The sequence below is a fragment of the Ziziphus jujuba genome, chromosome 5 (genome assembly GCF_031755915.1).
Source record: "Ziziphus jujuba cultivar Dongzao chromosome 5, ASM3175591v1".
Classification (NCBI taxonomy): domain Eukaryota; kingdom Viridiplantae; phylum Streptophyta; class Magnoliopsida; order Rosales; family Rhamnaceae; genus Ziziphus; species Ziziphus jujuba.
In genome coordinates this window covers 9,561,483-9,700,606 of record NC_083383.1, presented here as the reverse complement: position 1 = coordinate 9,700,606, position 139,124 = coordinate 9,561,483, and the positions used below count along the sequence as shown (strand labels likewise).

The window sequence follows — 139,124 nt, the reverse complement described above, 5'->3', positions numbered from 1 at the left end:
AATTGTTCCTACACCTACAGAACACTTCGATGAATTTGTACAAACAAGAAAGCCTTAACTTTCTCTCTCAATCCTTGAAAACCAACTCAACCTTTGCTCTGCAACTCTACAAATTCAAGAAGTGAATGAGGAAGAAGACGATGACCGTTATATATATATACATCGTTGCTGTTGCTGATGTGGCATTTTAAATGATGTGGACCAATGGCAATTAATCCTTCACATAACCACCCTAACCAACTCACATGGCTTGTACGTGATTCAGTTAAACCTGATAAACTCACCGTCATGCCAATACGACACCGTCCCACTTAAACCATTAAAACCAAGTTAAAATGCTATCATTTTTCTCAATGCTGTGTAAACATATTACATCAAAACGGTGCCGTTTCTTACTTCCTTTATTCACAAGCCTGAGTATTCGATGCACATCAGTTCTTAACTCCTAAGCTTTTGAGGATTACTTCTTTACATTTCTCCACCTAATCCTCAAGAGTGCATTTATAGCAGAAACTCTGTGAACCCTCCTTGCAATCTTCCTTTAAATCAACATTAGCCTACCCCAATACTGAGCAAGGTTTTACATGAATTAAACTTGATTAAGGGTAAAACTTTAGTACCCATATCAATAGGATTAAGCTCAATAGGTATCTTTTCCAACATGACTTCTTTCCTTTCCACCATATCACGTATGAAATGATATTTAATCTGAATGTGCTTTGACCTCTCATGAAACATAGGATTTTTAGAAAGGTGTATTGCACTTTGACTATCTGAATAGAGTATGATAGCCTTATGTAACATATTAAGCTCTGACAGCAAACTTTAATCCAAATTGCTTCCTTAGTAGCATCTGTTATTGCCATATACTGAGCTTCTGTAGTAGACAAAGCTACTACAGCTTGCAAGTGTGACTTCCAACTTACACAATTCCCACAAACAGTAAATGCATATGCTGAAATTGACTTCCTCTTATCTCGATCCCCGGCATAATCTGCATCTGTGTAACCAAGCAATTCAATTCCATCTTTGCTGCCTTTAAACACCAATCCTTCATTCGCAGTGAATTTTAAGTACCTTAAGAGCCACTTTACTGCATCTCAATGACTTCTTCCAGGATTTGACATAAATCTGCTGCGCACACTTACTGCATAAGCCAAATCTGGCCTTGTACTGATCATAAGATACATAATTGAACCTATAACACTCGAATATGGTACAGTAATCATATCTTCTCTTTCTTGTTCATTACTTAGACATTGTTCTATTGAAAACTTGTAATATCCACCCAAGGGCACAGAAACAGGCTTAGCTTCACTCATGTTGAACTTGGAGAGTATCTTTTGAACATATGAAGTCTGTTGAAGTTTCATCTTCCTATTTCTTCTATCCCTCACAATTGTCATGCCCAAAATCCTTTTTGCCTGACCAAGCTCCTTCATATCAAACTCTGAGCTTAGTAACTTCTTAACTGAATCAATAACTTTTGCATTTGGTCCTGATAACAGCATATCATCTACATACAAAAGCAGAAATACAGCATTTGAGCTTGCTGCCTCCTTGAAGTACAAGCAACTGTCAAAGTTGCTTCTCACAAAACCAGCTTTCACCACAAAGGTATCAAACCTCCTCTACCACTACCTTGGTGACTGTTTTAGACCATAGAGAGACTTCTTTAGCAGATATACTAACTCTCCACCCTGTCTAGTCACTTCATATCCCTCTGGTTTTTTCATGTAAATAGTTTCTTCCAAATCCCCATGAAGAAAAGCAGTCTTTACATCCAATTGTTCTAATTCTCAATCAAAATGTGTAACCAAAGAGAGAATGATTCGAATGGTAGCATACTTGACCACTGGTGAGAAGATTTCATTGTAATCCATACCTTCAACCTAGGTAAACCCCTTTGCTACCAACCTTGCCCTGAATCTCACTGGATCTGACTTGGTCAACCCCTCCTTGACTTTATAAATCCATTTACAATCAACAACTCTTTGTTTTGAAGGAGCCAACACCAGATCCCATGTATGATTGTCATGAAGTGACTGCATTTCCTCATCCATTGCCTGCTTCCACTTTGCTGATTCTGAGGACTTCATAGCTTCTTTATAATTCTGAGATTCATTATCAGAGAACTCTTGAAATCCAACTAAAGCATATGCAATAAAATCTGCATAGCTGTATTTCTTATTTGGAATAATCCTCCTTCTGGCTCTATCTCGAGTCAACAGGTATCCTGGTGATGCAATGGTTCTTGAAGGTGAAGAAAGCTGTTGTCTTTGCCTTTCTTCATCTGAATCTGATTCTGAATGCTCAAAAGTTCCATGAACTTCAGCTTCTAGTATTGGTTCTTTTGATGCACTTTCCTCATTGTCTTGAAAATCAATCTCAGGCATTACTAAGTCCATTTGCCTTGACATTTGTTGTTGTTGTTCACTCTCAGTACCTGCATTGTTAGTATTTTTGCAAGGCATAATATTCTCATTAAAAATGACATTTCTACTAACAATGACCTTAAAACCACTTCTATCCTTAATCCAGAGCCTATAGCCCTTGACACCTTGAGGATATCCTAGAAAAACATATTTGATGCCTCTAGGTTCAAGCTTACCTTCTGACTAATGTGCATATGCTGCACATCCAAACATTCTCAAATTATCATAATTTGGCAACTTTCCAGACTAGACATACTCAAGTGTCTCAAAATTCAAAGCAGTTGAGGGTGACAAATTAACAAGATACATAGCAGTCATAACTGCTTCACCCCAAAACAACTTTGGCAAGCCAGATGACACTAGCATACACCTTACCTTATCAAGCAAGGTTCTATTCATCCTCTCAGCAACACCATTTTGCTGAGGAGTATGCTTGACAGTTCTGTGTCTCACAATTCCTTGAGTCTTAGAGAAATTATCAAACTCCCTATTACAGAACTCAAGGCCATTGTCTGTACTTAAAGCCTTTACTGTCCTGTTTGCTTGTTTTTCAACAAGCAGTTTCCACTCCTTAAACTTATTGAAGGCCTCATCTTTGGACTTCAATAAAATGACCCACATTTTTCTAGAATGGTCATCTATAATAGACATGAAGTATTTGTTTTCCACTTTGAGTAGAAACTCTAGCGGGACCCTAAAGATCAGCATGAACATAATCAAGCACAACTTTGGCTCTATTTGAACTCAAGTTAAAACTGAGTCTATGTTGCTTACCTAAAATGCAATTTTCACAAAAGTCTAATTTGCTTATCTGATCCTTACCAAAAACGTGTTGCTTATTCAGATAATACATGCCCTTTTCACTTATATGGCCTAATCTATTATGCCATAGCAGAGTGTTATCCACAGAAGTGTGAATTGAAGCATTACAAGAATCACAAACAGCCTCACCAAGCAAAACATACAGACCATTTTTCTTAATGCCTTTAAAAGCAACAAAAGAGCCTTTTGAAATCCTCATTTTTCCATTTTCAGTTTTAGTGGTATAACCAACATCATCAAGCATCCCAAGGGAAACTAAATTGCTCCTTAAACCAAGCACATATCTAACTGAATTTAGAATCTTAACAGTACCATCATCAAGTTTAAATTGAACATTATCTATACCAACAACTTTACAGGAATGATCATCACCAATGATAACTTGTCCTCCTTCATATTCCTTATAAGACTGAAAAACATCAAGTATAGGACTCATATGAAATGAGCATCCTGAGTCTAAAACCCATTCAGTCTTGTTTTGTTCAGTATCAGCCACAAGAACCTCACCAGAATCTTCACTCGAGGTGACAGCACCAAGATCACCACTCTCCTGACTCTTACTTTTGTCATCTCTCTTCTTGTAGTAGAATTTCATTATATAACCTTCCCTCTTACAGTAATAATACTTTCGACCTCTATTTCTAGACTTGGATCTAGAATAGTCTGTACTTTTGGCTCTAAATTCAGAAGTACCAAAGTTTCTTGTTTGGCTTCTTCCTCGAGCATTAAGCCCTTCACGCTTAGACTCAGATTTCATTTCTATGTCCCTAGATTTTAATGAACTTATCACTATATCTAAGGACAAGAAATAACGGCCATACTTTATGGCATTCTTGACTTCTCTATAAGATTCAAGTAAAGAATTTAACAAAATTATATCATTGTGTTCATCACTAAAAGTGACTTTACAATTTGCAAGATCAAGTATTATTCGATTAAACATATCAAGATTAGAGTCTAAATCTTTATTGGTGTCCATCTTAAAGCCAAAGAACTGCTCAAGCAAAAGAATACGATCAGGTAAAGACCTTACCAGATTCAGTAGTTCTAGTTTATGCCACATTTCAGAAGTGGTGGTTACCTCATCTACCTTTCTTAGCACACTATCTGACAAGTGAAGAATGATCGTACTTAGAGCAATCTCATCCATCTCCAATTTCTTATCTTCTGAAAGATCTGCAGAGAAGGTTCCATTTATGGCTCTTGCTACCTTCATCTGGACAAGGACAGCCTTCATTTTCTTCCTCCAAAGCAAGAAATCCCCTTTGCCATTGAAGATCTCCACCTCAATCTTCGAGGCCATTTTTGATCAGATGAAGTTGCACAATTCTTGATAAAGAATCTTTACCAACTTTCCCAGAAAGACTAAGAGCCAAGCTCTGATACCACTTGTTGTGGAAATCAGAAAGAACAAGGAATATAAAAACAGTAAAATGCAAACACGATTTAACGAGGTTCAACCAAAGAATTGCCTACGTCCTCGTGCTCAGGTTCTGAGCTTTTGCTATTATTGATAAATGAGAAAAAACAAGAGCTTAACAGGTTCTATAATGGTGAATCACTCAGAAAACACCCAACCCAATCCGTAAGCCCATATACACCCTCACTCAACTCAACTCTGAACAATTTCACAAAGAAATTGTTCCTACACCTACAGAACACTTCGATGAATTTGTACAAACAAGAAAGCCTTAACTTTCTCTCTCAATCCCTGAAAACCAACTCAACCTTTACTCTGCAACTCTGCAAATTCAAGAAGTGAATGAGGAAGAAGACGATGACCGTTATATATATACATCATTGCTGTTGCTGATGTGGCATTTTAAATGATGTGGACCAATGGCAATTAGTCCTTCACATAACCACCCTAACCAACTCACATGGCTTGTACGTGATTCAGTTAAACCTGATAAACTCACCGTCATGCCAATACGACACCGTCCCACTTAAACCATTAAAACCAAGTTGAAACGCTGTCGTTCTTCTCAATGCTGTGTAAACATATTACATCAAAACGGTGTCGTTTCTTACTTCCTTTATTCACAAGCTTGAGTATTCGATGCACATCAGTTCTTAACTCCTCAGTTTTTGAGGATTACTTCTTTACAGGAAAAAAAAAATTGATGCCTTCCTAATTTCTAAATTTCAATCGAAGGCTAATGTCTCAGAAACATCAACACAGACTAAAGTCTACAACAAAACACAACCAACACCATAAATCAAACAACATCAACTGAAATACACACACAAAACTAAAATAAAATAAATAAAAACAAAAAGCAAAAAGCAAAAAATAAATAAATAAATAAAAAAACTGAGAATGCTACAAAGACAAGAATTGTGATTGCTCGCACTAAAATTCATATATTGGGCGGTTCTTTTTGCAAATATTAAGGTTGCAAGAGACTAACTTTGCAGCCTTATTTTAGAATCCCATGCTGAAAAGGTTTACTCAAAACTAAGAGCAGTGACTGCTAGATTGGCAGAAAACTTTTAATTCTTTTAAATTTGTGGTATTATGGAAGTTTATCACCAAACCAGTAATGAAATTTTATTGGCAGTCAAATTATGAGTTTAGTTGTTATTGATAGTGAGTTTAGCTCTGTATTAGAATCTTTGAAGAGAGGGCCTTAATGTCAACCACATGGGATTTCATGTATACTTCACATCTTCAATTATGAATTTGATTAACCTAGTGAAAAATTGTGTGTGTGTTTTTGGTAAATTTTAGATAACTATTATATTGTTTAACTATTGTTCATGTTGGTGTTTTTCATTCTGGTGATCCGAAATCCCAAAGTTATAAAGATCATATTGTAATAAACATCAAAGCTATTTTATTTGGAGGAATATCCATGTTTATAATATTTATTTTAAAGAGGCATTGTTCTTACTTTCTTATCAGTATCACTGACCCCTTCCTCAAGCACGGAAGGAGATCCATAATAAAAAGCCATGCCTTCTCAAGCCACTCTTGTATTTTATATACATAAATAGCAGGTAAAATAAATTAAAAAAACAATGAATTATTATTATTATTATTATTATTATGTTTGACTTCTAACGACATTATTAGCTCATGATGTTTTATATATATATTTTTCTTTTTTAAAGAAATATAAAATAATATATGTGTATATTGAAAAGGAAAAAGGCAAAAAATGTGACTGGTCAAACTGACTGGACCACCAATCCAATGGACCATAATACAAAACCAGTCAGCAGCCCACAGTTTTAGCAGTGGCTGTGAGCCAATCAAATCACAGGAAAAATAAAATACGATTAAGATTTTGTTGAAAGTAAATGGAGATTTCAAAACACTGCGTTTCGTCCACGCGACCTCCACCACGAGTCCCTCCCTCACTATAAATTGATGGTTGCCACTCTCCGTAAGGTCACTGGAGAACAAACTGACAAACAAGGCAATGCAGAGTCTGCAATCGAAGGCCTCCGAGTGGAGCGGAGTTGACTTGGCCGACGCGTTCGCCATTGACAACACCAATCTCTTCCAGAAATTGGGCCTCCAGACCTTCATAAACCTCTCCACCAATTTCTATAACAGGTCTTCTTTTTTTTTTTTTTTTTTTTACATCTCGTTTGGTTACCGAGAAAAAAACAGAGGACTTTATATTGCTTAAAAATGCAATATTTTTGTTTCCCCTTTTGTGTTTTGTGTACTAGCTAAGCTCATAGTCATTGAGAATCAGGAAATTGTGAATCGGATTTTTCATGTAGTTTGTTTAATTTCTTGTTTTAGTTTCCTGATTTTTGAGTTGGATTTTATATTTTTATTTTTTTTGGGTTAATTTGAAGTTTGAGCTATATGAAATGAAAATTTGGTTTTGATTTGACGTGGGAAGCAGGGTATACGATGACGAGGAAGAATGGTTTCGTTCTATTTTTGCAAACTCCAAAAAAGAAGACGCCATTCAAAATCAGTACGAGTTCTTTGCTCAGAGAATGGGAGGGCCGTCTCTCTACTCTCAGAGAAGAGGTGGGCAATCTTTGTCTATTACCCTAATTTCTGGTTTTCAGTGGAATCTTGCTATTGATGATGCTTTATGAAATTGATGTGTCTTTCTTTAAAGCTGCTATTTTGTTAGTATCTAGTCTAGTTGGAGTTCTTTTCCTTATCATTATCTTATTCTCTAACTATTGTTGCTTTCTTTAGTGGCTTCAAAATTAGTCAGCTAGAGTACAAAGTTTCACCAGTAAGGTTGCCCTTGATAACAACTTCACAATATTTATGGACCATGAGATGCTCATTTCTTATTTTTCTTGGTGAATGGAAAAGTCAAATATCTTATATCATTGATATCACTTAGGATTGCTAGATAACTGGGAAAAAATTGAATCTTATTGATAGTAGATTTCCCAAGGATAATTGCTCATAGTGATCATTTTTCTTAACAAGGGACAGCTGTATTGAATTCCTTTTCATTACCAATCATCTGTACTTGAAGTCATTTACCAGAAATGCCTCCTGTTATACATATCAATCTGCTATATTGAATATGTTTAAAGTTATAATTTCATTCCTTGAATTGGCTGGCGATTTTTTTTTTTTTTTGGGGTACATGGCTGGCAATTAGTTATAAAGAAGAAAATTTCATATATTTTTATCTTCATCTGAGAAACATTCCTTTTTCTAGTTGAAGACTTAACAGCGCATGGCTATTTGACAGCCCTGGAAAAAGGAAACTTAACGCTTTGAGTCTGTTTAGTTGTGAACGATATGAATCCACTTAGTGCTCCTGTAGTGTAAGAAATTGAATCTGGACCATATTTAAATTAAAATGCCGTCAAAATTTTTCTTCAATTCAATAGTTGAAAGGAAAATATTCCTAATTTGTAAAATTTAAAAAAGAAGGGACAGAAAGTTAATATATATATATATATAGTTTACAAATTACTTGTCTAATCCTAGTGAGCTCATACATTAAAGTTGAGAAAGAAACCAGCATCCCATCCTCTTTCCTTTTATTTTCAATGTTGAAGTGGAAAGTGGTTAGTAAGTTCTCATTTTCATTTTACGTTTAGGAGTATATATGCGTGTATCTTACCTGGCCCTGAGTGCGTAACTTAACTTCCATGAAATTAGACTACCGAGTTAGTGACAGTTGAAGCCTTGATAAAAGCTTTGTATTTAGTTGCGATCTAGCTTTTAAGCATGTGTTTGATAGTTTGAGTGAGTACCATAAGCTTCATGCTTTATCTTAAGTTTTGGCCTATCAAAAATAAATATTCATTAAAATTATACGTTTTTAGGATTTGAATAGCTTCTGGACCCCTTGTCAAGTGTGAGACATTATTCTGTTTTGGTGTCTGGCAGGCCATCCTGCTCTAATTGCACGTCACCGTCCATTTCCCGTTACACATCAAGCTGCAGAGAGGTGGTTACATCACATGCAACAAGCATTGGACGGCACCCCAGAGATTGATGCAGACTCAAAAGTCAAAATGACGAATTTTTTCAGGTACAAGTTTCCCTCCTAAAAGATAACTTCTTTCCATGATGTACACATATTGACCTGTGATAATATTCATCAATCAGTTCTCTATTATTGTTCAATTATCACCATACACTGGGCTAAATATTTTGGTATTTTTCAGGCACACAGCATTCTTTCTTGTGGCTGGAGATGAATTGAAGAAAAATCAAAACCAACAAGTTCCATGCAAGCATGCAGCCAGCAGCAGCCACCAAACCTGTAAAAACCAATAAGAAAATTATCTTCTTGTTGTGACTTGTGAGAAACAAAATTGATATCATTATTTGCCAACCCATCTTAATTAATCTCGTTAATCTTACAATGATGTAAACGGATACTGTCTTACAGGCCTTGATCGATAATAGATTTTGCAAAATTTTTAATTGCATAACTCAAACCTGCTTGTCAGAGTTTCAGCAACTTAAGTAGTTTAGACATGAAATAAAGATGCAATTTCGTAGGTGGTGTGATAAAACATGATATTTCTATGCTATAAAAACAGGTTTCTATATATCAAAGTTACTTTTGTTTTTGAAGTAATTTATTGGCTTAGCAGAGACCTTTTGGACTTAATGGGGTGAAAAAAGTGAAAATACCAACATAGTTGATTTAAGAGTTGGGCAATGGGAATTGCTTGATGGGTTGCAGAATTATTTGTTAATTTCAACTGCATATAAGCCTCCAAGCCAGCCATAAAGAACAAAACCCTGGGCAAGCTCAAGGTGAGAAACATCACGTGCAATGCACATGAGAAAGGAAAATATCTACATTCCTTTTGGTATGTTCAAATCACATCAAACAGTAATTTTTTTTTTCAATTCCACCATTTCTAACAAATATATATATATATATATATATTTCTTTTTATCTATTTTTATATTATTTTTTTCTGCTTTCCAGCTTTTTCATTTTGATTTTACTCCATATAAAATCAAAAATATTAATTAAAAATATGGGATAAATATAAAAATTTTATTTTTTCTATTAAAAAGCAATTGATTTTGCTGAAAATATGCATCTGTGATAAAAATTATAATGTTATAATATTAAAGGATTTTTGTAAATTTTAAGAATTAAAAAAAAAAAAGAAGATATGAACAGTAAATTGGTGAATAAACAGTAATGCATCAAATTTGATGCAAAACTATTCATTCACACCAAAATGGTGCAATTTTTTATTCATAGTTGAAGCATATGTTGCATGAATTTTGTGTTTTTGCACTGTATTGACGCGCGTTTGAGATGCTCAAATGCTTATAAAATGTGGAAGCATAGAATAGTGTAGTAACATCTGTCCCGAGAGATTGCGATTTCTCGATTTATTATATATTTTGGAATTAAATTGATATATAAGTTGTCACTGACCCAGCAAAGTCTCCTCAGAAATTAGTATATACATAAAAATCAAATAACATGAATATAAGAAACTAAGCGGAAAGCTAAAGAGCTGGATGTCCCAATTTCATGCATTAAAATGGACAACAAAGAGATATATATGATTAAGCCCAGTTGCAAGGTTTAAGTACATCCTAATATAATGCAAAAAGCCAAAGGAATCTCACACAAGTAATATAAACGATCCACTATTACCCAAAAAAAAAAAAAAAAAGAAAACAATCCACTATTATAATAATTAAGCCCTTATAAGAATTTTTTATTCGAAACATTTGCTGCAATCATGAAAGCAAGCACCACCTCTCTAGTAGAACCTCAAAAGAATTCAAATTTACAATTTCAACCAGAATGACAATCAGAAAAATCTTGATGTTACACAGACTCTTTGTGCATGCATGTGTTGTCGTATATATATATGTGGAGAGGAACAGACATGATTTGGCTATGGATATGTAAGATCTAACTCAAACCCAGATCTAATCTGACATTTAGAATTAATTGATCTTTTTTCCATCGATCGGATCGTTCTCTCGAGATCTTCAATTGGACCCACCAATGGCATATGATGGATTTATATAGCTCGGACATTCTGCTTCAAATTGCTAATTCTATTTGCACTAAAAAACTGACTAATTTGAAGAGGGAAAATACTAACTGAAAAAAAAAAAAAAAAAAAAAGTAGGCTGTTATTTATTTGCTGTCTGTTTTGTTTGTAGTCAATATTTGTGGATTGGTCTAGTCTTGCTGATTTAAAGATAGCTTCATTTTAGTGCAAACCTTTTAAATATAAGATTAATGAGCGAAAAGGGTACATTATACTACATCCAGATTAACAGTCCTGCCTAATTATATAATATATATGAGGAAACATCTACATATTCTGCAAGATTCTCTTCTCTTTGAACCATGTTGTCCACCACTTTTGAAATGTGAACTACAAGAAAAAGAACGTAGGAGATGAGGGAGGCCATATTCTCTCTAAAGCATCTTTATCTGCTTCCTTGTAACTCAAAGTAAGGTAAAAAGGTTGAAACATATAATATTATTCAAAGGCTTTAAGTTTTGTCTTGTACATTTTTTTGCAATTGCATTGAGATTTGAGATTATCATAATCTAAAGTCAAAATCAAAAGAGAGTTAAAACCAAGTTCAACAAAAAATTGATATCAACTTAAATATTGAAAATTTAAAATATGATAATTTTTATGAATATATCAAAAAATATCGGATATTAATAAAAAATTATAAAAAATATTAAAAATTTGTTTTATTTTGGATTTTTCAAAAATTAAAAATATCAAAAAAAATTTAGATATTTTAAACTATGGTTAAAACTATAAAATTGAAAAAAAACATAATTTTTTTTTTTTCATTATTCGTCCTTTTGGAAACAATTGCAATGGATAAGTCGTTTGTTTCCGAACAGAAAATCTGAATTTGAATTCACATCCCGATCCCAAGATAAAGATAAAAAAAATTAAAAATTAAAAAAAAAAAAGCCCCCAAAAAAAAAAAAAGAAAGATAAAGAATATGCTTGGGTTTCATTGGTCCATCTATTTTTGTATTGTATATACGTAATTTGTAATGAAGTCGATGACTTTAACATGGAAAGTTAAACAAATTATTTAGGTTTCCTGTATAAGCTTAATTATAATAAGATTCGATGTCAAATTCCTGCAAGCTTTCCGAGCATTCATCCAATTGTTGTTAAACACCAAAAATTTATCAAGAAACTATTATAGTGGAATTTGAATCCTAAAGAATCAAGAGGTGGAGAAAAAAATAGAGATAAGAAAACACAAATAGTCAAATGGGTTTTCCATACCATGATCAAAATGATATACACAAATAACAAGTTTCCCCATTTCTTAACATTATTAATCCAATAATGAAATACTTTTTTGGAAAATGCTGTTTGGATCAGCAAACCGAGCTGAGAAAGACCGAGAAAGGTTATCTGGTTCCGTACACCCCATTCCTTGATCAAAATTCATGGAATAATCATTATGATCATATGTAGCCTGAAAAGCAACAGGAGAGCTGCTAACAATTTTTCTCTTCTGGTCCGGCCTCATGATTTTCCTCCAAATCTTTAGCCAACCTTGCTGTGCTTTATCGTTGTTGCTTTGCATGTAGAATCTCTGCCCCAGTTTGATGCTTTGGCTTCTTGAATTGCACCATATTTTGATACCCATTATTGAATTGCGTTTACACCGAGTTTTTTTCAACTTTGCAACGCTATCTACTGCACACCAAGACTTGTTTATATAATACATCCATTTTCATGATTTCTTCGGGTAAATTCCATAATATTCTATTGAAGCAACAACCGGGAAAGCAAGAAAGGTCCATTTGTCTTTTTTCTATTAGAGGGCTCAAGTTTCTTTGACTTGGCTCAAACCGGCTTACATTTCGAAATTGAGCGTAAATGGACATAGCCACACATATATATATATACATATATATATATATATATAAATAAAAATGAACTTTTTAAACAACTTAAATAGTTAATTTTACACGTAGTTATCAATCGTGGTAACAATAATATCTGTTTTATAGATTAGATTTTTAAAATTTTGTTCAGGTAATTATTCGAATTTAATTTTGAGAACAAAAAATATTCAATTTGAAGTCTACTAAGTTTTTGAAATTTTTAGTCGGCAATTTGTGAAATTGACAAAAACAAAAATAAATGTGAATTTATTTAGAAAAATTTTATTTATATTTTTTCAATTTTTTTTAATCACGGTTTATTTAAAATTCATCTGTCAATTTTTATCTGTTAAACTTTCACAGTTACAAATTATAAATATAATTATAATAAAATAAAATAAAAGCTTAAATGAAATTTAGCTCGAATTTGTTTTCTTGAACGATTTTGAAAGTTGAACTTGAATCTCAATTAGCTAAGGCTCAAGGCTCAAGCCGCTAAAGCCACTGCCGTCAGGGGGATATCTAGAAAGAGAGCCCACGCCCGCAAACGTGTTTGACCGCCGAAAGAGTCATCCTTTGAATGTCACGGTTAAAGCATTTCATGTGAGCATTCTCTCCATTATGGGCCTTATAATCCACTTTGGGCCTATTTTGGGCCTTACAATGGGCCAAGCCATGTACATATCTATTCTAGATGTTTCTTTAGATATTTTATGTAAAGTAGGTGGGAGTAGGTGGGAACCATTCTCCACCGTAGGATTAAAGCAATTATAGCCGTAGGATTAAGCTTTGTATGCCTATAAATAGGTAGAGGCCTCATTTGGCCAAACCATCCAAGAAATCTCATCTATACTTGTAAAGCTCTCTTTCAAGTAATATGCTTTCATTCTCCCAAACTCTCTTTGTGCTCTAGCTTTCTTTGCTTAGCTTTCTCTTTTAGTGGGCAAAAGGCTTACTTAGTTGCAACAAAGGGTCGGAATAGCAACTAAGGCCGCACGGCTTGAAGGGTAAACAAACAAGTCCGTGACAAGTGGTATCAGAGACAAGGTTAAAGCTAGCATCTAGAGCAACATGTCTTCCTCAGAGGTTGTGATTGAAGAAGCAAGGGGAAGGGAGGTCATCCCCGAAGCTGCAAGGAAGGGACGTGGGCGTTCAAAGTCGAAGGACGTTCTCACCGCCATGGAGACCAAGGTGGTCAAGATGGAGTTGGCCGTTGCCGACATGTTGGAGCGGCTTGATTGTGTGGAGCAAGGCATGGGGGAGCTCGATGGCCGAGTGGAAGGCCAAGTGGGGGAGCTTAGAGGTACCATGCAAGACACCAACGAGGCCAACACCGAGGCATGGCGTCATGAAAGCCAAGCTTTCCAAACAAAGGTAAATGAAACCTTGTCCCTTATGCAAGCTCAATTAGATGAGTTTAAGAAGAGTTTAGAGGAAACTCGTGAGGATTGGGCATTATGCAAGAGAGCTGCAACTAGTGGCACGGCCACCACCCAACAAATAGTCTCTACTCCAAGGGTAGATGTTCCCAAGCCCAAGGAGTTTAGTGGGAGAAGGGATGCAAAGGAGTTGGACAACTACATGTGGCACATGGAGCGATACTTCGAGGCCTTGGATTTCCAAGACGAAAAGCAAAAGGTAAACACCGCTACCCTATATCTTACTAATCTTGCTGCGGTGTGGTGGCGTAGAAAGCATGAAGAAATGAAGAGAGGCATATGCGCTATCAATTCTTGGGAAGATTTAAAGAGTGAATTGAAGAAACAATTCTATCCCGAGAATGTGGCGAATGAAGCTAGGAAACGCATGAAGGAGTTGAAGCACCAACGTTCCATCCGTGAATATGTGGAGCAATTCTCCGGGTTAATGCTCCAAATTCCCAACATGAATGAGGAGGATCTCCTTTTCAACTTCATGGATGGGTTGCAACCGTGGGCATGCCAAGAGCTTCAACGAAGGGGAGTACAAGATATTTCCACTGCCCTCACTACGGCTGAAACGCTTGTCGAATTTAGGCAAGGTGAGTCTTCCAACTCTAAGCCTAAGATTAATTATATTAAAGGTGGGGGAGCCAAATTCCATAAAACTCCCCAAAGTAACGAGTTTCCAAGAAGGCCACCACTACCAACCAAAGATTGGAAGAAAGGAGGTAAGCCCGAATTCAAGCCGAAAGAAAATTGCTTCTTATGTGATGGTCCCCATTGGGCTAGAGATTGTCCGAAGAGGAAGTCCTTAAATGCCATGCTCGAAGAGAGGGAAACTCACGAGCACACGCAAATGGGTTGTATACAACTCCTTAACTCACTGAAGGCTAGTCCAATCCCAACCAACAATACGAAGAACTCCCTAATGTACGTGGCGGCACGTATCAACGGGAAAGATGCCCAAGTCATGGTAGACACCGGCGCATCTCACAACTTCGTAAGGAAGGAGGAGGCCATGAGGCTTGGCCTCAAACTCGACAAAGGTCAAGGGTGGTTGAAAACGGTGAACGCGGAGGCTAAACCGCTAGATGGCATGGCCCGTAACGTGGAGTTGCACCTTGGCACTTGGCAAGGTAACGTAAACTTCTCCATTGCTCCTATGGATGACTTTGATATTGTACTTGGCATGGAATTTCTTAGGCAATTCAATGTGGTACCACTCCCTCGCTACAACACGGTGTGTATAATGGAGGGAGGCCCTTGCATGATTCCAACCATGCACAAGCCAAGTACTTCCAACCGCCTCTCCGCCATGCAATTCAAGAGAGGAGTAAAGAAAGGGGAGCCTACATTCCTTGCTACTCTACGCGAGGAAGAAGAAGTTACTTCCAAGGAGCCACCGAAGGAGGTTAGCCAAGTCCTTGAAGAGTTCAAGGATGTCATGCCACCACAACTACCCAAGAAACTTCCACCAAGGAGGGAGGTGGATCATTGCATCGAGTTGGAGCCCGGTGCAAAACCACCCGCAAAAGCACCATATCGCATGTCTCCACCGGAGCTAGAGGAGCTAAGGAGACAACTTAAGGAGCTTTTGGATGCCGGTTACATTCAACCGTCGAAAGCACCTTATGGAGCACCCGTCTTGTTCCAAAAGAAGCACGATGGTTCGTTAAGGCTATGCATCGACTATAGGGCACTTAACAAGGTTACCATCAAGAACAAGTACCCTATACCGTTGATAGCCGATTTGTTTGATCAACTTGGAGGAGCAAGGTACTTTACCAAACTTGACTTGAGGTCGGGGTACTACCAAGTGAGAATTACGGAGGGTGATGAGCCAAAGACTACGTGTGTTACTCGATATGGAGCATACGAATTCCTCGTCATGCCTTTTGGTCTCACCAACGCACCCGCCACTTTCTGCACTCTCATGAACAAGATCTTCCATCCTTACTTGGACAAATTCGTGGTGGTCTATTTGGATGACATTGTCATCTATAGCAAGACGCTAGAGGAGCACATCCACCACCTACGAATTGTGTTCAAGGTTCTAAAGGATAATGAGCTTTACGTGAAGAGAGAGAAGTGCTCGTTTGCAACCAATGAGGTGTATTTCCTCGGCCACAAGATCAAGGATGGCAAGCTGCACATGGATGAAGCCAAAGTGAAAGCCATCCAAGAGTGGGATCCTCCAACCAAGGTGAGTGAGCTGCGATCTTTTCTTGGTCTCGTTAACTATTACAGGAGGTTTATCAAAGGGTATTCTGCCCTGGCCGCACCACTCACCGATCTGCTAAAGAAGAACAAGACATGGAGTTGGTCCACCCAATGCCAACAAGCCTTTGAGGACTTGAAGGAGGCTATTATGAAGGAACCCGTGTTGGCATTGCCCGATTGCTCCAAACCATTCGAGGTGCACACTGATGCTTCCGACTTTGCCATAGGGGGCGTGTTGATGCAAGAAAGGCATCCAATCGCATTTGAAAGCCGCAAGCTCAACGACACGGAGAGGAGGTATACGGTCCAAGAGAAGGAGATGACCGCCATCATCCACTGCTTGCGCACTTGGAGACATTACTTGCTGGGGTCCAAATTCGTGGTAAAGACTGACAACGTGGCCACAAGCTATTTCCAAACTCAAAAGAAGTTAAGCCCCAAGCAAGCTCGTTGGCAAGACTTTCTTGCCGAGTTCGACTACAAGCTCGAATACAAGCCCGGTACAGCCAATGTAGTTGCCGATGCATTAAGTAGGAAAGCCGAACTAGCTTCGATAACCAAGTTCCAAGGGGAACTACCCAACCTACTAAAGGAGGGCATGGACCATGATGTTGTGGCCAAGCAACTCCTACAACTTGCCATGGAGGGCAAGACTAAGAGGTTTTGGGTTGAGGACGGCCTTCTCTACACTAAGGGGCATCGCATCTACGTACCAAGGTGGGGCAACCTAAGGAAGAATTTGATCAAGGAATGCCATGACACCAAATGGGCCGGCCACCCAGGGCAAAAGCGTACGAGAGCTTTGTTGGAGACCAACTATTATTGGCCACAAATGCGGGACGATGTCGAAATGTATGTAAAGACCTGCCTTGTTTGTCAACAAGACAAGGTGGAACAGCGACAACCCGCAGGTTTATTGGAGCCACTACCAACTCCGGAGAGACCATGGGAGAGCATCTCCATGGACTTCATCATTAGCTTACCCAAGTCCGAGGGATGTAGCACGATAATCGTCGTAGTTGATCGATTCTCCAAGTATGCTACATTCATTGCCGCGACAAAGGAGTGTTCAGCTGAGGAGACGGCACGGCTATTCTTCAAGCACGTGGTGAAGTATTGGGGACTCCCAAGATCAATTATAAGTGATCGAGACTCAAGGTTCACCGGAAGGTTTTGGACGGAGTTATTCAAGCTCATGGGCTCGGAGTTGCATTTCTCTACAAGCTTTCATCCACAAACCGATGGGCAAACCGAGCGAGCTAATGCATTATTGGAGCTTTATCTACGGCACTTTGTGAGTGCCAATCAACATGATTGGGCAAAGCTGCTAGATGTTGCCCAATTCTCCTACAACTTGCAAAGGAGCGAGTCCACCAATCGAAGTCCATTCGAGTTAGCCACGGGGCAACAACCACTCACTCCACAAGCACTTGTTACCAAGTATGGAGGAAGGAGTCCTGCCGCATTCAAGATTGCCAAAGGTTGGCATGAACAAGTGGACTTAGCAAGGTCGTACCTTCATAAGGCCACCAAGAAGATGAAGAAGTGGGCGGATGCCAAAAGAAGGCACGTGGAGTATCAAGTGGGAGACTTGGTGTTCATCAAAATCCTTTCATCCCAACACAAGTCTACCCGAGGACTACACAAAGGCCTTGTTCGTCGATACGAGGGACCATTTCCAATCATCAAGAAGGTGGGCAAGGTATCTTATAAGGTGGAGTTACCTCCTACACTCAAACTTCACCCGGTCTTCCATGTGAGTTGTCTAAAACCATACTACAAGGATGAGGAAGACCAAACAAGAGGGGAGTCCAAGCGAGCACCAATAGGGGTCTACAACACTTATGACAAGGATGTGGAGAGCATCTTAGCTGATCGAGTAGTTCGTGGAAGGGACAACCACCCGAGTCATGAGTACTTGGTGAAATGGAAGGGACTTCCCGATAGCGAAGCAAGTTGGGAACCTGCTATCGCACTTTGGCAATTTGAAGATCATATCAAGAGGTTCCATGAAGCAAGCTCGACGAGGACGTCGACGGCATAGGTGGGGGAGAATGTCACGGTTAAAGCATTTCATCAAACACTTGGTGAGCATTCTCTCCATTATGGGCCTTATAATCCACTTTGGGCCTATTTTGGGCCTTACAATGGGCCAAGCCATGTACATATCTATTCTAGATGTTTCTTTAGATATTTTATGTAAAGTAGGTGGGAGTAGGTGGGAACCATTCTCCACCGTAGGATTAAAGCAATTATAGCCGTAGGATTAAGCTTTGTATGCCTATAAATAGGTAGAGGCCTCATTTGGCCAAACCATCCAAGAAATCTCATCTATACTTGTAAAGCTCTCTTTCAAGTAATATGCTTTCATTCTCCCAAACTCTCTTTGTGCTCTAGCTTTCTTTGCTTAGCTTTCTCTTTTAGTGGGCAAAAGGCTTACTTAGTTGCAACAAAGGGTCGGAATAGCAACTAAGGCCGCACGGCTTGAAGGGTAAACAAACAAGTCCGTGACACTTTGCTAGCCGCGGGCTATATAATCCTGCCAATCTATTTCATTTGAGAATACGGCTTAGAATATTAGTACAATAATATTATTTCAGATTAATATTAATCGTGTTGAATATTTCCAACTTTTAAGAATTGTAAGCACCGTCTCTTTTAAAATTAGAGTAAAAATGTAAGCGCCACAGAAAATTTAGACATGATTCCAGGATTTTGGAGTTTTTCAAATATATGTTGTCTATTTCTTTTTATTTTTTATAAACAAATATTAGGCTAAATGTCCATAAATAAATACATTTCAGTGAGATTCTACCTAACAAGCTGGATTTTTTTTTGTTCTTTTCTTTTGAGTTCACTAATAAACAGGATTGAAAACAACGCAAATAAATAATATCATGGACTATATATATATATATATATATATATTTTTTTTTTTTTTTTCCTGTGAAATATTGTTGAAAATTCATGCTTGATCACTAGGGTCACTGCTTTTCTAAACTATTAATTAATATCATGGTTTAATTTTCCATTTGTAGGACCAACAATAAATGTCAGAAATGTCAACTTTGAAATCCTAAATATATTTTTTTCTTCCCTTTATACCCTTCAAGTTCACAATATCAAAGGAATGTACAATTCACACTAATAAGAAAACGACTTTAGAGGGTGTGAAAATAATGCATGCAGTAAAGAAAACTGCACTCCTATATAGGTACGGAAACAAGTTGGGTTTGAAAATTTTCAAAGAATGATGTGAAGGGTGGTATTAAAGTTACCACACCATGTGATAAAATAATTGGCATGAAAGAGGAAGTTTTTCTTTTCTCTTTCTATGCATGCAAATGGGCAACAGAGCCTGGCTGGGACAATTAATCTTACTATTCATTGCAAACGGACATATATATTGGTAATCGAGCCGCTTGAGGACCCACAATAGAGGATAAATTCTCTGCATTTTATAAATATGTGCCGCAAGATAATATTTCAATATCACATAATTAAGCTAGAATTAAATACTAGTCACCAAAAAACAAAATAAAATAAAAGAATAAATACAAGTTACATGAGAATCAGGGACTTTGCCTGTTTTTTGAGCAGGGTTGTGTGGAAGGGTACAGACCCATATAACAGCAAAATTTTCCACACAAGAAAACAAAGAAAGCCAACATTACATTTTTTGATAAATAAGTCAACATTACATTTCTATAGAGAGAAAAACATGCTTGCCTCATCCAAAAACTATGTCTAAGTTTAATAAAACTAGAGCTAGATAAGGAGTTTAAACACGAGGACCATTACCATTTGAGTTTTGTGACTCTGTGATGGACCTCAATCTTTCATAGGCATCATAACAGGCATGCGCATAATCTGACATAGCTCGGAAAAGCTCTGGCAATCTAGTTTTAAGACTCCCAAGTGACTTCTCTCTCACCTGGACACAGTGCTTTTGGTGATCTTCAATTTCCTCTTCTAACCTCTTTTTCAAGCTCTCCACGGCAAATTGCTTCTCTGCAATAGGATCCTTGATATTTGTATCTTCACCTCTCCCTTGATCCGTTTCATCATGTGCCCTCCGATTCATGTACTTCTGGTACCATTCTTCAAATGCCTGATTTTTGCGAATATATTCCTTTCTGGTTTCCTCGCACTTCTCCTTTAGCTTCATTTCTTCCTCCTGATGAAGCATAATGGTCTTGATCACCGCAGCAAAGGATGTAATCGCAGACTTAGCAAGTTCATCTGGAAGCTTTTCGAGAAAGTCATGCCATGAATAGAGAAGGGATTGAATTGGGGGATTCTGAGCTCTTGGTGGAGAGGATATTTTCTCCTTTAAGCTGCTTTCAATGGGAATCAGATTTAGCTTCAACCAACTGTTTAGAGCTTGGATGTATTGTTTCTGATGAGTGACAAGCTTTTCAAACTGTGAATTCCATTCTTCAACTACATTCAATAGTTGGATGGTGCGCTCATGGTGGTGCTTTGTTGTTTCCTTTGGAGCCTGGGAAATGTCGAGGGACTTTATGTCTATAACTATTTTAAGCTGACTGTCATGATGTATGCACATGCTTCCCCACATTTTGGCCATCCTGTGGTGCAGATATAAAAATGTTATGGCCATAATCAAATTCAAAGCATGTTTCTTGTTCTCACATGCACATGCAAACAAACATCCAAAGTCCGTAGCCATGAGGGTTTTCTGGAAACGAGAAATAGATTATATGCAGAATGCAACAAGCATCAGGGTACACACAGAAATGTTTGCAGTCAGTCATCTTTTCTGGATAATTTGATAGTTCAAGCAATGAATCAAGCGGTTCACTTCAGAAATATTCTATTAAAGTAGCAAGAAATTTCAACAGACATAGATACTTAATTTGATATTTTAAACAGGCTAGATACCAAGATGATTAAAATTGACCTGTTCTATCAAAATGACACATTTATCCTTGCATATGAAAAAACCAATACACTAATTGAAAGCTCAGTGTAAAATCTTACCCATCAACCAGATTAACAAGTTTTGGGTACAGCTGCTCATCACGTAATCGGTTTACTTCTGAAACTGTAGAATCCATAGACTGCATGTCAACTATATATCTGGTATGTAAATGACTTACAGCTGCCTTCGTTTTTTCCAAGGTCTCAGCACTAGCACCACGCTTCTTCTGCTTATTCAGTAGAGTCACCTTTCTCTGATACTCGAGCTTCATAAGCTCACCTTGCTATTAAAAAGAAGTATGATTCATTATACGAGAATAACATCACAACACAGGACAGGAAATAAACACCAACGAACCTACCAGGAAGAAAAAAAGACAAAATGAAAACCAGACAAGCACTAATATATTATTAGCAAGAGTTCTTGAATCAATTCCATGCCAATTTTCAAAGAAAAGGCTTTTCAATTTTCCCTTTTTTGGTAAGTAAACAAAAGGTTTTCACTAAACCATATAAAGATTTAACGTTTCATGCCTATGGCCTGATGAATCGAGTTACTCCAAATTTATGGACGGTGGGATTATATTTTGCTTACAGAACTTATCCAAAATTGAAAAGAGTCCCAACCATGACTAAAATCTATGGCGACAGAAAAACGGAACAGCATAACCCATTAGTGTACCTTCACTTCTTCATAGAGTTTCTTTTCCCACGCTAACAGCTTATCTAAAACAGTAGCATGAGTTTCATATTCTTCCGAATCAAAATCATCCTTCCCGCCATCTCCATTGGGTATACCTCTGAATGACCTATTCCACGTTATAACACGCATGACCCTTGCAGAATGATCTATGTTTCCTGCATAAGATCAAAAGCATAAGTAATGCATCAAACAAAAGAAAAAGAACTCACCCATTAACTGACACTGCCACTGAAACAGAGCAGTACTGCAAGCCAAAAAAAACAATTTTAGCTTTTGTGATATATTGTAAGCTAAAAAACCAATTTTCCGGTTTTAATAATCGTTGAACTAAATCACAGATACAGGAAGACATACAATACTACACACTGATTGATCTTCTAATTCACAAGGCACAACAAAAACAAAAATCTGGCAAGAAGTAACTTCCCTCACTTGTGAAAAAATAGAAGTAAAAAAATCTACATTTTGAGGTGAAAATGAGATACTAGGAGAAAAAGGTTTTCTTTGAAAGTTTAGTACAAAGGAGCTTCCTTCCCAGAAAAGACCTCACAGCCACCAGTATGTGAAAAAGGCACAGCATATACCTCGATTGTCTGCGAAATTGGAGTGGTAATGTAAGCGAGTGGCCTCTAACATCTTTGAAACCTCCTGAGCACTCTCGGAGGCCTTTAAGAAATGATCATCTATCTGATTCAATACCTGCAACAAACTCACGCGCGGACCCATCTTCACCGCTCTCCTAAACTCCGGAGGTGCCGTATGCGAATGCTCAATTGGCTTCACCGGAGTCTCCTCCTCCAGCGGCTTTTCCTCCTCCACCTTCTCCGGCGTCTTGGGCTCAACCCCATTGCCTAAATTTCGACCATTGACGTCTACATTTTGAGCTTCACCAAATTCCATATTCCCATGCTGCCCATCAGCCTCAACCCTACTCTCTTCCTCTCCACCCAAGGATGACCCAGCCATGTTATCCATCATGAAGAAGAAATCCCAAGCCATTCCTTTCAACTCCGATTCCGGCATCGGCGGCACTACCGTTTTCATCTCTGGAGTCCGAGGCGGAGATGAAGGCGCCGCCGCCGACACCACCTCCGAACTACCCATCTCTCCAGCCACCCCATTTCGCGATCTCCGCGACCGACGCAAGCCTTTACCATTTTCGTGTCCGTCCTCTTCCTCTTCTTCCTCTTCCTCATCCTCTTCAGCAATAGTGATGGAATCTGTGACTCGCCCGGGTTTGCCATGTTTCATCCGAATCTCCGGCATGCTGGTGGCGCGCTTGATGGTAATGGGAGAGAAATTGGGAAGAGGCGGTGGAGGCGGTGGGAGCTGGTCGATGGGCGGTGGAGGCGGAGGCGGAGGCGGTGGTTGAGAGGTGGAGTCCAATGGCTGCTGCTGGAGTTGGTGGAGTTCAGGGGTCTCTTCGGTTTCTCCATGGCCGTAATCACTCAACGCAGCTCCAGTGTTCTTCAAAGCGACGGCGTAGCCGGAATGGCCCGCTGCGAAAGCGTTTCTAGCAACAACCGCATCTTTCATCAGAATCTTCCGGTCCTTGCAGCGAGACACTGATTCCTCATTTTCTATCCTCGATTGTGCACAGCCCATTTGGCAGATTCTTGTGTGGTTTTTTTTTTTTTTTTTTTCTGGGGGTTTAGACCAGTTGGGTATGTGATTTTTTTTCACATGTAAGAGAAAGTTTGGGTTTTTGGAAGAAAAAGGATAGAGAGGGTTTGGGTTTTTGATGGTGGTGTCCAGATAGACAAAGATAGCGACAAGTTGAGAGAAGAAGGTGAAACCCAGCTTAGCCAAAATGCGGTTCGTTTTGTTTTTCTTGGGTTTGGAGCTCTTCGGTGAGCTCTGGCTTTGAGCTCGGAACGGTGGGCACAGTCACTCACACACTCACTCACAATGTAGAGAGAGAGAGAGAGAGCACGAGAGGCAGAGTGAGAATGAGAGAGAGAAGGGCATGATAAAAGTGAAATGAGCAAGAATACTGCCAAGCTCGTACAGAGAGGTGAGCAGAGAGCGAAAAAGAAGAGAGAGAAAGAGAGGGAATTTGCGTACTCGCGAGAGTAGAGGAGCTTCCAGTACTCGCTGGTTTTTAATTACGAGGTGTCCTAATCAACATATTTAAAATAACGGTCACATTCTTTGAGGCTCTACGATGTCGTCTAGCTCTGTTTTAGTATTATATGGTATATACTCCACACTTAAATCTCATTGGGTTTTATTCTTTGGTCAATCTTTTCAAAACCACCAAAGAAGAATATATGGTTATATTTTTATTTATTTATTTGAGTTCCTTTAAATTCGGGTTTATTTTTTTCTCTCTCTTTTTTTTTTATATATAATTTTGGTATTGCTTTATACAAGAAACTTAATTGCTTCACAAATATCAAACTCGTATAAGTCATTCATTTTAAAAATGATATTGTAATAGAAAATAATATGAATTTGTATAGTATTAATAAAAATTAAATTGAGGATGACATTGATGGCGTTAGCTATTGGGTGGTTTAGTTGAAAAATGAAACATATAAAACGCAATAAGTTGATGGGAAGGTTTGGGCAGCAAATAATTAAACACCTTGGACGGTCATATACGAAGTGATAGGTTAATGATGTTAATGGCACTTTTTGGAGTTTTCTTCAACGGTCTCCCACTAAAATATAATGGGGTTGTCCAACAAATAATCCAACGTGGCATCACCGTTTATTGGCCAAAATCGAAACAAAAACCATTGACTATTTTTGTTCATTAGATGAATCCCACTCACTTTTCTCAAATCAACTTAACCATGGATTGTACCGCCCGGATCGGAACCCGGAGTGATTTCACATTATAAATAAAATCCATAAACAATAATAATACCCACTTGAAACTTGGTTATCAAAGGTCAGGCTCTAACATTTTCTTTTTGTTGGTAAGTTGAGAGGGAAATTTTAGAATCAGATTTATTATCAGTCGTCGGACTCTTAATATTATTATTCTCTTTTTTGTTTAGCTTCCGATTAGTGTAAAACTAAGATCAATGAATATAATTGTAGTCATGAAGTATAATAGGATATAATTTGAAAGAAGCAAGAATCATAGACAGTAAAACCTTGATAATGAATATCGTTGATGAAGAAATCTGGCTAAATTTACCCACAACACATGTTACCATTCATATCTCAATTTTAATTATTTGCATACATAATGACACATTTAGCAAAATAAGCGAATATTCACAAAAAAAATACATATAGCGAAATGCGACAAAAAGTTGGGGACATTTTTGCTTTATTCAAATATGTTGTTTTCTTGTCGTTAAAATTCTATTTTACAAGAATTATAGATGGTAAATAGATGAAGCTAAAATTTCTGTCTCTTAAAATTTTGAACAAAGCTTCTGGTCTTTAGCTTGGTTTGGCTTTATGCCACCATCAGCTGGTTAATTTTTCTTCTTTCTGGTAAAGTAGTTGGAATGGCCCATGACTACAAAGGTCATACGCAAAGAAAATTTTCATTGAGAAATTAAGAAAACAAAATGTTTCTTTTTCAATAAAAAAAAAAAAAAAAAACATAATTAGCCATATTTTTTATTTTTTGTTTTCAAAATATAGAATAAAAACAATTTTCTATTGTTTTATTAAAATAATAAATGTTTGATCAATTGTGTTTGAAAACAATTTTCAAAAATCAAAAATATACTTTTAGAACAATGCACGATTGTGCGGGCAGATTATCATTTTTACTCTCCTTTGCAGTTTCAGATTGTGCGGGCAGATTATCATTTTTACTCTCCTTTATCAACACTCAAGTGCCAAATGAAGTGAACCAACATATTTTAGGATCTGTCAGGCCAAGTTTTCTATTTTTTGTTTTCAAAATATAGAATAAAAATAATTTTCTATTTTTTTATCAAAATAATAAATGTTCGACCAATTATGTTTGAAAACAATTTTCAAAAACCAAAAACATATTTTTAAGGACGATGCATACAGTTTGGAATTATATAGGATAAATTGTCAATCTTACTCTCCTTTATCAACGCTCAAATACCAAATGCATTGAACCAATATACTTTTAATTTTTTTAAAAACTATTAAAAATATTTTTTTTATTATTTTCTATTTTTTGATTTTTTTTCCATTTGTTCTTTGAAAATAATTTTTGAAAATGTATGGCCAAACAACACAATTTTATTTTAAAAATAAATTTTTTATTTTCAAAAGCAAAAAATAATTTTTAAAACAGATATTTTTTTAAAAACTATGAAAAATATCTTTTTATTGTTTTCTGTTTTTTATTTTCTTTTCAATTTATTCTTTAAAAATAATTTTTGAAAACTACCGGTCAAACAATACATTTTTATTTTGAAAATAATTTTTTATTTTCAAAAACAAAAAATAAATTTTAAAACAGATAGCGAAACAGGTCACAGTTTGTAGGGTGATTGTAACATCCCAAGCCATATAGCCCTTCAATGATGACAACTTAATCTTCAATTTGATTGTCACTAAATTTCTATCCACAAACAAACAGGTCCGCTTTGATTTTTTAATCTTCCGTAAAAAGATGAAATTCCTTTATATTTATCAATCTCATATCCTGTTAATGCGAAAGCCATCCAGTTGAGCTTTTAAACTGTGATCATGGGTAAAGCTTAGAGGAGGCTAATTTTAAATCTAATCAGTCCTCAATCTACGTCAGCTTGCGTAGACTTTACATTCAAACCGGGTTTTCCACTAACAAAATGGATCAAGTTATTAAAACTCATTATTGAATTCTATTGAACAAGCCAAGAAAGTATTAAACAGGTAAATGTGACTCAGATTTACTTGAAAAAGATCGTCTATCTTGCCATTTTGATTCTCTATTTCAGGCTTAGTACACTTCATCTCTTCAACTATTCACCTTGCATCCTAACTACACATTGTATTTGTCAAATAAGTGTAGTACACGTACACATTGTACACACCAAATAGATGCATACGAAAAGACAAACTGCAAAAACCCAACTCATGTTCTCCCAACTTTTCTAAGGGTAAAAACATTTGGTAAGAGACTTCTAAGGTATGAAAAAAGAACAAAAAGTTAAGATCTGGGTTTTTGAGACCATCAACTATATATACATCAATAAGATTGATGAATTCTGATAACAAAGCTGCAAGAAAGAGGATGCCTTCTGTTTTGTACACGATGACAAGCATAACAGAAATCTGTAAAGAACAATGGCAACCCCAGATGTAATTTCTGAAGTGGTAATTAGCTTAGAAAAGGAGACCTTTAACTTTTAAAAACTTACCAAAAACAACATCACAATCTTAGTGATTTTTTGGACTTCAGTTTTCCCATTAATTTTCTCATCTGTAACCCTTGTTCCTAGTTCATAAAAAGGGAGGGGGGAGGAAAAAAAAAAAAAGAAAAACCAGCATATTAGACTGTAAAGTTTCCAGTAGTCACTACATGTGGAGATGTTTGGAATAGATTTTAATACCTTATAGAACCTCTTCAATGCAAGGTCCAATCTTTCTCGCAATAAACACCATTCCAAGGCCATATCATATTCAAGTGTGTTAGGCTGAGAACAGTGTGAAGTAGATATAGCATCCTTCTGGTATCAGACCCAAAAGCACACCCATTAATGGAGAGATATAAGAACATTCGCAATAACACTGTTTAAGCGAAGTGTCTTTGTGTATGCTGTTTGGACGTGCAGATAGGTAGGGTCTGTGTGTGTGTGTGTGTAAGTGAGAGAGAGAGAGAGAGAGAGTTAAGAGGGACTTATAAATTGCACCATCTCTCGTGGCATTTGCGATCGAAGCTTATCAATAACAATATGGCCAAAAAATTTTGGCTTCTTTTCGGGGAAGCAAGGAGTTCCCATTTTGCCAAGAAGGGGCCTGCAATTTGTTTAGAAGAAACCTTGTATATCATTTAAGAAGCACTGACAATGTAATAAAATAATGTTTAAGTACGATAATAGGGTTCACATGCCTTCATGTAGAAAAGAAAATAAAATTCCTGACCAGGAATCTTTGTTTTAACATTTTAGTCCTTCAGAAAACTTCAAAATTACATTTTTAGTCATCTTATTATCAATTAAAATATAGTAATGAAGAAACCATCTTATTACTTCCTAGCTCCCTTTTTCCTGTTCTTATCTTTCCAAACATGGTAGCTCCCACATCCCCAACTACAATCAACCCCAAAAATATGACACTCCCCCCATTTTGTCTACCCCTCATTTTCTGTCCTCTACTTCTTTGCTTTCAAACAGAAAGCTCATACCTAGATCCTAGACGTCAGGGTTATTTATCAGTATTAACATATTCTCACAAAGGTTAAATGACATGAATATCAGCATACATACCTCTCATTTGACAATAACAAACAGCCCTCCTCTAATTTTTTAACAACAGCCTCTGCAGTTTGCCTTGTGTTGAATACAACAAAAGCTTGGCCTACAAAATGAGACATCTTAAGAACTTTTCAACATGGAAAATAAAAGGCGAAAACTCATTCCAGAAAACTGTTTAAGTAATTCAATCTAGAAGTACCTGAGTGAGGACTTGAAAATGCAGTGCGCTGAATCATTTTTGCTTTGCAACTTTCGTTGAAGCCTTGATGCACAATATCCTGAAATGTGATTCATGAAATTACAGAGAAGAAAAAGCATATCATGAGATAAACCAACCAACATGCAAAATAGCAACTTCGGGTAAAAGCAGAACAAAACAAACAAATTTACTTCAATTTGAAGCAAATTTGACATACAAAATTGTAGAAAAAACAGCGTCATTGCAAGTGAATTATTCCATAATAAGGTAGCAACAAAAAGAACAAACCAAATAAACCCATTACAAGAAGGAGCACCAAAGCTCCAATATCTACACTACCTCCACCTCTGCTGAAGTGTAAGCTGGATCCAAATTCTGGAGCAGAACAAGTCTTCCTTGCTGATGTGCATATCGCAATCTGTCTTCCCAAGACTGAGATTGACATATAGCAATAAGTTAAAATCCCTAATATTATAAATCCTTGATTCTGTGTTTCTGCTACTTTCCAACAGAGTGTGAGACAGCTTCAGGTCAGTCATAGCTAAATTGAAAAAATAAATATCGTGTTCTATTAAAAGCAAACATAGATCTAAGTAAATAGAATGAAACAAAACAGAAGACGTAAAGAACAACTTACTCCCACTTCCGCAAACCATTTGCTTTTGTCCTGTCAAAATGTAAAGAATGAGAAATGATAAGAGCATCTTTAAAAGTTGCTTCTTTGGAGAATATTTGAACAATGATAAAGGCTAACAACAATTTACAACAGATTTTGAGTATGACAGAGATAAAGCAGCAAAATATTTTGAATATTTATTTTACACATGTGAAGAATCCATTTAGTTGTTGATAGGCATAAGTTCCTAGACTATAACTTACAGCTTGTGGCCTTCTAGTAACTTCCAATTCTGGGCCATCAATTTTATGATTCTGATGCTGAGACCATATGGCAGATTCTTTAGTCAACTTTCCATCAGAAACCATTGTTGTCTTTTCATTGGGCATCCGCTTCTTGGATGGTGCTGAAACCTTGGCATCATCAGTATAAGGAGCAGTTGGTGCTAAAACCTTGGTATCATCCCCATCAGATTTTATTCTTAATTTCTGGATGCAATCCTTGCTCTTGTAGGAACTGTCAAGTTTTAGTTCTAAACACTTGGTATCATTCCCATCAGAGATTAGTCTTACTTTCTGGATGCAATCCTTGCTCTCATAGGAACTATGAAGTTTTGCCTTCTTTGAAGGTCTATCATCCAATTCATTACATGTTTGATCTGTCTTTACAGCCGGATTTTCCTTAGGCAAGTTTTTGTCTGATGGAACCACAGTGGCGTCAACAATACCACCAGGTTTCTGAGGAGAATCAACAATACTGCCAGGTTTCTGAAGAGCATCAACGTTACCGGCAGGTTTCTGAAAAGCACCAATATTACTACCAGGTCTCTGAAGAGGCATTTGGTTAAGTAGAAATGTAACTGCACACACGGAGAAATTAAGAAATCAAAATTTGAAGACAACAAACAACTAAGATAAAATTAATCATAATAATCATAAACAAAGAAGGAGATTCACGATTGACAAGCACATACTATCGATGTTACTAATTTCTTCAGGCATCTCATCAATGATTTTACATTGCTTAACATCAAAGGTTCGGTAGAATATGTAGTCTGCCATTTGAACCTCTTCATCTGATGGTTGAATATTTCTGCGGTCCTTTGAAGTGCAAATAACATAACATTTTCCAGCAATAGCTTCCTAATTTAATGTAACAAAAGTTTAGCCACTGGATAATTGATTCATAGTAACTGAACTACATGACTACCTTAGTAGGCACTAAATAAATTCCATCATGTCATCATATGAAATCTAATATAAAAACACATAATAAAAGAAACTAAAGAGTAGTTGCAATTATAAAAATGGCAAAGAGGGGTAAAAATAAATCAAATTCAAAAAATAAAAAATAAATTACCAGAGGATTGATGTTTGTAAGGCCAACACCATTCCCAGATGCCAAAAATAACTCGTTCTCAACAACTTTTACTTCATCTCCAATATAGTTTGAAATCTCACAAGGGCGGAAAAACCAAAGCACTTTCACTTTCCTTGACCTATCATAATGCTCCCAAATTTTTATGATTTTACCAATATACGGCTCGGGCTCGCCGTCTTTATACAGGTAAACACAGTCATATAGCAAATACTCCAAACCATCATATCTAAAAGACTTGTAAAATTGACACCCTTTGTTTAACCCACCACGTCCACTTTTCCTTCCCCACGCAAATTCAAGTTCTTCACTTAGCTCACCTTCTCCCATACTTCCCATTCCCAATCAGAGAAACAAAAACACCTACCAAAAGAAATAAAAAGAAAAAAAAAGAAAAGCGAAAATATTTTCTTGAACAAATTACATTCCTATCAAGTATCCATTTTGGGCCAAAAAATAATAATAAAATATCCATTTTGGCAACAACCAGAAAGTATGCAGCAAAACCCAGCATTGAAAACCTAAAATTTATTTTCCCCAATCGATAACACCTTTATTTACTTGCTTTTTTTTTTTTTTTTTTTTTTTTTGGGCATCAAAATAAACAAAGAACCGACGTGAAACCCATTCAAATAGCACATTGAAGACGCTGAAGAAGAAAAACTTAAAATATCCATTTTGGGCAACAATGAGATAATATGCAGCAAAACCCAGTATTTTTATTATTTTTGATAAGAACATAGGAATTTATTAAATTTGTTTTTCCCCAATCAATAGAACCTTTATTTATTTATTTATTTTTTTTACATCAACTTAAACAAAAAGCCGACGTGAAACCCTTTGAAATAGCACGACATTGAAGACGCTGAAGAAGAAAAATTTTGGTGGGGGACTTACAGTGCGTTCTAGTTTGCTGGCTCGAAACGACAGAACCCTAGAGGTAAACTAATCGCTCTCTCACACTCTCACTCTTCCTCTTCCTCTTCGGTCCTCATCTCCTAATCTCGCGCCATATCACGGATAAATAGTTTACTATGCCTTAAATCCAATTTTTTTTTTTTTTTATACATACATATATATATATATATATATGTATGTATATATTAGATAGCATATGATTTATGATTTTTTTTTTTTAACGGGAAAATTTTCCTTTTTGTAGTTTTTTATTTTTAATATAAATAAATAAATCAATTCAGCTACAGAGAAAACCAAATTTAATTTATAAAGTGAAATTTTAATATCTATTGTTATTTTTAAAATATCAGCTTTTCTTCAAAATGAATGTTATATTACATAATATATACGTTCATTTTTAAAATAATATTCAACATTATATTTTTATATTATAAAGTAAATTTGATATTCTTTATAATAGAACTAGTAAATAAGTAAGTTTTAAAAGTGACAAACATACCTAAAAAAATTTGTTTAGAAAATTTATTATATTGAAAAGATATAGTCATTCTTCTTTTGAAGGTCATTTTAAAAATCAATAATACTCTTTGGTTAACTCTGGTGCCAAATTGCTCTAAGAAAAAAAATGTGTAATTCCTAATTTAAAAAAACAAAATGTTTTGATGCCAGCCAAACCAAATGTAATTGAACTTCTTTTTTTTTTTTTTTCCATGAATGAGAATATTTATATAAATATATCAATTTGATTCGCCATGGAAAATATTAAAAAAATCAAAAAATCAATATTTATTATTCTTGATGATAAATTAACAAGATTGTATTATTGAAATCAAGAAATATATATTTCATAATGAAAGATGTAAAAAAAAAACTAATTAAAACAAGTAAATTGAAGGTAACTAACTATCACAATTTTAGATTTGGCCAACATTCCTCCCCCCCCCCACCCCCCCAAAAAAAAAAGACATTGGGATTCAAATTGTTAAAAAATACGAAAATAAATTAATTAATTAACAGCAGCATAACAAAATTGGCCTTTCGTCCAATTTCTAAGGGACTTCAAATTATAAATTTGATATATATTACTTACATAGTTGAATATTTTTTTTTATAATTAACAGTATCATCTATGTATTACAAATTCGAATTTGTACAGAAAAAGATAAAAAAATGTGATTTTTGCCAACTCAATTAATTGCATCATTTACATACATTATTGAATTGTATATACATTTTCCCCCATATTGAATTATATACATAGTTGAATTGTATATACATTTTTCCCCATATCGAATTATATATACATGAATAAGTATAAACTTTTTTCTTTTGTTTTTTTTTGTTTTTAGGGTAAGAGGAACACATATAATCAATATGAAAAGAGGCAATAAAATTTTAGCTTATACAATATTAACTCAATAAACAATTCAATCTATGATAATTTGTAAACTTGAAATATATATTTTTGACATGTAGTTTCCCTTAAACATGAATAAAAATAAAAACTGCACTTATCTAAAAAAAATTAGGTAAAAAATTATGAAAAATTAATACGAGATATGAATAAGTAACTTTCAAAATCTATTCAAGACATTATGTCCGGAGCAATTAATCTTAAAGGAATAGTGTATATATATATATATTTTTTTGGAGAACCAAAGGAGATTTGTTTGATTGGATTGTTTTACAAATTATAAATTTTTTATATTATTTTTTATAATAAACGAAACCTAACCTTTCAAAAAAATAATAATAATAATAAATAAATAAAAATGTCGATATAAAAGTCACACTCACATGCCAATGTCATGCGGTCCAAATCGAATCGAGCTCGAGTGATCAGGGATATAATTGAAAATGGAGAAAGTCAGAAGGGGCAAGATTGCAATTAAAAAAGAATTCTCGGTATCCAAGTGGATTTGATTTTAAACGGCTATTTTCCGAAGCATATATTTTTAAAAAACAAGCGCCGAGCAGAAGGCAAGTGGAGATAGCGGGGCAGGAGGCAAAAGAGAATTAGGGTTTTATTAAAGATTGCGGCGGAGAACTCTCCGTTCTCCGATCATGTCGTCTGGTTCGCCTCGCACGCGCATCGATCAGGTAAACCCTGGAAATCTATTCCGTATTCTAAATCCCAAGAAATTGTCAACGCTCTTCTTCATTTTCTGGATCTTTCTTTCCTTTTCTTGGAAACGCGAGGCGTTTTGACTTTGTTCACCGGCTGTTATTTTTCGATGGAAAATTTCCCCATTTCATGTATAATTTTCGCAATTTGTTACGATTTTTCTCAAATTCGCTACTAATTTTGTGTGATTATTTTTTAAAACATGCTCAGTTTTATGCTTCCAAAAAACGGAAACCTCTATCACCTGTTTTGAAACCTGGGAAGAAAATTAACAACAACGAAGTAGAAGGAAGGTCTCCTAGTGCAAAAGGCACTCTGGACAATTACTTGGTGACTTCACAGGATGATAATAACACACGCAAGACTTTGCACACAGAGAGTGATTTATTGGGTCGCCAAGATCCAGTTAGAAGGAATTTGTCATCGGAAATTAATAGCTCTTTGAAAGATGAAAGCGAACGAGCCCCTTTGCCATCTCAGTCTCAAACTCTTGAAGCGTTTGAAGCAGTTCAGAAGGGAAAATCGGAAGCGTTATCTGAAGTCGGCAATGCTGAAGTTGGACTTGCAAAAGGCAACTCAGCAGCTCTGCTGCAAGGTGTAGAAAACTCGGAATTAAAAAAGTTTGCAACAGACTTTTTGTCATTGTATTGTAGGTACTGTACTTTATCTGTAACCTATGCTGGAAGTATGTTTCTGTTTTGTTTTTTTTTTTTTTTTAATATTAGTTTTGGCCAAGCAGTACTGTTTGATTGGTGATTTTCTTGTTAAGTGGTTGTTACACCCTTTATTATTTTTATTCAGTGATCTTCAGTCAAATGTTAATTTACCCTCAGAGTTGAACGTGAATGACCATAAAAGGCAAGCTAGTCCGTCACTGCCTCACATATCTAAAAAGAAGCATTGCAGTAGGAAACAGTCGCATTCAGGATGTGATGAGAATAATTCCGAAGAAACTCAGTCTGGGGTTCTTTCTAGAACTGGGGTATCCCTTTTAGCTCTTTTTGACCGGTGTTGTAACTTTTGGTATTCATATTTATGATCTATTTCAGTAATTTTGCTATTCTTATGATATCTTGATCATTAAGTTTGTTGTGATTGTTAGGTTACCATTGGTAATAACATGATTGCCATTCAGCCAATTCTCAAGAGATGTAGCAATACGCCTAAATCATCTGTAAAGATGACCGAGTGCTGTACACCGGGCTCATTGACAACAAAAGCTTGTTTTCGTGAAACTCCGAAGTCAACACGTGGAAGCTCTATATTTTCACCTGGAGAAGCCTTTTGGGATGAAGCAATTCAACTTGCTGATGGTTTGTGCGGTCCAATGGTCAGCTTACGTGCTCAGGCTACTGAAGAAATTGGTGCTGCGGAGAGCCAATATCCTACAAAGAACTCATTCAATTTTAGAGGTGGAAACTGCAACGGCAAGGCAAAAGATGTGATAAATAAAGGTGACAATATGGATATAGGTGCAGAATCCCACATGGGTTTAGATAAAGAAAATTCCCCTCTTCCTGTTAAGCATTTTGATTTCTCACTTGAGGAGAGAAGTTCGGATGACAGAATCCCACATCATTCTGGAACAGATGATTTAATGGGTATGGCTGATCGAGTGGGTGAGCAATCTGAGTCGGGTCTCATAGATCATAATGTCCTGAGAAATGCTAATACTATAAATTGGCACAGCTCATCTTGTACAGATGAAGAAATGTATGGAAAACAAGAGATGCCTTCTGTTCATGCAGTGATTCAAAAGAAAGTGGATTTAGTGGGTGAGGATAATGATAGCGTGAAATCTGATTCTCCACATGAAGTTACAAAGCCAATTGGTAACAATGAATCTGGTGAAAGTACTCCATCAAGTATTATGCTGTGTAGAGATAGATTAAATTTGGATAGTTGGCTTCCGTCAGAAATATGCAGCATATATAAAAAGAAAGGAATTTTAAAATTGTATCCTTGGCAGGTATTATTTAAATTTGAATAAAGATTCTAATTTAACTTCGTTAATATTTTCTTTTGGGATTGGTCATTTTCTTCTCCTGCAATGCTATATCAGTTTTTCTTTCAAAACAGCCATATAAATACAATAGTTCTCTAGCAGCATTTTTCGTCAGTAGCCCCAATGATTTTCTAATGTTTTACCCATGTTTTACAATTATTAAATTAATTCTGACTTATATTTTGTCCAGTTATTATAATCTTTTTATATGGGCCTCCAATTCCATTCTTCCTCAGGTCCTCTTTGTCTTTATAAATTTTTAGCATATTTCTAGCTAGGTTTGCAATTGAAATTTATGCTTTCTGATTCAAAATAGCTGGTCATGTGGTATTGTCTTGCTTATCATTTAAGTTGTTTGAATACAATTTTAATGTGGTTGGGATTTTAAATATACTGATTTTATTACTCATAGTAATGAGTTCAATATGTTTTACGATGATACATAATTAGTTAAATGCATAATGGTTGTGCATTCTCCATTCTTCAGGTTGATTGTCTTCAGGTGGATGGTGTATTGCAGAGAAGAAATCTTGTATATTGTGCATCGACAAGGTACTGTTGGATGAAGTGCATTGGAATGTATACTTTTCAGTGGATGAGATATTTTCCAGTTATACTTCCGAATGTGATTTTACACATTGCTTAATCTTTTTCCCTCTGCTACAGTGCTGGTAAAAGCTTTGTTGCTGAAATATTAATGCTGCGGCGAGTCTTGTCATCTGGAAAAATGGCACTACTTGTGCTTCCTTATGTATCAATATGTGCAGAAAAGGTGATATCTTTTTTTCCCCTGAAATTAACAAGTTTAAATTTATTCATCTTATTAAATCTTCGCACTGATTGGTGCAGGCAGAACATTTGGAGGTTCTCCTTGAGCCACTTGGTAAGCATGTTCGTAGTTATTATGGAAACCAAGGTGGTGGAACACTTCCTCAAGATACTTCTGTGGCTGTCTGCACAATAGAGAAAGCAAACTCTTTAATAAACAGATTGTTGGAAGATGGTCGTCTGTCAGAAATTGGAATTATTGTGATAGATGAACTGCACATGGTACTTTTATTCTATTATTTTGTGGTTTCTTATCAATAATTTTTGTATGCATATGTTAACTTTTTTTCTTTTGGAACCTTTTACTTTTAATTTTCCTTTATATTCAAGAAATGGATTTATATATACTGTTTTCATGCCTATAATTGATAACAGGTTGGTGATCGGAGTAGAGGCTATCTTTTGGAACTTATGCTAACAAAGCTTCAGTATGCAGCTGGTGAAGGCACATCTGAAGCAAGTAGTAGAGAAAGTTCAGCTATGAGCAGTAGTAAGGCTGATCCTGCTCAAGGTCTGCAAATTGTTGGCATGAGTGCAACCATGCCCAATGTGGCGGCTGTTGCTGATTGGCTTCAAGTAAGTTGAAGTTTAGAGCTCTTATTATGCTCTCAATATGTTTCTTTGTTTAGCAATGTTTTCTCTTTGATGAAGGAGCTTCAAATGTCACTGGCCCCTGCAGGCTGTGGGCACCCAAGTGGTACCAGATGTTGATCTGTTGCTGTCTTGATGTAGTAATATATCTCTACATAGTCAAAGACTTGAGATTGTCATGTATTGAAAAGCAAAGAAAATGAGCACATAATTTTCTATGGAAAGTGGACTGGGAGATTTTAATTAAGTTCTAGTATGTGCATGAAGAAAGACTATAAGGGAAAAATGTTAACTAAATACTTTGTATTTTTATTTTTTTTCAATTCTTAGGAAAAGTGAATTGAATAATTAATTAAGGATTTAATGTTGAGGGCGGGTAAAAATCATACAAGTACTTCAATCTTTATATTAATTTTCAAGCCTTTTTGTATGACTTATCATACATGCCCTATTTGTCCATAAAAATCTATGCAGGCTGCATTATACCAAACAGTTTTCCGACCAGTGCCATTAGAAGAATATATTAAAGTTGGGAACACGATTTATAACAAAGAAATGAACATTGTTAGAACCATCCCTAAAGCGGCCAACCTTGGTGGCAAAGATCCTGATCATATTGTGGAATTGTGCAATGAGGTGTGGACTCTACATTCTTTCTTTAGTAGGAAGTTGTTGCTGGGTGGTAATGTAAATATTGGATTTTATGAATTATGCAATATATTTCAGGTTGTTCAAGATGGTCATTCTGTGTTGATATTTTGCTCTAGTCGAAAAGGCTGCGAATCAACTGCTAGGCATGTTTCAGGATTCCTTAAAAATCAGCGGGATAATGTTCAGAGTGATGATACTGAATTTGCTGATGTTGCTTCAGCTATTGAAGCCTTGCGAAGGTGTCCGGTTGGATTGGATCCAGTATTGGAAGAAACTCTTCCTTTTGGCGTTGCCTTCCATCATGCTGGGCTCACGGTATATTTTTTTACTCTTTCCTCAGGTTGTTTTATTATTTTTGTTTTGGAAACTATAACTTCTCATTTGCGCTCCTTTTGTTTATTTTTCTTTGCAATATTAGGTTTATATGAGTTCCTTATTTACGTTTAAGCTACCCCCCCCCCCCCCCCCCCTTTTTTTTTTTTTTTTTTTTTTTTTTTTTTAACCCTATTGATTTCTTAGGTTGAGGAAAGAGAGGTTGTTGAAACCTGCTATCGCAAAGGCCTTGTTCGTGTTTTAACTGCTACATCTACTTTAGCTGCTGGGGTTAATCTTCCAGCTAGGAGGGTCATTTTCCGTCAACCCAGGATTGGTCGTGATTTTATTGATGGGACGAGGTATAAGCAAATGGCTGGTCGGGCTGGTCGTACTGGAATAGATACAAAAGGAGAAAGTGTATGTTTAAGTGTTTTAGCTTGTTCTTAGTTTTCTTTCTTAGTGCCACCTTTGATGTGATTATCTATTTTCAACTTGATGTGTGACTAGTTACTTTTCTCTCAAAATCAACTATTACTTGTGTGGTTATATTTCTCAGTTTTATATATTTGTACAACTTTTTGAGTTTTTATTAGGCTTTTTCAAGTGAGGATGTCAGCTAGACTTTATTTGTTGTAATGCACTTCCTCCCTAATGTTTCACTTTGCAGGTATTGATTTGCAAACCAGAGGAGATCAAAAGAATTTTGGCACTTCTTAATGAGAGCTGTCCACCATTGCATTCTTGTCTTTCTGAAGATATGAATGGAATGATTCATGCAATTTTAGAAGTTGTAGTTGGCGGGATTGTTCAAACTGCTAATGATATCCATAGATATGTCAAGTGTACACTTCTCAACTCTACAAAACCATTTGAAGATGTGGTTAAGTCAGCACAAGAATCTCTTAGATGGTTGTGCCACAGAAAATTTCTTGAATGGAATGATACTACTAAGATATACAGTACCACACCTCTCGGGCGTGCAGCTTTTGGCAGTTCTCTCTCCCCGGAAGAATCACTCGTAAATTTTTTTCCTTATTATGTGATCAGTTTTTAAAATTGTGTTATGTTATCTTTATTGTATTGGTTCCATTTACTTATATATGCTACTGATTTGTCTCTAGTTATGTACTCTAGCAGGTATTTGAAGTCTTGTTTACTTGAGCTTTATCATATTTTGTTTTGAGCTTGTTTGCTCCAGTAAATTTATATTATCTGTATGTCTATGCTTGTATGCTCCAATAATTTTTTCCATTTATTCCTTATTATGTGATCAGTCTTGTTTAGTTGAGCTTTATCTTATTTTATTTTATTTTATTTTTGTTGGTTTTGTAGATTGTACTTGATGATCTTTCAAGGGCAAGAGAAGGATTTGTACTTGCATCTGATTTGCATTTGGTTTACCTGGTAACACCTATTAATGTCGATATTGAGCCAGATTGGGAACTTTACTATGAACGGTTCATGGAATTATCTGCTCTTGACCAGGTAATTTGCTTCTTACCTCATATGCAATTCATTTGATAATTACCATTTTGGGCTAATATGGGGCTTTTATTGGAATTATTATGAGTGCATTCTGGTGTTTTTCTGGCCTCACAAAAGCAAGCCCTCTGGGCCATGACTTTAAGTTTGTTTATTGTTTAGGATGTATAGTATTACCAAAGCTGATCCGATGGACTCAATAACCACTTTGTTTCAATGTTATTGATTTCCTGAGGAGCTAAACTCCTGACTGTTTCTTATTGAGCATTTTTAGATACCAAAGAGTTTTGTTTAAGCACTCATTTGGTGGAATTAAAATTTTCCCTTATTATTTTTTTTTTTTGGTCAAATTATATATTTACTTTGTGTGAGGAATTTATTGTTGAGTAATTTTGTCAGTTATGTTCCATTTTCTATTTTTATGTATCAGTTAGTGTTCTTATTCTAAACTTGTGAATTACAGTCTGTTGGCAATCGAGTTGGAGTAACAGAACCATTTTTGATGCGGATGTCACATGGTGCACCCATGCGCCCATCAAATAGGTCAAGAGAAAATATGAAAGGGTTGCATGGCAAATGTGGAATCAGGCCTGGGATCACAGATACTTTGCTTTCAGATGATCAAGCCATTCGAGTGTGTAAAAGATTCTATGTTGCTTTGATCTTGTCGAGGCTTGTTCAGGTGTTTTTTCTTGTATATGCTATCTTGCTTATTCAGCCTGATGAATATTGTCACCATCAATGTTATTTATTCAGTGCTTACATATGCATACAGTTTGCTTGGATACTAGAGCCCCACTCTCTCTCATGCCCCCCCCCCCCTCCCTCCCTCCTTTCTTCCAATCTTCATGTGGAAAAGCTCAACACTGCATGTCCATTAGTTTGTTCATCTTGTAATCATTACGCATTTTCTTTTAGAAAAATCTAACTGGTTTTGATTGTATATAATGTTTGGATTTGAAATCTGGGATGAAGGAAGCCCCTGTAGCTGAGGTCTGTGAAGCTTTTAAAGTGGCCAGAGGCATGGTACAAGCCTTACAAGAGAATGCTGGAAGGTTTGCATCTATGGTATCCTTGTTCTGTGAAAGACTTGGATGGCATGATCTGGAAGGCTTGGTTGCCAAGTTCCAAAATCGTGTATCATTTGGAGTAAGAGGAGAAATTGTGGAGCTTACTACCATACCATATGTTAAGGCAAGCGAATTTGCTCCTTCTTTCTCCTTCTCTCTCTATTTATTAGTTATTTACTTTTCCCTTTCTCTCATAAACTCTGCTGATAAGTACTCCTGGTAGTTAATTGCCTCGTAAAATGCAATTGATGTTTTACCATCTGCCATGGCTTTTATTAATACACCAAGTTGACTTTTGATGTTTAGGGTTCTCGTGCAAGGGCACTCTATAAGGCTGGTCTGCGCACACCCTTAGCAATTGCTGAAGCATCTATTCCTGAAATACTCAAAGCTCTTTTTGAGTCTTCATCATGGGCAGCACAAGGTAATGATCAGGACTTTGGTTAGATGGATTTTTTTGGTTAATAGTTATGATAATAAGCTTGTTATGGTAATATCTTTATGTTTTGTAAAATTGTTAACTGGATAATTGGCTGAATTGTAAGGTTATATGATATTTATTTGTCTTTGGGGTTATTTGTTTGTCATCTAAAATCTACTTATTGGATCTTAAGAAAGTTAATGATATTGAAACTGAGAAAGAGAAAAGGAGAAGAATTTAGAAAATAGATAGAGCAAGAAAGAAGAAAGAGGGTCAATTAATCGAGTGAAATATCGAACAAGCATCAAACGCATGCCTCTACCAAAAAAAAAAAAACTGCATATATTATTGTACATAGAGTTTATTGCATTGTCCATCATGTTGGGGTTCCTGGATAGTGATGCTCTCTTTTAATTCTTGAAATGAACCCAATGAAGGATAAGTTTTTCCAATAAAATGATTGGAGATATGGATATTTTCTGAACATGCTTGTATGCTCCTTGAATGCTTTGGTTGTATGGTTTTCATCTGGTATGAGTCTTGGTTCAATCTGTTCATATAGTGTTTGAGCTCTATACATTTCCTACCTTATGTTTTAAACTAGGATTCCGAACTGAAGAAGAAGAAGAAGAAGAAGAAGAGGAGAAGAAGGATAGGTGTATCTTATTAGTTACCCAAAAAAAAAAAAAAAAAAAAAAAAAAGGGAAAAGAAAAAGAAAGAAAGAAAGAAAAAAATGGAAGAAAGAAAGAAAGACGATAGGCATATCTTATTATTTAACAAAAAAAATATGAAAATAAAAAATACTAATGGTTTTATCTTCATTTATGAATGAGTAAACTGAAATAAAGTGCTAACAAATGTTTAATTTTATTTTAAGGTAACATCAATTCTGAAAGCTAGTCTGTCAGGAAGTTGGCTTAACTATGTATAGACAACTTGGATGATTCATGTTAGGTTACCATCAGTTCCTGAACTCAGGCATGTTTGGCAGTCATCTTTCTTTTAAAGCTTTAATGCTTTTACTTTTATGGATTAATTTCTGCGAATATTTTTTCTTTTGAATTTCAGTAATTGTTTTTCCCAATATTAAGAAGTTGACTATATGATTAGAAGGATCAGGTCAAAGACGCATACAAGTGGGAGTAGCCAAAAAGATCAAGAATGGTGCACGCAAGATAGTTCTAGAAAAGGCAGAAGAAGCGAGGATTGCTGCATTTGCAGCCTATAAATCACTTGGATTTAATGTCCCTCAGTTTTCTCGACCAGCATTTTCAACTGCCATTGGCAGTCCTCATCTGGAAGAGCCTACAACTTCTTCTCCTGGAAATAATGATGAAACTATTAACTTTGTTGATGTAGAACATGTGGAACATGCAACTAAGCAATCTTTGGAAGGGATTGTTCGTTCAAATAAAGTTATCTCAATAAGTGGAATAAAGTCCACTAAAATATCAGATACTGGCATAGGGGCTTCAACTGAAGGGAATTCAACTGGTGACATGCAAAGTAATGTTGGTGCTGACAATTCCATGGTACCAATGGAGGACTCTGTTAGTGTTCAAGGTGAGCTTAATGCTACTGCTGATCATACAAAAAATGTTGATATAGCCCACCCAATTCAGTTACAAAAACAAGGTGATAGAACCATGACAGATGATAAGTGTTTTGATCCTGAAATGGGGAAAATGAACAGCAGGGAAAATTTATTTTCTGGACATAAGTTCAGTGCCTGTGGCCCTATCAATGCAATTAATACTTCTGGTGGGTTTGATTCTTTCTTGGATCTCTGGGACACTGCTGGAGAATTTTGTTTTGATATCCATTATAATAAAAGATCAGAAGTGAACACTGCTGCCCCATTTGAGATACTTGGCATAGCCATTTGTTGGGAAAATTCTGCTGTGTACTATGTGAATATTCCTAAGGATCTGTTCTGGTTTGACAAGGAAAGGAATCATTGCTCACACTTGAATGCATCTGGTGACAAGAAGAATGTTTTGAATCTTGATCATAGGTTGGAGATGGTGAGACATAGATGGAACAGGATAAGTGGAATAATGGGGAAAAAAGATGTGAGAAAATTTACGTGGAATTTGAAAGTTCAGATTCAGGCACTCAAAAGTCCTGCAGTTTCACTTAAGAAATTTGCCTGCCAGCAGCTTGCAGCAGGGGAAAATATGGGTTTTGAGATCATAGACAGCTTATTCTTATTGTTGACCCCAATTCATGTAAGAGATGGAATTGATATGTGCATTGTAGCGTGGATTCTGTGGCCTGATGAGGAGAGAAGCTCTAATCCTAACCTGGAGAAGGTAATAAAAAGAATGATATCCTCAAAAGTGAAGTCAGAATCAAGCATGTTTTATTTTTTACTTGGACTAGATAATTTCTTTTTTCACTTTAGTAACACAAAGTACTTTCTCTATTCCATCTAATTTTTACACATATTACTTCAATGTTCATCACTGCTTTGGTTTGCCTTCTGAAGCTTTAAACTTGATAACAGGAGGTTAAGAAAAGGTTGTCTGGTGAGGCTGCGGCAGCTGCTAACCAAAATGGCAGGTGGAAGAATCAGATGCGAAGAGCTGCACATAATGGTTGCTGCCGCCGGGTTGCACAAACACGGGCCTTATCTTCTGTTCTTTGGAAATTACTTGTTTCCGAAGAACTTACTGAAGCACTTTTGAACATAGAAATCCCATTGGTAAATTCTTTTATCGTTTCTGCTTGAAAATTTTAGAGGGAAAGTTTTATTTGGGTACTTGCATTGTTAAAAGAAATTCTGATTAAAATTTAAGTAAAGCTTATTGCCTGCCCTCTTGGACATGTGTTTAGAAATATATAGGATATTAATAATATTAATGCACTGAACCTTTTCTATTTATGAATGATTTTTCCAACACCATTCCTACTCTCATCAAAAAGGAAAGAAGAAAACAAACTAGAATCATTACAGAGCTTTCATATAAGAAAACAAACTAATGAATGGTGGCTTTGACATGTACAAATGCACCAACATTGGGTCCCCATGTACCTTTCACCAACCTTTTAAGTCTGGAATTTTTTTTTTTCACAACTGCCAGTTAAGTCTGGGATTAAATGCTTGACTCTCTTTTTTGTTACCTAACTGACCAATTCTAAAAAACATTTATTTTAATTCTCTTAGTTCTTTTAGCTTGGATACTAATTTAATGCTTTTAGCCTTTTGGCTAGAAAATTTTAGATGGAGAATTTTATTTGGGTACTTGCATTGGTACAAGAAATTATGATTAAAATTGTAAGTAAAGCTTATAGGCTGCCCTCTTGGGTATGTGTGTAGAAATTAATAGGAGATTAATAGTATTAATCCCTGAACTCTTTCTGTTCACTAATTATTCCCCCAACACACTCCCTACCCCTGTCAAAAAGTAAAGAAGCAAACAAGGTAGAATCATTACAGACTTTTATATAAGATGAGCTGTAACTATTTACTAATGATTGGTGGCTGTGGCATGTATAAATGCACCATAGTCTGGATATATATATATATATATATATATATTTTTTTTTTAACTACTGCCGGTTAAGTCTGGGATTAAATACTTGACTGTATTTTTTGTCACCTATCTGATCAATTCTAAAAAGCATTTATTTTAATGCTCTCAGTTCGTTTAGCTTTGATACTAATTTAATGCTTTTATATATCTTAGGTAAACATTCTTGCAGATATGGAGGTTTGGGGAATGGGTGTTGATATGGAGGGATGTCTGCAAGCACGTAATGTGCTAGGGAAGAAGCTAAGGCAACTTGAGAAGGAAGCTTATAAGCTGGCTGGTATGACATTTTCTTTGTACACGGCAGCAGATATTGCAAATGTACTTTACGGACACTTGAAGCTACCAATACCAGATGGGCACAACAAAGGAAAACAGCATCCAAGTACAGACAAGCATTGTTTGGATCTATTAAGGTGATATCATTTGTCATACCTTGTATGTTTACTTACCCAGCTGAATTTACATGCTGATTAGAATTATAAACTTCTTGTTTTTTCATCACACTTCTGACTTATCATTTTATAATTTTAAAAGTTTAAAGAACTCAATTCCTTATTGATTGTTTTCTAAAACCTGAGATGCTTTCAGGACTTTGATGCATTTTGAAGTTTTGATGATTGGTTTCTCTTCATCTGTTTTTGTTTTTTCCAAGGAATTCATTAGGCCTCTTTTGGTTTCGTTTTAGGCATGAGCATCCTATTATTCCAGTCATTAAAGAGCATCGGACATTGGCAAAGCTCTTAAACTGTACATTGGGATCAATTTGCTCACTCTCTAGGCTGTCTGTCAAGACACAAAAGTACACTTTACATGGTCATTGGCTCCAAACATCAACTGCAACTGGACGGCTTTCAATGGAGGAACCTAATCTACAGGTTTGGGTTCTCCCAAATCCCAATGTCATAGTTTGTCTTTTTATACTCTTTTTCCTTAATAATTGAAGTTCTTTGTTAATGTCATGAATTAATATTCTGTAATGTATGTATTCTTCTGCAGTGTGTAGAACATATGGTTGACGTCAAAATTAATAAGGCTAAAAATGGAAGCGACACTGATGCTGACTGTTATAAAATCAATGCTCGTGATTACTTTGTTCCTACGCAGGTGGTGGTATTTTCCTCATAAGTTTATAGATACATATTTGCATTTTCCAATATATTCAAAGAACTTCTGAAATAAAGCAAGCCAAAGAATACAGTGCCCATAACCAGGAAACTTTTTATCACAAAATGAAAAACTATTTATAAAAGGCAAGCTAGATCGAGATTTTTCTTTTCTCACCTCTACTCTGTGATTGCTTTTCTTCCTGTAAGCCTAGATTGACCTGCCTTGTTTCCTGACCTAGCACGTCCAGAACAAAGCCCTTATTAAGCTCTCATCAGGAGAACACAGTTTAGAATTTATACCACCGAAGTTTGGATTTAACAGTATGTATTTAATTCCTTTAAGATAAATACTATGGTACTTGTCTTGGATTCTTTCCTCTATCTTACTATAATGAGAGAGATTAGACAAATCTAAATCAACAGAAGGAGATTAATGTTTGATGTGCTAGTGATTTGCATATTGATGCGATTCCTTCCTACAGAATCTAGTAGCTTGCTAATGACATCTACTTCTGTTAAGCACTTTCAGTTATAACTTATGGAATCTAAATCAAATTTTTAGTTTAGCTATTTGATAAAGAAGCTAAAGAACAACTTCCTTTTTTTATTTATTTTTTATTTTTTAGTTTAGCTGTTTGATAAAGAAGCTTAACAAGTATTGACAGAAGGGGACTCAATAAAACGCTTCTGCCTAGGTCAGGTAGGATTAGGAAGTGACACTATCTGGTAGCAGATGGCTTGTAAGTGAAGAAGGTGGTTGGTTCTGAGTATTAGGAAAAGAAGATTTTAGGCACTCTTGCCCCTTTTATATACTTGGGAGGCTGCGGGGAAGCACTGCATTGTATTTTTGACAGACAAAATTGCCTTTTTGGCTTCTAGATTTGTGAATGTTTCTGTTGGATTTTCAAACGATTTTTTTCTCCCTGAGATTTTGTGGCATTGTAATTTTATGGTAGTTATTTCATTCATGGTTTTTATTGCAGAACAATTGGTTACTTTTGACAGCAGATTATTCCCAGATTGAATTGCGGCTGATGGCTCATTTTTCTAAAGATGCCTCCCTAATGGAACTCCTTAGTAAGTCTAATGGTGATGTATTTACCATGATAGCGGCAAGATGGACAGGGTGTCCAGAAGATTCTATTGGTTCTCATGAACGAGATCAGACCAAAAGGTTAGTATATGGCATCCTTTATGGAATGGGCACCAACACCCTTGCAGAGAATCTTAAATGCAGTCCAGCTGAAGCTGCTGAGAAAATCCAAAGCTTTAAGAGTTCTTTTCCTGGAGTTGCTTCTTGGCTTTGTGAAGCAGTTGCATACTGTCTTGAGAAGGGGTAGGACATCATGCTGATGACGTTTCCTTTTTATCTATTCTGTTCTATAGTTATTTAACCTTGGACTAGTTAAGGTCCTATTATCCCAATCTATCTGGAGTTGCTCTTTTCCCTCCCCGTCTCTGTGTTCATTATATGTCCTTCTAATTGCATATTATATCATCAGAATCATTGTTAAGGGTTATATGTTACATTACTTTTGTAAGTTACCATCAAACCTAAAACCTTAAGATGTTAGGAAGTGAGTCTGTCCATAATAGTACCAAAATGGAGAAATATTACACATGCCCAACCCAAAAAATAGGGTTAGTGTATTGAAGCAAATAGGCAACAGCATATTTATTACCATGTTGTTAATATTGACCTTAGAATTTAAGGTATTAGTAATGGGCTCCAACTATATGTATCAAGCCAACATGCTATACACTTGCAGTACTTTTGTATTCAAAATAGTTATTTTGTTTGCTTGGATGAAGAAGTTATATGTATTATTTAATTACAATTGCTGTTGGCAATAATTGTTTCCTCTCATTTTGATCTTAATATCAGGCACTGTAGGAAAAGCATCCTGTCAAAGTGAAAAATAAATAAGACAAGCAATACAGTTTTCTCAATTTTTTTTCCCCCCGTTTCAGCTATATCAATAGTTAATTATTTTTGTTTGTTTTTGTTCTAGATATGTGAAAACCCTTAAGGGAAGAAAGCGGTTCTTGTCAAAAATAAAATTTGGAAACAGCAAGGAAAGAGCAAAGGCTCATAGACAAGCTGTGAATTCTATTTGCCAGGTATAATCTATTCGTCTTTCCCTTTTTCCTTTATGATTGGGAATATGAAACAGGTGAAGCATAATATTGCATTTATATGTACTAACATCTTCCTTTATAGGGCTCTGCTGCTGATATCATTAAGATCGCTATGATAAACATTTATTCTGTGATATCTGGAGTTGACAGTCCTGATTCTACTTCCTGGCTTGCAACAAAGTTTCATATGCTAAAGGGCTGCTGTCGGATTTTATTACAGGTTCTTTTAGGACATAGCTGCTTTTGTTTTCTATTTCATAGAATTTCCGTTCAACTTCTTTGGACAAATTGAAGATTCCGAGGTTGATATAGATATGTGTAGAAATACTCAGTTAATCACGAAACTTAGTTTATGTGGTATATGTTTCCTTTTATAAGTCTTAATTATGCGAAGTTGAGTGAAGTTGATAAATTATCTTAGTGGTTATACAGGTACATGATGAACTGGTTTTGGAAGTTGATCCTTCTATGATAAAGGAAGCTGCATTGTTGTTACAAATGTGCATGGAGAATGCTGCTTCGCTTCTTGGTTTGTGTTGTAGTTTATTTAGATATGCTGTCTGATATTGTAAGGACAATATTCAGTATATCTTACATAAATCCCTGTTTCAGTTCCTTTGCATGTCAAACTGAAAGTTGGAAGAACATGGGGTTCTCTTGAACCTTTCCAGGCTGATCAATACAGAGATAAATTCTTGTGCCCGGTTCATAGATTGTGAAAGTTTCATTTTGTTGACCAGAGAAAGCCAAAGCTTCATGATGTTGGAGGGCTATGATTAATGCTTGTTTTACATAATGACTTGTAAGTTGTAACTCAATACCTGCTAAACATCATTTTCATACATTAATTCAGTGTCTTAATATTCTAGTGTTCCTTAAATTAATATTTGTTGACAGGAATGAGAGCCAGGTATGAGCTTGTCGCTCAATTTGCATTTTTGCAATTGTTTTTGCCCTCATCTCATGGCTAGAAGTTCTGAAAAAGGAAACTGTAGAGGTGTTTGAGAATTGCTATAGGTGCCTCATTCAATGTACTCTCAGCTTTATCATTTATATTCAGTCCAACTGACTAAAGAAATATTCTTGGCCTCCATTTTTAAGGAGATTTTTGGTTATTGGTATCATGGTTTTCTTGATGAAGTTGTGACTTGTAATCAAATCATTAGGATGATAAAGTAAATATCTATTTTGAGAACATCATGCATTCTGAATAGCTTGGGTTAGTGAGTTAATAGAATGGTAAGTAGTATCATTTACCTATTTGTGGCAGTACAATTGGTGTCTATTATACAAACATTTTGGTTGGTCAGGGATATCTATTTGATTTTTACTTGCCGCTGTTATCGTTTTATATTTGATCATTATACCAGGACTTTTATAATTTATGAATTTGCATGTTTTATTTCTGAACTTTATTAAGTTCATCTGTAAGCCTAGCAGGTCTCATTGCTCAACCATTCAAGTTAGGTGTCATTCCCACAGTTTACAATAATATTAATACTATTATTATTATAGTGTTTTGCTTAATTAAGTGGGCAATTAGCTCATCCTCTCAGATTTTGTTAGTTTAACTGCTAGAATTTCCTGATGCCACTACCTGGGACTCACCAAGAGAGTGACATATGGTTTACGTTACTCAGAATCACGAAGGGTCTTGTAATTTGATTACCATTTAAGTTTTCATGTGGTAGTTCGTAGAAGTGTTTAAAGAGTTATTCTCAATCCAAGTAATGAATATGTCTGCTGACAGCCACAGGATGTTACTTGGTTTTGACACAAAACCGAAAGATAACTTACAAAACTTGGGATTTTTTAAATGACTTCCAAATAACAAATAAACCTCAATCATCTTTATGTTTTAAAGTGTGTTAGCACAAAGATTGTTGGTTTTCTCCGTTTGATGCCAACAATAGCACTGTTTATTATTGCATTTTGACAATTTATATGGAGGGGCAACTAAATATCAGGGATATTAAGTGGTTTTTTCGAAGAATGAAAGAGAGTCACTAATATAAAATTGAATAGCTCTTAGGCTGGTTTTCTCTAAAGATAAAATAGCCATCGTGTATGCCCCATACATTGTAATGTTTTAACAAGAAGAGATGCTTTATTCATCATGAAAGATGAAATAAGTACCACTCATTTTTTCTTCTCTGGCCAATGAATAAAATACTATATTGCCAAATCACTCTAAAATATGCATGCCTAATTTTATGTAGTTTGGATAATTTTTTTATTGTGAATATTTTTCTTTGCAGTTTGTTTGCTTTCCACTTTTCATCAACTTGATGTCAAAGGAATTAAAAGTATGGTATTCTACCATTGGTCATGTGGATCTTGATGTGGCTGTTGCATGTCCTTCGTCAGGTATGATCAATGCTCCAAATTTTCAACTGTTCTGATTTTATTGATGCTTTGCATATTTGGTAAAAAAGTGACTTACATATTGACTGTTATCCAGATTTGTTCAAGCAATTCTCCTGGTTTTAGCACCTTTAGTTTTTAAACTATGATAACATTAAACCTCAATTCATTGCCGAATTTATCTAAATTTTCTAGAGTGCTTATATATTTATGGTATGTTGATGTTGCTATTTTTTATAATCTTATGTTGCTATTTTGGTTTACAGAGAAATATGTACATGTGTACAATTGCTTGTGGTGAATTATAATCCAATTGCCCCAGGAATACCAATAATATCTTAAAATAAATGTTTGTAACCTTTCATTTGATTAGACCTCTTAGGGTTTGGAATACTAAATGTTGGAATACTAGGCACTCCCCCAGAAACGAAATTAGGCTGTCTGATTTTATTCTCATGTTGATTATTTATGATCTGTAGTCTAGAAATAGAGATTATAAAAGTGTACGTCTATTCATAAGAATTTGTTAATCTAAAATTCGTTCGTGGGCTGGCTAAGTCGGCCTCTTGGTCTTAAACGCTTTTGAAGTGATAATATATGATCATGAATTGACCCTGAAGTATGCCCCTAAAAAGTTTCATTTTAGATTAAGGCTTATTTTGGACATGGCTCAAGGCTTGCGCTTGTAAAATATACAGATTATATTAGTTACCAATTTCCTATTCTTCTTTGACTCTTCTTGTCAGTGGATAGATAATAGATTCACGTCTAGGCTTCTGAAAATAACGAAATATATTATCGTAAGGTACAAACTACTAAGATATCATCTATTACAGTATATGATGCATCATCCATAACTATAACACGCTTTATTAACATACATGGAATTGAGTGTCGTGTGGCATCGATGTAAATACTGATAATAAGTTATTTTTCTGATTTTCATACTGTTGAAATACACTGAAATACGCGAAGCAAATAGATATCGATGGCTTGAAGTCACTTATGTAGATTTCTGGTTTTTAACCCAGACTATATGGTCCTCAGGAAGGTAATGGCAAACTGGAACAGTTCCTGGCTTGACATTGAGCACTTGGAAAGCCACATGCTTTGGGTTCCATGTTGATGTGTCTTTATGGCAGACTGCTACTGCTTTAGCTTTTGTCCCATCAGCACCTTCCAAGGGCACGATGAAAGTCTCTGTGCTCTCTGTTGTATGGCAGTAGAAGACAGCATATGCATAGTTCTGCTTATGGCACACAACAGATTTGTCACCTACCATCTTCTTTACCTGGGGTACTATTGTATATTTTTGCATCTGTGTTTCTTTGTCCACCTCTGTAGAGACTGCCAGAGCATCTTTTCCAAGCTTGGAAGTGCTGAAGTCGACCATTGACTCTAACGAGGTTGCACAATATTTTTCCTCTCCTCTAGTGCTGGGATTTTCGCACTCTTTAATTGTTTCCTTTATTATCTCAGCTTCTATTGATCCTGGTACCACTGAAAATTGGTTATAAATTTCAGGCAGTTTGTTTGATGAAAAAGGAATTGATTGGGCAACTTGGCGAGGCAAGAAAGTTTGTGAATTCGAACTCTTGATGAAGTGCAAGTTCATTTCTGAGCCAGGATGCAGGTCCTTCTCCAAGAAGAAAAGAGCTACATTTGGGTCATCATGGAGTTGATTCTCAGAGGCGGCGTAAATATAGTTGAATGGTGATGGTCCTGGTCTTACTCCAACATAGACAGGCTTGCCCTTGTGGCCCGTGCCTACAGTCCCTCCTCCTTTGCCAACACCAACGTTGGTTCCCTTGCCAGGCTTTCCTGTATTTACCCCGACACCTTTGCCCACGGACACATGGGTACCACCACCTGGCTTCCCTTTCCCGGTGTTCACATTTACTCCACCCTTTCCTACTGCTACAGCAGTGCCCTTGTTTTCCACAAAGTCTGCAAATCAAAGCTCGCATATCAACATGAAATTAGTCTCTGACAAAATCCACTATACTAATAATTTGGTATAGAACTATTGTCACATGTCCTTCCTATGCAAAGTTCCAACCTCATAGTTGGACAGCACTTAAGTCTCATCCCGGTCTTTAAGTTGTGTTGGTCCTCTAGGAAGCAGAAAAATTCTCCTATGCTACAGCACATGCCTTATATTTTCGGTAAAATAGTTAAGAGAGGAGCTCATAGGTTTCAAAAACTAACCAGGTTGCAGAAGATCAGTGACAGCTTTTGGCATTGGCGTGTTTGGCAGGACAGACTTCCAATAAAGTTCAGGTGGCAGAGCGGCATGGCTCACCACCATCACGACCTGTACACATATGAACACTCATTAGCTTCAAAAGAGAGCCAAAAGGAAAACGAAGAAAAATAAAGCAGATAAGAAAGAGTAGTGCAAAATCCTTCACAATTTCTTCGGACAAAGCCAGAAGTATTTTGAAAGTTAGAAAACTTACTGTGAGAAAAGCAAGAACTCGATGAAGATGGAATGCCATTTTGTGAAATTGTTGCAGAAAGTTTGAGGCAAGAAGAGAATGAGCTAAAAAGCTTAGATGGGAATGAAGAAAAGCATGTGGATGGAAAGCAAATTTATAAGGAGATTTTGAGATGGATATGAGATTTGATCATGCATTCAACACTTAACACACACCACCATCCAAAACTATCAACTAGCTTAATTACTTCCAACTGTCCCTGGCTTACTCACATTAATACATTGTACGTCATATGGGACAGGTGTGGGAAAGAGAGGGAGAGAGTAAGTAGCAGACAAGGGAAATGACCCATGAACAAGAAACCAATGTGACATGGGCCAAGTGGTGAACTAGAAAGGAAGAATGAAAGATTGTTATGGAAATTCAAATGTGATTAAAAAGTTTATGAGATAAGAAGCTCAGACTAGTGTCCTGTATGGCTTGCTTGCTTGCTTAGGCTGTTCTGTCACTACTGCTCTGTTGATGTGCACAGTTACGACGAAGAAGCTGCTTTCTTAATAAGTTTGTGACTTCTGCTTTCTTAATCAGTTCGTGACTTGTCATCAGACTAAAACCGACAACCACTCCTCATTATGAGGGTGTAGTGGGAGTTGTGAGTAGGAGTTTTTCATGATTTTGTTATAAAGATTACTGTTATTTTTATTTCTTTGCCATTTCATGATGCATAATGCGTACACTGTCAATTTCTTAGACAAAGGATGATAGTTTGTGGTACACGCATCTGCAATTAGATTTTCTTAAAAGATTTTTGAATCTTCTCAAAGTCAAACCGACAGACATTTCTCTTCTTTTCTTATTCATATATATATATATATATATATATATATATATTTTATCCCTGTAATTCTCATTTTGCAATGATGTTGTTTAGATTTCGTAGAGCCTTTACATTTTAAAAATTTATCATTAACTTTTTATGTATAAGTTTTTATCAATTAATTTTAGAAATTAAAAATTATAATTGTATTTTTATAATATTATTAACTAGTAGAAATTTATAGATAAAATTGTTTTAATAGGTATAGAATACCAAAAAGAGATCTATAATGAGTTTTTTAAAATATGGATTCAAATGTAATTATGATAAAATTGAAAAAGTATAAAAAATTATTTTTTTATTTTCTCTTTTTTTTTTAATTTTTTTTTTTTTTTTTTGGCATTTGAAAAACAGATGCGATTAAATATGTTTATTAATTCGGAATGAAGCCTAATTTGGCTTTCAGATTTCTATTATTTCCATCCATCACCATCCTATATCATAATTTTGGATGTCAAGTTCATTAGTTATTTAAAAAAAAAAGAAAAAAAGAGGTTTATGGGTTTGAGTGACGAAATCAAAGTTTAAATTGAAAAAGGCAATCTTTAAATTTTTTGAATTATTTATCATAACTCGCATTCTAAATAGAAAACTATACATTAACAAACCTTCAAGTATAATAAAAAATATCATAAAATCATTTTGTTAGTTTTATCAACTTTAATTTTGGAGGTTTATTAGTCTCAAAACTATTAAAACTTATTGTCAAGTTTATATAATTCACCAAATGATTTTTTGCATGCTTTTCTTTCTACCCTCATAATCAGGAAGAGTAAATAAGCAAAGGGTCCCCTCCCATGCCACTGGGAGGGCTACTGATGATATGAGAATATATGATTAAACTGCAGACAAGTGTGAAATTCGTGAGGTCGGTATTTTGAATAATAAATTTGGGCATAAAGTTGGTCGATGTCAAAACTTAAACCACCTAAAAGTTGGTGAATTTATTGCAACCCTAATACCTCACTATATTTCCTACTCATCTATATATTCTGTTCTTTCGGTGAGGGATTTTGATTTTTCTTTTCATAAGATGTAGTGTTCATAGTTCAATGTATTTGCTTCCTTTATTTTATATTAGATTTGTCGAAGTATTTTTAAAATAGTGATAATTCGTTTATTTTTTGATTTTAAGAAAAGCTACTCATATCAAATTATAGTTCAATCAATAACTGAGAAATATGGCACTTGTCGCCAAGAGATATAATCTAAATCAGCCTAGAAACCATGTATGTAACTCTAACTATAGCATTAACTAGAGAATTATATATCATATCAAAAAATGTCTCAGAAAGAGAATTGGTGCAATCAATGTAAGTTTGATAGTCTCCAATATGGTTGGCAATTCCAATTTGGCAGTAAATAGAAATCATCCAAATGTATTTATTCTTCTGCTCCCCAACTCCCACCTCCCAAAAAAAGGTTTAAAAAATGATAACAATTTGGAACATCATACAGATTAGGATAGAGATAAACGTGCATTTATTTGTCTCTTCTAAATCTCATTAATTTTTCTAGTTGGACCGACGACCATAGCTTAAAAAATGATAATAATCGGTATTCTTCCACCTTAAATGCCTCTAATTGACGATTTATTCATTACCAAACGCAACTAAAAAACCTTTTCTTTTATTGGATATTTTTTGTGCTACCTCATATTTTTGAAGGGATTTCAAATACATGTATCACAAAATGATCAAATTATCATGTCTAGCACTTTTGAGACAAGGAGAAGATCAAACTACCAACAAATTCTTTAAATACTCCCTCTTCTTGCATCCATATTGCTTTAAAAAAGAGCCTCCCCACAAAAGACCCAATAAATGTAAATGACTAAGTGTTGTCCTGTGAAGTTGGCTCTGGGATTCAAAAAAAAATAATAATAATAATAAATAAATAAATAAATAAAGAGAGGAGGATGAAGAAGGAGAAGAGGGGAGGATGAAGGAGGAGGAGGAAGAGTGAGCGTTGTCCTTCATTAATGGGCCAAAATGTTATGTTGTAGTCTTAGAATATGGGCTACTACCCTCTGGCCTTAGATACCTGTAACTCATGTTCATTATTTGTTAATGAACAGCCCAATTCTGTATGATAGGGCCCAATGTTTTGGATCATGGATCGGACCACTGTTTTATAAGTAAATTGCCGATTCAATACCATAGGCCGAACGTATCAAAACATGGATCGGGCCATTTTCGTTCCGTAATATACAGCAATTGCGAATTTATTGTTCTAAATCTTTTAAGTCTGTTGGCAATGGAGTACGGATCCTATTCCCATAAATGCAAGTTGCAGACTTGGAGATGGGATTTTTTTTTTTTTTTTTGGTCAAAAGGGCTTTGAGCGAGATGAATATATCCCACATAACATGTGGGTGCATGGTTAGAAAGCAATTAAAATATTTGGGTAACTTGGTTGGCTGCCCTTTTGAATTTGGGAGGGAAAGTTTGGCCTTTATTTTTTAATTACTTTTAGTAATCCACCTTAAGTCCTATCCTATGGTCGGTTGGCTTTGGCAACACCGCACTATCATCTTCTTCTTCATTTCTTTTCTTTTCTTTGTTTTTTTTTTTTCCCTTTTTTTTACATCTTCATCTTCATATCTTCTTCCCTCACATGTAAGGAAAGCAAATATTATATATACATATATATATATATATATATATGTATCTAAAAACACCCTTTTGTCCACTAATCTTCCTTTTAAAAGGGTAATATTAAGGTGTTCTTGTATTAGTTAACTTTGGTGGGGATTAGTGTCATCCACTAGTAAAGAAATTTTTTGTTCCCTTTATAGGTAGAGTCAGGAACTTAGTCAATTCTTGTGGGGTTTGCATGGCAAAGCAATATTGGTGGGGCGGTTTTGCATAGTGAAATAGTTCCCTTTAAGGGGATGTTTGTGAAATAATTGTGATGATGTTTAGCTTGAATCTTAATCAATTAATGTGGACAGCATAAGCTTGTAATCAAAGCAAGTTAAAAGTGGAATCCATTTGCGATTTGTGATGGTATATGATGTGTGATCACAAATTTTTTTTTTTTCCTTTTTTCTTTCTTTTATAGTGACATGACAAATATTCATATATATATATATATATATATAATATTATTGTGCATGGAAATTGGAAAAAGAAGATTTTATATTAGAGACAAAGCAAAACCTGGCCCTCGTAGATTGATATTAAACCAATTAATATCACAATCCAAATATAGAACGTGGGTATCTAAAAGAAAATTGAATAAATAGGATTTGGAGAGCGTATATATGGGCAAAGTGAGTGGAGCAACTTATTGATATCATATACATTATTGGGCATTTTCCATTGTCATTTTTCCTGCGCATCTTCTATTTGGTGTTCTGGGCCTTTTTGGATAGTTCTTCTTTTCCTTCTCCATATAAGATTATTCAATTTTAAAAGTATCTGCCTCAAGCGTGTGAAGCGTGTTATTTCTCGTTTTTCTGGTTTCTTTTTCATCTTCGCCTTATTAATTTCTTTTTATTTTTTTATTTTTTTCAGAGTAAAAAAAAGAGGTGTTGTGACTCTTTATTTCCTGACTTATCGACGGGTTAAAAGCATATGTTATGTGATTCTCGTGTTGCCGCCTCCACCATTTGATTACTCGGACGGTTTTGGTACGTAGCTAGTACTAAATTAAAAAGTTATTCTTGAAAAAGAAAAAATTGAGAATTTCCCTAGTTTATAATTCTTAATAGATTTACAATATGTTCTTCTACTTTTAATATCTAATTCATATAATTGCAGTATAAATCACCCCCCAACCCCTATCACAGGACAAAAAATCCAAGCTCCACTAAATCAGGATGGCATAAATGGAGTTTTCAATGTGTATATATATACATATATATATTCATCATAAATATATTTATATATATATATATATATTATATTATATTAATAAGTTAAGTAGCCAAGTGTCTGAACCACCATAATAATCAAAGCCTAATTTATTAATATTTGTATGCCTTACTATATTAAAGAAATTTATCTTTATTTCCATATATATATATATATATATGTGTGTGTGTAGATATTTCATATATAAAAACAACAAATAATACCAATAGTTTGCGATAAAAATATGCCTATCAAACAAAAAAATATATAATATCCTACATATTGTGTCCGAAAGATAAAGAAATACCTAGAGAAAGGCTATATGCAATGTATTGACATTGCTAATTAATATTGTTTGCTATAGTAGTATAAACTCGATTAAACCTTTTAGCCCACCACAAAAAGAAACGAATATTCAAAAATAAAAAATACTAAAGACTAAGTAGCACCTGAATAATAATTTGATAAGATGCTCAAGTACATTCAATTCCTTCTCTGTAATTGGCTGCAACATTATCATCAATAACAATTTTAATAGATAGTTTATGGGTTGTGGCTAATGCAAAAGCACGTACGGTTAAATGATTGATTTATAAAAACAAAAATGATTGATTTATAAATACACATAAACACAAACAAACCAAAAAAAGAAGCATATATTAAAAATAAATAAATAAAACCATGTTCTATGGCTTTTAATTAAAACAGTGTACTTTGAGAGGCAAAAGAATCTTTGAGATTATCTAATAGTTGCCTTAGTTAGAAATTGAAAGTAATGTGTTTGGCAAAATGTCACAAAGAAAAAACAACTTATTTGATGTGCAATATTTTTTTGAGACACTTAGTGCAATTGGATTCTAATAAAATACAGAAATAGTTTATATTCTCTTCGAATCAGGAAAAGGGTTTGCGGATTATTGCGCTTTAAAATCATGAGAAAGTTACATCCCCACATCTGTCTCATCAAAACTTTGAGCTTCAGTTTTTTTCTAAAAAACAACATAAAATAATTAACAACAGCAACTTATGGAGCTGCTGAAAGTATAAAAAAGGGCTTGAAGGGAGTGGAGGGGATTTATGCCCCACACAGATTCTGTCTCTTATATATATATATTAGTTTGCTTCATGGAGGGAGTGGAGGAAATGATTCTCATACAGTCATAATTTTAATTCTTTCTTTTTTTCCTCATATAAATATTTAACCATTAGAGCTTTTTCAACAGATTTCTCATAGACTTTTTAATTATTTGTTATACATGTTTTTTTTTTTTTTTTCTTTCATAAAAATGAAAATTGGGTTTCTCTAAATCTACACGTCTCCATCAAATAGATCCATCATTTTGTAGTGCAGGATTATACTTGATGGAAAATAAAGTGTATTTTGTGTTGTTAAAAAAGGGCTTAAAAAGCTCTCATTTGAACTTATTAAATAGGAAGTTTGTAATCATCAGGAGAGAGAAAGAGCTTTCCATGTAGACAAAGTAGTCCACATGGACAAAAGCATATAATCAAGAAACACACTGTACTAGATTCTTAAACACATCACTTCACCCCCTTTGTGGGACTTTCGGATTCTTCAACCTGCATGCAGTGTCCTATTTTTATATGTATGCATATTGGCAGCCACTGCCAGGAAACACAAAACCCAGCAGTAATTAGGCCCTCTGGTTTTCCTCTTGAGTTTTTTGGTGATGGGTTTCCAAATAAAATATAAATGACCAAAACTATGAAAATAATTTGGATTTTTTGTGAAAATTTTAAAATTCTGTTTGATGCAGTTTTAAAAGTGTTTTTGGAAAAATTTAAAACCAAAATTGGTAAAGTTTACGTTTTTAGAAAAATTTGTGAAAAATAATAATATTAATAATAATTTAAAATTAAAAATTCTGAAAAAAAACATTATCAAAAATTATCCTAAACAAGGTCAATATTTCATACTTCTGTTAATTTTTATTGGAAATTTTGACGGCATCCATTATTAATTTTGAGGAGATAGGTGGTTTTTTTTTTTTTTAATCATTTAATTTCACACATTTTTTTCCCCTAACCGCTAAGAATTTAAATAGGGTATTGAAAGAAGAAAACACTTAGCTTCTTTCTGATGAACACCACAACTTTATAATATACCAATAAATTAATGGTATAAATTATGGTTCTCCTAGATTGCCTATTAACCTACTCCAACGCGAAATGTTCATTTTGCTTTCTTTGCAAAAGCTCTTTCGGAAAGCTGAAAAGAATAAAAAAATAAAAAAAATAACATTATATGAAACAAAGAGAAGTTAGATAAGTAAACAACTCTTTAATTTTCTAAATAAATTCAACTAAACCATTAAAAGAAACTTTTAAAAAATAAAAAAATAAAAAAATTCCAATCGAATTCATTCTCAAACTTTGAATATAAAGGATCAAAATAAACGGGTCTAGACTTCGCAATGAAGTAAATTTTAACTTTAGACTTTCTATTGCGCTTTCTCGCACACTATACACCATCTTTCATCTTTGCAATTATAGAACATATTAAATTATTCATTTTTTTAGTGCTTGAACTTTATTTAAGTACTTCCAAAGTCATGACTCGCTTTAAATTCTTCTTTATCTCACGTCCCCACTTAATTTCATGATGATGAGATAGGTTTTATTATTATATCCATAGTACATTTCTAATTAAGATACATTAATAGGAGAATTTTTATAGGATCATCCCACAATTGCCTTTGATTTAAATATGCTTGTATCAAAGAAAAAACAAAAGATTGTCAACTCCAGCAAATTAGAGTATTTTTATTTGGTTAAAGTATTAATATGCGCATGCGAATCTCAGTTTTCAATGGATAATTATGGATATGTATATAATTACACATGCTTATTTAGAAGTTGATTAACTTGTTTATGTTGCTAATATTTTTTACCTTAGTTTTTTCAACAAATGGAAGATTTTCCATCTATCTTTTATCCAAATTAAGTTATCTAGGGTTAATTTTGTATATATTCTATGAGATATAACCTAATTAGAAAGAGTATTCAATTTCAGAATAATTTATCACATCCTTTTTAAAACCAAATAGGAGGTTGACAATATTTATGAAACCAAAAAATTCAATTGTATTTAGACCAAACTTTGGAAGAGATGAATGATATTAACTTTTTTTTTGAAAATAAGAATAAAGACGAAAAAGAAGTTAAAAAAATAAAAATTAAATTAAATTTATTAAAAAAAAAAAAAAAAACTGAATAGCAAAAGGAGGAACGTGCTTACAAGGAAGATGCATATGTTTGGCTCATATTGCCACTTCATTACTTTTATTAGCAATTGAGTGAAGTTGGCCTTCCTACCTCCTCTTTTAAGAAATAGAAATTGATATATAAGTAGATAAAAGTTTTTAGCTAGCCCAGCTACTACTTTTTTTGGGTGGGGAAAAGGGCATAATTAGCTCCATAATTTTATTTGTTTGCTCGTGCCCAAAAATCAAAATACAAACTCATTGGAAATTAACCCTAAATCCAAGGGGAACAAAGAGAGATAGAACCCCATATGCTCTTAGAATATAATTTTATTTTTTTATTATTATTTGTTTTTTTAGTTTGATGATTATATCATAAGAGGGCCAGACAGTTATAAATAATTAATACTGGGGCTTGCCGGTATATTAACATATATATTTATTTATCTTACTTTTCATAAAAGTCAAACGGCATTAATCTTAAGGGATTCTTTGTTGTCCTTCATTACTAATAAACTTTTTTAGTTGATGATAGGTTGAATAATATCAAAAATCCTGCTGGCTAGGTTGCGTTCTTTTATGGATGGCTGACTACAAAAGCTTAATTATACAAACACATATAGTACGAAGTTAGGAAAAGTTTTGGGAATATATAAATATATTTAATGTGGGGATGGTAGTTGATTAAGTGAAAGTATCTTTCACTAATTTGTCTGTTTCTTAGAAGATTATAAACTGGACAAACTTTGTTACCGCTCTTTAAATTAAAACTTGCTTATGCTAATTAAGCATGATTAGGAACCTATGGATATCCTTTTATGGTCCTTCTAGTGGTATTAACATCATTTAACCAAGAAAAATTCTCATTAAAATCATAATTTGTTGTTGACTAAACAAAAATCGATTAGAAGAATATGATTAAGTGCCATGCTAAAGTGAAATGTAAAGGTTAGTAAGTGGCTAAATGGAATTGTTAATTGAGAACCTAATTACAGGAAAAATTCAATTAGATTAGATTAGAGATGATAGAGATGTATTAATTTGAAGCTTCTAAGAGCATTATAGTGTATAGTCATCATTAGATTTCATGTGGGCTATGCATATAAGATTATGCAATTTATGATGACCAATGAAGATCGCCATCAAAAAGTTGCTTCAAAAATCTTAGTGTGCGCTGCACCCTGCAAGTGGTAGAAAGCCCTCTTCCAATGTTTCTTGCAATAAAGTAATCAAACAAAAAACAATGTTTCTCAGGTAAAGTTGACATTAAATAATTGAACAAATAAAGGTGAAATATATTTGACAAGACATCCCACAACGTAGAGAGAGAATATTACCAAAAAAAAAAAAAAAAAAAAAACTTAGAGAAAAATATTTTAGGTTTTTAGCTCCCTCTCTCTAAGTCTTAATATGCATAAGCAGAACTTTTGTTTCGTAATTTTGTGTTTAAGTGCATTTCCATGAGAAAGCAAACCTATAAGCTTTCTTAAACAAAATGAATGGACAAGTAATATATGAGATTCAACGTTAAATCTTATTTTGTATTACTTTTCAAATAATATTTCTAAATTTTAAAATTCAAAGCTTTTTTTTTTAAATGTTTAAATGGCTTTTTAAAAGAACTTCTAATCAAAGATCGTTAAGTGTATTTTGTGGTGAAGCTCGAACCTCTTAACAATATGAAACAAAAATTATCTCAAACAACATTTTATTCTTTTACGTTTCCTAGTTTATCAACTACTATGGTTATGGAGAGTATGCTACACGCTCCGTACGGTAGCGTCTGGTTTTTCACAGTAGTTTGAATCCAAATAGTTGATGGAGGCCCACATAAGTAGGTCTAGGACTAAAAAGAGTTCGCGTGCATTAGGAAGCCCAAGTCATTGGTTGGTTTGGGCTTTCCAAGCTCGTTTTCATGGGGCCCATCTTAAAATTAAAAAAACATGGTCCTCTTTCTCTCTCTCATATAGACCTGCATATAGGCAAGTAGGGTCGTAGGATAGGTTAAATCTAGTTATGGTTCCCATTCAAGAGGAACAAAGGGATATTACTAATTATAGCAACTACTTTTTGATTACATCTTATTCCTATAGTTTTTGGTTTGCTGTAATTGAACAATCTTAATCTTTTTTTGGTGAATTAAACAATCCTAATCTTATTGGCTTCTTCCATCAAAATTGGATTATACCTATATTATTTATATCAACAATATTTGTTTTTTTTATTTTTAATTTTCTTTATTATTATTTTTTTTAATAACAAACTTTATGCTTTCGGCTCATGCATCTTCTCATTATAATAATTCATCATGTACATGTAATCATAAAGATTTTTCCTTTAAAACTTTGCTTCTTTTGTATTAATTTTTCCTGTTTACAATATTAAATTGCGTCAATGCTAAGACAAATTTAGAAGAAAAATATCTTCTTGGTTGGATGCTGATTGTGAAGACAAAACATGTTGTTGTTGCTTTTTAAATTTATATATTTGCAAATGGGTTTTTAATTCATCCAAGAAAATTAAAACTTTTTTTGCGAAGATTAGATTAGCATATACAAATGTTTCTAATCAATTCTGTATATGCAACTTGTCATAATATTTAATTTATTATATATAACTAATATATTTTACTTGTGCTCGCAATATGATTGTGTGTATAAATATATGTGTGTAAAGTGCATATATATGGCTGTTCATCACCAAATATTAAGGCAATTTTCAACACTTATTTCCATATAATATCCAAGTGCCATGTACTCCATAGTGGCTTAGAAAATTTTAGAAGCATCTTTCAGGAATAGGACATGTACAATATAGGTCCAACTCAATCACCAAAACATGGCCTAATAATTAAAAGCCAAACACACACTCAAGAAAATGAACCCAACCACTTGATATCATAAATGCAAGGGAGTGGCTTAGTGTACATGTAAATGTGCGTTATGAACAGATACATACATAATTCATATATGCATAAGTAACATATATAGTTTTCATTTTATATTGAAAATCAATTAACATAACATCTATTAAAGATTGTCATTTACCTTATTAGATTTTTAATTTTTAATTTTATATTGATAATTAAAGTAATACCTTAATACTTAGATACGTTAGTACATTTCTTTTTTATAATTAAACATATTTTCAACCGATTATAACTATATATATATATATATATATATAGTTGTTGATATATACCATTGTTTGCTTTACAAGTTTAGTTGTTATAATAATAACAATTATGGTATACCCTTCTAGGGAGGTGCCAAACTAAGAACTTTTTGCCAATTAAAAACTTTGTCCTGGATCGGTTTTCTGTTAAACTAAAGTCAAAGTTTTCAATGTTTTGACTTTAAAAATATAAGGTCTCCAAACTCATTGCCAGTGATGAAGTTAGCAAAATTAGGATCCTGTGTTTATCACCTATTTTAACAAAAATCTTTGTATCTCACAGGAAAAAATCCATCTTTTGGATAGTTGATATATAATTATTGTGCAAGAAAGTTGATCATTTTCATATTAAATTAAGCAAAGATTTTTCCCAAGGAGACGTTTGGCAGACGACATTAGATGATTTGCCAATTACCAAATTCAAGGGCAGATATATATGGCTGTCACTGCCGCATGCCAAACGCGCCGTTAGCTCTCTCTATGATTCTTACTACTCTCAGCAGCACAAAGTACTGAGTAATGAATTCACAAGCAAGCCCTAAGACCCAATAATGATATATATATATATATATATTTTTTTTTTGTTGTAAAAGCTTGGTTTGAGAAAGTCTAATTTTGCTTCTAATTAATTAATGCACTAGGCATCCAGAGAAAATTAAGCTTTTTGGAAAAGCACAGAGAGAATTTCTTGAGGACATTATTCATGGCCTTGTTTGCATAAAATTAATTCTCAACGTCTTACAAGCTTCTTTTTTTGAAAGCAATGGCCGTCAACAATGAATTAAGAAATTGACAAGGACTCTAACAACCACCTCACAATTGTGGTTTTTTTTTTTTTTTGTCAGAAAAAAAAATGAATGTTCAATTAATTATTAGACGCTATGTGGAGATTATAAATATTTATGTATATACTATATATATGACAAATCCCAACCCCATTTGAAATATTTTTGACCACTCAAGTAAACCCTGTGTTTCACTCCAAAAAAAATAAAAATAAAAAAAGTATACCCTATGTTGGGAGAGACCTAGTTCATTAGAGTTTTTTTATTTTCAATAAATTTTTTTTTTTAAAGAAATTTTCAAAAATGTGAACCTCTTTGACGTACGTGAGAAATAGAACCAGAGATTTTTAATATTGTTTTATTGTCAAATTTATTTAGGTTATGTTTAGAATTTACAATTAACCAGCTGAAAACAGAAAAAAAGAAAGTAATATAAGTAATTAAATTTTCATTATTTGGTTGAAGTAAAATTTTGAAGATCAGCACGCATGAAATTTGGAATTAATTATGTGTATATCATAGTTATTTTATTTTATTTTTTTTAAAAAAAATGTCAATTAAAGAGTCTAGTTATTTATTTATTTTTTTTTTTTCTTTGTATGTAGATTCTATGTTCCAAACAACAATCCAAATCGTTTGATTTGTAGCTTTTTCTTGGTTCACAACGGGCTGTCGACTCAAGACTAAACTAATCACTTCAATCATAAATATTTGATTATTTTTCTACTTGAACAAAGCCCAGAAGTTTGAATTTGAATATGATCTTAAATTCTATTTTAATGTAAATCGATCAAAATATATCTGACAAACAAATTATTATAATCCCAACAAATTATTAATTATTCATTTCAGAAATTTTAATTTTTTGAACTCTTTATTTTTAAGTTTATTATTATTATTATTATTATTTTGAGCTAGAACTGCATTGATCCGTTGAATTCCCCGTTGCCATCTCAATTTAAGCATTTGTTCTAATCATTTACAATAATTTTTTTCTTTCATTCAATATTTTATATTTAGGATCTTTTAGTTGTAAAGTGGTTTATCGACTAAATCAACTTCATTTGATCTCAATTTAAGCTTTTATATTTTATTTTGTTACATTTTAGTTCAATTGGATTTTTATTACATGGCAATTAATGGTTTAATTAAGGGTATTAAAATTTAATTTTTTAAAAAAATATAGGATCAAAATTATAACAAATTAAAACTAGAAGACTTAATTGCAACAAATTATATTTTTATTATTGGTTAAATATGATTGAACTCTTAATCATTCTTAGTTCAAAAAAATCAATTAGACCAAAATGTATCAAATTAAATTTTGAAGTCTAAAGTTGGAATATTATAAATTTGAGAATTGAAAATATAACTTCTTCTAATTATAAAGTAGTAAAGTGTAATCAACTCTTTTATCTCTTTTTTTTTTTTGTTTTTCTTTGGTTTAGTCGGTTGATTTAAATTAAAACAAAGAAATTAAGTGAATACAATTAAATATATGGACTTGGCAGAATCCAACCTACTAAAAATTCACTCGAGAACAACCTGCAGTAGCAAAGTTTTTTCAGTTGGGAGTTTGGATTTCGAATTCTATAAGAACTATAATAATAATACAGTAATAACTTTTATTAAAATTTCAAAGTCTCATAATTTGTCATTAATACAAGAGAAAACCAACATGATTACGAAATATATATATATGATTACGAAATATATATACCCAAAAAAAAAATTCAATTTATTTATGCTGGTCCCACTTAATTTCTTATACTTGTCTTCCGCCACCTGTTTTGCATTTGACATGTACCAATGAAGATGAAGAATGAGATATGTCATAATCGAAATATAAAACCTTGACAAATTTAAAATTCTTTTTCTTTGTTTGTTTTTGGATAATTCTTGATTGGAGTGATGACTAGAGCTCTTGATTTGGTAGATTTCTTGATGTTAGTTCTCTACGTTTGCATGGCCATGTATATATCCATATATTCCAACAGCAAGCAAGGAATAAATCTCCAACATAATTAATCCTTCATTCCTTTATTTTCTCCTGTCAATTCCATACAAATTTGGCTGCATGACGTGCCCTTTTGCTTATACTTTTGGTGCTCTGCTCTGACTAAGGGTTTGGTAGGGACTCATAAATTTTATACCCTATCTCTAAACATTGATAAGGGCCTTAAAACATCTTCAATGGAATATTTATTGGTTTTATACATTTAAAAAACCCTTTTGTCATATCAGATGGATAAACAACTTTTCCTTCTTCAATGATGTTGTGCAATAAGTTTGTTAAAGTAAGACGGTAACCAAAAAAAAAAAAAAAAAAAAAAAGAAACTCTTAAATAAACCCCTATTTATAGAAGATTTGTTAAATAATGTGAATCATATATTTAAACTTTACTCTCTTCTCTCTCCTCATAAATTCACAACCTCTTCTCTCTCCTCTCTTCTCTTGTCTTCTCTCTTGTAATGCCAATTCATTTTATTTAAAATTTTAAACATGATTTATTAGAAAATAAATTTAAATAGACATTCTCCATAAATAAATACTATATCGTTTAAACTTCAACATCTTTCAACTCTCTTACTATATAAATTCCAATAAACAGAACCATTGAATATGCGTTTCATACCAGCCCTGAGACCTTTTCCATCGGTTTTTAATTTCCAAAACAAAAAAAGACAAATTATTAGTCAAAGGATGGTTAAATTAAAGAATAAGAATAATCTATCCCTTAGCAGTGGTCAATTTATTAGAATTCGAAATTATTATTGGAGGATTCAGGATCGTTGTTTGATTAAATAGTGATAAAGGCAAGGATCCACATTGTTAGCTGGAATTTTATAATAAAATTTATTATAAAACAATATTTTTCAAAAAGAAATTAAAATTTTATCCAATAGTTAACCTATATTTATCATAAAAATTTTGGTTGATTTTCCAAATTCAAGAGCCGCAGGGAAGAGTTGGAGCAAAGACATTTGTCAATATTATTATTCTTGTTGTCGTGGTCGTCGTTAATATTGGCCGTGCATTAATTGGATGATCGATTTTTGTTTTTATTTATTTATTTATCATTTGTTCTCGTTTTTAAGAGTATGCTACGTGACACTGTAACCAGCCTCAAAGGAGTGCACAAGAACTCTAGGACTACGTACACTTCAAAAAGTTTCCATAGATTTTGATTTTTCATTTTGATTTTTTTATGTTTTTTGGGCTTCCAAGATTTTTCATTTCTTTCCCTCACCTACTTTCACACTTCAAAATTTAATTCCTGTACAACCACGGTACTATATAATTCCTCCCTAAAAACTCCATAAAATAAAAATAAAAATGAAACCAAAAAAAAAAAAAAAAAACATATGATCTGTCCCTACATTTATTTCGCCATGATCATGAATAACTATAAAGAATTTTTTTAGATCGACTATCACGTGGTTATTAATTTTGACTTGGCTCCTTTTTCTCATGGGATTTTGTTTTCGTTTTCCTGTTTAGTAGAATTTTTTTTTTTTATCAACCTTTTTTAGTAGATTTATTATTGTTCAAACACCGAATCCAGAAATTGATGCAAACAATATTTTTACCGAAGAGAATTTTTACCTTTCGGCCTTTTTTTTTTTTTTTTTTTGCAATTAAACCACATGTCATAATTAATGAAGGAATTCATAATGTACGCAATTCGATGCAATTAAATGTGCTTTTTTCTTTTTCTTTTTTTTTTTCTTTTGGAATGGAATGTGGTTAAGCTAAAAAAAAGTGCACCAAAATTTCCAAATTAAAAAGAGATATTAAAATGAAATCTACATAAGGAAATAATTCTTAAAGGTATAAAAATTAATTAATACATATTCATGACAAATTAATTGGATTAAAAGTTATAATTTAAGTAGAAGAGTTTCACATGGTTTATTGAAAGAGTTTGGGGAAGGATATAAATATATATATATATATACATACACACACACACACACACATATACGACATTGTTTGGGAGAAAAGTAGTTAATAATTAATTAGCAAGCCACATTGTCATGTTGAAGGGTGGCCATCTTTCCCTCGAAGCCATACATATGCTCCATGGGCCTCCATTTTTTTTCTTTCTTGATATTTTCCAATGATTAGGTACGGTTTTTGGGTTCGGTGACGTTTGCTCCTCTCTTCCCTTTGTTTGCATTTTACCATATATTTTGGCTTAGTTCATCCCAATGCTTCTTTGTTTGTACTTTGGGGCTTTTTGAATCTTTCTGCAATCCGTTGCTACTTTTTATTTTGGTTGGGATGACAGAATTTAGACGCTAGTATGGAATTTAAAGGGTAAACAAATAATGTAGATTTGCATGTAAAAGTACATATAAGATCAATGAAAATGATCAATATCAGCGATAGTTGTTCAATACAAAATCTATCATTCCAATTTTTATTTTTTATTTTTGGTAATAATCTATTATCCAATTTTGGTTCAAATCCTTTACTTCCAATTAATTATTTTGCCTAATTGAAATTTAGAGTGGGTTTAATTTATAGGTATGAATCAATGCAAGTTCAATGTCGAAGCTAGTACAATTAAGTTCCCACTTTCCTAACTTGGTAATAGATCTCAGTTGCATTGAAGTTTTCTATAATCCATTTAATACCAACTTGTATAATTGTACAAATAAAATTGGTCTAGTGTTAAAACCTTTACATCTACATTTTCAAATTGTATTTATCTTGTCGAATGCCCATTAATTTATAAATCATTGTAATTCTGACTAAAAAAACACTTTCCATGACAATTGCTATTGGCACCACATATATAGTCTTCTAATGCCAATGAACTTCATCCAGACCGGCTTTTTTGGTTTTGACCGTCAACGTGTTAATTTAATTCAGTAAGCACACTTAATTGAAATAGAAATTAAAATTAATTTCAAAATTCTCTATCTTCCTAATCCAATTACTAATCCTTAAAGATTTGTATGGCCTATGAATTATCTTAAAAAAACACTTTTTTGATTTGTTTAATTATTAATTAACATGCTTTTATTTTTTTATTTTTCTGGCGATCATTTAGGATGCTTTTAGTTACATGATTACAGTTTCACCGCTAGAATAATATAAATTCAAAATATATAATTATCCAAGGTGGATGACATCTTGGTTACAATTCATAATTCCACCCCCGAGTCAAGTTGATCATGTGTCCGTATTGTCCAATGATCAAATATAATCATAATAATAGCTAATCTCATCTAGATATATTTGACTACTAAATTATCCCGAAACCTATCTTGGGATTTTGATTTTGTCCAAGAACAATTCCAACTTCTTTAAGGAATATCAATTACTCTCCAATAATCACACACCCACAATCATGCTTCTAATCTCCAAATCACAGATGCATATATATATATATATATATATATAGATATAATACAGTGACGTTTTTAAAAATTTAATTTGTTATTGCATTTTTTAAAAAAAAATTATTATTATTATTTTTTTTTCGTTTGGCTGGGGATCATTGGTGTTGATTGTATATTTAAGTATTCATAATAAACAATAAATAAATACTGTCCCCACTTGCGTTACTTCTCATATAAATTCTTTCTGTGAGAACAAAAGGAATATAAATAGACAGATCGCCATCTCTCTCACTCTCTCTCTCTCTCTCTCTCTCTCTCTCTCTCTCTCTTTGAATGCTGATTTAGCCCGTAGTTGTTGCTCATCCTTCCGCTTAACCCTCCCATTGAACAACAGACACAGCTTATAGAGCAAAGCGAGATTCAAAAAACAAGCTTTTTTTTTTTATTTTCTTTTACTTACTTATTCTCACTTAAGCGGATAAAACCGTCTTAATCCACTCCTAAATTCAAGGAATTCTCTCACGCCCCCCCCATGGAGATAACTAGGTGAGAGAGATTTTCAAAAGAAAAACAAAAAATTACCCTCTAATTCTAAGCCTAATCCCTGAACCCAAAAAGAAAAAAGAGGAACACTCTGAGAAACTGAGAGAAAAGCTAGCTCTTTTCCAAATGGGTTTTCCTATTCTGTTTTCTAGCTGTTATTCTCAAGCTTAAAGCTTCTCAAAGTTGCATACTCATTTAATTTTCTTCAATCAAACTGTTTTGCTCTGTTTTTTTTCTTAGCATTGTTTTACATGGAATTGGACATGCGAGAAATTGAAGGAAAACAAACCCATGATCCAATTTTCATTGAGAAAATGAAGAATTCTCCATCATCATCATCAAGATGTGTTTATGTTGTTGGACCGTTAATCGTCGGAGCAGGGCCTTCAGGATTAGCCACAGCGGCGTGTCTGAAAGTGAAAGGAGTACCAAGTGTGATACTAGAGGGATCCAATTGCATAGCTTCTCTATGGCAGCTAAAGACATATGATCGTCTTTGTCTCCATTTGCCCAAGCAATTCTGTGAGCTTCCTTTCATGGGTTTTCGTACTGATCTCCCTACTTATCCAACCAAGCAGCAATTCATCAAGTACTTAGAAGATTATGCAAAAAATTTCGATATCAAACCCAGGTTCAGTGAGTATGTCTCACATGCTGAGTATGATTCGACGCTCGGTTTTTGGCGCGTGAAGAGTGTGGGACTAAAGGGTGAAACAGAGTATGTCTGCCGGTGGCTGATTGTGGCCACCGGAGAGAATGCGGAGGCGGTGGTGCCGGAGATTGAGGGAATGGGTGAGTTTGGAGGGGATATAAGGCATACAAGTTTGTATAAAAGTGGGCAGGAGTTTAGTGGGAAGAGAGTTTTGGTTGTTGGTTGTGGGAATTCAGGCATGGAGGTTTGTTTGGATCTCTGCAATCATAATGCTAGGCCATCTCTTGTGGTCAGAGACACAGTACGTGCTCTTTAACGCCTCTCTCTCTCTCTCTCTCTCTCTCTCTCTAACTTCCCTCCCCCCCCCCCCCCCCTAGTTTGGAATTCTTGATTTGCTAAAGGAGAAAATTAGGTTGAATAAGCATATAGGTTTTCCTAAATTCTGTTATTTTATTTTTTTATTTTTAGATTTTGGTACTCATAATGTTGGCAACCTCTGTACCAAATTATGCAATACATCATTAGAACAGAAAAAAGGGTTATAGGTTTTTCATCATTTTCTTTATAATTTCAATGAGATCTCAACACAAAAAGCAATATAAAGTTTATAAACCAAAACCCATTTCCCGCATATTGTTGCTTTTATTTTGCACATGATGTTAACACCCAAGTCCTATTCCAATTCCAATTCCAATTCTTGAGCTTCTTCTCCTTCTTTTCTTTCTCCGGCCAACCGAGTTCAAGTTCCAACGGGTTTGTGCTAACAGAAAATTATATTGGAAAAGAAGAAAAGCTCTAAATTTGGCAAAAACAAATATCTTTGATCTTTCACTTTCTTGGGATTCCGAAGGCATGCGCAACAGGATCTTATATATATTGTCATAATGATTCTTACAATATCTTTTTATCTTTTTTTTTTTTTTTTATCTGAAAAGAATCACCTTAATTCTATCTGGTGGGTGGCTTTTTAGTTCATAGAATAGTAGTAAGCACTACACGGAGCATAGCCTGGACGCAATTAGGCCACATATACTAGCAAATAGCAAACAAAATGCACCCTAAAAGGGACTCACACATCAACTCCTCCATCTTTTCCCTTTTTGTTTTTTGTTTTTTGTTTTTTTTTTTCGGAGCTTTTTCTTTTATGGGTTGTTTTTAATTTTTTTATTTTTGTTAAAAAGTTAAAATAAAAAAAATTGAAAAATTGAAATGATGGTAAATATTTTTGATTGTTGTTGTTGTTGTTGTTGTTGTTTGTTTGTTTGTTTGATGTCGGTTGATATTTGTTGTTGTTGTTGTTGTTGGTATAAATAATAGGTTCACGTACTACCAAGAGAGATGCTGGGAAAATCAACTTTCGGGTTGTCGATGTGGTTGCTAAAGTGGCTACCCATGCGGCTTGTCGATCGCATCCTTCTAATCGTGTCAAGGGTGATGCTCGGTGACACCTCTCGCTTCGGATTGGACCGGCCCAGATTGGGTCCCTTGCAGCTCAAGAACCTGTCCGGAAAGACACCCGTTTTAGACGTTGGGACGCTCGCCAAGATCAAAAGTGGAGACATTCAGGTACCCCTCCTTTTTATCTCTTCATTACCCACTTTTTTCTCCTCCTCTCAACTCTCACCTTTTCTAATTTCTACTATTTTTCCCTTTTTTTTTTTCCCAAAATCATTCATAATTAATATTATATTTTTTGATTGTGCTCTTTTTTTTTTTCTTTTTTTTTTTTGATATTTTGATTGTGCTCTCTTCATGCGCAATATTCTTTGCATAATTTTAGTATATTTGGTGTTGTCGCTCATATTATTTTCAGCATTATTACCTATCTGGTGATAGGACATTGACGCTAAGCATAATCTGGATTACATTGTCTAGTTAAATTATGTTGAGCGTCATATGTTTTTACAAGACACTGAATTATTACTTGCCCTATTGATGTAGGTACATCCAGGCATCAAGAGGCTAAAACGTCATGTGGTAGAATTTACAAATGGAAGAAGTGAAAATTTTGATGCAATCATCTTAGCAACCGGTTACAGAAGTAATGTACCCTCTTGGCTAAAGGTACTTACTTTCCCAACCTACCTCACCTTTTCTCTTTCCAGTTTCTTGATTCATAAGAAAAAATTAAAAAAAAAAAATGGGCTTAAAAAGAAAAGAAAAAGGAAAAATAATAATGGTTTTTCTTTCTTTCTTTCTTTTTTTTTTTTTTTTTTTCTTTGGTTGAATTTTTATTACCAGGAAGGAGAAATGTTTTCAAAGAAAGATGGACTTCCTAGAAACCCATTCCCTAATGGATGGAAAGGTGCAAGTGGTCTGTATGCGGTGGGGTTCACCAAACGTGGAATACTGGGTGCAACAATGGATGCCAAAAGAATTGCAGAAGATATAGAAAGCTGTTGGAAAGCTGAATCAAAGCATCGTACACCCTTTAGTTGCTCACTACTTTTGCCACTCTCATCCTCATGATTTTGGTTGGAGAACTTCTTACTTACCCAATTTACACATACCCCAAAAAAAAAAAAAAAGGTGAGAGAGAGAGAGAGATCAGAGACCCAAGAATCAGAATTTGACCCAAAAAAAAAAAAAAGGGAAAAGATTTTATATGTTACCAAAGATTGAAGAAAAACGCTGAAAGAAAGTTGGTACTCCTCCGATTGAGGAAAAGGAAAAAAAAAGGAGTTCAAAAAGGGAGAGAATTATATCAGTGATCCCTTTTCATAGGAAAAATTGACAGATCTCCTCCAGCCTCGAGAGTACAAGGATGGCCTTGGGAAAGGAGGAAAAAAAAACTTTGTGAGAGTGAAAGAAGGAACGGTGTATTTGTTGTTTTTGAGCCTTGGGGAATCTCATTATCATGATTATCATGATCATGATGATGATGATCAACCAGTTTGTACATCTTGTACATTGCCATTTTTCTCTAATTAGGTATGACTTCTTAGGGGAGAGAGAGAGAGAGAGAAAGAGAGAAAACAAAAGAGATGAAGAGGGTTTTTTGGTATTGCCAAGTGATATGATTGTGTTTTTATTTTTTTATTTTAACCATATATTAATTTAATTTTCCATGAGGGGTTGGGGAAATTAATGAGAGAGAGTATAATAACATTAAATTCTAATGTTTTTCCATATAATCTTTATAGTAAAGCCTTTTGTATTGATTTTAATCCCTATGTATGTTTGGCCAAATTTATTTAATTGTGTTCGAATTCAATTTAGAAGGAAAAATTGAAAATTCTCTTATCTATTCTACACCGCAAATCAACTAAGAAGTGCTTATGGATTCCTGCTTTTATAAACGCTCTAAAGCGCTATTAATGCATATAGACTGTTTCTGTGAGTCTAGTCCATGATCCTCATGAACGCAAACTGACATAATTTATTGCTTCAACAGTTGAATATTGAAAAAACTGGAGAAAAAATGAAATCATATCATATTAATATTTGACTTTTATTTTTCTCTTATACTTGTTTGGCTTGACATTGCTACGATATATGAATTCCGTACAAAACTTTCTTCTTCTTTTTTTCCCAGGTTAAAAGGGTGTACCATTTTTCTTTTTTTTTTTTTTGTGTGTGACTGGTCAGGCATGCAATTTCGTTGTCAAAATGATTTCAGTACCCCCAAGTAGAAGATTGGACCACAGCCTTTTCAAATCGAAGTTGGATACCACAGCCTTTTGAAATCGAAGTTGCATAACATGCGCATTTGGTACTCCACCCCAAAAAAAAAAAAAAAAAAAAAAAAAAAAAAAAAAAGAGAAAAAAAAAAATTAAAAGACTTTGCCGGATATTATTTCAGAGAAAAGAGAGGGTTTACCTTATGATTGTCTGTATATTCCAAGACCAATTGAGCAGCTAGGGATGTCAAAACGACAGCAAGCTTCCTCATCATCCAACAGCTTTTCCAGTTCAAAGACCACTCACAGTCACACACACTAACTAAAACGACCATGTATTGCTTCTAAAAAGATCCTCATATGCTCGATTAGGTGCCTCTTTTCCATCATTATAATTAAAACCATCAGTCAAAGTGCTTTTTTCCAAAGCAACCACGTCACAGTGCTCCACCCACTGCCTTTCCCTTTTTTCCTCATTTTTTTTTTTTTTTGTGGTTTTTTTGGGGTCTACATGCTTCTTGGTTTCATTTCCTATTCTTTGGAAAATATATATCTATATATAGATTGAATTAGCCAAGCAATTACTATCATGCATTATCATGTATATATTTTCCAATCTTCCTACGTCATAAAAAAGCAATAAGTAAAGGGTTGCATCATGCATTTCAAAACAATTAACTCCCGAAAACTTAAAAATACCAAAAAAAAAAAATTTTATTAAACAATGAATAGTTAGAAAATTTGTTTAAATTTTACAAGCAAATTTTTTTTCCCGGAAGATAATTACTTCTAAAGATATTGTTGGTCATGGGTTGACCCAAAAAAAAAAAAAAAAAAAAGATATTGGTCATGGTAAAACTGACGTCATGCATGAGGTTAATTAAATTTTTTTTTCCCCGATAAGATCAAAGAAAACATATTAATTTACCACATGTACTGAATCATCCGAAATCTTGGTAGATTCGGATTAGATTATAATTAGATTGAATCTTCTAACCAATTGTAAAGAAGTCCAACTATGAACTTAATTTCAGCAAAATCCATCCCAAAATTTATGCCGAATTTATAGCAAAACAAAATAACTAGAAAATTATTCAATTCAAACCCAAGTTTAAAGGGATCCCCAAAAAAATTCAATCCTCTTGTGGCACTTATTCAAAATTTTACTCTCACTTGTTTTTTCCACCATGCCAGGTGGTGCTGACACTGCATCATATCCGGTTAAAATTGAAGATATGGTTTGGATGCGTTCAATTCGGTTCGGTTTCATTGTATTTGCATGGATGATTGTAAGAAAAAATAAATAAATAAAAAATAAAAAGAGAAAAATGATGATTACTTGGTAAGGAGTTAGGTAAGGATTTTTAAGAGTGAAGGTGGTGGGCTTGGTGGGGGTTTATTCCGACCGAACGAACCTTTTCATGAAGCACATTCGAACCGAATCTTCTCCAAAGAGCTTCACAAATAAGGACACTGGGACTGACTGTACTCTTGTAACTAAAATTACTAAGAGAGAGAGAGAGAGAGAGAGAGAGAGAGAGAGACTTCCACATTAAATGGCTTTTTACTTCTGTACTCCCAATTCAATTAAGGCAAGCAACAGAAGACAGTTCACAGAGGTTACAAATGATTTTTATGGCCCATCAGATCCTACATATTGGCCGTCTGACTCCATTGGGCCCATTTTGGGCCTTTATTGTCAACATCAGTATTTAAGAAGATTCTTTTTGTTTTTGTTTTTTTTTTTAATAATTTATTTAATCTATAAGCTATTTAAAATTTTTTCATATTCGGTACGATACAAATTCGTATTTTTATAAACATAAATAGGTAGAGATATTCAACTACAAACCACAAATAGAGATGAGCTATCCAATTCGTCAAAGAAGATTCCCTTTAGCTGAAACAAAATAAACAATTGAAATTCGAACCACATAAATTTGAAATTTTCATTTGGGGGTGATATGGGCACTCCGTCACATTTCAATTCTACTCTCAGTTTCACTGCTTTTGTCGAAAGACTTTTTGAAATTTCAACGTATAAATCGAACGCATGAAAATGTGTTTAACTGATCGTAATTTATACATAAATTAAACAATTTAAATGTTAAAAGAAATTAAATTGTGTGCGAAAGGGGTGGCATTGAGTAAAATTAAAATATAAAGGAGTATATCTATTTTTTTTTTTTTTTTAAATATAGATGCAATTATGCGAAATCTCTAAAACATACAAGGCGACACTGTAAACTTTTTTTTTTCTCGGTTTAAATTTCTTTTTTGGGTGGAATATAGGGTGATCTTTGTTAAAAATTTTGCTCTTCATTTTTGTTTTTCTCTCTCTCTCTCTCTCTCTATATGTATATATATATATATATATATAAAAGAAGGGGTAGGAGGGGAACCAATAAATTAGGGGACTTAGCAACACCAATGAATATCAAATGCGTAGGCAAAAGGTATGCATTATTGAATGGAAGACAATCCTTGACCAAATCCAAGTTCTGAAAGTTTTTGATAGATTTCTTGTACTCCTTTGTAGTTGAGTAATGTCATATGCACACATACAACTTAGGAACCAATCCTTTCTCATTCAGTTTCCCTTATGGTTTTCAAAAAGTAAAGTTTCTTTCCCGCAAGCCTTTCCCAAACTAAATAAAACGAATGTGAATTTCCTCCTCCCACTTGATTTCTTAATCAACTTAGACACTCAAACTATGTACATGCATGAAAGGAAGCTATTTGTTGGAAATTAATTATCAAGGCACCTCTATTTTTCTTGACTTCTATTTTATTTATTTATTTTTTTTTTTTGAGAGTTATAGATTGTATGATGATTCCAATTAGGCATCTCTCTAATTTAAGTAACGTAAAAGATTTTATGCTCCACTTTTTGATTTATATGGTGTACAAGGATTGAAATTGAATTACATTAAAAGAAAGTACAAATCTCTATTTATTTAATTAATTGAGTTCAAATCTCCATTTATTATATGATAAAAAAAAATAATACTAATAATTATAATAAGATTGGAATTTCGATATATAATACGATTGCAATAGTTAGAAATCTCTGTTAAAAGTGATTAGACTACGTGAAGCAATCTTAGATGCATTAAAATTAAAATTAGGCAATAATAATAATAATAATAATAAATTTACATAATAAACATTATAAGCTAGAAACTTAAAAGTGGTCCATAGTTGCATAAGATTCACGAGATCATGATTGGGGGTGTGTAAGAGATTCAGCGTGTACGTACACATGGTGCACATGGATCACCAATTAGGACCATCAATTAAATTGGCTAAAAGAAAAGAAAAATGCCTTAATTGTGTGTGGTCCATCGAAATTGATTATCCTAACGGTTTGATTAAAACATGTGATGTGTGAATAGACCATTTCTTTTCTTTTCTTTTCTTTTCTTTTCTTTTTCCTTTTTCTTTTTTATCAGTCCTTTAATTTAAATTGACTGGCACCAGTCAACATCAGATCAGATGGTAGGGAATTAGTAGTCAACGAAATTGTCAGCTATCAAACAGTCCCAAATTCATGATTGGGCTTTAATCCTAATGACACCTGTGCTTAATTATATACACATTTGCTACTTTTATTTATTTTCACATTGAAAATTGGCTTTCATCGCAGTTTAAAAGATTTTTTTTTCTTTGTTATTAAATATTAAATTTTGGAATGAAAAATTATTCACATGAACTCTTAAAATTGCACGTTGTGATGCGTGACATGAATCTTTAATTTTCATTCATGATTGGTTTATTCTTAGAATGGTAATTTTCTTTTATTACAATACTTTTTTCGTAACCCTAAAGACAATGGTACAATTTTACTTTTGATTGATTGTGTAATGAAAAAGCTCATATTATGGCTGATTAATTATTTCAAATTGAAAGAGACAATTTTTTTTTTTAATTTTTTCATTTAGTGTCAAGAGAATAAACATAAAAGATAACGATTAATCTAACATGGGCCATGTTCTTTTTGATTGTTCCTCAAAATACATGTTTCATAAATTTTTTTGATGTATACAAAAATAAAATATGCGGTGAGCGTGGATCGAACACGCGACCTTCAGATCTTCAGTCTGACGCTCTCCCAACTGAGCTATCCCCGCGATGGAATTATTAAACAAAATAGTTTCTTCAACAGCACGAATTTCTCAGCGGCACTCTCTTACTAGTTTCTGTTTAGGAACGATGAATTTATTCTACAAAATAGACGTAAATCCGTCTCGATCTTCAAACTAATTGAGTTCAATAAATATTGTAAAATAAATGCAATAGTATTTCAATTTCTTTAGATTTAGCTTATTTTCTGAATTTTTTTAATTCTTCCAATCAAATAGCTATTTTCACATTCATTATTTTATTTTATCTTGAACTTCTAGTTTCTTTATTATCCACTATTATTTTATTTTGTTTTGAACTTCTAGTTTCTTTATTATTCGCTACTCAAACTAAAATAGGAAAATATTGAAATTTAAATTTTAAGTGCAAAATTCGTCATATGATTTGCAATTAAAAATATTTAGTTAAATCAACATCAAAACTATAGTACATGATGCAATGTACTCGAATCCCGACCCCACCCTTAATATCAAAGTTTTAAAATAATAATAATAATAATAATAATAACAATAAAATAGTTAAGGAAACTTTAAGTAGAATGATGGAAATTAACATTATAATGTATGATAATAAGACTTTAGCCAATATTAGTTTTATTTTTCTATCTTATACATCAATTTTTTTCTACATAAATAAACGTCCATGCATCGAACACTATTATAAAGGCCACCATTAATTGTCGAATGATTTTTCTCGCTTTCACCATCAAACAAAACACCGACATTCTCTAACAAGAATCTAATATATATATATTATATGGATGGTATAGTCCCATTTTTATTTTTGCAACAATCTAATTTGTCCTTAGAAAGATAATGTACGGAAAATAATAGCATGAATTTATATAGAAACAAAACTCGTGATTGAAACGTTTCCCAATATTAACATAGATATGGACATAAGTACTGCTATATACAATCCAAAGAAACAGAAAAAAAGGAGTACGGTTACATATACCAGACCGTTTACCAAAATAGTGATAATACTGGAGCTATATATTAGTAGTAAAGCTAGGGCATTAAGAAGTGTTCCAACACGTACTAAATATATAAGTGTAATTATTTCATTAGTTGAAATTTTAACCTAATATTAATATTGATTCAAAAAAAAAAATTTAAATATTACATATTATTTGATAAATATGTTTTATGAATATTTGATAACTTTAGTATTCTTGTAATATAACATAGTTATGGATTATTGAATCTTTAAAAGATTGGTATAATTAAAAAGAAACTAATCAAATAATATACATGTACACAGTGGATAATATGTTGGTAGATTTATTAAAACCTCTAATATTATTCTTGAATAAACATGGATAATTAAAATTCAATACAAATAAATTAAATGTAAAATATCATTTTTTTTTGGATTATTAGAATTATTTGAATTCAATATAATGAGAATAATGTTATTAGGCTGTCCTTCCTAGGACTATTTTTATTTTTATTTTTTTTATTTTTGACAGGATTACAAATATTTTTCCAGATCAAAAGGAAGAATATATGATTATAATAAACGATTTCAAACGTATAGATCTAAGGTGTTTAAAACAATTCAATATATCTAGCACTATTTACCAAAAGAAGGCCCTGTTTATAATTTGCTACGAGGAAATCTACTTGTACCTTTGTAGCCCAAAATAAAAAATAAAAAACATCAACTTATCCCACACAAAAAAAGAGTAGCTTTATATTCAAATATTTTAATAATATGAAAAAGTACCTTTCCATTTAACTTTAAATAAATATAAGATTGGTCTAGCAGTAAAATCATTAAATTTGACTCGAATTTCTGTCTTTTTTTTTTTTTATATAATTTTGAATTTATCGTAATCTTAATTAAAAATAAAAAATAAAAAAAATTGAATGAAAAAAATTATAAAAGTGCCATGAAATAAATGGTATTGTTGGAGTTGCATAAATAATTAAATTTTAAAATCTAAAAATAATTACTTTATCCATTAAGATAATATTATTCCAGTGGAGTAAATTAGAAATTTATTCTACCATTTGGCTCGTGTTTTTTTTTTTTTTTCTTATAGCTAAATATGTCAAACTGTAAGCAAATGTTTTTTTTTTTTTAATTACAAGTTATTCCAAATTCCATCCCATCCAAGTTCATACTTTTAGAACATAGATAGAAATATTCAACCACTGAAACTATCATCTTTGTCAAACTGTCAGCAAATTTTATTATTTATTTATTTTTTTTTAACTATCAACAAATGTTGACAAATATATAAATTATCGATATTAATTATTAAATGAGTTATACATAATAAACAACAATTTTACAAACTTTTCATTTAGAACTGCATTAATAAGGAGAGTCAAGTCGTCAATAATCATTTTCCTTCGATTTTCTCCTTTTAAGATTTCATTTGGAAAGTATCAAAGTCGAAAGAAAAATTGATTCTTAAGATTTAATTTTTTAAAAATTAATTTTTTGTTTATTATGTTTGGTAAAAAATAGAAAAGTTGAGACTTATACATAATTAAATTTAATATTGTATAATAAATTAATAACAAATATATATTTTAAAAAAAATTCATAATTATTTTCTTTGAAATTTTCAAAATGAGATGACACCTTCATAGATAGAACAACTTTTCTATATATTTTTTTTACATTGATAGGAATCTAATTTCCTGATCTATACTTTTCTACCTCATAATAAATATTCAAACAAAAAAAAAAAATCATCATTTTACTAAGAAGTTAAACTTTCACTAATTTTATTGCTATTTAAACATGTCGTTAATATTATATAACGTTAATAATTTTCAAAAAAAATATTATATAACTTAACTATAATAAAATTGCAATTAAAAAAAAGAACTTATTCCAATTTTTGATAACCCACCATCCTTTTGGGGTGTATAACATTTTGTCTAAGTTGTATATAGAACAGTCTTTCAAACCAAATCCACAAACTATTGGGCAGTGCGAAGCCCGTTATTATGAAGGCCTAAACCAAATGATCCAAAAAAACCCTAATTTCCATACACGATATAAAATTCTCGATCATCGTCGACGAAAATTTTTCCCACAACACCTCCGATTGTACGGTTTCTGCAACTAAAGAAATGGTACTCTCTCTCTCTCTGTTTGACATATTTTAGAAATTAAAGTGTACAATAAAGTTATATATGCAATGTAATTGGGGTGGTTGAACATGGACAGGGAAAAGGAACAGGAAGCTTCGGTAAGCGGAGGAACAAGACCCACACACTCTGTGTGCGGTGCGGAAGAAGAAGCTTCCATCTCCAGAAGAGCCGTTGTGCTGCTTGTGGCTTTCCCGCCAGTCGCATCAGAAAATGTATTATCATTTTTTCCGATGCTTTCTCTGCTTTTGATTTTTCTTTTTATTCATCGTCTTTTTTTTTTTAATTATAATTTTGGGTTTTTATTTTTCTTTGAAGATTAAGATTTGATCTGAAAACATGGGTTTATCCTGTTTATGTGAAATGGGTTTCAATTATTCTCAGATAAAATGCTGGAATCTAATTAATGAATAAATTTTGAATGCCAAAAGTTTTGTTTATTTGTAAGTTTTGAATGCGAAAAAAGGAGGATCTTAGGAGAATTATTTGTTGTGTCATTGTTTGAGCTCGTAATCCTAGATAATAACTTGGACTTATAAATAAAGTGGAAAAATACTATTTATCTAGTTAATTTAGTTTGTGATATGGTAGTAGTGTAGCAATTGAAACAAAACTGTAAGTATAAATAATTCCCTTGTTGTCTGGCCTGCCTATAGTAATCATCTACTCGACTCACATTATTTGCAGCAGCTTTTGAAATTGCCCTTGCCAGTCTCTTGGTATGCTTTAACTTTTGTTTGGTTTCTATATTTCGTTTATCAATTGTTTCGAAATATTGTCTTTGAATGCCTTGAGAGGTGGCTGTATTTGTCTAGGATGTTGAAATGGTCAAGTTGTTTTTGAGATGTTTATTGTCATACGGCGCCAAGAAGCAAGAGAACTGGACATCGTTTATTTTTTCTTTTTCTTGGATAGAAAGTGAACATTGGTTTGCTACTGACTTAATTGGACCTTATTTTGAATAAATAACATGTGTGACTTAAGTTTGTAGGACTATCTGATGAATTTCTGTTTGGTTTCAGATAACTGGAGTGTTAAGGCTATCCGCAGAAAGACCACCGGAACTGGCCGTATGAGGTACCTCCGCCATGTGCCACGAAGGTTCAAGAGCAACTTCCGAGAAGGTAAGTTCATGATGAATTTTTATTTCTCAATGCTAGCTGGTCGTTTGCCTGTTGATATGTTTACAAATGTTTGATTTTTTTTTGGCCGAATTGTTGGTTATATAACTTGCCTTTTGGTTAATGCTATAGGTACTCAAGCAACTCCAAGGAGCAAGGGAGCAGCAGCTGCAGCCTCATAAGTTTTCTGAAGTGAAACGTTTTTGTTGTTTTTAATACTTTTGTTCTCTCAAAAGAGTTTTGGATGATATTTGTTGCCGGTGTTATATTAACAAAAAGTTTTCATTTTTGTAACGGATAGTAATTACTTTCTTCGAAACTCAATATGGTTGGTGCAAGGTGTCTGGGCTCTTATACATTTCCTTTTCAGTATTATACCTTAACAGTTCTAGTTTTTCTATACGATTGGATTTTGTTTTCCTAGTTGCTTCGTGAATTTATGTTAGCTGTTTCTGTGTTGTTGCCAATAAGAGTTGGAACTCATGGTGGATACTTTTCTAAGCATTTACTTGGTATGTGATTTTGAGAATCATAAATTTACGATAAAGTGGTTTCTTGGGTGAAATCGGATTATTTAGAAACTTTAAATGTTATAAAACCATTTAACTTAATATAGTCAGTGTTAATATTTAATGTTAAAATGGAAATTGAATATAATATATTTAAAAAATATGTAATCTAATAAGAATAAAAATATATTTAACGAGAGAAAGAAAAGAATATGCTCTATAACATAAAAAGCCTTTAAGAAATGAGTAAAAAAATGTTTAACGAGTTTCATAAATAAATTAATGATACAAACTAGATCGAAATATATATATATATATATATATATATATTTTAGATCGTAATAAAATTTAAAGTACAAGTAGAAAGCCTTGAAGCTCTTCATTTGTGTGGGAACTCTAAGCAAAGTATATTTACTTTTAAACAAATATGTAAATAACCAGTATGAACTTAACCTCCACAAGAACAAAACTCCTAGCAACCCAGCATTGTACTTCTCTCTGTACGTAAAACCAAGCTATCGTCTCCAACTCTCGCCTTCTAAATCATTTCAACTCTCCATGTTTTTCTCTTCAACCTTGAAGCTCATTCATTCACCAGTTTATTACCGTAGCCGATAGCTATCTTAAGTCAAAATCCAACATTTCTAATGTTTCCTTGTGCACTGTCAAAATTCAGACAAATTCAACAAAATTTATTAGAGATTAACAGATTCATAACTTATTGTATTTTTATGACCGGTAATGAAATTCAAATTTTATTTGCAGGAAAATTGTGAAGTTACGTAGTTTAGCAGGAACAAAAAAGATAACCTTATTTGTGCACAAAGGTATGGGTTAAATTTTCTTAGTGCTTGAGCCAGTAGTTCCGCAACTGGGCCATATGCAGTAGTATCTCATCACGGCCCTGATTGGTGACACTGCTGGTCATAATCCATGGTGGTGCTGTGTTGAAGAATCCTCGCACCAACTCCTGAAAATCATTCACATTTTCTTCTGGCCTTTTTCCTCCATTTTTCTTCTTCTTCCGTTTGTCGCATTTGGTGAAGACTAATGTCATGGGTATCTGAAAGAACATATTTATCCTCTGCACATCATTTCCCTGATAAAATGGAGGCATGCAATATATTGCCAAACGAGGGCAAATTGAAAATATTTCTAAAATATAAGACTATAAGTTGTGAAACTGCTTTGAATTAGGTTAACTTTAAAGCAACAAACTGGGATGAATGAACATTCCTTTCTACCATTTATGGAGGGAACAAAAAGGAACAAACTCCATTAGAGATATGTTACCCTCTAGCTTCAAGAAGTGCTGCTGAGCAAGTTAAATAGTGGAGACTGGCCATTACCATAGGTAAAAAAATATTTTGGGAACGGCAATTTGGTATCGAGGAATAATATCCATTTGAGTACTTCTATTTTCCTTAGTTTTCTGTCATTATACATATCAATAAAAGATATTACCTGATTTTGGCCCAGCCAACTAGCGTATTCAAGATCAATACTTTTGGCAGGAATGCTAGCATCTATGAGAAGGAACATGGAAACCAATGTTGACCGATTTAAGAAATAGTCTTTAGTAAACTTGTTCCAATCTGTTCGAAGTTCCTGTGGTGCAGCTGCATACCTGTTAAATGCAAACTATAATTGTTCAGACCTTTACATTATGATTTGTAATGATATTAATAAATAGTTTATGTTTTTCACAAGCATCATTAGCAGTCTAAAAACTTAGCAAAAATCAGAGGGTGAAGATATATTTGAAGGCTGTAACAGCACTTGGGGAAATATTAATGGCTTGTCTCAAATTATAACAACTATTCATGAACTTGAAAAGATATTATCTTTCTCCTAAACAAACTCTAACCATCCAACAACGAACCCGACCTCATGTACTATTGTTTAAATGATATAACCCGTGTGACCAAAAACCAAAAGGTCATATTCTCGGTTTGTTTCCACATGATACAGGCATTAGAAGATAAAATACCATGCAAAAACTTATAGCTCAAAGTCATACCCATATCCAGGCAAATCCACCAGGTACCAGCTATCATTGATCCGAAAATGATTGATGCATTGTGTCTTACCTACAAGAATAAAGAAACATTAGTAATAAACAATGCTACAAGCAATGAATGATCAATCCAAGTACTAACCAGGAAACAAAAAGTTGCAAAACTATCTGTGCCTATGTTGATAGAGATTTCCAAAAATAGCTACTTAATCTGCCTAACAAACTATCACTACCACCAAGTAACTAACACTTGAGGTAAGCAAATTTTACACAATTAGGTAGGAAAAAAATTAAAAAATAAAAAATAAATAAAAAAGAAACTACAAACCAACCATGTTAACAAACGGCACCGGATATTTTTACAGATTGAAATTACACCAGAAAGACTCATCCACATAAAAGAATGAAACAGTACTGAACCGAGTAGTTACACTAAATAACTAATCTTTGTCAAGCTACCAACCAAAAATGAAAACAAGGAAGTAGTCATTTAACCAGGCTACTACGAAATTCAAATTGTATCCAAAGTACTTGAAAACATAATTAAACAGGGATACAAAATGAAATCTCAGATACAAAACTACTAAAATACTAAGCTATAAATTCAATGAAAAACAATGAGGAGCGGAGGGGGGACTAACCGGGTTTCTTAGATGTTAAAGCCAGGCGCTTACGGCGCACAAGCGAGTTAAGCAGCGAGGACTTGCCGACATTAGAGCGACCAACGAGCGCAAACTCAGGTAGGCCATCGGCGGGGCAATCCTCAGTCCTCACACTGCTCTTGACAAACTCTGCTTCCACCACCTGAGCGTCCCTCGCATACTTGCTCAGAACAATATTCGAGCCCTTCAAGATTCTCGTGCTCTGCGAAGCACCATTATCATCACCGAATGAAACGTCGGTTTCCGGAGGCACAAACAGTTTCTCGAGCGAGATTTCGATGTGGGTGTCGAAATCTTCAGGTGTTTCGACGGCGTTCGTTGTTTGCTCGGTATAAGAAATGGGTGTGGGTTCTGTGGCTGAGAGGGTGGATTTGGGTACAGATAGAAGTGCAGAGGTGAGGATGGGTTTTAAAGTGGCAGGCTTTGCGAAAAGATTGAAATGGGTTTGTAGCGAAGCTGAGTTGATGAAGAGGGATGTGTGGATTCTCGACAGCTGAAGCAGAACCATTTTTCTTTCTCTCTCTCTCTCTCTCTCTCTCTCTACCCTCTCTCTCTAAAGTGTGGGAGCGACCATGGGGTTAAGCTCACCTGCTGCTTCAATGGCTGCGGAACTGAAGTGGAGCAAAGTGTGTGCTCGCGTGCCTCATAAAAACGACGCCGTATCGTTGTCACGCTATGGGATAAGTGATAACACGTGTAATAAAATATCTCAACAGGTCTGGGGCTGTCGATTTTTTCATATTTAAGACGCGGTCGTTTTTTAGTAGGCAATTAGGCTTCGTTCAGCCGCACTAAGAGCTAGGCCATCCGTACTAACCCTGCCAATCAAAACTGGTCACGCAAAGATTGAATAGGATAAAAAAAAATGTCTCACGGTGGGTGAGGTTATGTTTTCCTTTCCTCAACAGGATTTCTCAGATCGGCTTAGCAGGCCAACTCCGTCTTTTCTCTCTGCTGAACAATCGTCGTTGTCTTTCCTCGATTAGATCTCTCCGATCTCATCGAATTGTAATAATTTGGAACGAAGCCGTAGTACCTGAACTCTGATCTTCTATGGCTCCGCCGGCGCAAACCGTGCGATCGTCTTCGCCTTCTCAACCTTCCGGGTAAGCCGATTAAAAATCTCTCAAAACCCTAGACATTGAACTCTCTGTTTGACTTCTAAGAAAGTACTGTCAATGGATTGAAAAGAAAAAACAATATATATATGTATATATAATACGACGAGAAGACATTGATTATAATGGAATTGGAACTTTGTTTTACTGTGTTTTCTTGAGTCCCTGACAATGTGCAAATTTCATGCATGAATTATCTTATTGCGATTACTCTCTCTGTCCACATAGTTACAGAGAGTACTGTGGTAAAGAGATGATTATGCAATGGAATTTGAAATGTTTGTTTTTCTTATGTTCTCTCAGCAACCAATAACTGCTTAATTAAAATTCACTGATGATATCTGTATGCTGCTCTTTGGGAACTTGATTTGAACTTGCGTGAGCAATTATTTGAGATTTATTTCTAAGAAATTCGGTCGGGTAGCGATGTTTTTCAGTTTCAAAATATGTTGAGCTTCTGTTGATCACTTTAGCTTCCTTCACAATTAGGAAAGGGGAAGTTTCCGATCTCAAATTACAGCTGCGACAGCTAGCAGGCAGCCGAGCTCCGGGAGTGGATGATTCAAAGCGAGAGCTTTTCAAGAAGGTGATATCTTACATGACCATTGGTATCGACGTCTCATCTCTTTTCGGAGAGATGGTGATGTGCTCCGCAACATCAGACATTGTTTTGAAGAAAATGTGTTATCTGTATGTTGGTAACTATGCGAAGGTCAATCCTGATCTTGCACTTTTGACGATCAATTTTCTTCAAAGAGATTGCAAGGATGATGATCCTATGATCCGGGGGCTTGCATTGAGGAGTTTGTGTTCGCTACGGGTAGCTAATCTGGTGGAGTATTTGGTCGGGCCCTTGGAATCAGGATTAAAAGACAGTAATAGTTATGTGAGGATGGTGGCAGTCATTGGAGTTTTGAAACTGTATCATATCTCAGCTTCAACATGTATAGATGCAGATTTCCCAGCAACGCTTAAGCACTTAATGCTCAATGATTCAGATACTCAGGTGAGGCCATTCTCATTTTCTGGCATTCCTAGCTTTATAATCTATTATGCTATCATCTATCTGTGCTTTTGTACAGTTTGATGTCTAATGTTTTTCTTTTCATTTGTTTCTCTCACTTTAAGGTGGTTCTGCTGTTCCAAGCCTATGTTATGTTCTGCTATGTAGCTTCATAGATGATTCAGGAACTTATTTTATGTTTTTATTTTCCAATTAAATGCTTTCCACATTAGGTGGTTGCAAATTGTCTGTCTGCACTGCAAGAGATTTGGAGCTCAGGAGCAGCCACCTCCGAGGAAGCTTCCAGGGAGAGGGAAACTTTACTTAGCAAACCAGTTGTATACTACTTTTTGAATCGGTATGTTTACATTATTAAATTGTAATTGGGTATAACCATAGTTTAGTTTCTTTTTTATTTTATTTTTTTATTTGTTATGCTTATTATCATAGTAGTTTATTGAGGTGGCCATGGTAGTTTTGTTAATTACTTTTATGTCATGGAAGAATACTTGGATGATTGCATTACTTACTATTTGCTATACTATGAAATGGACTGGGATAAGATTCTACAGACTAGAGTGCTTTATTTTGCTTTATTTTGTAGTGCATGGGAGGATAACACGTTGACCTTAGGTGGATATATTTCTTTTGATTCTTTAGTAAAATCAATATTACTGAATTATGCACCCTCCTTATGAAATGAGCAATAGTCAAAATTTTACCCTTTTACTGGCTTCATGCTAGCATGTGGCTACTTTTGGATTGCAAAATGTGGATGTTATCCTGCTAGGCACATCATGAAAGCACTAGCTTATTTTCCTGCATCTTTTCTCATTCAGGATCAAGGAATTCAGTGAATGGGCACAATGTCTTTTACTCGAGCTGGTAGCTAAGTATGTACCGGCAGATAGCAGTGAGATTTTTGACATCATGAATCTTCTGGAAGATAGACTTCAGCATGCAAATGGTGCTGTTGTCTTGGCAACCATCAAAGTATTTCTACAGTTGACTTTGTCCATGACTGATGTTCATCAGCAGGTGCCTACTGAACCTTTTTGCTTTTCAGTTTTATAATGTAATCTTATGCTTTTCAAAGTAAGAAGATCGTGTTGTTGTTTTTCAATTGCAAAGCTGGATTTCTTGCATGTCTAATCATACAAATTCATGGTGAATAATGGAGCATCTTTTTGGTGAATGACGAAGCATTTTGCTGCTAATCTGGATTTGCAATACAATTGACTACGTGAAAAGTAGCACTCCGGAATGGGTCACTGAAAAGTTTATGAAACTCCTTAATCATTATGTTTGTTGTTGCACTGTCTCTGAAATGTTTTATGTTGAAGCAATCTGGCTACAAGATTATTTTTTGGCATGAAAAGTTTTATTTGTCAGGTATATGAACGTATTAAAGCCCCCCTCCTAACCCTAGTGAGTTCAGGAAGTCCAGAGCAATCTTATGCAGTTCTAAGCCACCTTCATCTGTTGGTGATGCGTGCACCATATATATTTTCTTCAGACTATAAACATTTCTATTGTCAGTACAATGAGCCATCTTATGTCAAAAAATTGAAGCTTGAAATGTTAACTGCTGTCGCAAATGAGAGCAACACATATGAAATTGGTAAGCAAACACCAATTAAATGACATGGTAAATTTTGCATTTAGTCTTGTTTGGTTGCCCATTCTTTGGTCAAGGGTGGTGTTGTTCTTTTTTAGCTTTCAAGTCTGACTAATGAATGAACTTCTTGAATAACATCAGTGACCGAATTATGTGAATATGCTGCAAATGTTGATATTCCCATTGCAAGAGAGTCCATCCGTGCTGTTGGGAAGATAGCATTACAGCAGTATGATGTGAATGCAATTGTTGACCGGCTTCTTCAGTTTCTGGAGATGGAAAAGGATTATGTGACTGCTGAAGCTCTGGTGAGGTTTTTATGTTGTTTTTTGATACTTGGTATATCTATGCATATGATACTTGGGTTGGTATATGTATCTATGCATACCAGTATTCCTGTGGGGCAGATGGTCATAATTTAAGGAATGACATTTATAACTTTTTAAAATTAGATGAATATTAAAATGAAAAGAGATGATAAAAACAAAGAAACAACATTCTTTCTTATACAGCTACTGAGCCAGTTTGATATAAGTTTGGAGGGTTTGATATAGGTTTGGATGTTTTTGATGCAGGTCCTTGTAAAAGATCTTCTTAGGAAATATCCGCAATGGAGTCATGATTGTATTGCTGTTGTTGGAAATATCAGCAGCAAAAACGTTCAAGAACCCAAGGCCAAGGCAGCTCTAATATGGATGTTGGGGGAATATTCCCAGGATATGCAAGATGCACCTTATATTTTAGAGAGTTTGATTGAAAATTGGGAAGATGAGCATTCTGCTGAGGTAATTAGTTTACATTCAATTTATGTGGTCATATGGGATTCTCACTTGCCTTCCCCTAGTTAAACAACTATAACCAAAATATGATAAAGGAACTGTCCCCTGTCACATGAGCAATATAAACATGATACCAATCTTCTAAATGTGTTCTTTGTTACTTGGTTATATTTGTCTGATCAATTTCTTGCTTTGTTTTGTCATTGCAAAGGTTCGCTTGCATCTTCTAACAGCAGTAATGAAGTGTTTTTTCAAGAGGCCACCTGAGACTCAGAAAGCCTTGGGAGCTGCATTGGCTGCAGGGCTTGCTGATTTACACCAGGTACATCAGTACATCAATCTGTATGTGGTTGTTACTTTTATGTTAAGTAAGTTCTGCATATTTGTTAAGTTGTGAAGTATTTTTTTAGCAACGTTCAATAAAACTGTCAGTTGCTTGCAGGATGTTCATGATAGAGCCTTATTCTACTACAGGCTTTTACAGTACGATGTAACTGTAGGAGAACGTGTAGTCAACCCCCCAAAGCAAGCTGTTTCTGTGTTTGCTGATACCCAGAGCAGTGAAATTAAGGATCGCATATTTGATGAATTTAACAGTTTGTCCGTTGTATACCAGAAAGTAAGTATGCTTACCATCAACTTCATGATTCCTGGATGATAATATTTACTTAAAATAATTTCCAGTGTTCTTTTAGTAATAGAAGCGTTCAAGTTTGGGAATCTGATTAAATTGGAATCTTGTTTCTCATTATTTTTCCCATATGCGGTTGGACTGGTGGTTCACCTGAATCACATCTTTGGACATACGAACCATATCTCTGTGATCTTTTTATCTTTTGGTTTTATTTCCATTTTTGTTGGAATGATGCATACTACTTTGCTGGGTATAGACATCAGGTTGTGGTATAGACATCAGGTTGCACGCACCCCCCTATGCAAACACACATGCTAACACATTTATGTGCACTCACATGTACAAGCATACAGATGAATACATTTTTATTAGGCTTAGTTGAATGTATTAAGAACGTTATTTGGAATTGGGTTCAAATGGACTGATACATTAAAATTCTTGCAGCCATCTTACATGTTTACCGATAAGGAACATCGTGGTCCATTTGAGTTCTCAGATGAGCTTGGAAATTTATCTATTGGGACAGAGTCTGTAGATACAACTGTTCCAGTTCATAAAGTTGAGGCAAATGACAAAGACTTGCTTCTTAGTACAACAGAGAAGGAAGACACTAGAGGTCCCATTAATGATGGTGCATACAGTGCTCCTTCATATGATGGTTCATTGGTGTCTCTTGCTGCCCCACAAACACAGCCGGAGGTGGCAACTTCAAACCCCAGTGTAAAAGAGCACTCGCAGTCTAGCTTTGCAATTGATGATCTGCTTGGTCTTGGTCTGCCAGCGGCCCCTGCACCTGCACCTTCACCTCCATCGTTGAAGCTAAATTCAAAAGCTGTTCTAGATCCAAGCACTTTTCAGCAAAAATGGCGCCAACTGCCAATATCTTTATCACAGGTTTATTTTGCAGTCATTGCAATAGTTTAATTCTTCTTCTGCTGCTGGTTCTCTTTCTTTCTTTCTTACTTCCGTGTTCTTGTTCTTGTTCTTCTTTCCTCTGTTTTTCGGGTTGTTGATGTAGACTTTCAAAGAATCCCTTTCTATGAGTTGGTTCCAAGTTTTTTGTTGTTTACGTTGACAAACAAATTTGGTTACATTGCGTCACATACTCGTATCTTGTGCAGGAGTATTCTGTCAGCCCACAAGGAGTTAGTGCATTGACCACACCTCAAGTGCTCCTTCGGCATATGCAGACTCATTCCATCCATTGCATCGCATCAGGCGGTCAATCCCCTAACTTCAAGTTCTTCTTCTTTGCCCAAAAAGCAGAAGAATCATCTACCTTTCTTGTGGAGTGTATAATCAACACATCCTCAGCGAAAGCTCAAATAAAGGTCAAAGCTGATGACCAAAGTGCCTCCCAGGCCTTTTCATCCTTGTTTCAATCAGCTTTATCCAAATTTGGCACAGCATGAGTAAAAGAGTCAGGGGAAAATATTTATTTGTCCAGTGTTCTTTGTCGAATTCCCTTTTTGCCGAGGCAGAGGTATGAGGAACCAAAATGAGAGAGAAATAGGAATGGAAACAGCCTTTTTGGGGTAGAGGTGTAGATCAGTGTACAATGTAATTGCAGACTATGGTGGAAATTTTTTTCTCCACTAGTTGTGTAATATCTAAAACCCACCGCTTCCCAACTTGTTCAAACATAGAATGTTACTGGTGGAAACATAAAAGTCACCAGTTTCTTGTGTAGTTGAGCCTCCTTCTCTTCGGAAAACATCTTCAATTTATATAGAAGTTTCTCTCTGTACCATGACATTACTAAAAAAGAGGGTTGTGATTAATAATTAATTTTTAGTTTGTGGAGCTGTACTGATCAGTTTGATTTTTTAAATCGATTTCTTTTTGTATTGGAAGAAATGCTTAGCTTCCTGTTTGGTAATCATCTGATTTTTAACGGCACGAATGAAAAACTCTATAAAATAAAACGCTTCTGATAAATTTCATGCTAAAATTCCCAAGTATTATTGGTTGTTTTTAAACTCATGCCAAAAACCATATTCACCTTTTCTTTTCATTATATTTGGAGTTTTAAATCGGAAATAAAGAAATTTTCTTTTATTATGACGATAAATATAATAATTAAAAAAAAAAAAAAAACATATAATAATTCCCACCAGGATCGCCACCATTCCGAGGACTTAGTGACTTGAAGCTGGTAGTGGTAGGAGTTGAAGGTAAAGAAAGAGAAAACATGGCGTTGAATCCAGGCGTTAAATCGGCGGCTAAAAGTTGTGTAGGGTCGGAAGTTGGGTTAGTTCGGTGGCGGCGTTTATTTTGGAAGGAGAAGGAGATATGCGATTCGAATACTTCGGTGTCTCTGACGAAGAGGTTGCTTCAGGAACCAACCTCTTCCATCAAAACAACACTTGATTCGCTGGTTCTTCAGCCCTCCCAGTTTACCTTGGAAACCCTACTTTCTTCTCTTACTTCTTCTTCTTCCGCCTCCCTTGACAAAGCTCACCTGGTAATTCCATGTCTCTGCTTTTGAATTCTATTTTTCCACCTTTTTTTTTTTTTTTCTTGGTTCGATAAATTGTAATATAAAACATGAGAAATAAATAGCAAAAATATTGCTTTTAGTAAAAAGATTACCATTATGTAAGAAATTTGGAATTTTTGGAGACTTGGGCATTGATGTTCTAATCTGTACACAGTGATATTGAAATCAAATACTTTCCTTTGGAGAATTGGGCAATTTACTTTTGCAAATTTTTTTTTAAACTTTTGAATAGTGAAGTAATCCTTGGGGAAAAATTAAATGAGCTTCTGCTAACCCATCCTTTGATTAATCAGGTTTTGGAATGGAGTTCGGAGAAATTGCTGAAGGAGAATGAGAGAGATCATGATAAGTACTCCGAGCTTATATATTTATGTGGAAAGATACGGAATCTCCCACTCGCAATGAACATTTTCACTTCAATGGAAGCTCGTGGAATTAAACCCAATTCTTCCATTTTCAATTCTCTCATACACGTTTGCTTCTCTTCGGGTAATATGGCTACAGCCCTCAGCTTATTTGAGATTATGCAGAGCTCAGAAGGATTTAAACCCAACTCAGACACCTATGAAGCTTTTATATCTGGGTTCTCGAAGTTGGGTAATGTTAATGCCATGCAAGCTTGGTACTCTGCAAAGAAGGCTGCTGGGTTTGCTGCTCAGCTTCAAACCTATGAATCTCTGATTTCAGGTTGCATAAAATCAAGGAATTTCGAGACTGCTGATGGACTCTTTAGGGAAATGATACTGACAGGGTTTGTACCTAACTCAATCATACTGGACAGTATGTTGGAAGGGCTTTGCAAGAGAAGAAATTTAGTTGGAGCAAAAAAGTTTCTGAATTTGGTAGTAGATGGGGGATGGGATATTAATGAGCTGATGGTTGAGAAGCTTGTGGGATTGTACTTTGAAGTTGGGAATGTAGAAGACATGGAGGAACTTCTTGCAACTCTAATGGAGGCAAATAAAGCATCTGAAATTTTGTCACCGGTTCATTGTGGGATTATAAGGATGTATACATTGTTGGATAGATTGGATGATGTAGAATATGCTGTAGGGAGGATGTTGAAACAAGGATTGTCATTTAAATGTGCAGATGATATTGAGAAGGTAATTTGTTCCTACTTTAGGCGAGCAGCTTATGATCGGTTAGATTTGTTTTTGGAACGTATTAAGAGTTCTTATGAACTTACAAGATCAACTTACGATTTGTTGGTTGCTGGTTATCGAAGAGCTGGGTTATCTGACAAGTTGCATTTGGTGATAAATGATATGAAATCAGCTGGATGCTAACAAGTTGCATTTGGTGATAAATGATATGAAATCAGCTGGATTCTTATAGCATCCTTTATGCTCAATGCTATGCATTTTTATATGTTTTGGTCCATCTATGCACGGTATGAAAACAAAGCAAGCAAAGCCTCTAGGCACTCGACCAAAACCAAAGCGAATGGAAGGCATGCAAGCAAGAAGATGTATATTAAGCCCTCAGAAATGACCAGAGAATTCCTTTGGTAGAATCGAGCTAGCCATCTTCTTTCAAAGGAAATGCAAGAAACTCGATGTTCCCAAAAGGGCCTTGCAGATTTTCTTATGGAGAGAGAGGAAATACCAAGTTTAGTTTTGTGGAATAAATTTCTAGGCAAAAGAATCTGGACACTCTTACAAGAAACTAAATCTGAAAGTTTCTTTTTAGTAATTTGCTACGAGTCCATTGGCCAAATTATATTTTTTTAGTAGTTTAAACTAGAGTAAGTAACTGCATTCCCATGTTATGTTAGTATAGAAGCAATATATCATAAAAACCCAATGAATGGTTTTAAAAGTAGTTTATACAAATGAAAAGGACTGTGCCAGATTCGTTGTCATGTGTCAAAAATCAACAATCTTTTCAGTAACAGATATGGGAATTCTTCCAACAGGATACTGCCACCAATAAGAATCAACCATCTAGTTGTGTGATTTGTGAGGTCCCAATTGGCCACCACAACAATTCCCCACTAGATCACAGATGAGAATGGGATTCAGTTACTTTTTTGCTGGGTGCTTTAGTAATGATCCAGTCTCTGCAAGTTTCATCATTGCTAAACTAAGCTTTCAAATGTGCGCGCTTACTAATTCCTTCCCCACTTAATGTTCTATCTTCTACGAGGAGTTCTTTCCACATACTTGAATTCAGTGGCATTACGCAATTGTCTGGATTTTTTTTATATTTTTTTTAAGCCTTTTCAACATCAAAAGTAAAGCGGATACATACTTTATTTATATTGGTTTATGAAAACACGGTTTTATATAATTTTAATAATCTAATCTAATTAACACCTGCCACTGCGTTGCTGCCACAGGGACTGTGATAGATAACGCTGATTGTGACCTGGATTTCCAATTTCAACGACAAGCTTAAGTGGATTGTTTGTGTTATGTAATTTCAAATTTTTAATTGGAGGAATTGATTTTTGTTTTTTGATTCTGTTTTTTTTTTTTTTTTTTTTTTTGAGCGAAAAAATAAATAATGTCCCCACTCCCAGGAAAAAAAAAAATTGGTAGTCTGGGATTTATAAAATGAATAATAAACCAAACTTGAATTATGGTGAGATGGGTTAGTTGAAACTTTTAGAATAAAAAAATGGTGTCACGGGCACTGTTAATTACCGGCAAGTAAGCGCCTAAAGTGGTTGCTAAAAATATTCTATTTTTTCACCATATCAAAATTTGCGTTTCTACGGCAAATTCAGATCGTGTCGTTGATAGACAACATGTAAATGAAACTGGTTCGGATCTTAATACTTTGAGCTGGGTGTAAGCTTAAACCGTTAAGTCTGTTACTTCCAAGTTCCAGACGTTGATGTCTTCGTCGTCGCCATTAATGTCTTCTTCTTCACTGGGTCCCACTATTTCTCCGGCAATTACGCCACCACGAATAACAAGGCTCCCTTCTTCACCACCTCCTCCTCTGGCTGCTGCTACTCCTCCTCCATTACCTCCTCCGGCCTTGTCTCCGGCCACGTCTACCAAGGATCACTCTCTCCCTCCTGCAGTCTCTCCACCATCTCCTCCGGTTACTACTCCGGCATCTCCTCTAACTTCTCCGTCACCGGCGGCTGCTTCTCCACCTCTGCCATCCCCTACTGTCGCCACTCCTCCACCTTCTTCTCCTGAACTTCCAACACCTCCTCCTGTCGTCTCTCCCCCGCCTACTTCATCAACGACAACCCCATTATCACCGCGACCTCCGATTCCGACGCCTCCATTACCGTCGACAGCTTCTCCGCCACTTCCGGCACCTCCATTATCGTCGAGAGCTTCTCCGCCACCTCATGCAACCCCAAAACCGACTCCTCCCTCTCCGCCAAAGCCATCAACAACTCCGTCGCCACATCCAGCTTCGTCACCTCTGTTGCCGCCAAAATCTACCATCTCCCCGGCGATCACTAGTCCGTCACCTCCTCCGCCGCACAAATCGACCATCTCGCCACCGCCAGTGTCAGTGACCACTCCTCTGTCACCAACATCTAGCCCTGCTACCATCTCGCCGCCTCCGACGGTGGCAACTCCACTGCTGTCTCCTCCAAGTCCAACGACGTCGTCTTCGTTGCCGTCGTCTTCGTCAAATGGAAGTTTGCCAAAGGCCTTGGACATACAAAAGCCGCAACCAAATCCCTCAAGAGGGCTCATATTCGGATGCATAATCGGTGGAGTTGTGCTTCTTCTTCTGCTTGTGCTTGTGCTTGTTCTTCTCTGTCTCTGTCGCAGGAGAAAAAGAAAGAAGCTTGAATTTGTAGAACGTTACACTAAACCAACCAGCTTAGGCCCAAAAGGTTTAAGACTTATATAGCTTCTTCTTCATGTTTTTCATTCTTGAAAGTAATTTCTGGTCGCCTAAAAACATTAATTCCCTGTTTTGATTGGCTTATTTTAGATAACTTGGATGCTGTTCCGCCCCAAAATGTCCATCACAGTGTTATAGATGTTGGCTCTGGTTCAACAAGTTCTGGTTGTGAGGTTCCAAATCCACCTCAAGCCAATGGTGGTGGTGTTGCATTGGGTTCCACAAGAGGCACATTCACATATGATCAACTAGTCGTAGCCACAAATGGGTTCTCAGAAGCTAACCTCGTTGGACAAGGTGGATTTGGATATGTACACAAGGGAGTTCTTCCAGGTGGGAAAGAAGTAGCGGTTAAGAGGTTAATGTCCGGAAGCCGGCAAGGCGAGCGGGAATTTCATGCTGAGGTTGATACCATTAGCAGGATTCATCATAAACATCTAGTTTCTTTGGTTGGATATTGCATTACAGGATCAGAGAGGTTGCTGGTCTATGAGTTTGTCCCAAATAATAACTTGGAATTCCATTTGCATGGTAAAAAGCCTATTTATATTTCCATGAATCAATTAACATATACTTGCACAGTGTTTTTGCTCTTGCAATTTATAGCCATTTTTATCAAAATTATGTTGCTAAAATCGGTTGCAGGAAATGACCAACATGTCATGGACTGGGAAACCAGGCTGAAAATCGCTGTAGGATCTGCTAAAGGACTGGCATATCTCCATGAAGATTGTAACTTCCTCTCATAGACTATGTCTGCACTTGAAAGATTCTAATTACTTCTTTCCGAAATAGAAAATTCTACTAACAACAACAACTTCGGTTTTTAATTAAAGAAAAGTCTTAAAAAGTTACAATCTCAATATCTCTTTTGCAGTTCTGTTGGGCAGAACATTTTTTGTTTGAACAATATTATCATTGAAGCTTCTAGTTCTAACTGGCATCATTCCTTTCTGCAGGCAATCCTACAATCATCCATCGTGATATCAAGGCCGCTAATATTCTTCTTGATTTCGGGTTCGAGGCAAAGGTAGAGAGCTTGATCGGTATCATTCCCGATTTCAAGTAACATTACATGTTGTTAAGTTTGTCTTTCTGATGTTTTCCAGGTTTCCGACTTTGGACTGGCCAAACATTTTTCTGATGCCAATACTCATATCTCTCACATTTCCACTCAAGTAGTAGGAACATTCGGGTAAGAAACACTATTTTCCTTTTTGGCTTTAACCATTGCACAATTACTAACTTGGGTTAATTTTTACATAAACATTTTCTTACCCAACATATAATCCTCAATGTTTACAGGTATTTGGCCCCAGAATACGCATTGAGTGGTAAAGTCACAGAGAAATCAGATGTATATTCATATGGTGTCGTGCTTTTGGAACTCATAACCGGGCGTCCACCTATTCAAACAACAGATTCCGTGAGGAATGAGAGCCTTGTTGAATGGGTAAGTCCAATTTAGTTTATTAATATTACTCTTATTTCAATAGGATTCCCATTCAACATGCAAAAACACATAGTTATTTTTCTTTCTTTTGGGTTTGTAGGCTAGGCCTTTACTCAACGTAGCAATGAATGAAGGGGATTTCGATGGTCTAGTTGATCCAAAATTACACCAAAACTACAACGCCGACGAAATGAATAGAATGGTTGCTTGTGCTGCTGCTTGCGTTCGCCATTCAGCTTGGCTTAGACCCCGAATGAGCCAGGTCACAATTAAAATCTTTATTTCTTTTTATCCGAGTAATATATATTTTTATACCAGAAATCTAAATCTAAGTCTTTGTTTTGCCCCTAAAAAAATTTAAAAAAAAAAAAAAATTTGAAAATTTTGTTTCCAAATGGAGCAGATAGTCCATGCTTTAGAAGGGCATGCTTCTCCAACGGATCTTCAACAAAGAAGCAGCACATTGTATAGTTCCTCAGCAAGCTCTGTGTATAATGCTCAACACATGAAGATGCTAAGAGAGCAAGTTTATGGAATCAGTGGGTACAGTGACAGCACCAGTGAATACGGTCTCAATCCCTCAGTCTCAAGTAGTGAGGGCCCAGCAAACAATCTGACAAAGAACACGGCAACAAATACTTGAATGGCTTAGCGCCTTGTTGAAAATTTTGTTAACTGACCTTTTCTTCTCCTTTCTTCCTTGGATGATAAGCTCTAAAGTTTTCTTGGAAAATTTTTTATTAAGTTATTTATTTATTTATTTATTTATTCTTTTGATGAGTTCAGTTGTTTCCCAAGAAGTTATTAGAAAAAGTCATTTTGGTAAATAATTTTTTGTTTCCCCTCCTGGAGAAGATTATGAAAATCCATTTCAACACAAAAAAGAAAGCAGTACTTGGTTAGAGCTATCACCACATTAACATTTAAAAAAAAATTGAAAAAAAAAAATGGAAGAGGATCTCAGCTATGTCTCCTAATTCCTATCACAATGTGCGATTACCGAATAAAACTAAATATATACAAAGTGAAACAGATGGCAAACTTTAATTGAACTTTGTTTGATTTCAGCAAAGAAAATATGTTGACAAAAACTGCCAAGTGAATGACAATCAATATCAACTTCCTTGTCTCTCAAGTGAAAACTGGATCAAGTTGGAGAGCAATTTCATCACTTTCCCAAATCCCAACTTCAAAAATCTAAGCTAGCAATTTAGGAAGTTCTCTAGGAACTGCACTCTTTTCCTGACATATTTTTTTCCACTATGATCAGCAAAGCCACAAATAAACGGTGATAAGTAGCTGTAGTTGTTTCAGCCATCTTTTTGACCTTTTCTTTCCTTTAATGGTAGAAAAGACTTCACCCATTGCTTCCATTGAGCATCTTCTTGCTGCTCTATCCATGACAATAAGCAGCTATCTAATATGCAGAAGAAGTTTACATACAGGAGCTGATACCTCACGGGTACAAATCGGAAATTCACTACTTGAAGAACTGGCCATACTCCTCCTTCCAGAAGAAAGGCAGGAAGAAAGTCCCTTTTTACATCTTCCTTAATTTGCGGAACACTTTTTCCAGTGGAAAAACCCATGTAAGTGAAGAACACAAGTAAATCCAAGGGCCCAAATAGGAACCCATCCACTGCAACTTTAGTAGCAACAAACCGAAATGACTTTGGTCGCAATCGAAGTCGCAACCTTATAATTCGGTCCAAACCTTCATACCTACAAAAGGTTAGTAAACATTAAACTCCTTAATCAATGAATATGAATGGACACATGCATCTCTCTCTCACTCCTTTCCTCTTACTCTAAAGCTTCAATTCAATCTAATCTTCATAACTTCTAAGTTCCACCAATAAATTTTTAAAAGTAAAAATGAAATTATCCCATGTCCTAATGCATCTGTTATTGACCATCCATCTATTCTGTAAATTTCAAAAGCATCCTTGGACTAGCATACATTAAAATGCAGGTTGTTTTAAGCTTCAATGCTTTTCGTTTGCTTAAATGTACCAACAGAGAAAAAGGGCAGGAGCAACCATCAACAGAAAGCTTGACAAATAGAAGAGAAAATTCAAACCTGACAAGTAGACTAGCAAAGTACATTAAAAAAAAATAAAAAATAAAAATAAAAAAATCTTGATTTGGATACTTGGCTGAATGCAATGCATTCCAAGAAAAATTTTCTTTTGTATTATTTAAACGTGCCACTTAAAAATAGGTCAAGGGTATGATAATGTTTGAAAAATATCATGGTCGAAGTAGACCTTCCAAATGCAAATAGAGATGAAAACTTTACAGCGTCACCCCCAGGATAGCTCAAAGATCAACAAATCAGAAAAGAATCTTCTTGAGATTGATTTTGGATAATGTACAGGCAATTAGCAGGTAAACAAAGCTGAGGAAATACTTACCAAAAGTGCCCAACTGGCCCAACAAATCCCAACCCAAAAAAGCTAGTTGTAGCCACTCGTTTCCAGTTGATTTTGAATTCTTTATCTTCATCCTGATATACAGAGATAGGTTGGTTATTCTATTAAAGAGAGGGTATGCATAGTCTACTAACAACCATTTTCTGCAAAAATGCCTGTCACATGATATGACATGGGAATGAGAAATTTTCAAATGCACATATTTCTATTACACACTGTCATATTTGAACCTAAAACATAAAATAATGATAATCCTAAAATGAAGAACTTGGAATGGCTTCATAATAATCTCAAGAATCAGTGGCTTTTCACCAGTTTTCAGCTGTGTACATTCAGCACTTTCAATTCTAGAAGGCTACATCAATCATAAAATATCTTTGCTTATGTTAATTCTTAGGCCCCATTTATGACAACTTTAGCCTTTACTTTTGAGTAGTAAAAGAAGGGCAACATAAGTTACAGTCTTACAGTTAGCATTCGGAAACTTGACGTAAAAAGTTCTAATGGGAGAATAATGGTATTTACTTTTGCCATTGGGTAGAAATAAATCAAAAATATGAAAGTCTAATTAAAGTTTAAAACAGCTTTGTAACGAGCTTCTAGGAGAAGCTGCATTTTACAGTTTTTTGCTAATAGCTCTTCTAGCCCACACACTTTGGAAGCAGCTTCAATTTTGTGCCTTAAAAGCCAAACTTCAAAAGAAACAGCTAACAATGAAATGCACAGCTGTATAACCTCCACACGTCACAAGTAACTTAAACAGTCTGGTGCTTCTAAGCCACATCACTCCATAAATTATTGAAAACAAAACTTCCTTTAACTTGAAAGGTTTAACTATGCAAACTGAAAATTGAATTGAAGGAATATTCTACTTATGTGTAATCTCGTCCATTACTCATTTTAAAAACATTACAAAACGTTTTGTCATCCCAAAACAAACGTCCCTCAAAATCAAAACATGCAGAGTTCTGAAGCAGCATAACTTACATATAAACATACATATGTGTATAGGTTTTCAAAAGAAATATGTCTTATTTGTTGAAGATGACCATCAGAAAAGATAGGACAACATCCTACAAAACAGATATAATGGATATGATAATAACTAGAAAATGAAGAATTTTAAAACTATCAATAATGGATATAATAATAACTGGAAAATGAAGAATTTTAAAACTATCTCTTATTTGAACATGAAAACCAATGAATCAGACACACTTCATATGTAAAAATTGATGAAACAATCTCTTATTCTCCCACTTAAAAATTACTTCATTATGGGAAAGGGTTAGCTAAAACCTTCTGTCACATCCTTTTAATTGTGGATCAACAATACCGCTGCTAATTTCCAACGTCAAAATTTCATAGTACCTTTAAAGTTTACTAATTTGGACTGGCTATTCTAGAGTGTGCTAACGTGTAGAATGTAGCACGGTCTCAATCATCGCCTATAAGAGAGTATGTGATACATTAATTCTTCCTAAACATGAGGAATCAATTCGATTAGGTTGCTAACATGATCAGCTCGTATTTCACAGATTCAAGACAAAATCTTCAAGTTATTACACATTAATAACAATAAGACTAACAAGCAGGAGCAAACAGTGAGCTCAACTTTCATGGCAAAATGCTGTGCATTTATGAACAACCAAACCAAACCAAAATACGACATATAGCCATTTCCATCAAACAGTTGAGCATCACAACAAAAACGAAGAACAGCCCAAACAGTAAAAAAAAAAAAAAAAAAACCGAGAAATGCAAACAGAAAACAGAGAAGAAGCATACACCTGAATCTGAAGGCTTGTCTTGGCCGTTGATTGAGTGATGGTCTGGGCTGCTATATCACCAAAACCCCATATCAAACTCGAGCTGATGACCTGTGTCTTAACTGGATGAACAGCCAAGGAGTTCTGATACCATTTCCACAATCTAAACATATATGAATATATATATATATATAATATACAAAGTATTCAAAAATTCTGAGAAAGAAAAAAGTAAAAATAATCTAGAGAGAGTTTGATCAAACTGTAGGTCGTGATCTGTGAATGTTCATTTGCCCCTTTTGGGCTTTTGGGAGACCTGAATATTCGGATTTTTCTTTAATCTAATCCTTAGAGCTTTTTTCTGAGAAATTGAAATTTCCCGGAATTGTCTTTCCATCAGAAACTCTCATTTTCCGGGAAATGCGTTTCTGGCATCAAGCATTCGATTTTGATGCAAAGCTCTTCTTACTTTCCTTCTTCCTTTCATTTTTTTTTTTTTTTTTATAAAAATCTTTAATGGAAAAAAAAAAAAAAATTGAATTTGTAAAATGTTCACTGAAAAAAAAAAAGGGCATGTATAAGTTAGGGGCAAAAGGGTAAAATTGTGCAGTCAGTACAGGACCGAGCCGGATAGGGTTTGACATTTGCTCTTCGATAAATATTTATCCAAACAAACAAATTTTGTTTGATGTAGACCATATGGTATCATGGTTATTTTATTTGTTTGTTTTACAGGACTTTATCCATTTGCAGTAGTAAATAAACTACACTATACTCTTCGAATGGTAAGTAAAAAAATAAAAAAAATAAAAAAGCTATATTCTTCGAAAATATAATAAATATATCAATAACTAAAAATAATAGAATATGACAAATACACTATTTATTTAACGAAAAAAAAGAATAAATGCACTATTTTCTTCGAAAATATAATAAATATTATCCACAACCAAAAATAATTAAAAAGAAAATTGATCATGACAAATATACAATACAAATATCCCAAAATAGAATTTTTTTTTTTTTGATAAAATAATAAATAATAATAAACCCAGAAATGTGAACCAAATTTTGACAGGAGTATTGAGGGCCTCATCTTCCTTCTTTTTTTTTTTTTTTTTTCCTTATCTGTTTATTTCCTGTACGGACATGGATAATATTTTACCCATTTTATGGTCATGGGTCTCCATGCATTTGCATCATAATTCCACCAGCAAATTCCATATCCCTTTCTCTGTCTCTCACTCTCTGCTTGCAACTCGTCAACAACCACTCACTCAGGCATATATATGCAGGTTATTTCTCATATTACCAAACAACTTTCTCGTTTCTTGGGTTATTTTTATTTCTCATTTACCAAAAAACATTCTTGTTTCTTGGGTTATTTTCATTTCTCAGCCTTTCTATTTCCATGAATCTCTCTTCTTTATTTTTCCATCTCAGAGTGTATATTGCTTGAACTTGTCAAATTAAGTTTTTTTTTTTTTTTTTTTTAAGTTTATTTTGCATATATTGGTTTATGAAACGTTGTTGAGGTTCCATGGTTGGCTCTTTGAGTTTCTTCTTTAATACCTAAACTTTCCAGTAAATCATTGGTTTCTATGTAGGAACTTTATTGCAGTGAGTGTGAAAATGAATAGAAGTTCTTTTGCTTGCCTTTCTGTGTAGACCATTTTAAAGTTGGGTCCAAATGAGAGAATCAGGCAAAAAGAAGGAACGGGTTCAACCATTACCAAGCAAGGTATATTATGTCAACAACTCGATGAAAAATCTTTATCTGAAGCATTTTCTCCTCATAATACCTATGGGTATATCAAAATTTTTACGTTTAAGCCCACATGTCTGAGTCAAAATTATGATTTCAAAAGTTGCAAATAAAGAATTCGATCAGCAAGATGAAGAAATAAGGGATTGTTTCGTTTTAGCCAGGGATGCTAAAATGGTTGGATTGCTCTGGAATGTTAACTTTAATGATGCTTGGGAAAGGAACTTTTTCCTTGAATATGGCAATGGCAGATGTCATTTCGAGGAACTGGGGAGTTGGAACATGTTGAATGGAAGCAGGGATTTCATAGAGTTAAGTTTTACATGGTCTGGCTGTTTCACTTTTGATCCATTGATTACTTAGAGGTTTCTCTTTAGATATTTACATAATCTGATTATGATAGTTGATTTTGTTTGTCCTGAAGTACACAAGTTGAGGATCTGACATATTAAGCTTCTATTGTTAAATAGCTCAACTTCAGATGTAATTGATAGAAAAGTAGTGCATTGGTTAAGAATTATTATTGCAGGCTTTTGTACAGACGTAATCATTCATTAAATGTATGTGCTCATTGCTTCACAAAGAAAAATACAAAGTGTATAATCTGTACCAGTGCCCCAAAGGGAGCTTGTACACACAAATATAAACTATACCCATGTAAACCCTGTTTGTCATCACTACAAAGCAAAGTGATAAAAATTTTGTCTCATCCATTTGTCTTAAGTGACCAACTGAAAGAGGACAGCCATGTTTACAAGTTCTTGCCAATGGGTTACTAAAATGTCAGCCATCTTCATATAACATATTGCTAGCATTCCTTAATTTGTTCTTGATGTTTGAATGAAGTTCAGGTAAAGTTTGTTTAGCCAAAGATTATGATAGTCCAACTCTTTTACATGACAGGAAGTCCAAACACATGATGAGAATCATCCAATTTCAAAGTCAACAGGCTCCCTCAATCAATTTCAGTGCACCTCCTGCATGATGAGGGATAGTTGCCAAACTGTGAGATCAAGAACAAGACTAATGAACATTCTGATAGAAAGAGGAAAACCACAGGATGTGCAGTCCATTTTTGATGGATTAATTGAGGGAGGGCATAAACCGTCATTGATATCTTACACAACCCTCCTGGCAGCCTTAACCATCCAGAAGCGCTTTGAGTCCATACATACAATTATCTCACAAGTGGAAGAAAATGGAATGAAGCCTGATTCAATATTTTATAATGCTGTTATTAATGCTTTGTCTGAATCTGGGAACATGAAAGAAGCCATGGAAATATTTAGAAAGATGAAGGACAGTGGATTGAAACCCACCACCAGTACTTATAATACATTAATAAAAGGGTATGGGATCGCTGGTAAGCCTGAAGAATCCCTGAAACTGATAGAGTTGATGTCTTCAGAGGAAAAAGTGAAACCCAATCTCCGGACATACAATGTGCTTGTCAGGGCATGGTGTAATGTAAAAAACATTGAAGAGGCTTGGAATGTGGTATATAAGATGATTGCTTCTGGTATGCATCCTGATGCTGTTACTTACAACACATTAGCAACAGCTTATGCTCGGGTTGGAGAGACAAATCGTGCTGAAGGGATGATTTTAGAGATGCAGAACAATGGAGTGCAACCCAATGGGAGAACTTGTGGTATCATCATTAGTGGATATTGCAAAGAAGGTAAACTGCAGGATGCCTTGAGGTTCCTGTACAGGATGAAGGATCTCGGGGTGCACCCTAATCTTATTGTGTTTAACTCAATAATAAAAGGTTTTGTGGAGGCAATGGATAGAGATGGATTCGATCAGGTGAACTATGATCTACAATGATAGTTTTGATTGCCGTCTAAAAGTAGATCTATCAATGCATTGCATTTCCTATTCCAAACTGTCAAAGCAATAATTTTTCATTTGCGAGTAATTCTGGAGGAATAGTCTAATAGTTTCAGCTCTGTTACGAGTGAAATAGGCTTTTAAATTGCATTATTTATGCCACTAATCAGAGCCTATTTTCTCACTATAGAAGACATAAAATGAAACAAAATGCACTTCTTCTCTGCTATAAGCATAATGTATCTATCACTATTCTGTTTCCATGATTACGTCCTTTCGCCCTTCCTTTTGCATCTTAACTTTAGTTGACTATATGATTGGTTTCTTGAAAATAAAGTAATTATTAGTATTAGGAACTTAAATAATGCTTCCAATCCAAAATAATCCTTTTTAGTTTAAATTTCCTTCTACTCTCAGTTACTACAGAAGCAAGAAGAATTTGAGAGCAGGATCCTGTTAGTATGATTCTTAAGTGTCAATTAGTGATTTTTTCTCAAGACAGAAGTCATTTGTTCCGAAAAGGTAATTATAACTCATGCAAAGCAGTAATTGCAGGTTCTGATGTTGATGGAAGAATTTGGAGTCAAACCAGACGTGATAACTTTTAGCACTATCATGAATGCATGGAGCACAGCAGGATTCATGGAGAAATGCAAGCAAATCTTTGATGACATGGTGAATGCGGGCATAAAACCTGATATACATGCATACAGCATTCTTGCTAAAGGATATGTGCGTGCTCAAGAACCAGAGAAAGCTGAAGAACTGTTAACATCGATGCTTGAATCAGGAGTACGTCCAAATGTTGTGATTTTCACAACCATCATGAGCGGATGGTGCAGTGCTGGTAGAATGGAAAATGCATTACAGATTTTTGACAAGATGTGTGAGTTTGGAATTTCTCCGAACCTGAAAACATTTGAGACCCTCATATGGGGTTATGCAGAAGCAAAGCAGCCATGGAGAGCTGAAGAACTGCTCCAAGTTATGAAAGTTTTCAAGGTTCAACCTGAGAAATCCACTGTCCTCCTCGTTGCAGATGCTTGGCGAACCATCGGATTAACAAGGGAGGCAAATAGGATACTGGGTGTTATGAAAAGGAAAGAAAAGACCCATCAAACGGAAACAGAAGAATCACCTTTGGAGAGCTTGGAGAAAAGTTATCAGAAGAAATCTTATTCCACTCTGTTACAAATACCAACTATAGTTACAAGTGATCAAAAAGGGTCAGTTCCAATGACAAAAAACAGAAGAATGGTGTTGAAAGATGGTGATTTTTCAATGGAGAGCTCATTTTTTGCCACTAAATCAGTTTATCAGCTTCCTCATAGTTGTAAATTTGGAGAAAGATCGCCAATTATATGCCGAAAGCAGTGTGAAGGGAAGCTTGGTATATATGGGCAGTTTGCACAGTCATGTACCGTTGTGTTCTTGAACTGAAGGAAAACCACATATTCTGCTTCATACAAAAAGAAAACATGTTCATACAGTACATAGTGGGACTAGATTAATTTGTTTTGCACTTGAAAAGGTGTTTGTTATCCTAACATTCTATACTTAATTCTATGAAAAATTTTATAAAGAAAACAGTTATAATTTTTTTTATTTTTTTTTTTGGGACTCTTTTTTTATGTTAAAATATTTACGTTTGTGTTGACCACGTATAATCGCTTGATTAGTTTGACATATGATAATTGATAACTAAAAGAGAAATAAACGTTTTTTTTTTTTTTTTTTTTCCTGGCCCTCAGTTTTCACTTTTCAGCAGTCATGCGCATGTGATTTGAGAAATATTTAAGGTTTTCACTTTCCACTTCGACGGAAGATTAGCTTGACAACAACAACAACAACAACAAGAACCCAAAACAAAAAAAAAAAACAAAAAAAGGTGCTGTCTCCTTTCTTTGGCTTTTTTAATTTAATTTAAATTAGAAATGAATGTATATATGAACGTCACTAGTGCGGAAATTTAGATAAAATAAAATAAAAAGTATAAAATACTAATCACTCCCTAAAATACTAATCACTCCCCATACACCTCGTCATGACTTTGCGAAAAACCACACCTCCCCCTAATCGCTTCATGAAATCATAGAGTTAAAACTTAATAATCAAGATTCTTTCGTAAATAAAAACAAAAACTATACATTTTACGTAAATAATCGTGAAAGAGGTAATATATTAAAAGAGATTATTTTATATATCTAATGCTTTTGAAATAATAATAATAAATAATAAATAAAAATCTAATGCTTAGATGTAGATTAGTAATTTGATCAGAGATATTAGGTGGAAATAGACAAAGTAGAAGAAGGTAAAAGCATCCATGGTATACGATGCAAACAGCGACTGCCATGTTTTTTAGGTGGGAATAGGAAAAGAAATAGAATATCTATTTAACTTTATATTTGATTAATATGTATGTTAAAGAATATTTCATAGAATTTAATGACCTTATATTTGTTTAATTTGTATGTCAAGGACTATTTAGTTTTTAGGATTAACTATTTTCTTTTTTTTAAGGAATATTTATTTCTTATAAAAACTTAAGAAATAATCATTTTTTATTCAAATATGGTTTTCTTTTCTTTTTTTTTTTTTACAATACAAATATGGTAAACATAAAATTAATAATTCTTAAGAATCTTATATTTGATGTGTTAGCCATTGCTTTTGTTTGCTTTTTTTTTTTTAATTTTTTTTTTTTAACAATTGAAAATAGTAAAGGTTAATTCATGCATGGGTTTCTATAAGCCTGAATTTGGTTGATTTGAATAGAAAAAAAAAATTTGGAAATTAAAAGAGATTTTTTCAATTTTGAGCTTCATTCTATTAATTACAGAGTTGGATTTTGTTTGATAGAGAGAGAGAGTTTTATGTAAGATTAAGAGAGATCCAAAAACAAAAAAGGAGTTTAGATTCATCACTTGTCTCTAATTGTAAAGTCATGTCTGTCTCTTTTTTTTTTTTTTTTTTTTCTTTCTTTTACAAAAGTTGAAGATAATAATATCTTTTTCTTTCTCTTACAAGGGAAAAACAATATAAAAAAACTGACCCAGAGGACAAAAATCTATGGTTTGGAATCTAACGGTGTTACTCTTTAATTGAGTCATGAGAAGGGCAAAAATCATAATTCCCCCACAGTGCACCGTGATGATTGTGACAAGGCCCAAATCCAAACATTTCTTTTGCCTACATATCATATACAGCAGCTTTGCTGGCCTAATAGCTTTTACTCCCAATAAAAGGTCTACACTGTGTTATCTTGGATCGAAAAATAGCATAACATAATGGTACCCTTTTGTAACTCATATAAACCATGTATTTAGAGGGATTATGCATTATACTCTTTAAATACACACACACATATATATTTCCAATCTTGAAATCCAGTCCCCCCCGCCCCCCAACCCCCTTCTTCCTCTCTTTCGTTTTCATTTTATCCAATGCGCAGAAGGGGAAAAGAATAGAAAAGCTTTAATTTAATTAGGATCATACTTTACACTGTACAGTGAAGGATGTTAAATATCTTAGATAATTGATCATGTAACAAATATGAAATGTAAAATAATAATAATAATAATAATAATAAATGACCTTATTTTTCATGCCACGATATTGGTGAACCTTTATTGAGTTCCTCTTGTTTCCTATGCAAAGCTGATGCTTACTGATCTGGAGAATCTGAAGGAACTTTCCTTAGAAGCCATACCAGAAGTACACCGACGAGAGCACCAGAGAGATGAGCAATGTGATTGATGCTCTGCAAGGCATGGCCTCCACGGAAGGGCCCAGACAATGCTGTTGAAGCTTGAGCTGCATCCATAACCTATCGTGCCCAGCAAAAGCAACACAGGCTTCATTAAGTATAATATATGGACACCTCCTTTAGCTCAATAAGAAAATATATTTCTCGCAGTAAATAAAAACTTAGAAACGCTATGAGACAGGACAATACAAAGCGGATCGTGTAATAGAAGGAAGGCAGCTGATCTGCATATAATTACATAACCCAATAAAAGAAATAAATTGATGTTATGCAGGCGCAGAGACATAATAGAAGGTGCGCATGTCAGCTGACATAACAAACATTGTTCTGAAATTTGAATATTTCATATACCTTGACCCAAATTCTTTTCTTTTTGTTTTGAAATTTTAATATTTCATATATTTTGACCCAAATTCTTTTCTTTTTGTTTTTTCAGATATTATAGATGATATACAGCCAGCCATCTAATATAGATTAATGAGTAAGAGATATTTCTAGTTTACTTTGAACTTTATGTAGGAACAACATTTAATCATCAATGATTTGCTCTTAATATTATTTAAGAGAAAAATAAGTGCTCACCTTTTCTATAACAAATTGGCCCAATATAAGCACCTCAAGAATCTTCCGCCAGTCCCAAGACATCTGCATAAACAAAGGGGTGTTGGTCCCTTAACATGGATTTTTATCTTCATCACTAGGACAAAATTCAAGCATTCTGTATTTACAATACCTTTACAAGTACACTAATAGTAAATAAGCCAAAAACAGCACCAGAGGCTCCAACAGAAACTGCATTTCTTGGTAGGACCAACCACGAAACAAGGTTTGCTCCAACGCCTGTAAGAATGTAAGAAAGCCACAATGCAAAATTTCCTTCCTCTTCTTCAACAAGCTTTCCTGTAAAGAAGGGTGCTATCTATTTTCAATTTTTTGTTGCCAATATTATTCTCCTGATAGAAAGAAGAATGAGACCCTCACCAAATATATACAAGAAGAAAAGGTTGCTAGAGAGGTGGTTCCTGAAAAGGATGGATGGAAGAAAGTGAAATGATAAAGTTACGTAGTTCAGAAATCTAAGCTTTATCAGATGATATGGGTTCTGAAATCTTATTTTCATGCAACCATAGAGCATAGAGCTCTCACCAATTCGCATGACAAAAAGTTGCTGTCAGGAACTGGTACCACTCTGGAAAATTGTGGTATAAGTAAAGGTTTTTGATTCCACGTACCTAATAAAAAGGAAAAATAATCTTGTGTCAGTTTAACAGCCCCTAGAAAATAGTAAACAATTACTATGATGCATTCTATATCAGATACAGATTTTCACTTTTTGCAAATTCTTTCCCAGTAGGCCGGGCATATCAGCATTGGTCTAACCCGTCTACATTTCCCTCAATTTAAATTGTTACAAGCTGCTATCTAATATAATTCATGACACCCCAAACCTATAGTGCTAATGGTCAAGAGATTTTTTTTATTTTTTCAATCTTTTGTTTTCTAAGAGGAAGCAGGGTCATGAAGGTAGGATAAATAGATTGAATGCCCCCTTTCCCTCTCAAACCACACTTTAATGCTGTCCATTGAACATACTTTATATACCCTAAACAATATAAACTACTACCTGAAACACATGATCTGCCACATATATTCCCAGGTTTAGAAGTATAACCCAGAATATTCCATTTACGCGTCTCTGTGGTTTACGTCTCTCTTCTGGCTTCCCAAGTTCCAGCTGTGACATCATATCTAACAAACATATTATAATGTTGCTTAAATACCTGTTCTTCCTCTATACATAGTAACCATTGGAGAAACATAAAACAGAAACAAAACAACAAGACAAATAATGATTCAAAAGACCAGATATGAGTATAACAACATACTACAATGTGGAGCAAGCTTCCAATGGGCAAACTCACGTCCATATGAGCTTTGTTGATACCGGGAAGACATTCAAACTCTGTATGTCGTTCATGGAAGTTCTCGGGTTCTCACAACCTAACAACTATCTATTAAAGCTGAGCTAACTTTATAGGTATCTTTTTTTTATGGTCTTTATCTCCTGCATCCCTAATACTCATTCCTAACAAAGAATTCATACTAACAAGTAGGAACCAAGTATTCATCCTTTAATATGTTTACGAAATACAATCACGAATGGCACATTGTCAATACCAAATCCGTAATAATTAAGAATAAAAGAGCTTCTTCTATAACTACAACTTAGTGAGGTTCGTTCTCCGGGAAAAGAAGTAAAGTGGGGGGCAGAGAGAGAGAGAGAGAGAGTTTCCAATTAGTTTTCATGCTTTGGAAAAAGAAAAAGACGGGAAAAGCGTCAACTTTCACACACGCCAACTGCTTGTATAAATTCCTTAAAGACCAGTTAACCAATAAACCACAAAGGAAAAATGTATCTTTTTTGGAAAGAAAGAGTCACAAACATAAGAGGATTAGAGATACATACCTGAGCCATTCATCTTGCATGCTGTGCGAGACCGAGAAGCGGGAATTGGGTGCAAAGGGAGGTGGATTCCATTGGGCTTCGAACTTTCTCGAGAAATGGAGATACGTGGAGGAAAGTTGAGAGAGGTTTTGGTATTGGAAATGGAAAAGAAGTTGGGCTTGAATTTGACGTTGAGTGAGAGAGGGTGAGACAGAGAAATCATGGCCTCGCCTTGGCATGAATAACGAGGTCTTGTGGGCATTTTGAACCTGCTCTCTCTCTCTCTCTCTCTCCCTCACACACACACACTTCTTCCTTGCCCTTCCCTGTTACAGGGTATATATATGTATATATGTATGTGCGTGCGTGTGTGTGTTGGAAAAATAAAATAATGCTTTTTAGAAAATGGAAGAAAATTCTACGAAGTGCTAAATTCAATTTAAACCAATTTTATTGAATAAATACGATTCAATAGTAACGCATTTATTATAACCCATTGGAGAGGAAAATTTTCTCTTCAAACCTGCAGATATATTTAGTATCTGTTTGGCAAAATAATTTTTTTAAATGAAAAGTTTTATTTAAAAGTTAAATTTTTTTTATAAAAAGATAAAAATATTTAATAATAATTAATAAATATTTATTAACTAATAAAAAAGCATTTTCAAATTATTTTAGGATCTATTTAGTATAGCAGATAAAAATAAAACTTTAGTTTATAAAATTTTATATAATATATTTTTTTGAAAAAGAATTTTTATTAAATAGTTAATAAGTTTTCGGTTATAAATAAAAAACTGTATTAAATACTCAATGAGTTTCCATATAAATTAAAAAAAACTATATTAAATGCTTATTGAATTTCATATAAATTAAAAAAAAATTTAAAAATATAAAATTTGAACTTCTCTAAAACAGTTTAAAAAAAATTATTTTTTTAATCAACAAGTAATTATTAGCTTTTATCAAACATCCTTATTTGTTACGCTTTTGGTTCTCAAATAAAGTTTTTGATAAAAAAAACTTTGCCAAACAAATAGAGAAGTCTAAATTTTAAATTTCTTTAGAAAAGTTTTTTTTTAAAACTTATATGAAAATACAATAAGAATTTAATATGGTTTTTTAATTATAATTAAATATTTATTAGTTTTTTAAGAAAAATATTTTGATTAAAAAAATTTATTATATAAAATTCTATATATTAAAATTTTAATTTCAACACCTATACCAAACCCCAAACAGACATTTAAAATGTTACAATCATCGGCTCAATTTATGAGTACTAATCTATTTAAATTCTATTTTTCTTTTTGAGGTCATATTTAAATTCTATTTAATTCAATATTTCATAAACTGTATTGAATATTACAGTACCATTAGTGCCCAAAATCCTAAATTTGGTGAGTCTGTTATTTTTGTTGTTTGAATTGAGGAGAGAAGAAAAGTGCAGTACACGTTTATTATTCTTATTTTGAATTTAAATTTATCAAAACACATATAATTTTGTGATTAAGGCAAGCATAGAAGGTAAATAATAATAATAATAATAATAATACTTTTCTTGTCAAAAAAAAAATAATAATTTTTAATATATAACTTAAATGAAAATTATTAATCCAAAATCAACACAGTTGTATTTATTTTATTATTTTTTGGGGCAGTTAAATTAGTTAAGCAATGTCTTCGAATCTTTTTCGTCACAATTTTAATAATCATAATTTGTTTTTCAATCTATGTACTATTATTTATTTATTATTACTTTTTTTAAAAATTTTGAGCGTAGTCAGCCGTGATGGACAATCCAATGAAACGAAAAGAGAAGATCTTTTCAATTTCCAAATTCCAACATGGCACAATCTAATTGGCCCTAAAACCTCATAATACGTGGCTCACGTAAAAAAAATCCAAATCCGTCATCGAATTCACGACCCCGTTCGGTAAATCCCAGTGCCCTTTTACGAAATTAAAAGCAAAATTAAAAAAAATAATAATATATATGTATTATCCAGAACTTATTTCTACATGAGATGTCATAGTAGGATCATAACAGCCAATAAAATCAGACCACGCAGAAAAGAAGTCGCCGTTTGACTAACAAACTGAATCCTGATTGGGCGGTTACGAGATCTATACGTAGAAAGGTGCTGTCCTTTGGTGAAGCCTAAATTTCCAACTTGAAACCGCTCTTTAACCCTTGCAGCCACACCACCATGGATTTTCATTTTCCTCCACCTCCGGTAAAACCCTAAAAGGCCTGCGACTTATCAAAATCTTTTATCTTTCTTTTCCGGTCTCAGTCCTGTTCTTTGTCTGTCTGTCTCTCTCTCTCTCTCTTTACTAGGCGGGCTCTCCGATCTGCAAGGCGTTACGATTTTCTGCGCCACTCCGACTGGTAGGCCTAATTTGATTTTTGTAAGTAGCATTTGAAATTGCAATGTTTTATGTATCTGTTTGTGCGTGTGTGTGTGATTATTTTCCTGTAAAAATGTATCATTTTCGTAAATTGGAGATTATTTTTTTACAGTTTTTGGTGTGATTCAATTCGTAACGCGTTGTGATTTTTGTTGTTGGTAGGGGTTTTGACCACGGAGGAGGCCGTTTGGTGGGAGATTTCAGTTGGATTTGGTGAAAAGTGTATTTCTTGTAGATTTAGTCATATATAAACCATGAAGAACGTTGAGCGAATAGCCAATTTGGCTTTATCAGGTTTGCTTCTTCTTTTTTGTTTTTACGCTGAATTCAAGATTTTGTCCCTGAATTATGGTTTTTAGTTGATAGGGTATTTTTATTGTGATTGTTCCTTGGGGCTTGGTATGGAGTACTCATATAGATAAAAGTTTCAAGGAAAAGTTAATTCATGATGGTATGGGGCTGTGATATTGGGGTTGGGGGTATGAATTTGTTAACTTCACGCTTTGGTAATTTCTTCGGTGTCTGTTTATTTCATGGAGTTGGAGGTGGTGAGAGATCCTGTACTCACTGCTTTTCGACTTACAAGTTCACACTCCAATTCTAGGAATTCCAAATGTATGCCTCAAAGGGCACCATTTGTTTTTGCTTTTGATCCGGGGTTCCCTGTGTTGTTCACGTGCTTGAAAATCTTCCTCTTGGGAACCCAGAAAAGAATTCTAGTGTTTGAGTTATTTAATTCTGAGGCGTGGAAAATATCTTTTTTTTTGTCAAAAGGAGTAGTTTGTAGAAAAAGTAATTTGGCTCCGTTAAAGTAGTTCCCTATGTCATATGTTACAGGGCTAGCAAAGAATGGTACGAACTTTTAGTTCGCAGGAATATTGAATATTCACTTTTTGTGTTTTAGTTGATATTTTTTCTTCGTTGCAGGTTTAACGTTGGCACCACTTGTTATGAAGGTAGATCCAAACTTAAATGTTGTTGTGACTGCATGCCTTACTGTTTATGTGGGTTGCTACCGATCCGTAAAGCCAACTCCTCCTTCAGTAAGTACAGTGGCCATATATGCTAGTTCTTTTCAGCTTCTTTCATTTTCCTTTTTACCTATGATTAAACCCTTACAAATGTATGTTTAACTCTGCAGGAGACAATGTCTAATGAACATGCTATGCGTTTTCCTTTTGTTGGGAGTGCAATGCTGTTGTCACTATTTTTACTCTTTAAGTTCCTATCGAAAGACTTGGTTAATGCTGTGTTGACCTGCTATTTCTTTGTTCTTGGGATCATTGCGCTCTCGTATGTTTTCTTAGTACAGCTTTATATTCGATAAAAAAATTTTATACGATAAGTAGAAACTTGTTGTATCTGTTTGATCCATAATCTCAAATGCTGCTTCTGCTTTGTGCAGGGCAACATTATTACCTGCTATTAAGCGTTACTTGCCAAAGCATTGGAATGAGGACCTTATCATATGGCGTTTTCCATACTTCCGTTGTATGTGATCTTATATTCTGATTGCCAGTTATCTTTAAATTTCCAATTTCTAATCATTTGAACTTATCTTTAAATTTCCAATTTCTAATCATTTGAACTTTGAAGTTAGCCAATGAAATTGCAGTAAAATTAACACAAATTGTAGAAAAACCTTGATTACCTAGCTTCCCTTGATTTTTGGTTGCCTTGATTCAAAAGTACCATATTTGTTTACAGCATCAATTCTTATTTTGTTTTCCTCTTACATTCTGTTCTGAAAGATTGTTCTTTGCTTTGAACAAGGCTAGTTTGAATGTTCCAAATTTGCATTTGTTTTTATCATGATTTTCCAAGTCTATCAGGAAAAATAATAATAAGCCTTCAAGTGTCTTTACAGTTCTTGTTTCAAGATAAGTCTGTCATGATCTTGTGGCAACCTAGTTATTCTTATCGTCCTCCAAGTTTTACTTGATCCAGTTGACCTTATCTTGCTTGCGTTATGCAGAATGATATATTTCCTTACACCTTTCTTACACAGCTCTGGAGATTGAGTTCACAAGGTCTCAGATTATTGCTGCTATTCCTGGAACCTTTTTCTGTGCATGGTATGCTTCACAGAAGCATTGGCTGGCCAACAATATATTAGGTCTTGCCTTTTGCATCCAGGTCTGTTAACCTATTTAAAACATATTTTGTCTTCTTTCTTTCTATCCTTGATTTTGCATTTTTCAGTAATGACTCATTCTCTTGATATTTCCCACATTTTCTGTAATTTTGAAAATTAATCTTTGAAAATTAATCTTTTGTTGGATGTAATATTTCATGTATTTGTTGGGTAAGGAGTGATTATTCTAGAGGCACTTCCTATAATGGGGAATAGTTGATGAATCTTTAATTGTCGTACACTAATATAATTATTACTATACTGTGAACTAAAAGACATATATTTATTTTGTTGTTTTTCAGGGAATTGAAATGCTTTCTCTTGGGTCATTTAAGACTGGTGCCATCCTATTGGTAAGTAGGACTAGTGGATTTGTGTGTTTGTTGATCGTTTCTGGTATAACTAGTGTTGCAGCAGCATACTTTACTCCAGTTTCTGTTATCATCATCTGTTTTCTATCATGTCTTATTTGTCAATTCGTAATAATTTCTTGCTGTGGACTTTCTGTATATGTTTGTCAATCATGCAAAGACATTCACATGCATACAATGTGTTAAGTATGTATATGTATTGAATGGTGTATAGTATTTTTGTGGCAGTGAATGCCTCTTCGATACGGTTTTATCAACTTAGCTTATTCCACTGTCTCACTGTGCTAGCCTCTTGTGTGTTTAGCTGGTTAGGCATTTTAATTTATAGAAATAGTAGTATTATTTTTCGAGACATGTATTTGTGCCACATATAAGTTGCATTCTTCGTATTCACCAAAAAAAATTGTATTCTTCTTTGGTGTCTTTCTTTTATCTTCTTTTTCTGACATTTCTCCATTTAATGCAATCAGGCCGGTCTTTTTGTGTATGATATTTTCTGGGTTTTCTTCACCCCAGTTATGGTTAGTGTTGCAAAATCTTTTGATGCTCCCATAAAGGTTAGTATTCTAGCACATTCTAATTTCCCACAAATATAGCACTCCTCAGTATTTTTATTCTCCTATGGAATTTAATAAGAAATATTTGTTTTGTATGTGATCCCATGGTAAACATTTTTTATTCGCAGCTTTTGTTCCCTACAGCAGATTCTGCACGCCCCTTTTCTATGCTTGGACTTGGCGACATTGTAATTCCTGGTAAGTTTTTGAATTTAGGTTGGTATTACTTGCTGCATTACCATACATACAGTTAGTTGTAGATATGGGAGAAATAGAATTCAGTTCCCTCAACTCTTTCTTTTTCTTAGTTTCACATTCTCCATGTCATCCTTCCTTCCAGAGTAAAAGAACATGCACTCCTCCTATGTGGTTTGGTCTCATAGAAATCATAGGCGCACTTGGCCTTGACAATTTTCCCTTTCATCATTTCCTTCGGAAACGTTGCTTCTCAATATATATTTTTGATATAGCCACATGGTTTTCAATTAGTGACTTCGATCTCATGCATAGATTTATCTTCAGAATTATCAGTGTTTATTCACATGTTGGTATCATTTATGCCATGGATAGGTTGTACTTGCTAGAGCTTTCACTTTCAATCAAGATTAGAGTTAACTAGGCGTTCAGCATCCCTTTTTTAAGCAAGTTTTCCCTTTATGAGTATGGACATAAGCAGTGAAGCTGATCAAGATTGTTTATTGTGAATTATTCGAATGCTTGTATCAATCATCAATCTGCATGTATTATATATGCTGAAAGTACATTAACAAACTTGATGATTATATTATTTGTAAGTGGTACTTACATGGGGTGTTATTATTTTTTCTTTAGGTATTTTTGTAGCTCTGGCTTTGCGATTTGATGTGTCTAGAGGAAAAGAGAGCCAGTACTTCAAAAGTGCGTTTTTGGGTTACACAGTTGGTTTGGTTCTTACAATTGTTGTAATGAACTGGTTTCAAGCTGCTCAGGTGAATAATAATATCGCATAATCCTCTTCATTTATTTTCTTTCCTTCTCATACATATGGGAGGAATTATTCCATCACTGTTGAATTCAGCCTTCATATGTCTGGCTTGTTTTCTGTCAAAATATATGTGTGAATATGTGTGTGTCTCTCTTTCTGGCTTGAGGTCAGTGGAAGTTCGAAGTGCTTCTTAGTGAAGGGGATCACTCCTCTTTCTTACATTTATCATTTTACTCCCTCACTTGCTTTGAATTTATTTTTCGTTTTCTCTGATCGTCAATTCTGTTCTTATCTTGCTATGTTTCAGCCTGCGCTTCTTTATATTGTACCGGCTGTTATTGGATTTTTGGCAGCACATGTCATATGGAATGGTGAAGTCAAACAGGTTTGTCCACTCGTGCTTACATCAACTCGTTCTTCTGTTTCCATGGATTTTATGAATGCATAAAAATAGATTATTTTATCATATAGAATACACATCCAGTGGCAAACGCAATGAAACAGGTTGCAATAGGTTGCTCTTTCATTTATTGTAAATTTTTTTATGAGAAAGAACCTTTGCAGTCTTTTGTTGGGTCTAGATGCGCCTATATACTTATCCTTGATTTTTAAGTTTTGAGCGTGTTGAGAAGTTGCTATTACGATAGTCTTGTAACTGCAAAAGAATCACTATGATCCACTTTTTTATTCCCCAGATTTTTGCAAGTTGTGACTCTAATTTCGACGATCTTGTTTGAAGCTGAAAAATATTATAACTTGTTGGACGGGTTAAAATAATACTTGTTTAAGATGCTGGTCTGTTTCTCATATTGGTCTTTGTTATGCTTTGCAGTTGTTGGAGTTTGATGAATCAAAGACTACCAGCATATCTCAAGAAAATGTTGATGAGAAATCTAAGAAGACGGAATAAAACATGACGCTCCAGACAGTGAAAAATCTCCTGGTCAGAAGAAATACTGCTTTTCTTTTTTCTTCTTCTTCTTCTTCTTTTTTTTGTTTTTTTGTTTTCTTTTTTTTGGGGGCTCTTTGAGGCCCCTAAAGCTCTCAAAAGCTTTATCTTGGCTAATTTATGAACTGCACACCGTTGTAACAGATTTTGAAACAAGGATGAAAATAATATTTTAGCTTCCTTATATAACAAGACATACAGCCTTTTAGATTTTGTGGTGGAAAGACTTACGATTATTGCATGGTTATCTTTTAAAATCCTTGAGTACTTTTCGAGGGAAATGCCGACGTCATTTCTGAGGTTTTATTTTTTTTGGTTTTTTCTTGAACAAGGTTGTTACTTATATGTTCTACTTGCATTTTTTATTTTTTTTATTTTTTACTTTTTCTTATCAAAACTACTTGCATCTTTTTTTTATTTATGATGGATTATCTCAAATTAAATTTTAGCTAAAATTTCCGTCACTGCCAATCACAAAAGGAAACGTAAGCTTCGGTTATAAGGCATAGGAAAATCCAAAACTTGAGCTCTGAAACTGAGGGCCAAAGCCCCGTTTTGATAAATACACAAAAGACCAAAATGTGGAGATGGTGATAAGTAGCCTTTTTTAGATAAGAGAAGAGTTTGATTCGGGCAAGCAACAAAGAAAACGAGATAGCTTATTGGAAACCATCTTCTATACCTTTTTGTTGTTACATCGCAATAGCTCTACCTTAAATGGATTTGACTTAAAGTAGAGATTACTTTTTTGTTCATTGGAAAAAGAAACAAAGAAAAGGAGACAGCTTGTTGGAAACCATGGTCCATCCCAATTTCCTCCTATCCCTTTTTGCTATCTAGAGATCTAGACTAATAATTTCCATCAAGATTTTACCCACTTGTACCATTATTTGTATTTTAAATAATTAATAATAATAATAAATAATAAATAAAAAAGAGGTTTTCCGTTTCCTTTACAGCTAGTTCAAACTAACATGAGCCTCGGTCCTTTTTTCATTGTAAATTGTAAAAAAGTTTGGTTTTCTTAGAGCAACCCAGTTGGATACGTGGGATGCTGGTCTTGATCTACCAGTTGCTTTTTTATGGTTAAAGCAACATATCCTTAATGATGTACAAAACAATCTCTAAGATGTAAGATGTGACCCTTTTTTTGTGGCATTAACAGAACAAAAAGATAAGCCTCAAAGATGGGACCCTTCAATGAAAACAAGAGGACCAACTACATATAACTAAAATAGCTGTTTGCAAGAAGTTTAAGGTGGCGTCCAATTCGACAAGAGACCCAAAGACTTATCCAGAAAACCAAAAAGAAAAAGAGTTTTGAGAGAATAATATCGAGTGCTAATTTCTTTCATATACCATCAACTTACCCACTTTTCAAGTTAATTAACAATAAAAAAGTATACAGGAGAAATTTACAAATTATTATAGATGTTAAAATAAATAATAATAATAAGTATACATATTATATATATATATATATGCTTTTGATAAAAAAATAATACAGAATATCTTGATCATATTAAAATATTTTAACTCTACTAATTTTATATAACTTTAATACAGTGAACATGCCCATCATAATGTAGACGCTAACAATGAGCACCAGCATTCCACCAGAAGAGTGCGTATAATGAAAAAAATGAGCACTAGCATTCCATCAGAAGAGTGCGTATAATTCATCAACTTTACAAAAGATTCATATCACATCCCAAATGAGTATGACCCATTGAAAATGAAATAGTTTCTCTATGCTGCAAATATCTATCCCACCCACAAACTCAAGTGAATATACAATTGACTATTCAGAGGAAGAAAACGGTCCTAACTTCATTTTTAAGAAATAAAATAAAACCAAAATTTTGGTGCTCAAATATCCCAAAAGTCTTCAAAGATATCACGTTAATTTCCCAAAAACTAAATTCTAAAATAGTTTTAAAAGATTCCCAATGTCCCATACCTCTAAAATACACACGCAGGGTGTAAGAATCACACACACTTCCACGCTTTGACTATAATTATTAAGCCAAGTTCATCCAGGATCATTAGTCAAGTCTATAGTCATTTGTTTGAATTTGTAGTTTTTATTGTAAGAAATAGTATCATCATGATTCCTCGCATATTTTGATGTATATTCCTGTCATAATGAAAATGGCTAAATAAGTTCTTTTGAAGGCGATGGCTAGTCGGCAAGTTGTTGGGTTAGACTACTAACATAGGTGAGAATTTTTAATAGCGTACTTGTAAACCTCTCAACTACTCTCTCCATCAAGACCGAATAAAATGAACGCATTTTTTTCACTTGTGTTGTTGCCTTGTTTGTTTGTCCATTTTTCTAACGATTGTTGTTATGTGCTTTATACTTGCATAATACTAATATTGTGTGGATTATTTGCTTGCAAAGAACACTAACAGTTAGCTTACAACCTATGAAGAGCTGGTAAGCACCGCACAATCCGCATTGCACGCTCGAAAGAGTGGGACCGTGACACAAGGCTTGAGATCAAGAACGGATAGACCATGGATACTTGGGTTGAATAACTTTGCCGATAGTCTTTAATTATTTATTTGTGCAAAACCAACAGTGGCACATTTGAAATATCTATTGGCTTAGGACCATTTTTTTAATTCTATTCCTACTCTTTTTTTTTTTTTTTGGGGGGGCGCCCCGCGGCAGGGATGTCAACGGGGCAGGACGGGGCCGGTTTTTAAAATCCCGTTCTTGTCCCTCGGGGAATTTTACATCCCATCCCCGCGATTTTCCCTGTTTCTTTAGGTGCGGGGCGGGACGGTTTTCCCCATTTTGTTTTTTAATTGATATTTTTTTTAAAAATTTATATAAAAAAATTATTTTATGATTAAAATATAAAAAAAATGACTACAATGCAATAAAAAAATAATAAAATACATCAAGGAACAAATTTACAATTATAATAAAATACATATTTAGAAAAAAAAAAAAGAAAATGATTTTACATAAATAAAATTTTATAAAAAATAATAATAAATAAATATATATATATCGGGGCGGGTTCAGGGCGGGGTTATTATTCCCCGTCCCCGGCCCGTCCCCGACTCGGTCTTATTTTTAATTTTTTGACAAATATATGGATTTGTTTGGCCATTATCTATTTTATAAAATAAAAAATTATTTTCAAAATAAATATTACATATTTGACCATCAATTTTCAAAAAGAATTTTAGAAAATAAATTAAAATAAAATAAAATTTAGAAAATATTAAAATAATATTTTTTGTTTTCTGTTTTTTATTTTTTTAATTTTGAAAATTATTTTCAAACATCATTGGCCAAACATTCTTGTTTCTAAAAAACAAATAAAAATAATTTTTTAAAATAATATTTTGAAAAATAAAAACAAAAAACATGATCAAACAATCTTTAAATTGGCTTATTTAAAAGATGCTCCTAGAACTTTTTTTTTTTTTTTTTTTTGGGGGGTGAAATTCTTTCATAAATAACTCACTGTTATATTTTGGACCGTCAACATCAATAATACTCTGCTCTACTTACTACTCTTATCAATTTATTTCTTATATTCCATTTTTCTTTTCCAAATTAAGCATTCAAACTTGATACCAGTGACACCTCTCTTTATTGCTTTTGTCTTTGTTCCCCATATTTTCTTTTTTAATATATATTCCATTTGTCTCTTTTCTTGGTCTGGTTTGATATCAGTTATTGAGGATATTCTCATCAATCAATACTGATAATTAGTCAAAGATAAGATTTAAGAAAACTAACAATTATTCAAACATTTACAAGACAACATGAAAATTAAATAGAAAAATGTAGGTGGTTTCTCAACAAGAACGATGGTTACCTGCAGGCTTCCAGTTAAACAATGACTTGACTGGTGGGTGCTGAAAGCTATCCATGTTAAAAAAACTACATCACCTGTGTCACATTACCAATTGTTACAATAACAGTATTTTCATTGAAATGACCTGAAACACATACTTTCTAGCCAATAAGATTAATGCTAGGGTGCTTTATCTGTGTATAGCAATTAGATAGCCATATTCAGCTCAGCTGTCTCAACAGAGAGGTTTTATCATTAAGAAGACGACTTAATTAATTGAAAAAGCACGAGTTGTATTGCATATGTATACAATTGATCGGGCTTCAGTATATACTGAATCTGAAGGATCATGAGGGTGTATAAGTAATTTAATATGACTGGGATATACATTATATATATAATTATATAATTTGCCCATCTTGTAATTTTGGTAGTACCCTTTTAAATCTGGTTGTTCCTTTCCACATGAAAGACTAAAAGTGAATAGAAGAAAAGATATCCATATTAGAGCATCCCAAAAGGTTTTTTATTTTTTATAAATTTTTTATTTTAAAAAATCAATTTCTAAAAATAAGTTTCAATCCATTCTATATTTTAACTTTTTAAAATACAGAATGGGTCTGGTTCTCCAAATACACTGTTTATTATAATATTATATTAATATTATTTAATACTTATCAAATTTCAAAATTATTATATTATATTAATATATTTTAATTACTATTTATTGTCAAAAAATAAAAAACAAAAAGGAAGGAAATATACATAACAATAAATGTTTATTGATAAAATAAAAATAAAGAATATGATATAAAAAACATTGTTGAAAAAATTTTAAAAGTTTCACTATTTATGTTTAAAGATGCTTTTTATTATATGAAAGATGTTTTTTATTTTTAAAAAACCCCTTAAAAATGCTCTTATCATATTAATATCCATAAGAACCAAATTAAGGTGGAAAAAAATAAAATAAAATAAGAGCCAACATTAAAATAGTTATCGTTTTGCTCATGAACTTTTTCTATGGAATTTTCTACCTGCCACAATTGTTTATGTGCTAATAAATTGTTCAAATCTTCTATCCTAACAAAATAAAGAAAGAACTTAAAAAATGCCACTAGAAAGATTTCTTTTTGAGAAACCACTAGATTTGTATGAAGCTTTAATTAACTGAAAAAAGGCCAAATTAATTAAATATAAATTAAACTTAAATTCTTTTATTACCTAAACCATTACAGCGATGAGCATGTTCTTTATGTCACGTGATTTGGATTTGGTCATCTAATCTTTTTCAGAAAGCTAGCTAAAAAATAAAATAAAATAAAATGTAAGAAAGTGTTGTTATTATTATTATTTATAAAAAATATTAGAAAGTTATGGCACTTTGACCCTGAGATCTCGATGCCCCATATCTATATTCTATCAGGGTAGGGGAAAAGGAATTGTTATCAGTCTGTCATATAAAAATGAATTAATTAAAAGTGCTCTGTTTATATACTAATCTATTACTAAGGGATGTATTCAATTTATAGTTTGATGGATTTAAAATGAATTATAAACTTTAAAGGATTTGATGGATTGTTATGGAATTCTACAGACTCCATAAAGATTTTGTAAGAATCCAATAAAATCTTTGGATTTAAAGGTGGATTTCATATTGACAATTTTTTTCACAATTTTCCTATTAAAATCCTTTCAAATCCATTAAAATTCATCATTTTTTAAGGTCTTTTAAAATCAATGACTTTTTGAATACCACCAAATTTTAAAAAAATTCTATAAAGTCCTAATTGAATACATCTAGATTTTAATAGATTTTTATAAAATCCATCAAAATCTGAATGGAATATCATTAGATTTGTATGGACTCCTTTAAAATCTAAATCGAATACCTCAAAACTTTAAAAGACTTTTAAAATCCTTCAAATTCTAAATTGAATACATCCCCTAAGTTATAGTAAATGTAAAAAAAAAGCTTTTATCTATTTATTTATTTATTTTGCTAAGAGCTTGATAAACAATTATAACGGTTGCATTACACATTTAAAGTGGTGGGAACGGGTAAAGGCTTGTGGTAGTGTACTATGTGTATATATGAGACTCGTCATCAATAAGAAAAAAGTGGATAACCAAATGTAAATAAAAAAATAACAAAAAGGGTACATAAACCTGCATTAATTGAAGAAGATGGATCTTGCAACTTGAAATTGTGTTTAAAGCTTATCTATATAAATATATATATATATATATATATATATATATATATACCTTTTAATTTTTCAGTTGGATCCCTTTTTGCTATGAGAATAATCCAATGGTAATAAATATTATTTTTTCCGTTATAAAGTATCAGAAATTAATCTTGGAATCATTGCAGGAAAAAACAACTAATTTGCCATTGGTATGTTTATAAGGAAGCAACTAATTAATTGGGTGTTGTTCCTTGTTCTGATAGCTAAATTGGACATTGTCTCCATAATCTAATTTTACAGTAATTAAAAGATAATAATTCCATTTAATTGTAATAATAAACTTATTTATCACTGAAAATGCACTTCTAAATTTTCGACCAGATGTTCCTCCTTCCCCTAAGTTAGTAATCAAAGTAGAGAGTATAGTTAATAATTGTCTACGTACTATGCCCTGTAATCTCATTAATTATATACCCAAGCGAAATTATTATACTAATTTGAATAATTTAATTACAAAATTAGTAAAACATGGCGTCATGACTGAGAGTATGCAGAATGTATAAATACATATATAGAGAGTAGGTGATGATTTCAGTGACAGTTTATTTATTGATGATTTCAATGACAGTTTATTTATTGACTTTTACATTTTTTGATAAATTTCAGTGACATTTTATTACGAGGATACCGAAGAAGTTCAGTCTTCAGAGGGTTGTTGAGGATTCCCCAGGAGGCTTGAGGTGTGAAGCATGCAAGCAAGGATTATTTAATGGAGATCAATGATACAATAAAATATTCCATCAACAACCAACCATAACAACAATGGTACATATCTTTCTATTTACCAAAACAACAACAACAACAACAAAATCAACAACAACAATAATAATAATAATAATACATATCTTTCTCCTTGTATTCTTTGAATTTATTTATTTTTTGCTTTTTCTCTCCTCTTCCGTACATTGTCTAGGATACTAATTATGTCATACCTATATATGTAAAAAAGTTATTTTGAGGTGGAAAAGGTAAATTTATTACAAATTACTTAGATTTTTACTATTTACATATATACATGTATATATATTTATTTAACCATTATAGAAAAAACAAACATATAAAAAAAGATGAAAAAAAAAAGGTTAATAATGTCTATACTCGAGGAAGGTGCTAAATTGGCAGGGTAGCAGAAGGCATTTCCCAACATTGTAAGGACACAAAATATTTCTAAAAGAATTACTAAAATGAAAGTTCGTGTTTAATTAAATTAGAAAATCCTATTAGTTATCTATTCTCTTGATGATTATTTTCATTCTTCCATTGTAATTTAAAAAAAAAAATGTAAATGCAGAGTAAAGTGTTGTATAACTAAAATATTTAACAAATCATCTTGACCATTGCAAACGAATACATCAATGTTACATAGATAATTAAAAATTATGGATAATTATAAATTAAAACTTATAAACTATATTTTTATAATAGATAATTTATACACCATTAAATGTATCAATTTAAGTTATACACCATTAATTTAAATGTAATTTTTTTTATAAAAAAGTAAATATAGTGGAGAGTCCACGACTAAAATATTTAACAAATCATCTTGGTCATTGCAACGAGTGCATCAACCTTCCATTGATAATTAAAAATTATAGATGTTATAAATTAAATTTTATAATTTATAAACTATTTTTTTTTATATTAGATAATTTATACACTTTTAAATGTGTCAATTTCATATAGCATGAATGCTATTTAAAAAATAGATATATATATTTTTACATACAACCTATCTGAATGGAGCAACTAATAATTAAGCAGGGAAAAACCATTTTCTTCGATAAATAAAAAATAAATAAAAAACTATTGAAAAAGGATATATAAATATATAAAATCATAAACAATATGATGATTTTAGTATAAAACTTTTATTTATTAACCATTTAAAATTATAATTAAAAAATTAAATATAAATTTATTAGCATATTAAAATTTTATTATAAAAAAATTAAAATATAATAAAATTGATAATTAATATTTTAAACTGTAATATTTGATACTTGATACGATTTAAAAATTGAAAAAAAAAATCAACATTAATCTAAATGGTAATCCTAATATTAAAAATTGTGTCCACTTTTTAACCGAAATGTAAATTTAACTCTGACTCAATATGTACATGTAATTTTACACACCTGCACGCGCACGCACACACACACACGCACGCACGCACGCGATGTCCTTTTTTTTTTTTTTTTTTTTTTGGGTGTGTGACAGGTATACGATGTCCACTTGCCTGGTAAAAGGCTCATACATGATCATGATTCATGAATACTCACATGGACGGATCCAGCTGTCAATCTGACTCCTATATCATAACTCACCAATCTCCATACATACCTTTTTTTTTTTTTGATAAATAAATCACTTTAAAAAATATGTTATTTAACTAGAAAGACTATTAGACATTCGAATCTTAATCATAGATCCTATATGGTCCTCGATTTGTTTTTGTCCTTTTGTCGCTTTTTGTAGACTATACTTTATATTAAAAGAAAATTATAGATAGATTCTCCTAAATTTGCACTAATTCTAAATTAATTTTAAAAATTACAATTAACATTTTGATAAAGAATATGGATAATATTTAATTTAAAAGTGTAAATGAATCAATAAGCAAATATTATGATTATTTTTTAAAACACAAAAAAAGGTTGATAATATTTTTAAAATCAAATAATATAAATTATATTTAGATAAAATATACTAAGAAAGAGATTAAACTAACCCTTTAGAAGAACCAGGATTCACCAAATTATAATGGTATATTATTACAATTAAAGTGCAATCATACATAGCGAGCAATTTTTTAACCAAAAAAGAAAAAAAAAAAAAAAGAAGGCAAACTTAATTAATATTGATTAAATCCTGCAAATAATTTATAATTAAAATTTTACTTCCTTGAACTATCATACAGTTTGTTTTACCTTTATATCGCCTACTAAATTTATGTTTTTGTATTATTTTAGGATAATTATATGAATTTATCAAAATTTGTCACAGACACAGAAAATAATAAAATAAGGTATAACATAAAAGTTTTATGCAAAAATTTACACGAAATCTAAATACTACTTTTAATTAATTTTATTTTGACGATGTACAATTGAACAGAAGCAATAAAAAAAAATTTAAAAATCATAAAAAATTTTAGTAGTTTTCGAAAAACTAAAATATAAAAAACATGTAATAGTTAATAAGATCAATTATTAACCCAAATACAATTATTATTGACCATAAAATACTTTTAAAAATTCTTCTTTTAGACGGTTTATATCAATTGTTATTTCGTGCAAAAAGAATGCTGAAAGGAATGTCATTTATTATTTATTTATTTTTATTTTTTTGGTTACATGAAGGAATAGCTTAAATTTATCGATCACATTAACCAACAAAGAAAATATGTACGTGTGAATCATAACATTTTCACCAAAATTTAAAAAATAAAAAAAAAATTCAAAATAATCACTTACTAGAAAATTCATCACGTGTGAACAAAATACCGCAATGGAGGACCTAAAGAACCCTTTTATCGACCAACAACTTAACGTCACAATTTAAATCACGTGATTTTAGGACCACGTATCCTTGCTTGGTGTGTATGCATGGCAAAGCGTTATTTATCAGATTCATCAGGGCTGGTCAAAGTTTAAGAATCTGTATCTTTATCTTAAGGCTAATCAAAGTTTAAGAATCTCTATCTTAAAATACCCATTTTCCGGTCCCCCTCTCCCATCCCATCGCTCTCCCTAAACTCTATCCAAAACAAGGAGTGTGGGATGAAAGATATGTTTGCTTTAAAGTTTTTTATTAGATGGTAAATACACTCATACATCTTATTCATAGCATAAAATTGATAATAATAATAATAAAAAAAATAATTAACATGATTTTTAACGTTTTTCTTCTGGGCGGAAAGATTTATTTAGGTGCAGTGCATAAAGTTTTCCAGTTGATGAAATTAGAACTTACTATTAATGCATACCTATCACGTTCGGTCAATTTTATGCATTAGGTAATAGGCACGTTTTCAATTCTACGGGAAAAAAAAAAAAAGTCTTTATTTTTTTATATTAAATAAATAACGCTTATATACAGGTTTAAAAGTTAAAATTTAAAATGAATATATGATTTATTAATTTTTTATAAAATTTTACAGTGCAACTAAATTTATATTAAATTATTAATTAATTTTCATAATTTCGACCTATTCAACATATTAAAAAAATTGATAACTAATCCGTGTAATGTAAACCTTACATAAAAAGGTATACAAAACAAGCCCAAATGCTTCAGCACCAAAAGCATAAAAATACAATTATTTTCCTTTTTCCGTACAACCATGAATAAAGTCCTCTTCAAAAAAAAAGAAAAAAGAAAAAATGTGAACAAAGTCTGAAAGTTAAAATTGATGTAGACGGATCCCTGCGGCTACTCTTATTTAGCTTCCTAATTTCTTTTCTTTTTCTTCATGAAAAAAATAAAAAAATAAAAAATAAAAAGTGACGCTGTAAATATCGTAGTTGGAAATCTAGTTGGATGGGACTTCCTGCTCATGGTAACCTTTTTCATATCAAATTTTGGTCAAAGAGTCAACCGAGGAAAAATTTAATTGGATAAATGACAATAGTTGTTTTTTGGTTTTTTGTTTTTTTATCATGACAATTTTACTATTTATCATTTATGTTTATAACATATTAAAATTGCTGTATATATATATATTGGTAACTGAATTTTCTACATATGAAAAATGTTTAATTTTATTTTGTTTTTATAATCAATAATTATTGATTTAATTCTTCAAGGGACAACGACTTTGCCACCATTTTTTGAGACAACAACTTATAGTAATAGTAACTATAATAAAAACCGTTTGATTTTTATGACTAACAAAACTAATTTACATTCATAACTAATAAAACGACAACCACATAATTAATAGCTGCAATTGAAATGTAAAACACAAATATGACAAATGTGAAAGCCAACATAGTCGTCGCAGCGCGCCAACCATAAACGTGTCAGATAAAATTTACACAAAAAAATATATAAATATATAAAAATATATATATATATATATATAAATAAAGTAGAATAAAATAAACGAGTTGGATAGAGCTTTGTATGGCAATCATTAATTTTTAAATTTGACACGTAGGATTGAAAGACAATCTTACGTGTCAATCTATATCACTTAAACTGCATCCAAACAAAGCTCTCTGATCCGATGATTCTTTTTGATAGAGAATTGGAGCTAACTTTAATTATTTATTTATTTTTATCTAATTTAAAAATGGAGCCTACTTGGATATTCTAATTGAAAATATTTATAAATTTTTTTAATATAAAATAAAATAAAAATGCGGAGAGTGACACCCGGTTTGAAGGGCCAGAAAAAGCCTCTGATTTCCCATGCTCTCGTTCCTCTCCGTTGTTATTTTATCTATATTTGTACCTTCTTTTTTCCTTCTAGAGATACACTCCCCCAAACACCCGCACTTTCTCCTTTCTTTTTTCTTTTTTTAATCGGGAAAATTTTCTCATTCCGTTTTGAACTTAACTTCCAAAGTTCTTTTTGTTTTTAATCTTTTATTTTCTTTTTCCCGGTCAAAAATCTTTCACTCTTTATCTCAAACTAAATAAGGAGCATTTGGAAGTTCAGCATCTCTCCGTCTCTCTCTCTCTCTCTCTCTCTCTCTCTTTTTTTTTTTTTTTTTTTTCCTTTGTCGGGTTTCTCGGCAACCAAACACAGCTTTTGAATGTACTTTCCTTCTCTGGAATTCGTGATCGTTTTGAAGTGATTGAGGTTTTTGATTTTTGGTGCTTTAATTTTTAGCATTTTAGGAAGGAAATTAGTCCCTGGTGAAAGAAAAGGTGTTGGAATTGTAGAATAAAAAAATGGCTGTTTCCGGAGCGAAAATGCTGAATATAAGATCGATGTTGATGATGATGTTAAACTTCGTATTAGCTTTCGTGTTTGTTTCAGCCGAGAGAGGTTTGAGATTAGAAGCTTTGAGGTTCAACGGAACACAGCGATCTGAATCCAATTACCTTCATAAAGCTGTGAATTTCTTATGGCAAGCCGATAAATCGGGTTATCAACATGTGTGGCCGGTAAATAGGCCTTATTTTTCATGTGCTTTCTTTCTCCTATAAAGCCTCTTCCATTTTAATCTTCGTCTGTAAGAAATCGATATATTAGTATATCCTAGATTTCTTACTTCCAAGTCTTTCTGCAGGTTTTTGTCAAATATATGTGTTGTAAATTTGTTGGTATATGACATAAAGTGGGGATATTGAGTGTTAAAGGTTACCAAAACTATGCAATCATTCATTTTTGGATTCTGAAATTTCAGGAAATGGAATTTGGGTGGCAAATTGTGGTGGGTACTATAGTTGGATTCTGTGGAGCGGCTTTTGGTAGTGTAGGTGGTGTTGGTGGTGGTGGGATTTTTGTTCCCATGCTCAGCTTAATTATTGGGTTTGACCCAAAGTCTGCGACAGCCATATCCAAATGTAAGAGCAGATTTTTCTCTGGAATAGTAATTATCTATAGAAAAAATAAGTGTAGAAATGCTTAAATATATTTTTGCAAAAAGATATTCCCGATACATTGAATTGTAGGATTGGGAAATTTGAAGTAGTGAATTAATGGAATTAATTTGCTGACGATATCACTTCATAGTTTTTAATCACTTGGACATTTTCTGAGCTAAAACATATAATATATATATATATATATTATGATCAGTCAATGGCTTTACTTCCTTGAGATGTTCCTATTCTACAATGAGTTGATTTTTAATGAAACTTTCATTTGCTTTTTGAATCCTGGACATGGTTCATTTTTCAGACTTCAAGCTGAGGCATATTGATGGATACTAGTTTTTAGAAAGTACTTAAACCAAGCAAATGGTGGAAGTGTTTCATTGTTATATAAAATGCTCACTCAACTTACGAAGTTATGGAATCCTATTTGTGTATTAGGTATGATCATGGGTGCTGCTGTTTCAACTGTTTACTATAACCTTAAGTTAAGGCATCCAACGCTTGATATGCCCATAATCGACTATGATTTGGCCCTCCTCATCCAACCAATGCTCATGCTTGGAATCAGCATAGGAGTGGCTTTCAATGTGATATTTGCTGACTGGATGGTCACAATTTTGCTAATTGTTCTCTTTTTAGGTAAGGATCATTGAACGTTTGTTCTCTTCATAAGCATTCAACAATAGCCTGCTTTATTGGCTGATTATTGTGTTTTCAGGTACATCAACAAAGGCATTTTTGAAGGGTGTTGAAACATGGAAGAAGGAAACCATAATGAAAAAGGTAATGCTATAATTGCTAAATAAAAAAAAACTTACAGAAAGGAATTATTACTTCATTCGGCTTAGTAATGCTATTGCTAACCATTTCCATTTGGGTCTTAATTGTTTCAAATGTAGGAAACCGCTGGGCGTTTTGAATCAAATGGTGAGTTGATGTAATGCTACGTTAATATTATCCTTCATATCATAAGTGGTCCTTTTTCATAATCATTTTCAAACTACAGTACAGTAATCCTTTTGCATAGTTAATGTATGAAATCAGCCCATATACTTTTGTTGGTCAATCAGGTACTGGTGGGGTTGCAGAATACAAGCCTCTTCCTAGTGGCCCAAGCGGTGACTCTCAAAAGGATGCTAAGGAACCAGAGGTAAATGCTGTTCTACCAATCTGTAGCCCATTCAACAGAGTTCTGAAATCTAAATCAGTGTAAACGTTTCAGGTCACAGTTTTTGAGAATGTTTGTTGGAAAGAATTTGGACTCCTAGTTTTTGTCTGGGTCGCATTCCTTGTCCTGCAAATTGCCAAGGTTATACTTCTTTCTTCTTTATCTGAAGATGTAAATCCTCAATTGATATATGCCATTCACAATTGAATATAGTACATTGTGTAGCTAACTGGTAAATAACAATCATCTTGTTGCTACAGAATGAAACAGCCAATTGTTCAATAGCATATTGGGTACTGAACTTGATGCAGGTATTTCTATTCAGCCAAGTGGCCTCCACCTTTTTACCCTTCTTATTTGTGCATACTTGTATTTGAGGTCATGTCACATATCAAGTTCATGAATTACTTGCAATATTTTAAGTCTTTAGTTGATTAAACCATTTTCATCTGTTCAGGTCCCTGTTTCTGTTGGAGTAACTTTGTATGAGGCAGTTAGTTTATACAATGGACGGAGAGTAATTGCATCAAAGGGAGAGAGCGGGACAAATTTGAAAGTGCACCAGCTCATTCTCTATTGTGCCTTTGGCGTACTTGCAGGAATAGTTGGTGGGCTGCTGGGACTTGGTGGAGGGTTTATTATGGGTCCACTGTTCTTGGAGCTGGGAGTGCCCCCTCAAGTGAGTGTCTTGTTTTCCTTGTGGGCATACAGAATCAACACAATAAAAGCCAGGAATTTTTGGATTGAAACTGAAATTATCATCTTGTTTGTATTTCAAATATTTTACCTATTACTAGTGCCATTGGTAATATCATTTCGTATTGTGGTAGAAATCTAGGATTGAACCGATCCTCCATTTCTTTTAATTTACTGGCTAACAATAATGAAAAGCTCTGGGTCTGAGTAAGATGGACTAGTTTGTGAAGTGAAAAGCAATTTAAATGATTCTGCAAAATTGGTTGTATGATGTTTACCAAGGAACTCCAAAACTTTAGTTTTATATGGAGATGGTAATGAATTAATTATGGATGGTAAAACCAAATTGCTGTGGCCTACGAGGGAAAATATTATGCTGTTGTAAAATACTGTGCCATTGATTTTAGTTTTTCTTTAACTTCTTGTTGACTTCTGTGCAGGTCTCAAGTGCCACAGCAACCTTTGCAATGACCTTTTCTTCATCTATGTCTGTAGTAGAATACTACCTTCTCAAACGTTTTCCAATTCCTTATGGTTAGTGCCCTATAATCCCTATGTATTATTGTCATTCCTATCTTCTGTTTTACTTTAAATGCTTATAAGAGGCTGGAGTAAGTTAATTTGGTTTCTAAACATAGGGAACATGATTTAATCAAGATTTTTTTTATGCACTGACATGTTTCTTAATTTATTTGGCAGCTCTTTACTTTGTTGCCGTGGCGACTGTTGCAGCCTTTATAGGGCAACATGTTGTAAGACGAATGATTATTTTACTTGGAAGGGCGTCCCTGATCATCTTCATTCTAGCCTTCACAATATTTGTTAGTGCCATCTCCCTAGGTAAACATTACTCTACGTTGTTATTTTGTTTTGTGAATTACTTTGCCTCATCAACTTTCAAAAAATTTGACACCCTTGAATTCTAAGAGGTTTTTATATTTGTTTAATAGGTGGAGTTGGCATATCGAACATGATTTGGAAGATTCACCAAAATGAATACATGGGTTTTGAAAACCTCTGCAAGTATGATGCCTAGCATTTTCCTTATTCCTTTTTTATCTCACAAAATTGGGTGTTGTAACATCTTCCAAAGCTACACAGATTTAATCAAATTACCCTTCTGCTTAATTTGTATCAAATTTTGGGTCAACAAGGCTAAAAATTACCAGTGCTTCTCTTAAATTCTTTTTTTTCCAACTTAGTCATCCAAGTTTACTTAGTTTCCTTCTCTTGTCATTTGAAATTTTGGGTGTAATTGATTACCCATAAGATTAGATAAAGCTGCACATACTCTTTCGTTGACTTCTGGTTTCAAAGTTTCGTATATTATGTCGTTTCCATGTGTTTTGCAATCTCATGATTGCCAGCCAGGCTAGGGATTTACGAGGAATTATTCAGTACACCTTTGTGTATCAAGGGTGTAATCTAATTTGGTACGCATACCCTATAAAACATTACCATTTGTATCCTTAAATACAAGTCATTGAAAAAACCATAAGAGGAAAAGATGAGATCTTATCCATCTTTTTGGACTTTAAAATTTTTATCTGAATTATTTTTGTACTTTGTATTTTCATTTCAAATAGAACCTAAAAAGGTGGCTGAAAAATCCTATTATTTTTAAAAGGAGAATTGAGAATCTGGGATTGGATTTGGAAAACGTGGTGGATTTGCAGAGGTGCCAAAGAGAGAAGAGTACAACAAATAAGGATTAAATGGTTTATTTAAACAAAATATAATATTTAAGGCCCCTTATAGTTTCACGCTTCCCTTTTCTGTTTTAATAATTGTATATGTATTTACATGAGTCATGACAATCTCTAAAACCTCTGATAGATTATGTGTGCCAAATCATATTACACCTTGTACCAAGGTGTACTGTATAAATTATCAAGATTTACGTAACACATGCATGTTTCAAGATCTTCACTTGACGTACATTCCAATCATAATCATACTTATTTTAATATAGTTGATGTCTAATGAAATCACCTAACCGTTGTCAATGACTTTGCTAATTGATTTCCAGTTACGACCTTGTGTTTCACAATATCAACTATACATACATATATGATGAAAAAAATAATAATAAATAATAAAACATTTAAAAACATGGCAAAACGTTAAACTACAGGCAATCAAGGTTTAAGAAAGCAATAATTACTGTGTCTAGGATTGCAGCCCTAGTTATGCTTGTCCCTTAAACTTTTCTTTTTTGGAAGGAATTTCTCTTTTAAATTCTGGCATAATGCCAATTTGCCCATTCACAACTTTTTTTTTTTAGAATTAAAAAAATATATATAATTAATTAATTAATTAATTAAAAAAACTGATTGGTTAGCATTCCTACGGATGTTTTTTTTTTTTGGTGGATGTAACTAAAATATGTCTAAATGAAAATATTTTAAGACCAAATTTGATAAATTGAAAGATAATACTGATAATATATTGTTCTGATTCTTTTTCTTTCTAATATTTATATTAAAAAAAAAGAAAAAAAGAAAGCTCATTGTCAATGACTTTGCTATTTGATTTCCAATCACAACTTTATATTTCACAATATCAATTATATATATATATAAATGAAAAATATAATGATTAAAAAAAAAAGAAAACATTTGAAAACATGGCAAAGCGTTGAAATATAGGTCATCAAGGCTTAGGAAAGCAATAATTACTATAACTAGGATTGCAGCCTTAAAACAATTAGGCAAAAGAAAAGAAATGAAATATCCAAGTTCCTGAATTCTTCTAATTTAAAAGATGAGCTTACTAATGTTGAGATGCAAGAATCTTCCATTTGAAGCGCTCTTAGCCTTCCATAGTCTGATAGCCAACAGGGTGTTTTACCTCTATTCCATTAAAGCCAAGAAAAAGAAGAAGAAGAAGAAGAAGAAGAAAACAGTAGAATAGGAACAGCTAATCTTAAAAATATGAAATTGGATCAAAATGTGCTCTGAAGAAACAGAAAGAGAGGATGGTATTGATTATTATTGTAGTTTCACGTGTCACACAGTGACAGTGATTTGTTGTATGCTGGGTACTGGCAAAAAGTTCTAACCAGGCATAGGTGTGTATGCTCGGCCCCCCACCACTCTTTCTTTTTTCATTATCAATTTTTTTTTTTTTTTTAATATGTACTTATAATTATAATCATAGTAACTGCACAACTTCTAACCAAATAGAAAATGTATTTACTTCCTAATGATAATATATTCAATTAATAATTTAATCTCTTTTTCTTATAAACATGTTATTAATATGGCAAATTTGTCTAAATAATAAATGCTATATATTTTTCAACTACTTTCTTTATATAGTAGTTTTACTCTATACTTATATTAATTTTTTTCATAGTTTTATTTCAAATTCTTTATGCGTAAAAAATTATTATATTTGGATAATAATGTATTCATATTCAATACTATATATGAAAAAGAAAATGCATATATAATAATGAATAAGTTATTTTCTTTTACACCCAAAGGCGGACCCAAATGATGCCGGTGGGCATGTCCCCCCTCCCAAAACATTTTCTTGTAGTGAAATATTTTTTGTATTATTTTGTAATACGTATAGAGTTTTCCCATTGAAGTGTAATAATTGCCCCTTCACAATTTTCTGCTTTTTTCATGCTTTATCATTTTTTGTTTTTATTCTGTTTTTTGTTTTTTGAAAAGAAAAATGCTTCTTATATATATATATATAGTATTTAACAATATCAATATTTCCTTTCCTATATGTTCCAAATATATATATATATATATTATGTTCTTTTTTCTGAGTTTTTCTTCTTTTTCTTTTAAATTTCATATTAAAATTTAGTTAAAAATCCTAACTAAATAAAGTTCTTAAATTTTTTAATCCATTTAATTGAAATTGTTAACATTATTTTCAATGTGATAGTTTATGGTATCAGTATATTTAATAACTAATCTATTACTCAAGCTTTATTTTTATAATTGTTAATTTTTTGTATTTGCAATTTAAGTTTCAAGAGTTAATTAATCGCTAACAAAACTTGAAATTTTCATTTTTTTTTTTGTTCAGAGAATATTATACATTTTTATATAATTTTCTACACAGATTGAACTAAAACAATTGTTGATTACATTTTATGTATATGTTATGAAAAGTTATTTTTATAGTTTATCATTAACCTGTATGATTAACGAACTACCTTACAGTGCCCCTCTCAAAATATTTTCTAAATCCGCCACTGTTTGCACTATCCTAAATCAATCATCCTAGTCCCAACGGCTGG

The 139,124-nt window shown here is 33.6% G+C and overlaps 16 protein-coding genes and 1 non-coding gene across 34 annotated transcripts; 10 read left to right on the top strand and 7 right to left on the bottom strand.

Moving 5' to 3' along the window:
• The first annotated feature begins 6,635 nt into the window (after positions 1 to 6,635).
• Positions 6,636 to 9,146, top strand: LOC107420668 (two-on-two hemoglobin-3). Its single transcript, XM_016029684.4, has 4 exons — positions 6,636 to 6,819; positions 7,121 to 7,251; positions 8,590 to 8,734; positions 8,871 to 9,146. The coding sequence occupies exons 1-4, from the start codon at positions 6,683 to 6,685 to the stop codon at positions 8,980 to 8,982; spliced, it is 525 nt and encodes a 174-aa protein (XP_015885170.3). The 5' UTR covers positions 6,636 to 6,682; the 3' UTR covers positions 8,983 to 9,146.
• A 10,594-nt stretch (positions 9,147 to 19,740) lies between these two features.
• On the bottom strand, positions 19,741 to 23,812 carry LOC107420703 (nitrate regulatory gene2 protein). Its single transcript, XM_016029729.4, has 4 exons — positions 22,450 to 23,812; positions 21,845 to 22,020; positions 21,223 to 21,446; positions 19,741 to 20,810 (listed from the first exon to the last, which is right to left on the bottom strand). Exons 1-4 carry the CDS (start codon positions 23,468 to 23,470, stop codon positions 20,003 to 20,005), a joined length of 2,229 nt encoding a protein of 742 aa, XP_015885215.1. The 5' UTR covers positions 23,471 to 23,812; the 3' UTR covers positions 19,741 to 20,002.
• A 2,802-nt stretch (positions 23,813 to 26,614) lies between these two features.
• On the bottom strand, positions 26,615 to 31,456 carry LOC107420704 (protein ANTI-SILENCING 1). 2 transcript variants are annotated; one of them, XM_016029732.4, is made up of 12 exons: positions 31,302 to 31,456; positions 30,387 to 30,767; positions 30,001 to 30,169; positions 29,291 to 29,886; positions 29,049 to 29,078; positions 28,751 to 28,843; positions 28,412 to 28,490; positions 28,225 to 28,315; positions 27,649 to 27,754; positions 27,349 to 27,465; positions 27,157 to 27,233; positions 26,615 to 27,070 (listed from the first exon to the last, which is right to left on the bottom strand). In XM_016029732.4, the coding sequence occupies exons 2-11, from the start codon at positions 30,741 to 30,743 to the stop codon at positions 27,168 to 27,170; spliced, it is 1,704 nt and encodes a 567-aa protein (XP_015885218.3). In that variant the 5' UTR covers positions 30,744 to 30,767; positions 31,302 to 31,456; the 3' UTR covers positions 26,615 to 27,070; positions 27,157 to 27,167. The 2 variants fall into 2 exon arrangements, with proteins under 2 accessions (XP_015885218.3, XP_015885217.3); XM_016029731.4 differs by having other exon boundaries at positions 30,387 to 31,450.
• A 1,811-nt stretch (positions 31,457 to 33,267) lies between these two features.
• LOC107420696 (helicase and polymerase-containing protein TEBICHI) lies at positions 33,268 to 50,575 on the top strand. 9 transcript variants are annotated; one of them, XM_025074943.3, is made up of 28 exons: positions 33,268 to 33,422; positions 33,658 to 34,100; positions 34,249 to 34,429; positions 34,550 to 35,416; positions 35,940 to 36,004; positions 36,119 to 36,224; positions 36,302 to 36,502; positions 36,656 to 36,856; positions 37,346 to 37,507; positions 37,598 to 37,837; positions 38,042 to 38,254; positions 38,505 to 38,855; positions 39,170 to 39,322; positions 39,783 to 40,001; positions 40,295 to 40,513; positions 40,696 to 40,813; positions 41,931 to 43,123; positions 43,318 to 43,515; positions 44,501 to 44,760; positions 45,033 to 45,222; positions 45,344 to 45,451; positions 46,437 to 46,789; positions 47,466 to 47,574; positions 47,675 to 47,812; positions 48,025 to 48,121; positions 48,205 to 48,394; positions 48,490 to 48,623; positions 49,851 to 50,575. In XM_025074943.3, the coding sequence occupies exons 1-26, from the start codon at positions 33,387 to 33,389 to the stop codon at positions 48,309 to 48,311; spliced, it is 6,528 nt and encodes a 2,175-aa protein (XP_024930711.1). In that variant the 5' UTR covers positions 33,268 to 33,386; the 3' UTR covers positions 48,312 to 48,394; positions 48,490 to 48,623; positions 49,851 to 50,575. The 9 variants fall into 9 exon arrangements, with proteins under 9 accessions (XP_024930711.1, XP_024930710.1, XP_024930708.1 ...); XM_025074942.3 differs by having other exon boundaries at positions 41,925 to 43,123; XM_025074940.3 differs by having other exon boundaries at positions 41,922 to 43,123; positions 48,490 to 48,609.
• A 155-nt stretch (positions 50,576 to 50,730) lies between these two features.
• Positions 50,731 to 53,020, bottom strand: LOC107420697 (BURP domain protein RD22). The gene is made up of 3 exons (XM_016029724.4): positions 52,416 to 53,020; positions 52,165 to 52,270; positions 50,731 to 51,903 (listed from the first exon to the last, which is right to left on the bottom strand). The coding sequence occupies exons 1-3, from the start codon at positions 52,452 to 52,454 to the stop codon at positions 50,960 to 50,962; spliced, it is 1,089 nt and encodes a 362-aa protein (XP_015885210.1). The 5' UTR covers positions 52,455 to 53,020; the 3' UTR covers positions 50,731 to 50,959.
• Positions 53,021 to 69,933: 16,913 nt separating this feature from the next.
• LOC107420673 (indole-3-pyruvate monooxygenase YUCCA6) lies at positions 69,934 to 74,637 on the top strand. The gene is made up of 4 exons (XM_048475076.2): positions 69,934 to 71,159; positions 72,176 to 72,424; positions 72,800 to 72,922; positions 73,100 to 74,637. The coding sequence occupies exons 1-4, from the start codon at positions 70,458 to 70,460 to the stop codon at positions 73,325 to 73,327; spliced, it is 1,302 nt and encodes a 433-aa protein (XP_048331033.1). The 5' UTR covers positions 69,934 to 70,457; the 3' UTR covers positions 73,328 to 74,637.
• A 3,898-nt stretch (positions 74,638 to 78,535) lies between these two features.
• TRNAF-GAA (transfer RNA phenylalanine (anticodon GAA)) lies at positions 78,536 to 78,608 on the bottom strand. The gene has a single exon. It is a non-coding gene; the product is annotated as a tRNA-Phe (tRNA).
• Positions 78,609 to 81,559: 2,951 nt separating this feature from the next.
• Positions 81,560 to 83,275, top strand: LOC107420662 (large ribosomal subunit protein eL37x). The gene is made up of 4 exons (XM_016029675.4): positions 81,560 to 81,716; positions 81,811 to 81,946; positions 82,754 to 82,855; positions 82,985 to 83,275. Exons 1-4 carry the CDS (start codon positions 81,714 to 81,716, stop codon positions 83,032 to 83,034), a joined length of 291 nt encoding a protein of 96 aa, XP_015885161.1. The 5' UTR covers positions 81,560 to 81,713; the 3' UTR covers positions 83,035 to 83,275.
• A 333-nt stretch (positions 83,276 to 83,608) lies between these two features.
• LOC107420661 (GTP-binding protein At2g22870) lies at positions 83,609 to 86,688 on the bottom strand. The gene is made up of 5 exons (XM_016029674.4): positions 86,020 to 86,688; positions 85,382 to 85,451; positions 84,826 to 84,988; positions 84,172 to 84,424; positions 83,609 to 84,023 (listed from the first exon to the last, which is right to left on the bottom strand). The coding sequence occupies exons 1-4, from the start codon at positions 86,546 to 86,548 to the stop codon at positions 84,206 to 84,208; spliced, it is 981 nt and encodes a 326-aa protein (XP_015885160.3). The 5' UTR covers positions 86,549 to 86,688; the 3' UTR covers positions 83,609 to 84,023; positions 84,172 to 84,205.
• A 156-nt stretch (positions 86,689 to 86,844) lies between these two features.
• Positions 86,845 to 92,995, top strand: LOC107420698 (beta-adaptin-like protein A). The gene is made up of 11 exons (XM_016029725.4): positions 86,845 to 87,146; positions 87,648 to 88,164; positions 88,395 to 88,519; positions 89,001 to 89,199; positions 89,554 to 89,782; positions 89,921 to 90,087; positions 90,355 to 90,564; positions 90,770 to 90,880; positions 91,001 to 91,177; positions 91,637 to 92,086; positions 92,314 to 92,995. Exons 1-11 carry the CDS (start codon positions 87,094 to 87,096, stop codon positions 92,602 to 92,604), a joined length of 2,529 nt encoding a protein of 842 aa, XP_015885211.3. The 5' UTR covers positions 86,845 to 87,093; the 3' UTR covers positions 92,605 to 92,995.
• A 134-nt stretch (positions 92,996 to 93,129) lies between these two features.
• On the top strand, positions 93,130 to 95,556 carry LOC107420654 (pentatricopeptide repeat-containing protein At5g04810, chloroplastic-like). Its single transcript, XM_048475548.2, has 2 exons — positions 93,130 to 93,656; positions 93,986 to 95,556. The coding sequence occupies exons 1-2, from the start codon at positions 93,384 to 93,386 to the stop codon at positions 94,979 to 94,981; spliced, it is 1,269 nt and encodes a 422-aa protein (XP_048331505.2). The 5' UTR covers positions 93,130 to 93,383; the 3' UTR covers positions 94,982 to 95,556.
• A 647-nt stretch (positions 95,557 to 96,203) lies between these two features.
• LOC107420711 (proline-rich receptor-like protein kinase PERK1) lies at positions 96,204 to 99,750 on the top strand. The gene is made up of 8 exons (XM_016029743.4): positions 96,204 to 97,506; positions 97,608 to 98,048; positions 98,163 to 98,249; positions 98,477 to 98,547; positions 98,627 to 98,712; positions 98,823 to 98,970; positions 99,071 to 99,232; positions 99,374 to 99,750. The coding sequence occupies exons 1-8, from the start codon at positions 96,534 to 96,536 to the stop codon at positions 99,611 to 99,613; spliced, it is 2,208 nt and encodes a 735-aa protein (XP_015885229.1). The 5' UTR covers positions 96,204 to 96,533; the 3' UTR covers positions 99,614 to 99,750.
• Positions 99,751 to 99,986: 236 nt separating this feature from the next.
• Positions 99,987 to 103,691, bottom strand: LOC107420712 (uncharacterized). The gene is made up of 3 exons (XM_016029744.4): positions 103,193 to 103,691; positions 101,385 to 101,476; positions 99,987 to 100,692 (listed from the first exon to the last, which is right to left on the bottom strand). The coding sequence occupies exons 1-3, from the start codon at positions 103,340 to 103,342 to the stop codon at positions 100,281 to 100,283; spliced, it is 654 nt and encodes a 217-aa protein (XP_015885230.1). The 5' UTR covers positions 103,343 to 103,691; the 3' UTR covers positions 99,987 to 100,280.
• A 581-nt stretch (positions 103,692 to 104,272) lies between these two features.
• Positions 104,273 to 108,374, top strand: LOC107420716 (pentatricopeptide repeat-containing protein At5g25630). 5 transcript variants are annotated; one of them, XM_016029748.3, is made up of 4 exons: positions 104,273 to 104,466; positions 104,840 to 104,912; positions 105,840 to 106,745; positions 107,325 to 108,374. In XM_016029748.3, exons 2-4 carry the CDS (start codon positions 104,862 to 104,864, stop codon positions 108,207 to 108,209), a joined length of 1,842 nt encoding a protein of 613 aa, XP_015885234.2. In that variant the 5' UTR covers positions 104,273 to 104,466; positions 104,840 to 104,861; the 3' UTR covers positions 108,210 to 108,374. The 5 variants fall into 5 exon arrangements, with proteins under 5 accessions (XP_015885234.2, XP_015885233.2, XP_015885235.2 ...); XM_016029747.3 differs by having other exon boundaries at positions 104,779 to 104,912; XM_025074808.2 differs by lacking the exon at positions 104,273 to 104,466 and adding an exon at positions 105,101 to 105,247 and having other exon boundaries at positions 104,795 to 104,912.
• A 1,853-nt stretch (positions 108,375 to 110,227) lies between these two features.
• On the bottom strand, positions 110,228 to 113,329 carry LOC107420670 (rhomboid-like protein 11, chloroplastic). Of its 4 annotated transcripts, none has more exons than XM_016029685.4 (7): positions 113,006 to 113,325; positions 112,163 to 112,287; positions 111,685 to 111,770; positions 111,520 to 111,560; positions 111,272 to 111,438; positions 111,121 to 111,183; positions 110,228 to 110,598 (listed from the first exon to the last, which is right to left on the bottom strand). In XM_016029685.4, the coding sequence occupies exons 1-7, from the start codon at positions 113,244 to 113,246 to the stop codon at positions 110,437 to 110,439; spliced, it is 885 nt and encodes a 294-aa protein (XP_015885171.1). In that variant the 5' UTR covers positions 113,247 to 113,325; the 3' UTR covers positions 110,228 to 110,436. The 4 variants fall into 4 exon arrangements, with proteins under 4 accessions (XP_015885171.1, XP_024930189.1, XP_048332490.1 ...); XM_025074421.2 differs by having other exon boundaries at positions 112,163 to 112,273; positions 113,006 to 113,148; XM_048476533.1 differs by lacking the exon at positions 112,163 to 112,287 and having other exon boundaries at positions 113,006 to 113,148.
• Positions 113,330 to 115,162: 1,833 nt separating this feature from the next.
• On the top strand, positions 115,163 to 120,581 carry LOC107420663 (signal peptide peptidase). 2 transcript variants are annotated; one of them, XM_016029677.4, is made up of 12 exons: positions 115,163 to 115,376; positions 115,559 to 115,690; positions 116,324 to 116,439; positions 116,538 to 116,689; positions 116,802 to 116,887; positions 117,405 to 117,532; positions 117,833 to 117,883; positions 118,372 to 118,458; positions 118,587 to 118,656; positions 119,290 to 119,426; positions 119,730 to 119,807; positions 120,255 to 120,581. In XM_016029677.4, the coding sequence occupies exons 2-12, from the start codon at positions 115,651 to 115,653 to the stop codon at positions 120,330 to 120,332; spliced, it is 1,023 nt and encodes a 340-aa protein (XP_015885163.1). In that variant the 5' UTR covers positions 115,163 to 115,376; positions 115,559 to 115,650; the 3' UTR covers positions 120,333 to 120,581. The 2 variants fall into 2 exon arrangements, with proteins under 2 accessions (XP_015885163.1, XP_015885164.1); XM_016029678.4 differs by having other exon boundaries at positions 115,163 to 115,396.
• An 11,280-nt stretch (positions 120,582 to 131,861) lies between these two features.
• Positions 131,862 to 136,162, top strand: LOC107420653 (sulfite exporter TauE/SafE family protein 3). Its single transcript, XM_048476305.2, has 12 exons — positions 131,862 to 132,561; positions 132,804 to 132,963; positions 133,435 to 133,635; positions 133,715 to 133,779; positions 133,896 to 133,923; positions 134,067 to 134,146; positions 134,219 to 134,305; positions 134,425 to 134,475; positions 134,622 to 134,843; positions 135,301 to 135,394; positions 135,560 to 135,700; positions 135,811 to 136,162. Exons 1-12 carry the CDS (start codon positions 132,346 to 132,348, stop codon positions 135,894 to 135,896), a joined length of 1,431 nt encoding a protein of 476 aa, XP_048332262.2. The 5' UTR covers positions 131,862 to 132,345; the 3' UTR covers positions 135,897 to 136,162.
• Positions 136,163 to 139,124: the final 2,962 nt, after the last annotated feature.

Bases quoted from the DNA above. Each gene is read 5' to 3' on its own strand.
- LOC107420668 (XM_016029684.4), top strand. From the start codon at position 6,683: ATGCAGAGTCTGCAATCGAAGGCCTCCGAGTGGAGCGGAGTTGACTTG. The intron at 6,820-7,120 runs GTCTTCTTTTTT...CGTGGGAAGCAG, and splicing joins TCCACCAATTTCTATAACAG to GGTATACGATGACGAGGAAG. The intron at 7,252-8,589 runs GTGGGCAATCTT...GGTGTCTGGCAG, and splicing joins TCTCTACTCTCAGAGAAGAG to GCCATCCTGCTCTAATTGCA.
- LOC107420703 (XM_016029729.4), bottom strand. From the start codon at position 23,470: ATGGGCTGTGCACAATCGAGGATAGAAAATGAGGAATCAGTGTCTCGC. The intron at 22,021-22,449 runs GTATATGCTGTG...GATCTTATGCAG, and splicing joins CAATTTCGCAGACAATCGAG to GAAACATAGATCATTCTGCA. The intron at 20,811-21,222 runs GTAAGATTTTAC...TCTGCACCACAG, and splicing joins CTTGTTAATCTGGTTGATGG to GATGGCCAAAATGTGGGGAA.
- LOC107420704 (XM_016029732.4), bottom strand. From the start codon at position 30,743: ATGGGAAGTATGGGAGAAGGTGAGCTAAGTGAAGAACTTGAATTTGCG. The intron at 29,079-29,290 runs GTAAGTTATAGT...ACATTTTGACAG, and splicing joins TTACTAGAAGGCCACAAGCT to GACAAAAGCAAATGGTTTGC. The intron at 28,491-28,750 runs GTAGTGTAGATA...ATCACATTTCAG, and splicing joins ACACTTCAGCAGAGGTGGAG to GATATTGTGCATCAAGGCTT.
- LOC107420696 (XM_016029720.4), top strand. From the start codon at position 33,387: ATGTCGTCTGGTTCGCCTCGCACGCGCATCGATCAG. The intron at 36,005-36,118 runs GTACTGTTGGAT...CCTCTGCTACAG, and splicing joins GTATATTGTGCATCGACAAG to TGCTGGTAAAAGCTTTGTTG. The intron at 40,002-40,294 runs GTGTTTTTTCTT...TCTGGGATGAAG, and splicing joins TCTTGTCGAGGCTTGTTCAG to GAAGCCCCTGTAGCTGAGGT.
- LOC107420697 (XM_016029724.4), bottom strand. From the start codon at position 52,454: ATGGCATTCCATCTTCATCGAGTTCTTGCTTTTCTCACA. The intron at 52,271-52,415 runs GTAAGTTTTCTA...ATATGTGTACAG, and splicing joins GAGTTCTTGCTTTTCTCACA to GTCGTGATGGTGGTGAGCCA. The intron at 51,904-52,164 runs GTTAGTTTTTGA...TTTGATTTGCAG, and splicing joins CACTGATCTTCTGCAACCTG to ACTTTGTGGAAAACAAGGGC.
- LOC107420673 (XM_048475076.2), top strand. From the start codon at position 70,458: ATGGAATTGGACATGCGAGAAATTGAAGGAAAACAAACCCATGATCCA. The intron at 71,160-72,175 runs GTACGTGCTCTT...TATAAATAATAG, and splicing joins CTCTTGTGGTCAGAGACACA to GTTCACGTACTACCAAGAGA. The intron at 72,923-73,099 runs GTACTTACTTTC...TTTTATTACCAG, and splicing joins ATGTACCCTCTTGGCTAAAG to GAAGGAGAAATGTTTTCAAA.
- LOC107420662 (XM_016029675.4), top strand. The intron at 81,947-82,753 runs GTATTATCATTT...GTTTGGTTTCAG, and splicing joins CGCCAGTCGCATCAGAAAAT to ATAACTGGAGTGTTAAGGCT. The intron at 82,856-82,984 runs GTAAGTTCATGA...TTAATGCTATAG, and splicing joins CAAGAGCAACTTCCGAGAAG to GTACTCAAGCAACTCCAAGG.
- LOC107420661 (XM_016029674.4), bottom strand. From the start codon at position 86,548: ATGGTTCTGCTTCAGCTGTCGAGAATCCACACATCCCTCTTCATCAAC. The intron at 85,452-86,019 runs GTTAGTCCCCCC...TTATTCTTGTAG, and splicing joins TTTAACATCTAAGAAACCCG to GTAAGACACAATGCATCAAT. The intron at 84,425-84,825 runs GTAATATCTTTT...ATGTTCTTTCAG, and splicing joins GTTGGCTGGGCCAAAATCAG to ATACCCATGACATTAGTCTT.
- LOC107420698 (XM_016029725.4), top strand. From the start codon at position 87,094: ATGGCTCCGCCGGCGCAAACCGTGCGATCGTCTTCGCCTTCTCAACCT. The intron at 87,147-87,647 runs GTAAGCCGATTA...CTTCACAATTAG, and splicing joins TCGCCTTCTCAACCTTCCGG to GAAAGGGGAAGTTTCCGATC. The intron at 90,565-90,769 runs GTAATTAGTTTA...GTCATTGCAAAG, and splicing joins AAGATGAGCATTCTGCTGAG to GTTCGCTTGCATCTTCTAAC.
- LOC107420654 (XM_048475548.2), top strand. From the start codon at position 93,384: ATGGCGTTGAATCCAGGCGTTAAATCGGCGGCTAAAAGTTGTGTAGGG. The intron at 93,657-93,985 runs GTAATTCCATGT...TTGATTAATCAG, and splicing joins CCCTTGACAAAGCTCACCTG to GTTTTGGAATGGAGTTCGGA.
- LOC107420711 (XM_016029743.4), top strand. From the start codon at position 96,534: ATGTCTTCGTCGTCGCCATTAATGTCTTCTTCTTCACTGGGTCCCACT. The intron at 98,713-98,822 runs GTAAGAAACACT...CAATGTTTACAG, and splicing joins CAAGTAGTAGGAACATTCGG to GTATTTGGCCCCAGAATACG. The intron at 99,233-99,373 runs GTCACAATTAAA...CAAATGGAGCAG, and splicing joins TTAGACCCCGAATGAGCCAG to ATAGTCCATGCTTTAGAAGG.
- LOC107420712 (XM_016029744.4), bottom strand. From the start codon at position 103,342: ATGTTTAGATTGTGGAAATGGTATCAGAACTCCTTGGCTGTTCATCCA. The intron at 101,477-103,192 runs GTGTATGCTTCT...TCTGTATATCAG, and splicing joins AGACAAGCCTTCAGATTCAG to GATGAAGATAAAGAATTCAA. The intron at 100,693-101,384 runs GTAAGTATTTCC...AACCTTTTGTAG, and splicing joins GGGCCAGTTGGGCACTTTTG to GTATGAAGGTTTGGACCGAA.
- LOC107420716 (XM_025074808.2), top strand. From the start codon at position 105,188: ATGTCATTTCGAGGAACTGGGGAGTTGGAACATGTTGAATGGAAGCAG. The intron at 105,248-105,839 runs GTTAAGTTTTAC...TTTACATGACAG, and splicing joins GGAAGCAGGGATTTCATAGA to GAAGTCCAAACACATGATGA. The intron at 106,746-107,324 runs GTGAACTATGAT...CAGTAATTGCAG, and splicing joins ATAGAGATGGATTCGATCAG to GTTCTGATGTTGATGGAAGA.
- LOC107420670 (XM_016029685.4), bottom strand. From the start codon at position 113,246: ATGCCCACAAGACCTCGTTATTCATGCCAAGGCGAGGCCATGATTTCT. The intron at 111,771-112,162 runs GTAGTAGTTTAT...CCTTTTTATTAG, and splicing joins TGGCAGATCATGTGTTTCAG to GTACGTGGAATCAAAAACCT. The intron at 111,184-111,271 runs GTATTGTAAATA...TTGTTTATGCAG, and splicing joins CTATTAGTGTACTTGTAAAG to ATGTCTTGGGACTGGCGGAA.
- LOC107420663 (XM_016029677.4), top strand. From the start codon at position 115,651: ATGAAGAACGTTGAGCGAATAGCCAATTTGGCTTTATCAG. The intron at 117,533-117,832 runs GTCTGTTAACCT...GTTGTTTTTCAG, and splicing joins GTCTTGCCTTTTGCATCCAG to GGAATTGAAATGCTTTCTCT. The intron at 118,657-119,289 runs GTAAGTTTTTGA...TTTTTTCTTTAG, and splicing joins TGGCGACATTGTAATTCCTG to GTATTTTTGTAGCTCTGGCT.
- LOC107420653 (XM_048476305.2), top strand. From the start codon at position 132,346: ATGGCTGTTTCCGGAGCGAAAATGCTGAATATAAGATCGATGTTGATG. The intron at 133,924-134,066 runs GTGAGTTGATGT...TTGGTCAATCAG, and splicing joins TGGGCGTTTTGAATCAAATG to GTACTGGTGGGGTTGCAGAA. The intron at 134,147-134,218 runs GTAAATGCTGTT...TAAACGTTTCAG, and splicing joins AGGATGCTAAGGAACCAGAG to GTCACAGTTTTTGAGAATGT.